Source organism: Centrocercus urophasianus, unplaced genomic scaffold, assembly GCF_019232065.1.
Source record: "Centrocercus urophasianus isolate 14NV4802_14NV808 unplaced genomic scaffold, USGS_Curo_1.0 seq_32, whole genome shotgun sequence".
NCBI classification, from domain to species: Eukaryota; Metazoa; Chordata; class Aves; order Galliformes; family Phasianidae; genus Centrocercus; species Centrocercus urophasianus.
The window spans coordinates 1,608,541-1,752,719 of NW_024884889.1; the positions used below are offsets into that span (position 1 = coordinate 1,608,541).

General features: G+C 41.4%; 1 protein-coding gene and 2 long non-coding RNA genes across 4 annotated transcripts; all 3 read left to right on the forward strand.

The window, feature by feature from the left end:
* The first annotated feature begins 8,909 nt into the window (after nt 1–8,909).
* LOC122166191 lies at nt 8,910–41,260 on the forward strand. The gene is made up of 3 exons (XR_006170712.1): nt 8,910–9,046; nt 20,911–21,026; nt 41,194–41,260. It is a non-coding gene; the product is annotated as an uncharacterized LOC122166191 (long non-coding RNA).
* Nucleotides 41,261–42,896: 1,636 nt separating this feature from the next.
* On the forward strand, nt 42,897–46,110 carry LOC122166192. The gene is made up of 3 exons (XR_006170713.1): nt 42,897–43,050; nt 43,594–43,729; nt 45,959–46,110. It is a non-coding gene; the product is annotated as an uncharacterized LOC122166192 (long non-coding RNA).
* A 13,227-nt stretch (nt 46,111–59,337) lies between these two features.
* On the forward strand, nt 59,338–116,552 carry SLC7A11 (solute carrier family 7 member 11). Of its 2 annotated transcripts, XM_042829781.1 has the most exons (12): nt 59,342–59,928; nt 62,440–62,566; nt 66,230–66,345; nt 73,770–73,895; nt 76,461–76,560; nt 79,023–79,067; nt 102,421–102,544; nt 103,715–103,818; nt 104,304–104,400; nt 107,237–107,386; nt 109,084–109,261; nt 114,135–116,552. In XM_042829781.1, the coding sequence occupies exons 1-12, from the start codon at nt 59,658–59,660 to the stop codon at nt 114,200–114,202; spliced, it is 1,506 nt and encodes a 501-aa protein (XP_042685715.1). In that variant the 5' UTR covers nt 59,342–59,657; the 3' UTR covers nt 114,203–116,552. The 2 variants fall into 2 exon arrangements, with proteins under 2 accessions (XP_042685716.1, XP_042685715.1); XM_042829782.1 differs by lacking the exons at nt 107,237–107,386; nt 109,084–109,261; nt 114,135–116,552 and adding an exon at nt 106,474–107,230 and having other exon boundaries at nt 59,338–59,928.
* Nucleotides 116,553–144,179: the final 27,627 nt, after the last annotated feature.

Sequence of the window (144,179 nt, forward strand, 5' to 3'; positions counted from 1 at the left end):
CTGGTAAGATCTCCTCTCAGTTTTCTCTTCCTAAGACTGAACAGTCCCAGGTCTCTCAGTCTTTTTTCACAAGGGAGAAGTTCCAGGCACCTCATCCTCTTGGTGGCCCTATGCCCAGGAGCACTTTATTCCTATCACTTTTTAGCAACTCGTGTCTAAGACCTGTCTCCTTGAAGACAGGTGTTTTATTTGTGAGGCATATGAAGAACATAAGAGCTATCCCAAACATGTTAGCATTGGCTATATCAGTATACAGCCAAGGGAGCAGTGGGAATGCTGCCTCACCCCACCAGTGAGGGGCTGATCTAAAGTAACTACAAATGATGTCGGAGGTAATGGGATAAAACTTAGACCATGGCACAAAATGTAACTGTGATGTTTGGGGAAAGGAAATTAGGAGGAGTCCTGTGAGTTTCAGACTTGGGAAACTGTTCCAACTGTAACTTCAATAAACTGATAAGAGCAAGCAAGAGTGAGAAGCCTCTGTCATATTGGCTGGTGTATCCTCATGGGAATCACTGGATGGCCTCAATACCAGCTTGTGCCTATAATAGAAATTCTAGTTCACAGCTAATATCCTTCCTTTTCTGCTGACCTGCTTTGAGGTTTTATTCTTGCTCACAGGCATAGGACAGGGATCGGTAGCATGTACTTTTCCTAGGATTGATCATTGACATTAAATGTATTCTGGGTGAGGTATCTTCACCATTGTTCCACTTGGGCACATCCTGAGTCTTTTGCGTGGTGTGACATGCTTCTGGAGAGTGCACCTACTTATTAGAAAGGCTTTAATGCTAAAGGGGGGCTAATGTCAATTCTTGATGATGGGGCTGGCATTTAGTTTGGGTCACTACATTGGCTTTTCTTGCCTTTTCAAGTGTATTGTAAGCAAAACCTTTCTGATTAAGGCTAACCCTGCTGTTGCAGAAAAATAATTTGAAGGGAGAACAATGATTTGTTTGTACTCCTTGGACAGTCCTGTGTACAGTCTCCCTGTTGGGTGAGGTATTCTCTGGCTGCATAAGGTCGTCTTGCACTGCTAAAGCTTTTGTATTCTAACACTTCAACCGTGCATAGAACAAGCCCAGCTTATCTGACACAGCTGCTTTTATTGGTTTAAAACTGACTAGTATTTAAGTTTCTTCTTTGTGAAAGGCCTTGAAAAAAAGCAGATTGCTGCTATTAATAAGATGTAATCTACTCCAGCACATTTCAGAGATTTGGTTCACTAATCCATTACATTATGCTCCCTGATGTTGCAGTATACTGCAAGTGGAGAAGTAAAGTACCAGATGAACTTTTAAGTAAGGTTTACTTAAAGTACAAGGAGCTTAATGTGAATGGATTTTATGTACATATATGTATCCTGCTTTTATTTGCCAGGCAGAGCCCTCAGCCATGACTTAGGAAGGCATTGTTCTAGAATGTTGTTCAAATGCAATGTGAGAGTCCCCTGTTTGAAGGGACCTTGCCATTTAGTGATGGGGAGCCATATGCTGTGAGGTGAATGTCAGGGTTGTGTGCAGTGGGGGAATTCAAAGCAGTGGTGGGGCTTTACGCTTGCCCGTATAGCTGCCAGCTGACTTGTGGTTTCAACACTGTGGTTTTTGGGATAACTGTTCTTATTAAGTCCCATTCCGAGTACTTCTGTCTTCTTTATAATTTAGGACGTTGTGTGCAGTGTAAGTGCATGTCAGATTTCCTACATGCTGTAATTAACCCTTTCTTTGGAGGAGCAGAGAGCAGGAGGAATGTGTATTGAGCTGACTCTGGTGTATACGTTTTAAACAAAAAAGATTTCACTAAAATGAATAGTGTGACCCAGAGGACAGGTAACTTCTATTTGGGGAAGCTAAATATCTCTTTTTACAAAACTGAGAGCATAACTCAGAGTGGTTGTGTTTGGGTTTTTTGCTTCTTACTTCCTGTGAAAGCCTCTGTGGATGATTGCAATGAGGGCAGAAGCTCTGACAGCCAATGGACAGCATTGGCAAAAGGAAGAAGTTAGGAGGACATGCTCATAGGTGCTGGAAGGTGTCCTTCTGCGTTTCTTCTTGCCTTCTTTTTTGTTGTTGTGTGAAGGATTCGAAAAAGCTTGGGATATGTAGAAGGAAGAGGAGGCTGTTTTGCATTTTAGCTTAAATTCTGATGCGGAATGTTTTATTGCATATTAAAAAGTAGTTCTTTCAAGCTGTAATCAAAGAAGTGAAAGTTGAATTCGTAGCTGGAACATAGTTTAGGGCCAGAAGAGACCATTAAGATAGTAATTTCTAATCTCCTGCATAATTACTACTTGGTGTTGTGGAGTGAAAGAAAAAAGCTGTTGTGGATTTTTTTTGTTTGTGGTTTTTGTTTTTTGGTTTTTTTTTGGGAAAGATCATTAAAGCCAAATGCATTTTAAACTAATTATAAGTACGCTCTGAAGTACCTCTAATGAAACTGAAAACATTAATGTGCTTTGTCCTGGTCATCCATACAAAAAAATATTTGAGGTGTGTCTTACTTTGCAAGATTGCATCAGAATAGTTTATATAATGATCAAAGACAGGAAGGCTAGAAAAGGCTTGGCATTCTTAATCCCTTTTTGCTGCTAATATTTTTGGGTTTTTGAAACTCTAAGTTCTATCAAAAGGTAAATATTATTCACATATTTGGGCTAAAAAGAGAAGAATGTGAGGTTTGCATGGTAAAAACTGATGCCATAATGTGCACTCTGAGTATTGTAGCTCATTGTAAACACTTCACAGTATGATTTTTCTCTTTTTTAACGTGCAGAATGTTGAACTTGAGGATTCCAGCTACTAAATACTTAGTATAAAATCAGTATATTCACGTATCACTTTCACTAGGTAAACGTTAAAACAAATGTCCATCCAGAATTCTGAATGCCTTACCCTGTAACTACTGCTTTTATGTATCATCAGTTGCAGTTGAATATATCCTCCTTAATAACACAGTGCTGTAAGATAATCATATCATCTGCATGTAGTGCCAACTAGCAGAGGTTAAATTTATATGCATGCAGTAGAACTTAGGAAGAATTGTGATGTCACTGCAAAAAATTTAAGGTCAAGTTTTATTCTAGGCCATCATCTGATCTTAGTGTTTTGAGTGGGCTGATTTTCATTAAGGTAAGATTTTTGGCTTGGTACTCTGAATTTGAGGAATACAATAAAATATTTCTTGTCATTTCTTGTCATCCTTATTAGCCATTTAAGTTATAGCACGTCTTTACAGGGATGTTTTCTGATATGTGCGCTACTTTCCCATGCGTAGATGTGAGTGGTATTTTCAAGTGGAAGCACAGTAAGAGAACAGGAGACTTTCTTGATTATTCCATGGTTTGGTTTGAAAGGTACGTTTCTTCATGAAGTTAATATTCAAGTGAAAGGTCCGTGGCATTTGCACTAGGGACTCTATTTCATGAAACTTTATCAAACCATTCCTTCTCAGATGTAAATCTTCATTTAGCATCCGCCTATGGTAGGAAATTGTATGTGGGTAGGGTTGCTACCCTTTTGTTCTTTTTCCCTGATCGTGTATGTGGGTAGGGTTGCTACCAGTTTGTTCTTTTTCCCTGATCGTGTCTTCCTTTTTTGAGTTCTGGAACTCTGTTCAAGCAGATTTATGGGAGAATTGAGGAACTTCGCAATTAATATTAATTTTTTTCCAATTCCTGTCAGAGGAAGGAGCTGAGCCATAGCTTCTGCAGAGATAGGCAGGAAGCTGTAAGGCTTGTCAGGCTGAGATGCCCAGTGCAAGGATGAGGGGTCAGCAGAAGGCTGCTGTTGTGTGGTTGGGGCAGCAGCACAGTTCCTGCAAGTCTCATTTAAGAAGTATGGAGAGGAAGAGAGTAAAACATAAGAGCTTTGTGTTCAGAGTTGAGTAAAATATGCATTGTAACCTGATGGATGGTGAGGTTTCCATTTTCCTACCATTGTTTTTTGTTATGATTTTCATGTACTCATCTTTGGAAGCTGTAATTCTGGGTACTGTTTCCATGCTGTGCTGGGCACCTGGACACGTCCCTTTCCATCCGTCAGAGCTAGCTATGGATCTGATGGGAGATGGTGGAGAGAGGTGGTCAGTTGTGGCAGTTGTTACAGGTGGCAGTGAGACCATAAGGGGCAGAGAAACCTGACAGTGGTCATCAGACTTTCACAATTCTGCTCTTAGCAGAGAGAAAATAAGTTGGAACAATGTGATCTAGAGAAGAAAATCACAGATAATGTGAAAGCAGAGGGAAGAAGAAGGCTAGGAGAGACACCTCTGTACTCAGAAGGAGAACCATAGGGACACAAAGGGAAGGACTGATGTATCTGGATCCCGTTTAAACGGTAATTGGATGCGATAGCATGAGAATTGGTTGTATAATGCGTAGTCTACTCAGGTCCCTGTTTTCAGATCCAAGAGCAGTCTGTCACCTTAGTGCAGTTTTCGGTAAGGTTGGATCTTGAAAGGCAGCTCAAATAGCGAGTCCCTTTTTTTCCTCACGAAGGTTTCCACCTTCTCTTTCATGAATGCCCACCTGATCGGTAGCTGGCTTGCATTTGTGTAAGCACTTAGCTCAGTCAAAGCAGGATCCCTGGCAGTACTGAAATCCTTTCTTTCCCGAGTTGCCTTTGCTGAAGTTATTGAAATCCTGACAGCTGTAAGCCTGACCTAAAGCCCCTCACAGATGGTGTGCGTCAGTGGGGTTGGGATCAGTATCCTTGAAATACTGGTGCAAAAACTCTGAGATTGGCTTAGCTGCCAACTGGAACTCTGATTTAAAGCAAAGTTGTATGTCCAGGTTTAATTATCCCAAACGCAATGCGTTATAAATCAGATAGATACAACTTAAAGAAGATGATATAAGAAGTTATAACTCAAATGAAATCTGAGGTTAAACCTCACTGTAAGGGGATTCAGAGAGCCTTAATTCTGCACTGAGGTGACAACAGAAAGAGCCGCAATGTCACACGGCAGGCACTTCCCTTTAAATAACTTGCAAGGAAATGTGTGTAGTCACCCTGCTGTCTCTGTACACCCTGTGCTTGGGTGTCCATGAGAAGGAAAGGTGCAGGGACCATTTCTCTCACCCTAGCAACATCATCTGCCAGCATTAGAATAGTCTAAGCATGAACATACACAATACTGAAGACGTATAAGAAGAAAAAAATAGAGAAAACCTATGAAAAAGAACCACCCCTTCCAAATGCATTAAATAATAAATAGTTTGTGTATGCTGTCATCTGTCCGTGTTCCAGCCTGAAATTCATTTCCTCTTTAGTGTCTTCCCAAGATCTACTTTGCAGATAGATACTTGTATGTTCTGGCAAACAGTTTAAGAACCCATTTTCCCCACTGGAGATAATACTTTTTGAAAGTGTTTATTAGACCAGTCAGGTTTCTGAAATGCTGAGCAATTTATTTTGATTTATTTATTAGAGAAATTGATAGCAGAAGTGAAGCATTTTAGTGTAAGCAGTTTCTTTATCACTGACGAATGAGGTACGACATGCTGCTTTTGAATTCCACATCCAAGTGTCAACCAGAACTGAAAACTAGCCTTTAAGGTGCTTTTTGATATTATTGGAAAGCAGAGGGAATGGATATATATATACATTTTTTTAAAATCTTTTTTTTTTCCTGTAGAATTTTACACAGAAGCTTTCTAAAAGTCTTGAGTACTTAAACAATATTTTGAGGCACTGTTGTGGTACTTGAAAATATGCATTGGTTTTGGAGAGAAGTGCGGATTAAGTCAGTGGCATCCAGTTAGTCAAGAACGAAGCCGCAATGTCCGTGCCAAGTTCAGCATCCTTGGCCTTTGCATTTCCAATGGCTTAAGTGAAGTGAATCAAGGAGATGAGGAAAAGAAGAGTATAGCAGAAGGAGAGCAGAGCAATGGTACTTTGCTTGTACTTTCTTTGGAAAATGATTTGCATCAGCTAGGAAGCAGTTGGGTTAGTTGAGAAATGGAGCAGACTTTGGAGAGGTGTATGCAGCAGTGAATTGTTCTCTGGAATGCTTCCTGGAAAGGCTGGAAAAAGCAGACAGAGGGGAATCTTGAGGATTATGCAGTAACGTTCAGTGTCATCACAGGCTCTGTCACTTAATTCCTTCTAATCCTATAATTAGTTTTCTTTTGTATTTAGAGGTTTCATTTTCCCACTAATTTGCTTAATTCATTGTTTGTCTCTCTGTCGCTAATTCATTTATTACCATCTTATTTATATCATAGATACATTTTAGTTGTAACTGGTTTTGGGCTACTGAGGTTTATCCTCAAAGACCTCCAGTTACTTTGTGTTCAGTATTTTTATTTCTGCCATAGCAGTCATAAGTAGGAAGGATATGGCGAGGAGTTGTAGTGTCGCATGGAAGAATTGTACTGTCAAATTGGAGTTTTTTGTGCTCTGTAAGTTATAAGTTTAATATTTGATCAAGTTATATTGTTTTTTATACTTACCAGATGATGTGCTCTGTTCTAGAAAAAAAATAGATTCTGTGGTATTTACTCTTGGTATTTAGAGGCTCCGTATTATGTTTATCAGTGACTGTATCATCTCTATCAAAAAGTTGCAGGTACTTTCTAAAGTCTTTAATTCTGTTGGCCGTGATTTTAAGGGTGCCTAATCACAAAGGTATAATGCAAAAGTAATATCTGGAAAGTTTTTCTGTTTTTCTACTTAAAAGAAATAATTGCTCCAGATAATTAAGTGCTACAGTCACAGCTACCACGGCTCTGTGAAGGAGAAACAGCAGCTTCTGAAGCAAAGCAATCGGTGACCATGGTTTGTCCTTGTGTCATGGGTCGGGGATGTTGCCAACGCTGGGATCACAGATCCTGTTTTCCCTGCAGTAGTCCCTCGGATTTGATTACCGAGCTGCTGTTGAGCAACGTTTGTGACACCTTTTCCACTTGACACCATTTCCACTTGTGGTTACTATTTGACGAGAAAAGATCATTTCTATTTTTTTGCTATTTGAAACTTAAAATTGTTTCTAGGCTGCTTTTCTAGCCACAGCACTGATTTTAATATTGTAGTGAATTCAGAGTGCAAACAGAAAAATGTCTGCCGAAAGCTTGTTTATCCATTTTCAGTTTTGTGATCATCGGTCACTGGTCAGAGAGGCGCTAATTATTTGATGATGGCTGCTGACTGATGGAATGACGTTCAAAGGATGCAGAACATTATAGGAAAGTGTTCATCAGTAAGTTAGGTAAGAAAAAAGTAAGCAGTGTGAGGCTCTTTCAGGGTTCAGAAGGGTCAACCGTAATCTGAACTGGCTGAGCCAAGGTCAGATGTCTCTGCCTAGTGGTGTCCTAATTAGTAATGCTACTGATGAACTATGAGAGCAATACTGGCAGTCTGATGTTAATCATATGAACCTAACTCACTTAATTGGATTGTGTTTTGCCACTTTGCAAATCCTAATTATACAAAGAGGCTATTTAGCAGCAAACAGGCTTTAACTCTACAGAAGATTTTTTTTTTTTCCCTTCTCGTACTGTTCTTCATTAGAAGAAGAACACTTCTTTACTTTCAAGGCTTCTTTGGAGAGCAGATACAGGGTTTTTATTTTTTAATCTTAAATCAATATTTACTGGTAAAATCCTGCCAGTTGGGAGTTCCTGCAGTTTCTGAAGAGATGGTATAAACAGGAGAACACTGTCACAAAATAACGGTCTCCTGCTGATTCACAAAAACCAAAGCAGAGCAAAATTATTGACTGCAAAGTGGGGAGAAATTGATTGCTTGACAGTGTTTCCTTACAATGAGGTTGTAAGTTACTCATTCTTTCTGTTAGTCCAAATGAATAATATAGATTTATTTGTTTTGCTGCATGGGTGTTGGTACAGCACTGAATACTGTGTTACTGTGTAATTGTATTCTGTTTGAGCTATAAAGCAAATTGACTGATCTGGCTATCTAGAGGTAGAGAACCTCAATTCTCCATCCCTACTGTGTTGTTCAGCAAATCAGGCTACCTCCTGTACAAGGTTGTATTAAGAGCTATGATATCATCATATGTCTCTGGGGTGGTACGTTCCTGTGGCGTTCAAGGACCAGAGAAAGTTTGACTCTGTCTCTTCTAGTTTCTGGGAATGACTCTTTATGGTTTTTAGCTATCTTTTCATCTGTGTATCCCAGTTATCCTGACTAGCATCTCTTATATGGCAGGCAGCACAGGGACGGGCAATAAACTTTCTCTTCCTGATGCTGAGTAAAGCAAATTGGAGGGTTTTCCCACTGTCTGCTGTATACAAAAGATTGACTCCTGACAGCCAACATGAAACCTCATCTTCAAACGACTTCAAATGTCCCACCCAGTTATTACTGCCTACATGGTGTCCAAGTTTAAGCAGTCTTCTTTATCTTTTTATTTTTTTATTTGCTCCTGCTGAGATTGTTTACTCCGAAATATTTGTCTTTAGGGTGGACTGATCAAAAGTACAAGTGTTGGCCTAAGCTGGCTCCCACTGAAAGCAGTGGTGAAGCTCCCATAATGGGAGTGGTTGAACTGAAGCTGTGTGCTAAATTATGCTGGTGCAATTTCTCTCACAAACACAGCCTCTTTGCTTTATGGAATGTGAATACACCATACAGTGCTGCAGTGAGCGGAGTTCCCCTGAAGCACTACAGGCATGTGTGCCTAGTGCTCAAGCAGAACTAATTATTTCAGCTCGTCAGCACTATTTCTCTGGCCCTCATGATTTTAGGGAACCCCCTGCGTAGCTGTTGGTGTGTCACTTTGTGCACTAACTTACTTGGCGCTTCCTTGGAAGTCTTAAAAGCAATACAGGGTGAACACACCCCCAGAAACCTCTGTTTCATCACTTGGTTACCTGTTTGTTTCTAGGTGGCAACTGTATGCTTATTTCCACAAAAGACAGATGTATTTTTCTTTTCCAGAATTACAAATGAAGATGAACGGCTACCACAGGCAGCAGCACTGATAACCTCCTTCTGTTCTCAGTAGTATCCAGATCTGTTTTCTTCATGCACAAATCTCAGAATTCCTCTTTTGGAGAATCAAAGATGACTTGAGTGGATTGGTGAGTAATTGCAAGTCAGCAGGCAGAGAACCACAAGAGGACTTGTGTTTTCTTCCTGTCCGCTTAATGCGCTTCTTTTTTCCAAAAGAAAAACTATTCTGTGATTTGAAAAATTACTCCTGTTCTTTAAAGTTGGGGGTGTTTTTTTTCTTTTTTTTGGGGGGGAATATTTCCAGAAACAGGTATTGAAATATTTCTGAGTAAAAAAAAAAAAAAAAAACCAAAAAAAAAAACCCCAACAACCTAATAAAATAAAACAAAACCAAACAAGTCCAACAGTACGAATTCTACCAGGCTAATTCTCGAGTTTTTTGGAAGAAAAATAATGCTGCTTTTCCATGTGGGATCTTTAAGTCTGTAAAGTAGCCCTACACACACCTGTCAGATACTACTTAGGTCCCTCTTTACTCTGATTTTGGCTCACAAAGCTGCTTCTGATAGAGCTGTTAATGCTCACGAAGATCTGCAGCCTTCAGAGGCAGAGACCTAAATGCACACCTTGCTGTGACCTGCAAATAGCTTAGGCTGAGACAAAACTGGAAGTAATCTAGGGGAGGAAAAATAAATGAATGATGCTTCCCTGGTGCACTCAGAAACCTTTGTGTCCTTCCTGGCAAGCAGGTTGCAGAGCTGGTCAGTGAGTGCTATTGCTCATCCCTAGTACAAGCACCTTGATTTCTTGTCAAGGGAACCTGAACAAAGTGATGGGGTGTGGGAGAAGAAAAGTGTGTGTCTGACGCAGTAAACCAGTTACAGAACAGCCACTTAGATGTTGCTTTGCTACCTTTTACCCCATTATGTATCTCCTCTCTTCTCAGACAGCTGGGGCACCTGTATCTGTCTAATTGCATTTTCTTCTGCTTGGGCATCTGCCTTGAATTTTTCATCACGTTACAGATATAATTCAGCCTATGATATTTCAAAAGAACTTCTCACTGTAGCATTTCAAATGCTTTACAAAAGAAAGGGCCATGAGAAGAAATGAAACACGGTCAAGGACTTTGTGCTTTCTTTTTTCTTTTTTATTCCTATTATGGTTAGCTTGTTATTTCCAGGGAAGGTCTTCTCAAAAACAGTATGTGGATTTCACTCTCTGAGAATGAATTACAGTAGAGCCGAGTGTGATATCTCTTGGCAGATTGCTCCATGCCTTCCTACTTATCTAAATGATCTGTTGTCAGATGATGAACATGTGATCTCCAGCTGTGGGATCTCAGAGGTGTATGACAGTGCGTCTGAAACACAGTGGATTAGCTGCTTTTGAAGTATTGGTGAGCAAAAATACCAGAGAATCTGTACCCGTATCATCTCTAAAAGAGAGAGTTAAGATAAGTTCTAAATTTCAAACTATATGTGTAACAGTTGTGTTGCAGAGTTGCTTAGAAAGCTGCTTTAGATCTTGAGAACTGGTCAGTTGAGGTGAGCTTCCAGTCTAGGTAGATCAGATGAGACGAGACAGAGTTTCCATCCTCAAGTGTAGCTTTTGTCTTACTGCAGGTATGAATCTCACTATCCTGGTGGGCTGTGCCCTGAGCTCTGGGTCAGTTATCAGGGCAATGATCTCCTGAACGTAAATACTGTGTCTCAATGTGTTTAGCAGAAGGCAGCAAAGGAGTTAAATGCAGCATACTATATATATTTCTACGTTACTCTACACCACTGTGGGGAAATAAGATATGAATCAAAAATAAAATCCATCACCTTGAGAAAATATCTCCTAACCTGAAAGTAGACTTTACCAAATAAAACGATAAATACTTCTGTGTTTTCCAGTACTGCAAGATTATTAGATTTTTAAAAAAAATCGGTGTTGAAAACTACTGGCGTGATCTTTTATTAGGTAAACAATCCTTTCTCTCTCTCTCTCTCTCTCTCTCTCTCTCTCTCTCTCTCTGAAGCAAACAGGCTCTTGAGAGTCATCAATAATTTATGGCAGAGTAGCTGTAATTGTAGGTAGCATGTTTGCCCTGTTAGTGTTTGGAAAAAAACAAGAAAACAAAAACAAACAGAAAACTGACTAACCTATATGGTGAGGAAAACGGGCACCCTTCGTAATAGAAATAACCAGTACCTTAGGAAATGTTGCAAACAGATGGCTACCACGTGCTGTGCACAGGAATAGGTGATTAAAACTGAGAAACAGAAATAAATATGACCCTCGCCTTAGCAGGCTTCTGGGCAGAGATATAACGTAATTCTTGCGAACACTGAATAAGTTTTTGTGAGGGCAGGGTCTTGGTTTGCAGTGCCTCCAGGGTGCTGTAATTGCTCTGTTTTGCAGGGATGCTCAGGGTCTGCAGTCAGAGCCATGGGTTCTTTGTGTGAGGGGTGGCAGAACATGAGCTGTAGAAGATAGCGTGAGCTGGGGTGTTTTGTTGTCAGGCTTTGATCTCCAGACTAAATTTACTGAAATGTGTTGACTTACAGAGGTTACGAGGTGCGTAGGGTCAGTGCTATGGAGGTGGAGACAGTGTCTGTGGTAACAGTAAGAGCAAGTGAAGTGATGGGGTATGTTAGACAGTGACACAAAATTATACAGGAAATATTTAATTGGTGTTATCTAAACAGAGGTACATCTTTCTCCTAACCTTGAATGTGCTCTAGTTGAATTACTTGCGGAAGGACGTGGCAGAAATAGAAGAGATTGAAAGGGCAATGGAAATTATTAGAAGCAGAGGGGCTGGCTTGACCTAGTGAAGGAAGGAGATGTTAGGGTTATATAAAATATGAACTGGTATGGAGAAGCTCAGTCCTTTTTATTCTTTCTCATCATGAAAGAACAAAGGAACATTGAAATGAAAAGGCAACAAGTTTAAAACAGATGAAGAGAAATTTATGTATTTTCATGCGACATTTATTCAGTCTATAGGAATTGCTGAGGCAGGATGATGCTGTTGCCAGTAGATTGGTTAGAAAATAAAAATGACGAGACACAAATGAAAAGGACTTCAGTTACATAAGCCAGGAAAATAGTTACTGTATAGAAGCAATTAATCAGCCTTCAAGGGAAAAATAATGATCAACTGCTCGGTGCAGGAAGATTTATCTGAGCCTTGAATTCTTAAAGAGGAAAAGCTTCTCTTTAATTCAGTAGAATTTGGGCTAATTAAGGACTGTGATGGGTTTCATCATTCCACCTTTTCCACATGATTACATAATTAGCAAAAAGTATATTTAAGTAAATACTGCCTACTGTCCAGTGCATAAATACAGGATGGAGTGCTAAACCCCATCTCGTTGTCCCTTGTACTTCTGGAATATGTTCTCATCCGACAATCAGCTAACGCTTGGGCATGGCGTGTAGGAAGCATTCTTCCCTGTAATGCTCAAGCCAGGTTACTCTCTACTGGGCCAGGCTTCAGCAGAGAATCCTTAGGCAAGAATAAAGTTTTGGGAAGAGTCAGACAAAGAAATGAGGTTTCCTGTATGGACACAAAAGCACATGATAAGATATGAGTATTTAATGTGCTTTTTCTCCTGGAGTACACAAGCTTTGCCATGTTAATACTAACGTTCTACTTAGAAAATTCTAGAATGTGAAGTTTAAGCTGTTATGTGCTCTTTGCTTTGTTAATGTCAAAAAAGATATTTACAATTGTGCCCATGATGTGGAATTGGATGAATCTACGTTGTGAAAATACAGAACTGCCTGCCTACCGTGTGTTATTAGTTTCTAATGTTAAATATTATTCTGAAGAAAAAGCTGCAATATTCCCCAAGTTTTGACATTCTTTACGGAACAAATCCTTAAGGAAAAAAGATGGTCTCTTGTTTTCTCAGATCTCCTTTATATTAGAATCATAGAATCTTTAAGGTTGGGAAAGACCTCTAAGATCATCTAGTCTAATCATCCACTTTCCACCGACATTGCCCGCTAGACCATGTCCCCAAGTACTACATCTATCCTTTCCTTAAACATATCTGGGGATGGTGACCTCCACTACTTCCCTGGGCAGCCTGTTCTAGTGCCTCACCACATCCTTCTGAGAGGAAATTCTTCTTAATATCCAACCTGAACCTCTCCTGGCACAACTTCAGGCCATTTCCTCTTGTCCTATCACTTCTTACCTAGGAGAAGAGATTACTTGGCTTAAAATTAGTTTTGAAGATAATTGCTTCATATTTTTGAAGCTAATCTTGTTTCTGCAAGTTATCTTTCACTTTTTTTTAATCATTTTTCTTATAAGGATGTCACACTGGCTGCTTGTTTTGTATGCTATAATGTTCAATAGCAATTTAGCTTTCTTCCTCTAAAAACACGTTTCAAGACCTAACTTTGTATATGTTGTGGATAGAATGGATATGAAAGGTGATGTGATTGCCTGTGTGTGAACCTACTTCAAAGGTAAAACTGTCCTCACTGAGTTCTCTTTGTCTGTAAATCAAGGAGTTGCCCGTTAGGTGGGCAAACTGACAGTGACTGCTCCCAGCTCAGGCAAGTCCCTAAGCCTTTATTATCCTGATATTGTCTTGCGGGTCAGAGGCAGCACAGCAAATTATTGTCATAAATGTCAATAGTTGATTTAACTCCCATTAACATTTTCTGTGTTGTAAACCTCAAATTAGAGACTAAGGGCTTCTCTTTTATTATTCTCCGTGCATTATATCAGACTTTGGCTCACAGGAAAAGGAAGAAGTGACTTGAAAACCTTCTGCAAAATACACGGTGCCCCGCTGCTTTCCATTCAGAGTGACAGTCACCTGTCACTCTGCATGAGCAAGGCTGCCCTGCTTAGCATGATGCTGACCCTGCCAATACAGATGCTCCCCTTTGCAGCGGGGAGGCATGGAAGCAGCCGAACCTCTCAGGGCTGTTCTAAATTTCTGAAGGTATCGCTGTTAACTGCAGCCTGTGATAGTCAGCCAAGTGGGAATCTTTCTCCTTTCGTCCCAGGTTGAGAAGAAAATAACTTGCATGAGCAGAATGGGCGTCTTGTTGTGCAGATGACACAAAAACCTGAATTCGTATCAGAGCTGCTTAAATCACAGTGAAATTCTAACTCTGGTCATTGAGGCTGGGCAGTAATTCAGTTCTTAAACGATTTGGAACTGCTTTGTGCAGCACCTGCCTCTGTTTTCAAGAAGTATGATATTAAACTTTTTCCTGCTTCAGTGGAAATCTTCTCTGAAAAGATGACCTCCAAAACTTGTTCAGAATATGGACTAGAACTCTTCCATATGCAGGCAAACTCTATGAAAAGAAACAAAATTATGGAGCTGGAGGAGATGGCAGGAAATATATTTAAAGGGACACGGATATTTGCATGCCTTGCACTCCCACAGTCTTTCAGCAAAGAGAGTGACAGTTTTATTAGCAAATACAGTCAGATATTGATGTTCTTGCATAAAACCAACCAAGCACCCCCCCACCCCCATCCTCATGGAAATCAGATGTTTGGGGAAGAACAAAAAAGGCTTTTCCTTCATTTGCAGATGGCTAATTATGACCTGACGTAATGCTAACGAAGTAGTCTGCATGTCCCACTGTGACACTGCTCTTGTGCTGCCTTTAGCCATATTGTGCAGGCTGCAGTGGTGGAGACTTTCACTCTGATGAATTCAAGGGCAAAGTGAATGTTTTAAAGAAGAGTTTCTTCATCATCTCTTGATTATATCATCAGATGAGAGATGAAGTACCTTGTGATTAGGTTTTTAAGAAGTTAAATTCAGTTATCTCTAATTGTTGACAGATGCAGGTATTTTTGTTAGCAATTAACTGCAATTCACAAGGAAAATTGAAGTTCTCTTAAAGTTATCTCTGATTTGTTTGAAAGTTATTTTAGGACTTTTTTTTAATCATCATGGGTTTTAGGTTAAAGATCAATGTAGGCTTATGGTCTCATTGGTTATTTCCTATTTTATTTTTTCTGCTAATCTTCAGAATATTTGGCATAGCTGAAATCTTCCTAGGCTTCCTGTGTTTAATGTCACAGATTACTGAGGACTTTAAGGGTGCCATGAAAGTTTACTGAGGGTTTTTTTAGTGAGTAATAATAGAAACAAACAATTGAAAGCTAAGGGATGTTCTGCATTAATCTGTCCTATAATGTCCTTTAAAATGAGCTTTATTGTGTACCAAGAAATGAATTTTGGTAGACATATCGCTCAGTATGCACTAATAATCTCTGAAAATTTATTGCAAATTTCTTCAGGAAATTGCACGAGATTGGCATCACAAGGCTTAACTCAGAATCACACCATCTTGATCCTTCTGTCTCAGTTGGGATGGTTTGCTGAACAAAATATGTAAGTTCAAAGGTGGAGCAAACAGCGAGGGAATACAACTGTGAATGGCCTTAATGCCACAACTTTACTATAACTGGTATTATGTAATTTTCTCGTAGGCTTTGCAAGTGCCACACAATGATGCAAGGTTTCATTAATGTCTTCTCCAAAACCACATGCTCTTTTTTTGCCAAACTGCATTTCGTGTTCATGAAATGAGAATGAAGCTCTTGGTGGAGTGTTGGCGTAAATTTATTTTGTAAATCTGAGTGTCCAAAAGAGAGGATCTTTATTTGGCTCCTTCTAATGTCTCTACTGAGTTGCCTGCAGGTTTCAGTCAGTGTTTTTCCATGTCTTTTTACACCTTCAGTCTATTCAGAAGTTTGAGGTAACCACGCTGCTCCCCTGGTCTAAATGATTCATTGTAGAGTCCTGGAAGAGTTGAAAACACGAACAAAAATCGATCCAAAAAAAATAATTACGGGATTTGAAGGAGACAGGTAGGGGATCTTGTTTCCTGTACGAGTATGTTCCATTGGCAACTCTACTACTATCATTTCCCTGTTATAAGGAAGAGTGACATTAACAGACGCTCTTGAAGTTTTGGACAATTTGAGCTCTTGAGTATATTGTCTGTGTAACTTCTGTGTTGCAACTGATCCTAAACCTGGTCAGCTGTTTAAAATTCTTTTTTTTTTTTTTTTCCATTAGCATTTAGGAAATATTTTTATGAGGGGGAAAAAAAAAAGGCAGTGCATTCAACCACTTTTTTTTTCCTCTTGGTTTTACAGTACAACGTTATGGTCATATTAAATGTTCAGCACGCTTTGAACATGTGATTTCAAAATGAGAAAACCTTGTAGGCTTCTTAGTGAAAAGAACTGATAGTGGAAGTGGACAAAAAATAAATACTACAGAAATATTGTATAATTTTTAAATTTTGTGGGTGATGTATTTTTGTGAGTAATAAATAGAGCTAGACTTCTCTTGGGGTTTCAGTCTTTCATTTCTAATGTTTCAATCCTTTCTGCTTTTGAAACGTACAGGGAAAGTGCTAAGGTAGCCACCTCATTCCACAATCCATTATTTCAAAACAGGTAATTAGGAGAGCAAATAATTTAATAATAGGTGACAGATCATTAGCCTGTAATACAAAAAGTAGATGAACAAGTAAGAAAAGTCAGGAGCCTAAGGAAGCGATAGCTAAATTTGGAATTAAGTGGGAGAAAAAAAGAGATCTTAATGGTGAAGCATGGTAATAGCTGGAGGATAGGCACAAGAAAGCAGAAAATTGCTGGTACACAAGAAACTTAAACTGTCTTACTACTGCAGCTGAGTCAGCTCGAATCTGAACACTAATTGGCACTCATAGGCTGCTCTCTGTGTTTCTACTGCATGACCTGGACCTGTCTTGGGTGATGGTGTATGCTGAGTATCTTAGTGAATGACAACCATGATGAGCAAATTTGGGCCTCGTTTCCCAGAGGATTGGGTCTTCATTAGGAAAATTGTTTTTTGAATGACTGAAAATAGAGTCAAGTCCTGGTGAGGAAGTAGCCTGAGTATTTAATTTGTTAAGATTAGGTTTATATGTCACCCTGAAACGAGAGGATGTGGTGCAGTGAGGAGGTACTGACTGGTGCATGAGATCACGGAATCATAGAATCGCAAGGTTGGAAACGACCAACAAGACCATGCAGTCCAACCATCTCCTCATCACCATTGCCACCACTCGCACTAAACCGTATCACGCAGCACGTCCTCCAGACGCCTCTTGAACACTGCCAGGGACGGCGACTGCACCACCTCTCTGGGCAGCCATTCCAGTGCCTGACCACTCTCTGAGAGAAACAGTTCTTCCTTATGTCTAGCCTAAACCTCCTCTGACAGAACTTGCGGCCACTGTGGGGGGGAATTTCATGAGACTGAAATGGGAAGCTGGATGGCCCCAAGAGTAGTTTTTGAAAATAAAGGTTTTGTTTTACATAACGACTTAGGGCTGCCTAAAAAAACCTAAAAACTTCTTGGCTTCTAGGTAATCTCATTCATATTTGGGGAAGAAATCTAGTTGCAGATCTTCCATAATGAAGAAAGAAAGCTACAGGAAATACCTGCTGTGTATGTCTAACTGCTGCCAGACCTGTGTGTAGTAACGCATTTATCACATTCCGAAAGGCATTTCAATAAGCAACAACAGCAAGAGCAACAGGAGATGGATGTCCTAAGACAGAGAATAGCACATTCTGCAGGAAAAGAGGATAAGTGTTTTTCATTCAGGAATTTATAATGAGATCACAACAAAGACTGGGCTGGAACTAATGACTAGTTCATTTTTTACTCTAGGCGAATCAGCACAGTGCATTCTGTTGTTAATACATATTTTTTATTTTAATTTTATGTCTGATTACTCTCCGGCTGAACACTCACTGACATTCAGTTTGCTAAATTTTGGTTAGATTTTGGGTAGGTTTTAATAATAAATATCTATTAGAACAGTGACTTTGTTGAGGTATTATTCTTTGTTTCACCATCCTTTTTAAGGAAAAACCTGAAAAACTTCCAAGTAAAACAGAAGCCTGTTCTTCCCTTTCTGTATTCATTTGTAATATTTACCTTTTGTTAAATTAATGGTTTATTAATATATTAATGGTTGTCTTTGCCTCTTCTCTCCATTTATTCATGGCAAATTATTAGGAAGCAGACGTAGAAGTGATGTCTAAAAATAAACACCAAACTTGAAGTTTGTTGTATCCTCTCAGAAACATGGATCCTTAATAATGTAGAATAGTATGCAGTTATTGAATATTACGTAGTTAGGTGTTTTTGATTAAAATAAAGATACACCTGGTTAGAATAGAAACACTGTACACTTTCATTGCAATTCAATATTTCCATTCTGCAAAGACAAATGTTTGCATCACAGTTCAGCTGATCATAATTTATAGACTGCATAGTCTTCTGAGTTTGAAGTGCAGTTTTAGAGAGGAAGTTTGGGATACCTTTTGGTTGGTGATTGATTTTACAGTTCTATGAGATTATTCTGAAGACAAACTATAGAATATATCCCATTAGAAGTGATATGTGACACCTGTTCTTCATTTAAAAACATGTATATGGCACTTAAATGACATGTTTGAAATGACTTTGCATTGAATAACAATAAAAATAAAAAATGCATTTTTAGTGGAGAGACCAATAAGGTGGAGAATGGGAGAAACAAACTTGATGAGTAATGGAGCTTGTTCCTTCAAAACTTGAACATATCATAAATACGACAGTTGTGAAAGAAGTGATCTTTTGAGTCAAATGGTAGCCAGCAAGGCTAGGAGCTCTCAGCAAGATGGTTCTCTCTCCCTGCTTTCATCTTTTCTTTTGTTTTATGTTTGCTATGTGTACATTTATGACTGTGTCAGAGAAACACGGGATTCTACTGTCATCTTCTTTTTTGCCTTCAGCCCTGGAGCTGATTCTCCTCTTGACCAAACTAGGTTCTTCTTTAAGTTCTGTCTATGGAATACGTACATATGATTGCTCACAGGAAACTACTGGTGCTGGCTTTCATCTTACTCCACTTCAGATGCCTCGGAATCATAGGCAGACACCTTAAACTGTGTTGACAAAGGAAAGAAAGGGTATTTTTAGGTTCTGAATCCTTTGATCCATTTTCAGTTTCTTTTGACTTATGCCGCCTGCCACTGACCCAAGATACATGTCAGTATGTCCCCTTTGCCAAAGGAATGTCACATTTCAGTACGATAACTGCAAATTTTCCTATGTGTTGTGGAGCAAGTGGAATCATCTAAATTGACAGACAAAAAAAAAAAAAAATTTCCTTTAGAATTTAATTTGAAATAAAAATTTTCAAACACAGCCAGTTTGGCTTGCCCTTATTCTTGGTGAAGTGCTGCTTGTCTGCACAGGTATTGACACTTGAATGCATAAGAAACATATTAGGCTGAAATTAATTTTACTACTTGTTTTGTATGAGCTTTTGTGGTCCAGATTTTCTGCATCGCTTTGAGTTTTCTTGTCTGCAGGTGCAGGTTCATTAAGGTATTTTTTTGAAGTTAGAGGGGCCCTGCAAATATAAACTATGGCCGCAGAACAGGAAATTGAGTTGCAATTACAGCTGACTGAAATTTTCTAGTGAGTGGTTATGAACAGACATGCACTGTACCTTAAATTTCAATTCAGGACGCTCAAAATTCTTGTCTGCTCATTGGTGAGGCGTAGAATTATTTTTATTTTTTTTTCCTGTGAAAAAGTAAATAAGAAAACTCTGCTAAAGTACGGTCTCGGTGCTGGATCCTCTTGAGCCAGTCTAGAAGAAAAATTTTGATTATTGTTTTTTATGTGTGGAAAATTGATATTTCAGGCCATAGAGATTGACCCTTTTTGGCTAGAACTAGCTGAATAGTTTATACTTGTATTAGAGACGTCTTGGTGTTTGTTGTGGGTGTTTCTCACTGCTTTATTTGAGAGTCTTTCATATACAGTTGTTTACAGTTCTCTGCTTTTTCTCTGTTATATGTGAAAATCAATTTCTTCAGCTTTAATTGTATCATGGATTCATCTAAAAACATTCCAAAACTCTAACGTGATCTAATGCTTCTGGCGTATTTCACTCATGATGATGCTCTTATCATCGCGACTGGTTTCTCTTCACCGTGTCAGAGAAGTGTATGTGGTGTTTTTGAGAACCAACGTTTTCTTGGAGACCTCTGGTTTTCTGAAAACTCTCAATCCTAAAAGGGAGATTGTTATTAGAAAAAGAGGAGGATGTGTTTTTGATCTCTTGGCTCAGCTATTCTGCAGGGAAAGGCAGGAAAACAGGAGCTTTATTCTTCCTCAGTGTCTGGACAAAGGACAGCACACCGTGAGACAAAGGGATAAATCTTCAGAGAGAGGTTTTTAAAAAGACATTTGAGGAAAGGGATTGTTATGGGAGAGATGAAGGCTCGCTAATGGATTGATAATGCTAGGAACTGGCAAGACTGCATGTGTTCTGGAACTGAATCCTGCCCATGCAACAGAGACACAGAAATTACTTCTCTCTTTTATCTCGTGTGTGACAGCTAACAATTTAATCTGCTCTGTTCATTATGCTGGTTGGCTTCTCTTCCCAGTTAGTGGATTATAGGAACAAAAAGCTCTGTGGTTGTGAAACAATTACTCTGATCCGCCAGTTGTTTGTGTGTTATAAAGAAAGATAATCTTTCAGATATTAAGCAAATACATTTAGGCTCTCAATAACTTGACATTCAGTAGTGTGCTAGGTATTCTGATAAGCAACTTGTAGGCTCAGGTTTCATCTGGAGGTCAACTTAGCAAGAGGTGTCATGGGAACAATAGCTTGGAGTCCCTCTTTGATCAATCGCTTATGTGGAGTTGCTTCATTTCCCTTTCAAACAACAAAGATCTCCCTTGAGTCTGAGGTGAGATCTGTAGGAATGTTTGCTGATTCAGTGTTGGTGGCTGTGTAAAGGAGCACTGGGGATGACTGCAGTCTCTTCTGATCCTTCCAAGCTCTTACACCAGCTTTGAAAAATTGTGCAGAAGTGGGTGAGTTGGGGGGGATGGGTGGACTGAATGGCATGGGAGCCTGTTTGTCTCTGATAGAATGGCTCTTTCTCTTGCAGAGACCCCACGTGTCACCTGAGATGGACCCTTTCTAGGTCAAGAGACTGCCATCCTGGGGCATAGTCTCAATCGCAAGGTAAAAGTGGACAGGTTTCAACTCTTTGGCATGTACAGGGTGAGTAAAAACAAACAGCAGTTTGTTTTTAGTTGCTACGAACCTCTGTCATTCTGTCATATCCTTTCTTCCTCTGTTTTTTGTCTGTGACATGGGTATGAACAAAATGAGCTCTATCTTTTCTCCTTTGTCAAAGGTGAGATAAAAAATACTACTATAATAAACATTTGTTTCCTTTGATCTCAATGTTTTCATCACTTCAGTTACCCCTCCTCATGTTCATTTTCTTGAAAAGGTTTTGTTTCAGTTTGATTTCTTGTGGACAGGCGAGAGGAAATGAATTTTCAAGGAGAAGGCTTATGGCATGCACGTTACTGTTGGCAATACAGGCGTTTAGAGTACAGGAACTTCTAGAGACACTGGTGCTGGGGGTTGTTTTACTTCAGTCCAGATAGAGATTGAATCCTTAGGGATCCTTATAGATAAGAAAGGCGTCTGAATCTCATTCCTGGCCTGCTGTCCTCCTGCTTGAAGAGCCGTAAGAGTTGCTGTGGTATAAACCAAACCCTTCTTCCATCCATCTGCTCTACTTCCTGTTGCTTGTCACAGAACAGCTGCTCAGATTGGCTTGCACAGATGTGTTCATGAAGAAATGCAGGCTTTTCCTGTATCCTGTCATGCTGTTTGGGGTTAGGTGCTTCAAAGGTAGGTATATTCATTCATTTGCTCACTGTTTCTCCATCTCTTTTCTTGATTTTTAAGAGCATCAACTATGAGACAATGACAACTTGTCCCATTAGATTTGCCCTACAGATTGACACAGTCTCATTTCCCTGTGTGTCCTCAAATAAATTTTGATTGTCAGCTTTATAATTCAGGTGGTCTGAATAAAATCTGACGGCAGCAAACTGTTGAGATATAACTGCTTTAGGTCTAGCGTGATTTCATCGGTTCTTTAAGTAAGGGATGAATAGAATTTGCCAGTTCAAAATCTGCAGATGGCTGTGTTTTGAGTTATTTGAGTATTCTGTTGCCTTAGTCTCTCCACGTGCTTCTCACTAAGCTTTAAGTTGTACAAAACCTGTGTTCTTTACCTGCCTGTATCCTGGCTTCTCCGTTGCTTTGCGTTTCTAAGCCTGAGGTACTTGGAGCTCACACAGTCTAGCAAAACTCATTGTCTCGGCACCTTTGTATCTTTTCAGCTCTCTAGCATGTCTCTGATACAGAGATATCACTTGGTTAGAAAGAGAAGCAGCTTTATGAAAAGCTATTCCCTTTCCTTGATGGATGCTGGATTAATGTTGCTTAGCTCCTTGGCTGGCTCTGCGAACCAGCTCTTTATGTTTTCTCCTCCAATGCTGCACTCTTAGAAAAAGGAGTGCAGCAGGAGTGTCACTGCTTGAGAACACTTAGCCCAGATCGCTTTTGATTTTGTGTCTTAACATATAGCAGTTTTAGGGCTGTGCATAAAGCCAATGAAGCATAAAGAGCATTAGAGATTTGGAGAGTCTTAGGATGTAGCTTAATTTTTCTGGAAATGAATCAGTTGGGATATGACTGTAAATCTGTCTTCTCTGTCTCTGTAGTATAGTCCTTCTGCTTCTGGGTAAAATGTTTGACATTTCAGAGAAGAAAGAACTAGTACATAATGCAGGGCAGCCTCTTCTCCATATCGATTGGGTGATGTTGGAGATACAGCAGCAACATTTCCTGATTCACACATGCCATTGTATTCATATTGATTTGTTAGCATTTATGAAGCAGTAATATCTTTAAATAAGCGTAGTCATTTCTAATTGTCTTATTTTTGTTTTAAAATCGTCTTATAAAGACCTGTTTTTCTCTTGAAGTTTTTGTTCTTTTGCCTCAGACATTTTGCAGTGATGAATCTTGGTTTGATCTTTGAGACATCAGCAATTAAAGCCAGGACAGAGTGGCAGCAAATATAGTAGTTTTTGGTAATATGGGCAAATCTTAGCTATTTTTAAAAGGTCCCAATCCATTCCTGTGAAGTCTTTACTTCAGCATCCTTCAGTGAGGATGAGCTAAAATCGCAAAACCGGGATCAGAATTAAAGGACGTTAGGAAACGGAATCCTTTGTTGTCTCCCATATGTAGAAGATCCTGTGCAGAGGCTGCTTGTCCTACTACCTCACCAAGCAGTTCTGAAATAATTTTTACTGTGTTGTACTTGAAGGCTGTGACTGAAGGCTTCTCTGTGAGTGCACTTAGTTAAGCAGTGAAAGAGAATGCAAGGCTACTGAATCTATTTTCCATTTTGCCATTGGTAAGAGAGGGGTTTATTTAGCAAAAAGATTACTAAACAGGCAGCTTTCCTACACTCTCTCTCTCTTGTCTGCACAATTGCATACTTCCACCCACACACCCTTTTCTCCATATGAATTGTCTGCATGCAACTGAACTGGGAAACTATTTCTAAAGCTGTTACCGGAAACTAAAACAATGTTTCAATCCACTTTTACCTTGTAATTACTTCATCCCAATCAGTGGCTTGCACCTCACGTTTATTATTCATGTAAGGAATTGTGAGTGAGCCACTTGCTCATTATTATGAAAGACAAATTTTATTTTCTGGTCGTGGGCTATAGATACAAAGGGCTGTTGATTATAAAACCATTGTCTAAACTCTGTGCCTTTCTTGTAGTTTATAGAAAATGCTGTAATTATTTTCCTACTTACACAAGGCTTGGTCTGCTGTAACTGGATTACAATAGTGTAAGAGAAGAATTAGGGAATACTTAGCTGTAAGAAAATGAAAGAGGTTTCCAGTTCACTAATATCCAGATGCACTGTGCATCCTTGGAACCGTAAAATTATTTGTTTCTCATATAAAGATATTTTCTTTGTCAGAATACTACTAATTCTTTGTTGTGGAAATCAGAAATCTTCACCATTCAGACTTCAAGCATCCAGGTCTATACCACCGTGGATTTGAAATGCAATGCTGCCTGCAGAAAAGTGGGGTACATAAGATTTTTCAAAAGGTGTGATGTATCAGCACCATGGTGCCTGTGCTGCTTATTCGTGGAGCTTTTGGATTTCCATTCCCAAGGTTGGCGTTCCGCTGTTCAGGGAAAGAAGATCTAGGTTTGAAGGCTACATCTGGGCTCGGTACAAGGTCATTATATACCTGTATTGGCTATGAAAACGCTGCTAAATTGTCTGTGTTCTGTATGTGGTTCTTTCTAGATGTTGAAATGATAGGACGTGACATTTTTTTTTTGTCACTGAAGCTGACTGTGTTAGCTGATAATAGCTTACTTCAGGAATCCTTTATGAGTCTTTTTGTCAGTATCAGTGTCTACTTGTTAGACCAAAGGTTGCATTTAGTGCACGGTCTAAAGAAACTTTTAGGGGTGGGTGTGAATGTATTGGATGGCATCAGCTGACAAATCCACCACTGTTTGTGTTGTTGTGGTCGGAAGGGAATCCTCCTGTCTGAGCTGCCTGAATGACACTGTTCTCAAGCTACCCTTCCTTGTGTTGTCTGTTTTGAGTGTGCAAGTCAGGAGTTGTTCAGGAAAGCCATCTCGTGAAATCATCCAAGCATTGGCTTATGATAATAGTGAAGAAAGAGCATTAGGACATCTGTATTTGCTACCTCTGAGGGAAATATTTTGGGAGCAGAAGTTACTGAACACTTGGAAGGGCGTTCAGCTTAACAGCGTTGCACCTTTTTCAGAACATCGCTTCTCCAACTAGCATCTAGTCATATCTTTCATGACCTCTTTATCCTCCTGATCATCCCGGTATGTTTTTCTGCCATTACTTGTCCACATAGTGCTTTTCTGTTGCATTATTAATGGTAACCTTTTCCCTACACGCTGTCTTGTTAGTCAGCCATTGTTTTGACCTCCTGGCCTGAGTTATCCAGGAGGAAAATGTCAGTGGACAAGCTTGTAGCTTGTTTGGTGTCCCTTCAAGAAAGCTGTGGGTTTATTTTATTTTTTTTAATATATTTTTTTTTTTATTTCCACCTGTGGTAATTTAGAGCAGCTGCCACCCTTGAAAGTGCAGAGCACAAAGGTGAGGCTATAATTATGGCTAAAGGCAGATCCCTGAAATGTTGAGCTTTGCCCCAGTACTGTGGTTTGTATCAGAATTTCAAATAAAGTGAGTCTGTGTTATAGGAGAAGCAAAACAGCAGCAGGAAAAGCCCCTAAGTAGCCAAGTAATACAACCTCCTGCTTGGCCCAACACGTGATTGTAGAAAAGCAAACACAAAAGCTTTCTCTGGAGAAATGTTTGTGAATGGCAGGGTGTGTTTGTTTTGTGCCATCATATCTAAGCTCAAATGAATGATTAAAATTTGCTTTTTTTTTTTTTTTTTTTTTTTTTTTTTTCCCCAAAGGAAGTGTGTAATGATTGCCTGTTGATCCGTAGCGTTTCTTGCAAGGTAGCTGTCAAACTGCAGGGAATTCCAGATCAGAGTACTAATTGCAGATTTGTCCTAGCTCTTCTAGGCAATGTTATTTTCCTAAGATTTCTCTGATTTTTTTCTTAGAGAAATGGAAATAAGTACTTTTTTTGGTCTTCTAACAATCTCTAGACAGCAGAAAGATTATGACTATGAGAGCTTTTTATCTGGACATGTTTTGTCCCATTTACGGTTTCCATTTTCAAATAAACATTTAATTGAAATAATGGAGACTCTGACATACAATCATTTGAAGTGACAGTAAATATTTAGGGTTCAGTGTTGAGCCAGTTGAACCTTTTTTTTTTTTTCTTTCTTTCTTTTCTGTTTACTCCGGTAACTTTGGACCATGCCCAAAGTGATCTTTTGACTTCTGATGTCTCCTTATCTTGCCAATGAAATCAGATGATCTTAGTGTAGCTGAGATGCTGAGAGTGTTTGAAGAGTGAGAATAAAAGGAGGAACTGAGTTATTTGGCAGTAGATCTGATAGAGAGGGAAAAGAATAATGTTGTAGGAAAGAAGATGTAATCTTAAGTATTTACCACTCTGTTGTCAATGTCTCTGGGCTGATTTAATATAGCATTATAAAAAAAGGTAAATTGTGTCAGACACACTTTCATTTTATATGAAAAAATAAATTTAGCTTCAGTCCAGTAAATGTTTAGGAAAGTAACAGATATTGTCTTGTATAAAGAACCCAAGATCAATATCAGTAACTTTTTAAAAGGACCTAAAGTTGTGCCTTTATGGTATGTTATAAATAATACTGTCCTTAATATTGTGTCCTCAGGCAAACAGACCCGCAACTCTTTAAGGAGTAGAATTTCAGTGTTCAGTGTGCTTGATTTTTGCAACCTGTGTCTAAGTTCCATATACTTATGGAACTTATTGCTTTTTTTTTCCCCTGGGAAAGTTTACTGCCTTTTTTTTTATTTTCATGATGACTGTCTTTTCTAGGATTACTTCGTTAGCCCTGGTTCAGACAGAGCTAAAGAACAGAACGCTCAGAATATTTCTTTTACAGCTCATCAGGGGTACAGTACCTAGGACATCCGCAGAACTGTAATTTTTCAATTGTTTTGCAGGAAAAAAAACCCAAAAACAAAAAATGACAAAGTATAACCAAGGTATAATGTACCTTTCGTTATTTTGCGTGTAAATGTTAGTTTATGTGGAGTTACGTGGAAACCAGGCCCTTGCTGCCTGCTCCACTGCTGTCAGTTTGCCATAAAACGATGGGCTGAGAAGTGATGTGGGTTTAGAGTTCCTGGGTGGGTCAGACATCCCTGCCTCTGGGGCAGCAGCATCTGTCAGGCAGGTGGGGAGGGAGGCCGGCAGTGGCAGCGTGCCTTCTGGGCCTTGTGGCCATGGGCTGTTCTCAACCAAAACACCCATCTGGACTGAGGGTTCTTACTTGTTCTCAGCGTGATTGTGTTTGGCGTACTGGCTGCAGGCCTCTGGCAAAAAAGGGATTCTTGCTACAAGGTGAGCCTCAGCTGGGCTGAATTCCCCAGGACCCAGCATAGACAGCGTGGGGTGAGGGACGACCGTAGTTTGAAACACGAACAGTTGCCTTTTCCTCCTGCTTTTTCAATTTCTCTTACATCTTCTGCACCTTTCCATATTCATTTCTACCTGCGCTTTTACAAAGCTCAGTCATTTGCCCTGTTTCTCTTGCAGTATGCTTTTCTAACACACCTGAAGAGTTATTTTGCTCTTTCAGACATCAAATACGGTGTTCATTTGGCTGCAGGTAGCGGCCACCCAAACTCAGAACTAGCCTGGTCAGCAATTGAATTGGTGTATTCCAGTTGCTTTTGATCTAAGGACCACCTATCAAGAGAAAAAAATCCATGCGCTGTTGTGGGCTTTGTAGTCAAAATGGTTAATACTTTCTTATGCTTTGTTTGGTGAATTGTTTTCCTCTGTAGGAGTGTGTATGTGGTTTTATTAAACAAGGTAACAATCATTTATGGTTTATTTCCGAGTGTCTCGCAAACTATAGATGAAGGGACTGCTCAGTCACAGCCAAAAACTTTATGAGTCGAGGAGAAGTTAATGTAACTTGTCAGTTACGTCTGCATTTTCTTGCCAAGCTCCCAAATCTAAGGAAGTTGGAAGGAATTGCTTTTCTTAATGGAATTCATCTGGTGGCATAGTCCATAGCAGCCTCTAGGACTTTAGCTAAGCTGCACCTGGACTACGTGCAGGGGTTAGCTATGATGTGTTCAGGTGTTCTTGGTGTAGAAGCTAGATTTCAGGAATAAAGAAAAGATTGTGCTTGCTTGGGATACATGCAGATGTCGAATTGAGGAGCAGGTATGCACTCCTGCCTTGTGGAGGAGAACTGTCTAAGGCTGCTAATACAGATATAGCTCAAACAGCTTTTGTTTCTGCTTATGATGACAAAAATAGGGTTTCTATATAGCACTGCCTTTCCTTCTGGCATGAAATCCATGACAAAGAAAAGACAGGCATTTGTTCTTGTCTTTCATGCTGAAGAAACTGGTGGCATTGGATGTGGTGCTGAAAAAAAAAAGGAACCACAGCGTAGGATGCTCTGGTAACGATTATTCAGGTGAGGTGAATGCTGGGGAGAGAATAAGAAAGGAGAGAATACGTAACTCAGTTGGACAGTGGGACTAAATCATTTCGTGAGAGGTTTCATCAGAAACAGAATTTTTTCTTCTTGTCTGGCTTCACCTCTTTTTTTTCTATCCATGCTCCCTTACTTCAGATGTATTAACGAGGAGCACAGTCGTAGTACTGCTGGTGCTCAGTCCCTACTGAGGTGGAGCACTTTTCAGTTGCCTTTTACTCCGGGAAAACAAAAATACTGGAGTCCATAATAGGGGAAAAACATCAATAGTAGAGATGAAATGCAACCTCTTGCTCAAAATTTTGGTTTGCCAAAAGCCCTGTGCTTTTTCTAAAGACAGTCCCCCATCCTATTATTTTACAGTTAAAGGAGTATTATTCTTCTAAAACGCTGGATTAGGTGCATACCTTAAATTAAGAAAATAATAAGGCTGTTACATCTGTATGCTCATTTTCAGTCTGCTATGAGGAGCTGAGATTGACCTGACAAAGAAAACACGCGTCTGTAAGAGATGTGCATATCTAACATGAATCTGTAGATTGATGAGGTGTGCACTAAGTACACTTGGATGATAGGAAAAACATTTTCAGAACTCCAAAATGAAGTTGCTAGTTCTCTGAGATAAAGCATTCTTTTTCTGTGCTTCCATCCACTCGCTTTCTGTTCTTCCTTATGCACATCTCCTAAATGAATGAGGGATATTTTTTTCCCAGTTAATTAAAACTGTGAACTGGATGATTTCATCATCTCAGCTTTACTGGATCACTCTGTGTCTAGAGTGAGTAAGAAAGAAAGATTTGATCAAGTGCATATGTAGAGTTTCAGAACGCTTCAGTTTCATGTGGGAGTTGGTGTGGGTTTGTGCCAAATTTTATTTTAGATTATTATTTGTTTCTTAGTAGAAAAAGGCGAGCTGTGCATAAGGGTCATCAGATACTTAATCTGTTAGGATCTCTCTGAAGCGGGTGCCTGTGTTGCTCAGGTGTGGTGCTAGGTGTGTTCTTACTCATTTCATTGCTCTCCTGGGCAGACTGGCACCAGAGCCCAGCAGGCTCCCAGAGCTGTACTGCACAGTCCTTGCTGCACAGCGCGTCCCAGCGTGTCTAATTGCACTGTAATGAGGGATTCAAATCCACAGCCATTACCTGCCTCAGAAAGGGGGAAGGTGTTGCCAGGCACAAGTCCTGAGGTGCCCAGCCTTTCGGACTCTCTTCTTCTTAGCCAGTCCTCAACAGCTCCTTTTTCTGTATGCTTGACTTTGCATGTTTTCAGCTTTACTCTAAGAACTGCTATTGAGAAGGTGTAAGTGAAGTCGTCAACCGAATGTTTTCATTGTTACCTTTGATCATCTGTTATTTTGAATGCATACCTCAGAGAAATGTTAAAACAGCAGATTAACTTCCACAGTTCCCATCTTTCTTTTTTCTAACAAACCAGTACACTAACTGGAACCCAGACAGAATGCTCTGAATTGTTTAGCATCACTGGCACAGGTGGCACCGTGTTCTCTCCTTTCTTCTCAGCCTGTTTATCCATGCAGATGTTGGGGATGCAGAATGGGATGTAGCTCAGACCTCACCGGCAGCTTCCCTCTGGTGCAAAACTTGGCCATTTTTTTCCATCTCTTTTATCTGGTTATTAATCCACGTTGTTAATTTCCCCCTTCTCCCTGGGTACTTTTGTTTTGAAGTAGACTGGAGGTTTGGGGGTAATTGAGGACAGAATGTAAAGCTTTGGAGTCTTTGTATGGGAGGTTCATTAAGGAGGGGGAATTCTGGATTGTGCTCATCTTTTCTTCTTCAGGAAAGAAGTTATGAGTAGGGTAGAGCTCTCAGAAATCACAAAGGAACAAGAAGATACCCAGTGCAGGCAGAAAAGCAAGCCTCCTTTAGACAGTTTGGTCTTTGTTGTGGTGTCTTAGGAATAGCTTGGATATTTCTGCTAAGCGCTCTGCATCATTAAATACTGTAAGCTCTTTGCATTATTAATTGTTCTCATATTCTGTGAAGCAGGAAAACAGCCAAAGGTGCATAATCTTAATTCCCACTCTCCTTATATAATTTAACTAGTGTTCAGTGACCTTTAACTGGAAAGTGATTTTTCAAAAGCTCTTTCCAAATCTATTTTTCACTTGACATCCTTACTGTCAGCTATGCCTGAGATTTTGCCAAGCTTAAGGGAAGGTCAGGACATTATAGGAAACAGATCATCTTGCTTCAAGCCACACTCCAATAAAAAAATAAAATAGATCAATAAAGAGTGTTGAAGCCATATAATCCAAATTTTGGAAATTCCTGTTGGCAGAGGAACTTACAGGTATTAACAGAAAATATGTTTTCTATAAGGATGAGTGACTGCAATAGCTGCTGTCAGTCAGTGCCTGGGAGCTTTCTCTGCATGCAGATATCTCATCCAGCTCAAGAATGTATCATTCAGGTGGCAGCCTCCTTTTGGCCAGACTAGCAAAAGGAGAAACGTGTCAGTACTCTGATCACCCTTCCAGCCAAGCTAAACCTTTTTTGGTGACCTCAAAATGACCACATTCAGTAGTATGTCCTAAGTGGTCGAAACAGCAGAAAGGAGAATCTGTTGCTTTTTTAAAACTTAGCTGCTTTTTTTTTTTTTTTCTTTTTTTTTTTTTTTTTTTCTGGGGCACATTATAGCTATAAAAAGTTCCAATAGAGACCTGATACATTTTCAAGCTATTCATCTGACTTTTGTTGATGTAAATATTCACGGCTAAATTCAAGAAGTTAAGATAGCAGCAGCCAAAAGAGATCAATAGTTAGTATCTTTTTTAAAAAGTTGCACTTGATTTGAATGGATCTGATTGTAAACTTTGGCCCATGTGTTGCACAGTTTGAGCTGCAAATGGAAATTGCAGATCCTGGGACGATAGTCCACATTTAAAAGAGCCAGTGAAAGGTATAGATATATTGGCACATGTGATTGATTGATTGATTTTTAGGCAAACTGTTCAATCACGCATTGTTAATGTTGGGAACAAAACGCTGAGCTGGAAGTGATGAAATGTGTTCACTTCAAAAATTTCAGGTTTTAAATGAGCTTAATTTTTAATTTTTAATAGAAGTTATTCTTTCATTTCTTTTCCTTGTGATGCTCATACCAGCCCAGGCAAAACAGAATTATTCTGTCCTGAGAAGGCCAGGACTTGAGCAGTCAGCAAAACAAGTGACTAAAGGTCTGATTAATTCTGAAGGAGCGGAGATAAAGCTGCTGCAATACAGTGTCTTTATTTGAACAGTTTATAATGATCCTAGCCTGAAGTGTTTTGCTAAGCACTGACTTGTTGTGGTAACTGGTGCTGTAGGGCATGTATTAGTTTTCTATAGTTCTGCTAATTATAAGTGTAACAGATCTATAAAACTGTACAGTTGATTCTTCTGCCAGGTCAGGATTGTTTTCCAGGGCAGATGTAGTACTGTGTTAGGTATTTAACATATGAAGCTTTCAAGCTCCAGAGCGTGTGAGTCGGCAACCATGGTCACCCACTGAGCTTCGCTAAGGAAGCAGAAGAAACTCATAAAACTGAGTGGGAAGTTAACCAGCCCCCTGTGAGCACATGGGATGTGGGCATGAAGACTAATGCTTGCTTTCCTATTCCTCACTTCATCCCATTGTTCTATTTCTTATCTCTGATTATTCTCCAAAATTCAATCCTTACAAATACGACTAGTTAATCCTAATGGACTTCTGAAGGGTATGCCGACTTGAGGTGTCAGTGACCAGGATTCTGTAACATCAATGTATGATTCTGTCCTTCCTAGGGAGACAACAGGTGCATGCAGTCCTTTTTGGTTGTTGCTGTTGTTATGCTGGGAATAAAATACGTGGCTTTTATTGTCTGACTTCTAACGCCCAAGGCTACATTTATAGGACTGACAGTTGTTATAAATGTAGTGCTGCCTGTGGAATGATAGAGCTTGTTCTGGAAACTGCTGACAGGGAGCTCTAGCTCAACAGTTTCTGAGGTTAATTTTTTGAATGAAGTCTCAGCATAACTGCTAGAGACATTAAATAACTTCAAAGGAGATTTTAACTTGCAAAAATTTCTTAGAGTTTGGAAACCTAGATTGTATGTGATGTCACAAGCAGACATCCCTGAAAATGGACGCACACTTATGCAAGGAAACCAGTCTGTTCACCATTTATTAATAAAACTGTAACTTCAGAATGCTGGTACCTTTGTTTTCAAATGAAAACACAACCTATTCTAATAGCCATCCTTAAATAAGTCCTGCCTGACATCTGTTGTTCCTACCCCCAGTATCACACGAATGGGATGGAAATGAAGCTGCTAAGTGTTGGATCAGCAAAACCTTTTCTGGTGAAGATACCAGTTACAAAATCTTTCCTTTTAAGGCACATTCAAGCATAAGAACTGTTGCTTTCTCAGTAGTTTACATGATCTTTTCTCATTTGAAAGACTTTAACTGTATAACATTGAAAGGTAATTTGCTGTTCAACAGTACTTGTTTATAGGGCTTCAATTACAGGAAAGCTCTTGGATTGCTGGTTTGTGGGTTTTTTTTTGTTTTGTTTTTAGTTTACTTTCTGAAGACTTAAAATATGAACTCATGTGAACTAAACTGTATTTTCACAAAGTAATGCCTATGATTTCAGGCCTGTTTTGGAAGGGAGGTATCGATGGTTGTTAGCTGTGAAGTATTAGGCCTTTAAAGAAATGAAACTGTAATTTACCCTTAAGTATTCAGTGGTACTGAAATGCAGACTTTGCCCTAGTTTTTAAAAAGTCAGACCCTGCAGTGCAAGGGACGTTATGCTGTTGTTGCGTTATTTTGTAGTATTATTAATAATATATCTTCCTAAGCTCGAAAAATATAAACAAACCTTGAATCATCTCAGACTGCAAATAATCATTTTACTCATTTAGGACAAAGGGGAATGGTTTTAAGCTCAAGAAGGGAAGGCTTAGGTTGGGTGTCAGGGGGAAGAGAGAGCAGTGACGTGCTGGAACAGGCTGCCCAGAGTAGCTGTGGATGCTCCATCTCTGGAGGTGTTCAAGACCAGGTTGGATGGAGCTCTGGACAACCTGGTCTAGTACCAGATCTGGAGGTTGGTGGGCCCTGCCTGTGACAGGGGGCTGGAACTTTGGAACTTGATGATCCTTAGGGTCTGTTCCAATCCAGGCCATTCTGTGTGGACTTCACTGAATCATAGAGTCATAGAATGGCCTCGGTTGAAAAGGACCACAATGATTATTGATTTTCAAGCCCCCTGCCGTGGGCAGGGCCACCGACCACTAAACCAACCTGCCCAGTGCCACATCCAGCCTGGCCTTGAATGCCTCCGGGGATGGGGCATCCACAACCCCCTTGGGCAACCTGTTCCAGGGCATCACCACCCTCTGTGTGAAAAACTTCCTCCTAATGTCTAACCCAAACCTCCCCCGTCTCAGTTGAAAAACATTCCCCCTTGTCCTATCGCTATTCACCCTCATAAACAACAATTCCCCCTCCTGTTCATATGCTCCTTTCAAATATTGGAAGGCCACAGTGAGGTCTCACTGGAGCCTTCTCCAAGCTAAACAAGCCCAGTTCCCTGAACTCAATAGTATCTGATGGTTTATATTCAGCAAATAGGTATAAAATACTGTCTCATGATGTAAAGAAGTGTTCCTGCACCTCATGCTCTCCACCTGGGGAAACAACTTGGCTCCATTTACAGTCAGTGGAATGAAGATGGATGTCTGGGGCAAGACTGATCTCATTCTGCGTGTAGTGATGTGAAACAGGTCATATGATCCCGACTTCAACATACTTTTTTAACAGAGCCTATGGCAAAATCTATGGCTGATCTGAAGCCTAACTTGTCTGACCTATGAAAGCTTAGTCATCTAAACCTAGCAGTTGGCGGTTGTATAAATAAATTCAGAAATGTCTTAAACCAAAGAGCAGTAGCAGCATCAGGGTGAAAAAGCTTTGGATATGAATACTCACCTAGTTGAAGTCTAGGCTTGCTTGGAAGTCTTCTCCTTTCTCAGTTTACCTTCTTGTAAAATGTAATAATAATGCTTTTTGATTGCATATGTTTTGGTGCTGTCCATGAGGTAAACTGGGGCCACAGCCACAATTGAACAAGCTACAGACCACCTAGGTATGGCAAGTGTTTGCGCTGGCTTTACTGGAAAATTTAATGACCATAACTTGGTACAAAACCTGACACTGAAATCCTGATTTTCATGTGTCACTGTCTATACCTACAGAATAACGGGATATAAATCCTCTAGGATTTGGAGGGGCACGTGGAATTGATCGCAAACAGCAGCACTAAGGAAAAGGCGTAGAGGTCCTCTGCTTTGGGATGTGTGCATGCACTAACACTGGCATTCATATGATGTTATTTACATTATAGTGCAGCTCTTATGTATAGACCTTTTGGTTCTGGACAACGTTGAAAGCGCAGAACTGTCTGTTGTATGTAAGACACCAGGACTGTCTTGGATACACACCTCAGGCATATCAGTAATAAACGATCGAGTGTTCCCTGATAACAGCAGCTGTCTAAGTCCCTACATCCAATTTAAGAGATGCCTGCAATAGAAATTCGCAGTTTGGCCATTGGAATTTAAATTACACAGGGTGAAAGCACGTTAAAACGGTGAACTAATATAGCTGGTTGGGTCTGTGAGAAGGAAAAATTAATAGGAGACCATGGGATCAAGGTTGGCTAGCTGTGATTGAAAATTAGAAGTGTTGAGCGCTGTGTGATTTCTTCAGTGTAAATGGAATGAAAGCAATTTTGAAAGCTTAACAAGTTGGTCTCCCTATTGCTTTTTGTAATTCAAAGCAAGTGTCTCTGCTGGTAATTTCTGCCAGTGTCCTGAAACCCCAATAGCTGGAGAGTATAATTTTGTTAGTTTTCTAAATTCTAATCTTTGTTTCTTCTCACAAGGTCTGGATGTCGGGGTTAGTGTTTCTTTCAGGGAGGAAATGGAATTTGAGTATTACAAGGAGTGGCATCTCTGCAACTTGCAGAGGAGCTCTGGTGGTGTACCCTGGAGTGCATTTTGGTGGAGCTGGGGATGGATGTGGGAGCTGCAGTTTGATTCTTGAAATACTGCCTTCTTCTAAACGCTCTGCAATTTGTCCTGCCCCAGCCTTGTCTGTTTGATGCATAAATTTGAATATTAAATGTACTTATCTCAAGTGCGGTCTACCTTCCACTTGAAGGGTGCACGTCTTCTGAGTGCATGGTAGGGGGAAATCTGACCATTTTCTAAAGCAAAGTACTGAGTGTCCCAGTGCCAGTAGGTTGTGGTAGACAAAGTGGCACTCAGGACTAGATGTATGTCATGTATTTATGAGCTGATAGTTCTCAGACTGCAAAAGACAGATAAAAGAGTAGTGATATTCAGGTACTTAATTGTAGGCACCTAAAGCATTTTACGTTGCTGATATAGCCTTCGTAGGACTGGCAGATGTGAAACTGGAAGAATGGGGTACTCATGACCTACCTGTAACATCAGCTAAGGCAGAGGGACACCCGGAAGCATTGCATGTGGCTGAGGCATCAATATCCGGGCACTTGCATCAGTGTCAAAGTGGTGAGAGGTTAACAGTGACTTCCTGGCTTTTCTCCTTAAAAAAGCTTTTTAGCTTTTCTGCTAAATTCATCAGTGTGAAACATTCTGCTCTTCTCTCATATGTATGGATGGTATTCTTATGTCCACTAGAACTTGTTTTTAATACTCAGCAAGGACCAATCTAGGGGGATGATAACATTTTGGACATCACAGCTGTTAAGAGAAAGATAGCTGGATTGGCACACATCAATTATTACGTAATTCACATTCAGATCTCATAATTTCTGTAATAAGTAGAGGGGCAGTAGTTCAGTTGCATAACCAGCACAATCATTAGTGACTTCATGTAGATAGTGCAAACCATTCTGCTATATTTTCAGAAAAAATATCTATGTACATTCATGCCCGTTTTCAAGTTAATTATTTTATTTTCAAATAAAAACAGCAAACATGCTGCTTCCCTAGATACAACATTATTTTTCCCATTAGGACATGATGAACATACAGAAGGGAATGGGAGATGTGAGCTGGTAATGCATCACTAAATTTCCATCAGTGCCTAAAAAAATGAGGATTTGGTCTTGCAGGACTCTGTAAAGCCTGAATTCTAATGAATTTAGACGAGATTTTTCAGTGAAAGTGAGGGAAAAAGTGATATCTGTGACATTAGTAACTCCTCGTTTCAGACAAGTTCTAACAGTTGGGACTTCTGTAATGCACACTGTGGTAGGAAAACTGGATGCGTTATAACCTCGTGAAAATATGGTCAGAAATTTGTTTCCAGGCATAGTGAGGAAAAGTAAAATTCCTTAGGAGAATAACTGCTTGGAGTAATACCTCAACAGTTCTGCTTGTTGATTAGGTATTCATTTATTGGCAATTGTTGTTGTACTTCTCTTTTATATATTTTTTTTCTCTTTAGAACCTTCTTTGTACTTAGCAGATTTTCCTTTTAATTAGTTCTCTTCTTTGGTCCTAACATGTAGAAGAATTAAGCAAAGCTCTCCAGGCTGCTGGTAAGATCAAAATCTGTAAAATGAAGTGGAAGATGGAAATGAAACTTTGTTTGAACATTAAACAAAGAAAAATAATTATGATGAAGATCATAATAATAAGATGACTCCTAAATTACTACAGAGCAGCCTGGCCACAAAACTATAAAAAGAAAAAAAATATCCATCCTAGCATTTTGCATTTTAATTAAAATGTGTCATATTTAACTGCTGTCGTAAATGTTACCCCCAGGACAATGAATCCTGATGTTGTACTTAACTCTGATTTTGCATCAGACCTATGTCCACACAGGTTACCATGGATTTACTTCTAGAGAATAACTCCAAAAGAAAGGACTCTTGCCTCCTTTGTAGGCTAAAACAAATATACAGTAAAGAAAACAGGTTTAAAGAAAACAGCTGCAGAATAACAACTGAGTCTGGATTTAGATGCAACAATTGAACCTTTTCACTTTATGGACCTTTCATGCTCAGACACAAACAATCTGTGGAGCCCACTGGAACTGGGATGTTCTAGGAGCTCATGACCTCTCCTGTCTGAAGCCTGAAAAAAGGCTATCTGTAAAATAAGATACGCAATATTGTGAAAAGTGTACAGTAAAAATTGATGGTAATTATCTTGTTGGGAATTTGCTTTTCTTATTGGAAAGTTTTGAATTTCGAAAGAGAAAAGTTCTCCCCAGGACTGTCTGAAGTTAAAATAATCTCTTCAAGTGTTTACAATGCCTTCAGAAAGAAAATATCATATTTGTGTGCTAACTTCAACTTGCTGAGACCTCCACAGCGTATGGTAAGACTGAGCTTCACAAAGTTACCTTTGCCCACCGCTGAAATGCAATAGTCTCTGAAGAGTGCTCGACTGCACTGAGTGGTTTTGTAGATGAAATGGAGAACCAGAAAGGTGGGTGGCTGGGACTCACAAGAGGCTGCTCATTGTGTTGCAATTACCTGAGCAGAAATTTAATTGGGGTGCTGGCGCTGGCACAACTGATTTTGTAAAGCTGCTACGAGGTCTGTATTGATCGTAACTGTCTTTGAAAAACCAGCTGGTTTATGTAGTGCCTGTGGCATGCCTTTTGGAATCATGTTAGGAAGCGGCTTTGGGATGGGGAAATGCTGCTAAAACGTGGTGGACTGAGGTCATTCATTTACATGGTGGACAGCTTCAGTTTTCTCTCTCAGTAAGGTACCATCCTTTCTTTTATCTTTACGTTAAGAAAACCTGCCTCTGTAACAGCAAAGAGATACTATTGGAAACTCTGCAGAGGTTGGGGAAATGCTTGGAAGGTCAGCTCACTACTCACCGCATCCCTCAGGTGTGCAGGCAATATTTCTTCAAAAATTGCTCCCGTGCTGTAATCAGCATGCTTGTGACCTTGCAAAATGAAAGAAGGCCTACCTACTTGTTCATCTTCAGTAGGCTTTCCTTTCTGCTGCAAGAAGAGGAGTCTTGCTGAGCCCAAATTACCATCTCTGGGCATTGTGAAAACTCTAGGGGATTCATTTGTTAAGTCAACCCTCCAGTGAATATACATAGAAGTTGTGGGGTTTATTTTTCTGCAGGTATGAGACTAGCACATTCATTTAGACCAGTGAGAGACCTTTGTTTTAGGAACAGCCTATTTCTCTTGTTCTCCACAGGGATTTTGTTGTGTTTATGCAGTATATTTTACTGGTGTAAAGCTACATTTAGTTTTGTCTTCTATTATAAGCCTGTTACTGAAATTTAGACTTGTACAAACTCCTCTGTTTTTGTGCATTTGGGAATATTTGGATTTTTTCCATCTTTTCCTATTGAATTTGAGTGGCACCATTTTGCCCTTGTGTCACTGCTGAGAAAGAAACGTTACGACAGAGGTGCAACTGCAAACTTGAATGATGACTTAATACCCACCCTCCTGTTATGTTATTGGAATAATAATATAACTTTAACAAGATCCAACAGATGGAACACCTTCCCCACAAGGATGGACTGAGAGAGCTGGAGCTGTTCAGCCTGAAGAAGAGAAGGCTCCAGGAAGACCTGATAATGACCTTTCAGTATCTAAAAGGGGCTGTAAGGAAGAAGGGGACACTCTTTAGCGGGGTTCACTGTAAAAGTACAAATGAAAATGGTTTCAAACTAAAAGAGGAGAGATGTAGACTGGATTTAAGGAAGAAGTTTTTTACCGTAAGGGTCGTGAGGCACTGGAATGGGTCGGCCAGAGGTGTAGTGGAAGTCCCATCCCTGGAGACATTCTAGGTCAGACTGGACAGGGCTCTGAGCAGCCTGATCAGCTGTAGGTGTCCCTGTTCATTGCAGGGCAGTTGGTCTAGATGACTGTTACGGGTCCCTTCCAGTACAAGTGATTGTGTGATTGTATGGCAATTTTAGAAGCTTATCAGTGGAGTTAGAGACTGGCTCTATTTTGGCCAGCGTACAGTTTTCAGTGATACCTCACACTTTGCTGAAGGTTACTAATATGCAATATAAATGGTAAAATATATTGTAAAAGAAATCACATGCTATAGTCATTTTGTTCTGATGAAGCTGCTTCTGCTGTCACCTATCTAACACTGGTCTTAGCACTACATTAAAGCAGAATGCAGGTGGCTTTGTGATCCTCTGTTGTCCTACAGGTAGAAGCACTGCTGCCAGCATTGCTTGATATCAGTGTAAACACACACACACAAAAAATAACTGCTGAAAAATTCAGAGTGCATTAAAAGTTTAATTGTCAAAAGCTGTTCATCAGAAATGGGATTAGAACTACATGTTATTGTCATGTCCTTGCTGCAATGGTTGTGCGTTAGCAAAAGTCCTAGCAGTGGCATTGCCTGCCATAGCACCAAAGTCACTGCACAGCTTAGCATTTTGCTCTGCTCTTTGTATGTGCTTGAAGATTCCCTTTCAATGGGTGTTTCCGTGTATTTCTTTAATGTAGTTGTCACAAGTTTACAGCTGCTGCATGTTCCAACTCCAGTTGCCGCCCATGCTGATCCTCTTTGTATTCTGTTCTGGTGTTATTTTATTCCTCTTTTTTATACCCCTAGATTTAGGGAGACAATTGTAAGTCATCAAAGATCAAGAACTGGGATTGTGGCCCTGATAATTTAACGTGCCCAAGATTTCCTCGTGTTATACTCTGAATAGGTGAAGATGTTTCAATGAAAAAGAAAATATTAATCTTAAGGAATGTGAAGTGCACTTAAAACTGAAGGAAAAAAACATTAAAAGCATTGTAAGTGATTCAGTAACATCTTCATTTTGATTTTAAATGTACTCGAGTCCATGATGGACAAACTGCTAACAGCAAAGTCAGAGCAGGTAGAAATACTTCCTCTGAAATCTTTCTGACCTGACATGCAATGATATGCAATTTCCAGAAAGAAGACCTAAGTATGAGGCAGCTGTCAGGGGAGTGAGAAATGCGGGCACATATCATGGTATGTTTACAAAACGTCCACCTCCCACATTCCCTTATATAGAGTTTTCAGCAGAGGAATGATGCAGAAGCTATTCATTAAACCGTAGACTTGGTGGCAAAGGCTGTCTGCTGGCCTGTTTTATGTGTTGTTGTTGGAGTAGACTTTAAACATAGGATGAGCCAAGTTTTAAGTGGAGGATCTGTTCCTCAAGGTTGTTCTGTAGAAACGTGAGCAATAAGATGCTAGAATTGTCTCATTTTCTGTTAGATATTCAGACTCACATGTGCTGTCTTAGGGGGAAAATGAAGTAGAAGTCCTCTTCTAAAATAAAATCCTGCAAGTGACACAATCAGGAAGCTGTGTTGTGTGGTCAAAGCTGTGAACAGGTTTGTTAACTGAGGGCTCCTTGCTGCCTGTGTAGCACTGTTGTCTTGGATCCTGTACAGCTCCTGTGAAGTCAGGGATGCTTGGTGCTGACTTCAGGTGTAATGGTGCTACACTCCAAGAGCCATGGGTTGGTGAAGGCAGAACTTTAGGAAGAACTAGAACCACAGAAAGTGCAAAGCTAAGAGCTGGGAAATGTGTGATTGTGAATCACACCATTACATGTCGAAGAGAGTGGAGCTCCAGATCTTTGTAAAGCTATGAAATGTAGTAAAATGTGTCTTCTCAGGAAATGCTCGGGAAGGGTATTCTAAAATGTGTTATTGAACACTATTCCTCTGACCTCTTCGGTGCGATGAGGGCTCACTGTGGCACTGCCTCAGTAACCACGCAGTTTCTCTGTAATTTTATACAGAGATGTTGCAACTGTACTAATTCATGAGAGGTTTCTGTTCACAGATGACCTTTAGGTAGAGCCAGCTTTTTTCTGGAATGGTATTGCCCTGTACTTCAGTATTACCACGACTTTATTATTTTTCCCTCATAATTCTTACTACTTCCGAGCATCAGCCCGTTTTCTGTTCTGCTCCGTTTCCTGCTTTGCTGATAAACAAAGCAAAAGACATTACTGTTTCTAAAATTCCACTATTTTGTAACTCACAGGTCTTCTGCCTGAAAAAGTGCTGCCTTTCAGTATTTAATCTCTAGTACAACTTTCGATTTATCTACTAATTTATTACTGAATTTACATTTGTGCATTGAATGTGAAACTTTCCTAACAAACTTTAAAAACCGGAATCTGTTCCTCTTTTACAGATCTCTTGGAGTTGTCTAGAGGAGGAAAAGAAATCTCATGCTCAGATTTCCAGTGAAAATTCTTCTGTGAGCGTTTTCATGGTATCTTTTGGCAGAATGGTTATTATCCCACTAATCTTAAGGAGTGTGAAATGTGTATATATATATATATATATATATATATATATATACAATATGTTATATACAATACCAAGAATCAATCATCTTGGTAAAATTTTGTGCACACATTGGGTTCCTTCTCTAAAATCAAAAATCGGAGAAGACTAATGACAGGAAATTTATCTCAGCATCTATCCTCTGTGGTGAGAACTTCCACAATTGTCTGATGCGTTACAGTGCTTCTCATCATCACCTCTTGTATTTCTGAATAACTCTACACACTGTTGTGAAACTCATTACAAAGCTGGGCTGTTTTTGAAAGCTGACTGCTTCAATGGGTGGGGGCAGTAATAACTTATTTCTTATGTGTTTCTTTTTATGTTTCCAGGGTCTGCTAGTCCCAAGTATGAGCAAATTGCACACAGCCATACTTACATGGGCAATAATATATATTTTTGCTCTCCAGGGGCAGCTTCTTGCATTTTTCTGCCTTAACCAAGATTTTGCAAAATTTTGTCCATTGCTGTATCATCATAGCACATAGTATTACTCTTGTGTTGCTAGAGAGAAGCTTGTTGTAGCTTGGATCTAGCACAATATTATCTGGACATGCACTAGAGTACACACAGTTACTTAGCTGATAGTTAACATCCATGGAAAAAGCTTTTCCTAGATAGATGGAGCTTAAAAATAACCAGTGACCTCTGACTCTCCATCTGGCTGCACTTGGTTTAAAGCTGGGCTGTGTAATGCTAGATAAGCAGAGGAACTACACCACCTTTTGTTGTGAGAGCCTTTTATGGCCCAGAAGGATTATATGGATGTGTCTGAAAAGCAGAGAAGCTCAGGAACAGGTCAGAGAGACAAGCAAGGGGCAAGGGAGTGGAAAATTATGCTTCTTTTTTTTTTTTTTTTTTTTAAGTTCCTTTTGGAACAGGAGTGTATTCACAACCCTCTTTGTCATTTTTCCTAATGCTGTTTCCTCATTTGTCAGTGTTTTTTTCTGCTCCCAAATGTGCCTGTGCAGGGATATTTGGTGTACTACTGGCTTTACTTTAATGCTGGGGGCTGTAACTTGGATGGGTGGTCCTGTCTGTTGTTTTTATGATGCTGCCAGAATTTGACCATGGAGCATTGCAGAGGGGCATAGTAGCAAATACACTCTGCTGTAAATTTGCCTCACCTAGATGGCTTCTTTTACCCTGCTGGAGTGCTATGGGGTAGTCTGTCTAGTAAAAACCCGTCTGCTGCCTCCTCAGCTGAAGGAGCCCATAATTTATCCCTCTTACTGATGCACATACACAAGCATCTTAAATGGGTTGGTAAGTAATCATTATCTTGAAGTGGCAGGCGGTAATTGCTGTATTAAAATTCTATGTAGCTTATTTGCTGTGCAGAACTACAGCAGAACTGTATGTACTTCGCCAAGCAAGTTGATTAGAGATGCCTTAGGCATCATCTTTTCCAATTTTTAAAAGATTAATCATGCATAGTTTTCATATTAACTTAGAACAGGGCAAGGGGTGAATATGAGACAGTTCTTGCAGCACGCTCTGCATGTTCTGTATCTTTTTATGAGCCCAGGCTAACCTCCGTCTGTCTCTGATGACCCATCCTGAAAGAAGAAAAGAGAAATATTGTAATGAATCCACCTTCTCCAGGCAGGGTTTCTGTTCCCCCTGGAAAAGATACAAATGAAAAGAAATGTTGGAGATGCTGAACGTTCCTGTTGACCTTGCCAGCACTGGAATAGCTATGGTAACGTACACTAGCATATGTCACGGTGTTAACATAGTCAAGGTGGAGGAGCTGCCTAGCAGAGGTGCAGAGTGTTTGCATTGTACCAAAAATGACAAATGACATAAGCTAAGCTTGCAAAACTACTCAGCTGTTAGTGAATCCAGAGATTTTGCTATCTTTGTTTGGGCTGACAGTGATTTATTCTGCCTTCCAATGCCAGCTGATGTAGTTGTGATGGAAAACCTTGTTGTACAGTGTCCTGCAATAAGTACAGGAATTACAACAGTCTAAAGAGTAAGTTTTGCACATCTAACAATATTTGGAGAAGAAGCAGAGACCAGCAAGTGTTTTGGTGGTCATTCGTCTCCCTGCAACTGAACGCAACAGTTCTGCCTAAGTGAAGACATTCTTTTTCAGCTTCATACACTAAGAGGAAGGCTGGTTCTGGTCTAACAATATAACTAGAAGAAGCATGTTGTACCATGTGAGTTTATTTCCATTGTGATGGATCCAGCTGAGTTTCGGGAGTGGATTGAGTCTGTTGATGTGTTTATACTGCAGACTGGAGAGGTGCCTGCCTAAAATGAACTGGGGTGCATGGTGGAACCAGAGCAGCCACAGAAGCATGAATATCCCAGATGAGAAGATGCCCTTGCCTGTCCCTGTTCAAGCAGTCTGAGGCATTTCTGTTGTGTAGGTGGGTGTCCGTGTGTAAATTAAAGACCTAAAGCATGCATTGAAGAGCTTACAGCCTAAATCCCACTGAAATATGGCTATCAATCAGATTAAAGCTAAGCTTAGGAGGCACTGGATAAGCAGTGAGACCTGTGACATCAGCTACGAGGAAGGGGAAGTGTGAATATAAGCTAATGGTGAAAACAGGATTCTCCGGACCTGTTGTCCACAGTCATTTGGAGGCTATGAATTGTTCTCTTGGTGGAAAAGCAGTGTGAAAAATTCCCTCTTGTTTATTACTCACAAGGGAGGAAATTTTGCAAAAATTACCAAAGCCTACTTTAGAAAACTTGACGTATTCTAACCTAAGTAAAAAGCTCAATCTGAAATGTATAATTCACTAATCTGTAATGATTTCCACAGCAAACAATGATATCAAAAGCATAAGATTATGATGAAAAGTATGGAAGAACAGACTTCATATTGATAATGGGTATACTGCACCCAAGAAGCAAAGGAGGGTAGACTGCTTTCTCTTTAAAGCAATAGAAATTACTTGATAGCTATGTAATAATAAAATGATCAGTACTGTCAGTGTCTCTGTGGTTAGATGCTGAGGTTGATCAGTGATTGTCATTGGATGAGATTCTGGAATAAGCGTAGTTAAATCACATAGGCTTGGCTATGCATTGCTTTCTGCACTGCTGTGCAAAAAGTAAATGTGCACAGTTGCTTCCTTTTTTCTTGTGTGGTGTGATACATGAATTTACTGTGTTTCTGATTACTACTGCCAGTTGGTAGAATTAATTTTGCACTGAAGGTGGTTTATAGTATAGGGTTCGCATTTTCTTGATGGCTCATGACAGAGGTGGTGCAGCTAACACACGTTTCTTTCAACAACTGGATGCAAGAATGTACTTATGGAACTTCCTCTGTGTCCCCTCAGGAGAACATGAGGAGGACACGTATATTTCTTCCTCTTAATTTGGCTTCTCTATTTTTCACGTATAACCTATATGCTGGGGCTAACAATGGAGTTAGCAATTTCAGTGTACAAATGCTGTTTATTTTAGAATGAAGATCGGCCAGATTTTCTCCCTTACATTATTGTGATCCATAAAATGTGTTTGAATCTGTGTGGTTTTCTTTTTTAAAGAAATTGCTATTTGCTATTGAATATGTATTTTAAAAGATGATCAAGCCTTCTGCTGAAGTTGTCTTTCTTATATCTAGAAACCTCTACCCAAATAAGCAAGAGCTAAAGACCTCTCAGAGGACTGAATAGAATTCAGTTAATGCCTTAAATACTATTAACAGGTATCTCTTGAAGCGTATTTTGTCCTTGTTGAAGACTGGTATGTAGATTATCTGGTTTAAGATAATTGAATGAAGACTATATGAATTATAAGAAAGCAAATATGGTGGAAAATTATCATGCTTATTTGTTTTGTCATCTAAACTACCCCCATTTTGGGCCATCTCTTTCACTCGCAAAAGGACACAAGGGAAGGTGCTGCACTGAAGAATCAGTCCAGTGGTGCAGTCAATCTCTCACCATACTGATGTTCCACTTGTTCCACACTGCAGCTTGTATGGGCTCAGCCAACTTTGTACTTCAAGAGAGTTTTACAAAAAAAAGGTGAATAGAGATCATAGGATGTTTTTCTAGGGGAATTAATTTAAAATATTTAAGCATTACAAAGGTTTCTGACCTAAATGAACAATGTAAGAGAACCGGGGTCTGCTTTACCGTTTGGATTCTTTTCCACCTGGAGAGCACTAGGCATAACAGTTAAAACTCACTATAACCTGTCTCTCAGAGGTCTCATTCGGAAATCTATCTTCCTCATCTTGGCATTTAAATCTGACCACTGCTTCCCAAGGAATTTAAAAGAGAAATCTTGAAATGTTTTAGTGCATGTATATGCCAAATTGCTCTTCTGAATTCTATTCAACAACCTTAATGGAAAATATAATCCTGAGTTAGAAATCAGGAAGATCAGGGTTCATTGTTTTTTTTTTTTTTTTTTTTTAAATCTATTTCCTTAAAGTTGTTGAAAGGTACAACCTTGAAAAATTCACTCTAAAGTGAATCTGGAAGAATTTAAAAAGGAGAATGGTTGTGGGATTTTTTGGGGGAGAGGCACGAACGTAGAGGGGTTGGTTGGTTGGTTGGTTGTTTCTTGACCATATGGTCTAAAACAAAAGAAAAATTTCGGATAACAATAAAGAACATACCTTTTTTCTCCAGAGTGGAAGGATATCTGAAAAGTGCTTGTGCAAATTCATGGTGGGGGCCATTAATCAAGTGACAACTCAGATGCATCAAGATGCAACTCTTCTGCATCAAGAACCCTCGGGCCTGCGGCTGTTGCAGCTCTCTTTCTTGGGAGACTCAATGAAGGGGTGGCCTTAATCTGATGTACAGTAGTTAATGAGGTAACCAGAAAGGACTTGTTGGTCAAAAGAAATGTTTCTAGAGGAAAAAGATGAATACAGTTGGCTCAGTATTATCCACAGTACTCTGGACCCACTTTTTTCCACCATGCTGTGTTTGGAAGATGTTTACAGGGCTGGACCAAGCCATGATGTCACTCATGTTTCTAAGGTGTAGGTGTAGGTGAAAGCAGCCCAGCTGTTGGGACGAGGTGGCACAACATCCCTTCTCCTTCTGAGGTGGTGACACCCTGTGATGATTGCTCTACCCTGTGAAGACTGCAGTTTGGTTTGATTCATCCAAAACATTTCAATTCTATTTCTGTCTGAAGTGGCTTTGGATGCAAAGCAAAAGGTGTTTTTCTGACTGAACAGGTTTTGTTGATAAACGCACTGGGGGCTGGAGGGAATGCAGAGATAAGCATACAGCAGCTGAATTGTGTAAATGAGCAGTTGTGACCCTGAGTTGTTCCAGTAGTTCTGTGATTTAATACTCTCTGCTTTGAGTGCGATTTACTGCACAGTCTGCATCCGCAGAGTCTATAGTGCAGAATTTCGTTGTGCTAGATGCATCTATTAAATGGCTTCCAGCTTCCTTTATGCATTATTCCAAGAGGGGAAAATATATAGAATAGGAGGCAAGAAATGTTTTATTGCAAGATATAAAGAAAGGAGGATTAAAAAACTAGAAAGAAAGAAATTGGCAATTGCTAGTTGGCTGTTCATGTTAATCCTCTTTAACACCCACGTGACTTCAGCTGGAAAGCCTCTCACATTTTTCAATCTGTTGTGGAGCACCGAGCTTAGTGACAGTTATAAGAACCTTTAAAAATCTTTAAGCAGTTTGTATCCCCTCTCAGTGTCACTCTGTGCCTTGGCAGGCCGGCGCTGCTCAGAGACCTAGAGCTGAATGATAAGTGCAAACCTCCTTTCTGTGTATTTCCAATAGTCTGTTGTGCCACGGCTACTGGTTCGAAGTGACGTGTCAGACACCGATATGTGGATTTCAACAAAAATTTTTGGAAGAGGGTTTAAGCAGCATTTTTATTTTCAAAGTGCAATTTGATAATTTTTAGTTCGTGCCGTAAAAACATGCCCTGGAATCCCCTGATTTCAGAGGTATTTCAGAGGAGCTGCCTGAGAGCATAATTATGAATGCTTTCCTTCTTGAATGGCCATGCAGGTAATAAATAAAAAAGGCAGAGTGCAATAGATCATTTTTGTCTGTTGTATTGTCAAGGCCATGGCTCATGTGTCATTTGCAGTACTTATCCAGGTTGATTTTGATATTGCAAGAAGCTCGGTTTTGCTGCCACGTATGCTGAGACCTACAGTCACAGGGTTGTTTTTGTTGGTTTTTCCTCTACTGGCAGGTCTTACATGGATTATTGTGAGATACAGACTGACTGAGAACAATTTTACAAATAATTCTGGCGTACATGACTTGACAGCATGGAGAAACTATCATAATTTTTTCAGGCCTTAAAACGTAACGTATAGTCATGGCCATTTGGAAGAAATATCAAACGACAAGAAAATGGTCAGGCTTATGGTGTTTGGTTTTTTGTTTGTTTGTTTGTTTTTTCAGCATTAATTTTTTCTGTGTCATCTAAGCATGAGAACTGAATAGCAGAGCTGTCTGAAGTGCTACTGGTATGCTGCAGTGGAGCTGATTTTTCTGTTTGGTTGTTTCATGCTGTCTTTATTTTGCTGAAATTTCAAACATAGTGATCCCGATGAACTTCACTAATGATCCCTTTCATATCGTAAGAAATGAGATATGGCACAGCATATGGAAGCACCAAACAGGTCATTTAGCTATTCACAGAAGTCACCCTTTATGAGAGCTTGGATTTTGCTGTGTAAATGCTTCAGTTCGTTTGGATGATCCTAATACACACAGTAAACTTACAGAAATTAAATGAAGGGTGAATCAGAGACAATATATCTTAAAAGGTCTCTCTTGCATAATGACTTTGTATATGTCACAAATGCATATGTGGATCTGTTTTGTCATATCAGGTATTATCCTTAAATCAAATTTTGATTCATTTACTCTTGCAGAGTCTCTCTCCTGTTTGGTTTCCAGGTCCTATCTAGTATTAATGAGCGCAGTGGCCATTTCAATGCAATGCTTTATAGACGTAAATGTTGCCGTTATGGTTTCATGCACAGCTTCTTTGTTAACTCAAAAGGTCATTGTAAAACTCATGTGTGCACGTAAATTAAAAACAAATGGATTGTATGCTTTTAAAATGATGTGGTGAGGGTAATTGAAAATGAGACTTCACGGACAGAGGGAAAGGCCTTAGGGAACGTGACCCCTACAAATCTGGGCACCTGCCCCACTCATCCCACCCTACTGGCCCTAAAGTTCTGATGGCAGGTAGCACAGCTCAGTGGGAATGCTGAATAGGATTTGAAATGATTTTTTTAAATGGAGTAACAGTGGAGCAGTGTATGACTGCACTTATGTAAACCTTCCACCGGGTGATATTTGAAAGATAAAACCCAGAAAGGGACAATGTGTGAATGGAAGCAGCCAGGCAGGCTGGGGGAGTGGCCATCAGTTTATGCACACAACTGCATTTTCAACATAATTAGCTGTCTAATTGAGCATTATAATTTAACTGACACATTTAAACATGTAATTTATTTGAATGCATGCTGCTTATAATCTGTTTATAATATTTTCCTCTTCAGGATGGAGTCGGACTCTACAGGATAAAAATACCTTTCCAATGAACAGAAAAATAACCAAAAATAACCATCAAAGAGCCCAAAATGTGAGTAAATTTCCACAATTTTGGATTTGAAGAGGAGTTAGGTAGCAGAAATGGCATGCAGGTAAAGTTAAGCAAAACCTGGCTATCTACTCAGCATAATTGTAAGTGGAAGCTGCATTTTGTTGTTTTAACTACCAGGGAGGTTGTACAGAACATCATATCCTCAGGTCTTCATGCAAAGCTGACTAGTTTTCCTGGCAGCTAGGTAGGAAGGACATTTTGGTGACTGAGAGGTTTAAACTGCACATCTGTCTTGTCTGGAGCAAAGAAGCATCCCTTTCTCTAGGTGATAGATATTGCCAATAGGCACAATTCAATTTGCTCAAAGAGGCAATTGAAAATGTTTGCCCTGGGTACTTCCCTCACAATCAGACCAATTTATATTTATTTTCAGGGGCAGATTCTGGACCTGAAGCTGATAGGTTCTGCCACAAGTAATCACACAGATACAAGTTTTTCTTCTGCACTGGTGATGCTGCGGTTGTGCTGATGCCTGCCTGCCTGCCTGCCATTTTGGTGTTATTTCTTACAGTCCTTACAGCAGTGCTTTGCGTATGACTGGCTCTCTTCCTATCTGAACAGGAACAAAATCATATATTCCCTAGGCTCTATTAAAATTCGGAGATCAGCCTGTGAACTGGTTAGAGAGGAAGGAGCCCAAAGTCCCTTTGTTGACCCCTGCATGCTCCCTGATGAGCTGAAATATGCAGTTTCCTATGCACCTGGATGTTTATTTTCAAGGAGAAAAACAAACCAATACATATTTATTTTTGTTCCTATGGTATTATTTTTACTTTCAGGCTATGTTTGCTGAACAAAATAGTTGCAGGTTTCCTTTTAACCTAATAAACTACCGTACTGTTACCCCTCATTATATATTTTGTGGCGCTGAGTTTTGAATCTGCTGCTTCAATTACAGAAACTGCCAACAGACGTGAAAATCCAGAAGACAGAGACTGAAGCGTTCCTGCCTTTTAGCTTTGGAATTACTTTTGCATACTCTGACAGTTTTCCCTTATAAACAAGGTTGGTGATAGCTACAGCTGCAGAATGCAAGTAAACTGATGCAAACTTTGCCAGAATTAAGAAGAGAATGTTTTTTTTCAAATCAGAAGTTGGCAGAATTCCTGTTTTTCTGTCTTCACCTTCCTCCTTGCTCTCCCAGGTCTGTTACTAATTACCAGAAGTGGGGAAGAGGAAGTATATGCAAGGTCACACAAGAGGAAATACAAATGTGCAGGTGTTTTGCCCTGAGGAGTTGTAGCTTGCTTTCTGAGAATACGTAGTAGGATTTTGTGTCGTTCGAGTTTATTGTACTCAGAACAGGATAAGAGTTGATGTAAAAAGTTCTGCCCTTGGTGTACATAAGGCTAGGAATTTTAGGCCTTTAGCATAAGTGATTGAAAAGTGCATTTGTATTATTTATTTAACTGACCAGAAAATGCACCAAGAGGATGACACATTGGGCTGTGTGGAATAGGAAGATTAATTCATTTTCAGGTTGAAAAAGATGGATTCACTTATGAGCATATTAATAGAAGTTAATAGAGATGTTTTCTATATACGTGTGTAGGTTAGGCTGTGGGGTAGGATAATCTCAACAGGTGAAATTAATACAGAGCATGTAGAAAACTCTCCCACCCCTTGGAGAGACTCGCCATTCACTGTGGCTGCACTGTGTTGGCGCACTGGTTCCCAAATACCTGGTTTTGTGTGTGTCGTGCAGAAGAACGGAGACTCGGAACTCATCCAGAAAAACTGGACTGGAGGAGATTAAAGGAGAGTTAGGAAGACAAATGGTTTCTCAGAGCATCATTTCTCATTTCCAGGTCTCTGACAGAGCAATTGTCAAGAGATTGGACTCCTATTTTGTCACCCTGTGTGTTCAGAATAACTTTTGTCTTGGGAAGTAATATTAGAAATATAAAGCCAAATGCATTCTGTTAAGTGAGATTATTTACTACTTTGACCTTTCAGTCCTTTGTGCTGGGGTTCACGAAGGTGTCCTCAATTCTTTACAGCTTACCCAGGCTGTCTGTACAGGGAGGACAGTCCATCAAAGCTACTCATTTCCGGCATCAGGATCTGCTGGCAGTTGTTTGGTGTTTTGACTGTTAGTGCCTCTTCTGCTTTTTATGAGTTTTTTGGTTTGGGTTTTTTTTGTGGTGATAAAGGAGCAGAAAAGCCTTTTCCATTTGAAAAAGGACCTGCTGAGCTTAGGGCACACCCCTCATTTGCCATTACCAGGAGAATGACCCTGCCAGCCAGCTCCTCTAATTGTGTGCTCACAGCCCAGGCAAAAAATGCTCTGAGAATTTGTTTTTTAAGAGTCGATATTGATAGTGAAGCGTATTAAAAAAAAAAACAAATTTTCTTTTATTAGTGAGTAAGGGTGGTGCCTATAGAAGAATCACAGGGAAGATGAAACGGTGAAGGGCGTGGATAATTTATAATGGAGCTACAAGGATCTACATGCTATGTGTGTCAAGGTCTGAGCCGAGGGCTTTAGTCCTGACTCACTGACCGTTCAGCCTGCCTGCTCAGTTGCCTCACATAATGAGACCACTGGATGGAGAGGAAGAAGTTTGGCACCTGTGGTTTGAGCTGGCATGGTTGAGTCTGCACTGGTGCAGATGTGGCAGCCTCCAGATGGGTTAAGAGATGGCTGGTACCCTGGTAATGGCTATTTCCTCACTGAGGTTTCTGTTTGACTGTGCGTTAGTGTGGACACACAAGTATCATATTTGGAAACAACTACATTATACACTTCACTAATGAGAGAGAAGCAGGAATATGTTTATTGGTACAATATAGATATAATGTAGTGATTTAACAGTGACTTCACAAGATTTGAGATGGCTGTATGCACTTGATTATAGATGTTGAGATTAAATACACACATACAGGAGACCTTCCCATTGAGTCACGGTGTTCAAAGTGGAACCCCTTGCCTTCTAAAACACTTGAACCACGGAGGGAAGGAGCCTAAGTGCAGCTGGATTCACTTGTAGTCCCAGGCTTTGTCAGTAGTTTACACCTAAGGAATTGTATGTGCACAATCAGTCTAAAATGATTTTGGCAAAGCTAGCAAAGCTTACTGTGAATCTAAGATATGATCTTAATGAAGCTAGCTAAACTTAAGAGAAACTATTAGTCACATTCACAAGATCTGCACTGGCAAGGCTTGTTGTCATCAAGGCGTAAGGGATCTCTGCATGACCTGAAGAGGCATCCCTACTTGATGTGAGACTCCGTCTTGCAGCCCCACTCAAGGAGCTCCTGGGCTGCTCACTATTTGTGGAGTAAAATAAATGGATTCACAGGCATGCTTTGCTTTTAGGTGCCTTAGCTGTTGAACCAGGTGTCTGCTATCATTTCTTTCATCCTCCCACTTTGAGACAGATTTGTGGTTGTTAATCTGTTTTAGCGAGAGTGCTATCAGTACTGTTGCTCATTGTCTTCTTGTGCAAGGCTGGGCTGGAGGAGGAAGTTGGGAGAAAAAAGTCAGAGAGAGAGCGCCTTCACAATGAGGCTGGCTTAGAGCTGGTTGGTCAAGTCCTCCTCAAATGAGCAATGCTAAAATAGCCTGAGGGGCAAGCAGGACAATAAAATGGCCCTGAGATAAGCTGTTTGTTTGCTTGATACAGGTTTAATAAGCTATCTGCAGTCATGATGGATGCTGAGATCAAAGAATGAATGAGACTTTGTTCACAGAGATTTATTCTTTGCCCTGGGAAGGGGCATTGAAAAGTATGGAAAAATAAGAGAAATTTCTGAATAGCTCCTACTTCAGCTCAGAATTTATAGAGTGTACTTAAAGTGAGAGAAAAGGTGAGAAATGGAAAAAGGAAAATGAAAGTAAAGGAACAACAAATGGCAAAATACCCCAGGCATACCAAACTTGTTACTGTGGTGCATGAGGATGTGTCTTGAAATGTATGTAGTTTTCAGAAAGCCAAATTGGGATGCTGTACTTTCCCTAGTTTCTCTGAAGGAATTTAATAAACTGAAGTTAGCTATTAGTAAATAATATGTTCAAATGATTATCTTGGTCTCTCTGCTTAGACTGTCTTCCTGTCACATACATATTTATTCCAGTTTTTTTAAATTAAGCGGAAAGAAGTCTGCATTATGTAACCAAGACAAAAAATTGATACAGGAGAAGGCCAGGCTTCCCCCAGCTTCTGTAATACTTAAGTATTCATGTGATTTGCAGTATAGCATTGTTCAGTACCTTCTTCTAGTCTTACCTGGATGGACAGTACCTCTGAAGAGTATATTGTGAATGTGGAAAAGAGGAACTCCACCCTTCAAAGAAGCAGAAGCTGACCTCAGCACTAAGATGCTTTACCCTATTGAAATGTAGGAATAATATATGGAGCAGCACTAGTACAAACTGCTGAACTGCCTTGGCAGCCCTCCAAACGACTGCTCTTTCTGATGGAGTTTTTAATACTTCAAGAAGACATAGTGTGCACATTTAGATGCCAATAAAACAATTCCCTGTAGGATCCGTAGGCCACATTTCATTGCTAAATTATGATGCCAGTGTGAATGATTGACCACCAATCGCCAGTGAAGCATTTCTGCACACCCACGTTGAGTAGTGCTTTTGCTTTTCTCTGTTTAATCTCTCCTTCTGGTAAACTCTGACACTGCTTCAGCCCTTGGCTGTGAAGATTTTGTCCATCTCTAAATGCGCATGTTGTGCCATTGCTGCTGATGTTAAAGAAGTGCTAACTACCTGACAATTTATTGGCTGGAGCCTGACCTTGTTGTGTTCATGAGCTGCAAGATGCTGTGGCCAGGACTTGGTTGGTCTCCAGACAAAAAGCTATATTAAATGAACCAGAGGAGAAAACCACAGATGCAATTCTGTTGCTGCATCTGGCAATCGAGAGAGGAATGAGAAGGGAACTAAAAATCCCATTACAATTATTCTTGGGTGCTTGGGTAAGAGTTTTCTGTTTCAGAAAAATCAAATAACTTTGAATCTATGCTCAGTGTAGTCTAAGTTGTATGCAACAGGAGGGGAATGAGCTCATTAAACTTGACAAGAGAGAAGGGTGACCTTCTTTTGGGTTGAGTTTAAGGAATTGGAGTACAGATTAGGAAAAGCGATCTGAAAGATTTCCCTGTGGAGTGGTCAGTATAGTGAAATTTTGCTCAAGTTTTTGAAAAACTCCCCTTTCCAATATTTTGTATAGATTATTTTAGTGGCAGGATTCAGTGGGTGAATTTTGTCGTCACACCTGTGATTTGGGATAGGTATCATTAACTCATTATAAGGATTTCATAGAAAATTTGACTCATCATGGCAGAATGGGATTCATGTGAAGTACAGGACTTGGCCAAATAGAGGAGGAAGGTAAGTGCCCCAGCATCCTGTTTCTTGTGTGTGTAATACAGGATAAATTGTATGAACAATGCAGTAAAAGCAAATAGGGATTAGTTAAGCGGCCAGCTCTCAGTATGATAATCTAAGCAACTGTTACCTGATTTCTTCACATGATAAGCTTTTTACCTAGTGTGAAGAATTCTCATCAAGAAAATGGAGAGATGAAGTAGGAAAGAAAACCCTTTCTGTGATAATTACCTGTCTTCATTTTTTAGAAAGCCTAATTTTTCAGAAGCAGCAATTAATTTTGTTGACACACTCAGGCTAAGTTAAGAAACCTCAAGTAAAATCTCGGCTTCCTGAAGTCAACAATAAACTTGTGTTTGTGCCAGGAATCTCTGCATTTTTGACAGAAATTTACCACAAAGCCTTGATTCTTGAAAGCCATGGGATATCTCAGCATGTGCGTCCAAAAGATGAGGAAGGATAACATAGAGACTCTGAAAATTGTTGTCCCATTCTGCTGACAAGAAATGCAAACATGAAAAAATTAAGAATAATATTTATGTACAGCTTTGCTTAGGCTATAATAGCATAGGTTACAAATACGAAAAGTGAGATGGTTTAAAGCACTATCCTTTATCCATATATGTAGGGCTTCAGTAAAAATTGGCTTTTTTCATTTGAAGTTCTCTTGCTTGGTACCAGGCATTAATGATTTTTGTCCATTTGAAAAAAAAAATCATTAAAACATCCAACTGTTCAGTTGGAATTATCATGGTTGCAGCTGGAAATAAAGCTCTAGTAGTGAAACATACAGGATGGATTTCTGAAAAGCTTTGTTTTTTCTTTTCTGCCTGAAAACTGATGGGCAGGTATCAGCTAATTGAATCACAGAATCCTTCGAGTTGGGAGGGACCTTTAAAGGTCGTGTAGCCCAACTCCTCTGCAACGAACAGGGACACCTACAGCTGTATTAGGTTGCTTAGAGCCTGGTCCAGCCCTATCTTGGATGTCTCCAGGGATGGAACATCCACCACCTCTCTGGCCGACCTGTTACAGTGCCCCATCACCCCTATGGTAAAAACAAAACAAACAAACAGAAAAACAAAAACAAACAAAAAAAAACACCCTTTCTTACATTCACATATGTCTTTTAGTGTTGAAACCATTTTCCCTTGCTCTATCACAGCAGACCCCTCTAAAGAGTCTGTCCCCTTCTTTCTTACAGCCCCCCTTTAGATACTGAAAGGCCACTATCAGATTCTCCCCTGAGCCTCTTCTTCTCCAGGCTGAACAGCCTTGGAATTGGAGATTGAATCTTTGAAAGTATTTGCTTTCTAATCTGCTATCGTTGTCTGTAGGCTTCTTGGAAGCAGATTTCTATTTGCTGACTGCATAGGCATTTTGTTGGCAGTCTTTTACTGAAAATTCATGGAATAACATTTGAATTGCTTTTTGTATTTCTTCTAGGTTTTCATTTGATTTTTAAAACCTATGAACTGGGTAACCATTTCATTCGTTCTCCTTTTCTTTTTTTTTTTTCTTTCTTTCTTCTAAGCTATCTTTGTATCCAGCACAAAGTGGAATGCAAAATAATTGAATAATTTGTGAGACTGACTGCAAAATAACATCCTCCAGCTTTCTCTGTAATTCCCTTTTTTAACTAAAACTCTAGCTTGAAGTAGAGAACGTACCATCCTCTTACAGATCCAGGTTTTCTTTATAATGTTAAAACCCATCTTGATCTACTGGGATTTCTGTATATGATGATGCTTTCCTCACTTAATTCCCTGTAACAGCTGAGCATTTAAATTGCTTACAGGTATTTTTTTCCCAGAGTTAGTTAAAATATTTAACATTACAAAAGGAACCGAAAATCCCCAGTCACAAGTTTTTACTGCTAGATATTCTACATGAAATAAAGACTTGTAGGTATTTTGTCCTCCTTTGACATGTGAAAGCAGACTACCACTTTCCTACAGAGCTGCTTTCTGAGGCACATAAGCAGTTTGGATTATGCAGAGAAGACTCAGCCCAGTTTTCTAAACAACTTTTTCATGCCGTGCCACCCACATGGAAAAGTTTGGGGTTTTCATTGCCTCGCCATACTTCCTTTTATTCTATGTCTCCAGTGGCTGTGGCAGTATATGGCCTGGAGGCTTGACTTGTGACTCTTGAGATGCTTGATGCAATGAGCTGATATGCAAATTCCTGGAAGGATTATCAAAACATTCTTGCTACACCTTGAAATCAAGGAGTTTATGTGGGCTTGAGAAGTTGAAACTCAAGTCCAGACTTGAATTTTAAGGTGTGTGTGTTGTGTCTGGTAGCTTTTCTCAGGGAAAATATCCACACTGTAGCTTCTTCAGAGTCAAGGTTTAGTGGTGTCCAGAATCTGGCACAAGACCTGCTAGTCCCAACTGTACATCAAGGCTTTTCAGCCTGTGAAGCACTGTCCCAGGGCTGATGGTGCAGTTCAGAAGGAAGCCATCTCACTGTAATGATCTCTGTTATGTATGAAAATGTTTGCTCAGGAGAAAATGTCTGGGGAGTGAGGGGGAAAAAAAAGCAAAGAGAAACAATAAAAAGCTGTGCACAATGCCAGCTGCCATCAGGGAATGAAGGTTTATTTTCAGAGCATCATCTTTAGAAACACTGCTTCCAATAATTTCATCAGTCTAAAGAAAATTGTACCTTTTATCTTTTTGTTCCGTTTCCAGAGCAGGTTTTTATGGAAGAACAGGGCTGTGCTGAGCATCAGGCAGGTTAAGCCCCGTGCCTTTGGAAGGGCTGTCTGAAAAAGACTGAGTGCTGTGCTGTGCTGTGCTGTGGTTGTCCAGGGATGGTACCACAGCCCATGGTGGGCTGCAGGTGATGAAAACGGGTTTGGAACACACGGTGTACTGTGGAGCAGCAGTGGGCATTCTCGGCAGAGGATTCTCATGACATTTCCAGAAAACCACAAGCCATCCCCGAGCACCAAATAAGTATTCTCTGTTCTGATAGTTTGAAGTAAACTTTGAATGTGGGAACTTGTTTGGCATTAATGGGTAGCGTAGAGAACTGCTGTACACTGCAGTGCTCACTGGGAAGGCTGTGAACAGCCTAATTGTGAGCAAGCTGCCAATAGTTCAGAAAAAGGGTTTTCTGCTTCTATCCCTCTTTGATTATTCACACTTTAGACAGTTTGGTGAGAGTTCTACATAGTCTCAAGCTTTCCGTGCCCACCATCCTCCCCGATAGAAGCAGCAAGCAGCCTTTTTCCTGTGTGGGGGAGTGTTACTAGCCATGTCCAAAGGGCAAATGTGGATTCAGAACATTTTTGCATTCTTTTGGCTAAGGATCACATGAAATTAGAAAGCCATTTGACTGCCCGGTGCTGCTACTGATGCAGATGGCTGGGTGGCGGGGAGCTGCCTGGGGATCAGCTGGGAGCCCACTGAGCTTTGATGTGATCCTGCAGCCATCTTCCTACTGAAACAGAAGGTAAGCATTAGGTAAGAATGACTGCATTACACTATTAGATGTTTCAAGATGTCATGTGTCTATTCTGTAAACAGCCTTCGGAAATGAGAATAAAGATCATCAGCCCACCCCAGTTCTGTGGTTAATGCTTTTTCCTGGTTCGATCTGGTTACTTACTTCAGGCATTAATAATCTTGTTGAGAGACTGTCTAACGAATATATACCAAGGGAAAACAGTTCCGTGTAGTATGACACCTCCTCGTGGCTTCGTGTGTGACCAGAACTGGGGGAGTCAGCTCAGTTCGGACCCAGCAGTGCTGCGTGAGGAGCAGGCATGTCCCGAGGTCAGGTGCAAGGGCAGGATGTGTTCAGAAAACAGGCATTGCCAGTCTGCAGTCAAAAGCTCAAATGCTTTCTGTTTTTACCTGCATGCATTTAAACCAGATAAGCTTTTAGCATGCCTTGTTTCACCTGGGTGCAAATTATTACAGGTGAGTGATAACTGAAAATGTGAGGCTTTAAAATCACTGTAATTTTACAGCTGCAGTGTTTTAGTACTTCAGCATCTCTTGTTTCCTGAATAAATGTGAAAGCACAGTTGTGCTCGGAGCTCAGCGCCTGTTTCTCACATGATAAAATGCTGCTTTACTGCTATCTTTCCCCACCCCAAGCCCAGGTCCCAATTAAACAGCAACCCCGGGAATCACTTCTTTGTGCACTGATCTGATCTGAAGCCAGGAGCAGCTGCAGAAGTTAAGCTGGGCAGGATTTTTCCCTTTGGCACATATTGCATGCCCCTTAATTAGCTGACAAGTGCTTGAAGGCTAGTGATTTTCACTCTGCTTGAGGAGAGAGTTCTTCTTCTTAAGATTTTAATTTCTCAGGTTGGAATTTGAGGAATCGGGTGGTGGAACAGAAGTTTGCAGGGTCCAGCAATAATCTTTCTGCTCTGAGAGCCTTTGTGAGAGGGAACAGTTGGATTGCAGAGTGGCTGGAGACCCCGTACTCCCTGCAGCTCTCCTCCTGCCAGAGCATGGCATCTGCAGACGGGGATGGTGTTGCTGAAGGGGAAATGTCACTGTCGAGTTGCTACCAACATCCCGGAAACGCCGCCTATATGAAAATCACTGTACTGGGGAAATAACCTAGATTTTCACCAGTCTGATTTGGGTGTGTTGCCAGGCAACACGGGCTAACAGGGGTTTGTATGTGTTCTTTAGGTAGGTGTAGACAGTTCTCATAAGCTCACAGGTAGGCAGAGGCTGACCCACTGCAGCAAGACGAGGAGTTCAGCCCTGCGTGCTGAACTTTCACTAAGAGAACTGAGAGAAAAAGCAGCTGGATCAGACCCAGAGCTGACGTATCCTGTTTGATTTCTTTTCCCCTCGCGCTCCGGCACGCTTTGTGTTTCGGCAGGCTTTTGTTTCTGCATACAAGTTGCTCTAAAAAATTGGGGAGCGTGTCTGGGGGTGCCGGCGGCGATGTTCTGAGCTCGATGGGCTGGGTTTCCTGTGAAGGCTTTGTTCCTCCTACCACGCTCAGGTCGGTTGTGCAACATGCCCCTACGCTTTGAGAAGAAAAAAAAAAAAAAAAGTGCTGAGTAATGCCAGAGGTTTCTCAAATGGCTGATGCAAACCTGGAGAATTTGCATCATCATTCAGCTGGAGTAACTTGGTACGACAAGAGCTTAAATACAGGTCCACGCGGAAGCTGAGCTGGTTCCCAACGATAGGGCAGTGCCCGTGGGCAGGGTGAGGGTGCAGGTGCTGCGAGCACTGGCAGGCAGCAGGGCAGAGCAGAGCTCTACCTGCACGTAGGAGCAACCCCGCCGATAAGAGGCGGCGGAGGAAGAGGCTGAGAGAGGGAGAAGCTTGTGAACTTTTTGGCTGCGCTCGCTGTCAGCACTCTGTTGACACGGTAGCATGGTGAGGAAAGCTGCCGTCGTGACGGTGTCTAATGGGAGCTACTTGCAGGGGCAGCCGAACGGCAGGTTGCCCTCCATGGACAGCAGGCAGCCTCAGGAGAAGGTGGTACTGAAGAAGAAAGTCACGCTGCTGAGGGGGATCTCCATCATCATTGGCACTATCATTGGAGCTGGCATCTTCATCTCACCCAAGGGGATCCTGAAGAACACGGGCAGCGTGGGCATGTCCTTGATGGTCTGGACAGCGTGCGGCATCCTCTCGCTTTTCGGTAAGTCTGTTCAATGCTTCCAATTGGTCTGGAGGGGCAGCCGGTGGATTATTCCTATTTTTTGTCTGATTTTCCATTGGATATCAAGGCTCAGCATGGAGCCCGAGGACCAATGGGGCCGCGGAAGGCTTTTGCTCTGCAACAAGCTGCATGCAAGGCACAGCAGTCCACAGTCCCTGTCACCCGGCACTGTGTCAGCACAGGTTGTGAGTGCAGGTTGTTTCTCATGGGTCCCTAAAGAAAAAAGCAAGTGCCCGCTTTCTCCCGTTAGCTGTGCTGTATGTAATATGCTGTTTTTCTGGCTGTAAGAAGTAGCTCACAGCTTGCTTGTGAGGCCCCTGGCAGCTGGCGTGCGGGGCAAACTGTTGAGGCAGCTTTGCTTGGTTCCCTGGAGGCTCAGTCAAGGTCTCAGGGAATAACTCCCACCGGGTGTAATCTGTGTTGGTATGAGAGGGAGCAGAGCAGTAACACCAACAGCCCCTCTCCCCTGTCTCACGTTACTGTTTTTCACTTTATTCCTAGCTTGCAGTGTGCCTTGAAAAGTTCGGCTTGCGAGGATGAATGCAGCAGAAACAAATGCGTAAAATGAGTTTTATGGCTGGCCTGCCCATTGTGGCAGTTTTTACTAATTTTGCTGTGTTTCTTTTTAACAATATTACATTCTGAGGAATGCTGGGTGGTTTGTTCTGTACACAAAGCCCCATTCAGAGCGGAAAACCCCACCCTGGCTCCTGGGGGACAGAGAGTCCATTGACCTCCTTAATGAGTTAATCTCAAAGAAGTGGAGGAATAACATGAGCATTGGCTTTATTTAAAACAGAGACGACTTGTTTTCTGGCACGAGGTAGGGAGGACAAATAGGGGCTAACACGTGTCTGTCTAATAGGTGGAATGTGCAAATGCCACCCTGTGTAACTTGGCTCTGAGCTTAAAAGCAGCACTGAGCGTTTGGAGGCTAAGTCCACCCAAGCCAAACAGATGTTTCAAGTAAGTTAGGACCTGTTCTGGTCGAATGTTAATTGTATTGGCACCATGTGCAACATGTTTTGTTGTCCAAACTTTTAAGTCCTGCCTGTAACAAAAATTCCCCTATAAAGAAACACCTCAAATACAATTCGTAACCCTGGCATAGGACCCTGGTCTTTAGGTGCAGTCAAAACAGAATTTGCTTAAGCGTCTCCTATTTAGCTTTAACTTCAATAGTAGCAATTTTCTGACTGTGAAGTAAAGTCTGTGGAAAAAAATCAGGTGGCTTTTCCTTGGCGTTTTCCAGATCTCAACATTCAGAGATCTGTCTCATTTGGTCCAGTAAAAGATATTACCTCTTCCCTCTAAATGGACCTGCTACAGTTGTGATTTCATAATATTTTTGTCATTAATGTTTCTCATTTCCTACAGGACTTAAGGCCTCATGCAAAGGTCACCTAGGCTCTTGCTGAGGCTGTCTGTGCAATATGTATCAAACCATGGTTTGATTTTCTTCCAAATCGCTCTAGAACAGGTTGGCAAGAGAAAGCCCGTGAATATATTTTTTTAATGTGGCTGTAAGAATTCCTTTAAGTACCTTTCTGGGAAAGCTAAAGATGGTTGGATAAAAGCTGTCATGTTTTTGCAAATCCCCAAACAAAGCAAAAGGAGGATGTAATGTGTTGTAAAGTCTTACGGCTTCTTTGGGCTTGGTGTCGGGCGGTTTTGAAAACTGTAGTTTTCACCTTAACATGAAGCAGCATAAAAGCAGGTAGGGAAAAGGCTTTGCATATGTTGCTGATCTGTGTAATGCTTTGTGTAATGCAGTGCTTACAAACTGGTTTTCTTGTGGCTCCTCCAAAAAGGGCTGCCTGCATTGAGCAGACCCAGTGCCCTCTTTGCCCATGGAATGAAGAATCCACAGGCTTGTAAGGCTGAATGAGGACCAGCAGTCACGCATGGTCACAGTATGCTGTTACAGCTCTGTAATGTCAGCATCATGCTGACAGCAGCCTTGAGCATCTCCTCGGGGAGCTGTTCTTTGCTGGGAAATCCAATGCTGATAGAACTAAGCCATTCCCTAAGTTTGGTGTGCAAGACTTCAGTGGTACCAGTGAGGAAAATCCTCCATCTGTGATTCCTGCTTCCAAACATGAGCCAGTTGCTTGCTTTTCTGTGGCTGAGGAGGGAGGGGAATGCCATGTTCAGGCTTTCCTCCAAGGATGAGGCAGGTTGGATGGCGCCGGGCAATATTTGCTCACAACTATTTGTCAGAGGGCTTTGCACTGTTGGCATGATGCAGCACTTTGTGCCACACCAGTGTGGATGAGTAAGAAGCACCATGCTTGTAAACACTTCGTGCCATGGCTTACACAAGTCCACCGGAATGGCATGGAACTTCTAAGCCTCTTGAAAAAAGAATATGGAGGATTAGAATGTATCAGAAGTTGTTGTGTTACCATAGCAGCTCGGTTGTTCACCTCACAGATGCTTGGAAAGTTGTTTCTGGATGTCTCTTGTGATGCTTCAGTTTCACTCTCACAGGTGCCCTCTGCTATGCTGAGCTGGGAACATGCATTAAGAAATCTGGTGGTCACTACACGTATATCCTGGAGGCCTTTGGCCCGCTGCCTGCTTTTGTGAGAGTCTGGGTGGAACTGCTCGTTATTCGGTAAGTTGGTTGCTTCTCTTGTGGCACAACGCTTCTCAGTCATGATGAAAACTCTCCACTATGTGAAGCACAAAAGAAATCAAAGATATCTTGATCTATTAGCTAAGTTTTTTAGTGTGGCTGCTCCAGACAATTTAACAATGCTATTTTGCTTCTCACCTTTGAAACATTCAAAAAGACATATGTGTATGTATGGAAGAAAAAGAGATTCTACAAAAGCTGTCTGTCACACAAATTCAGTGACTTATTTTGATTTTGCTAAGCTTACTACATTCGTTGATGTTAATACCCACGCCTACATGAAGTATAGTGGAAGAGGAATGTCACCTTTACATTTTCTAAGCTGAGGTGCTGGTTTTTGGAGCAGTCTCTGTTGTCTGTGGATACAGAAATAACACCTGGCACAGCTGTCACCCAGAAGATTTGAGATCTGGGTGCACTGTGTCTTCTCTAGATGTCAATTCTGGTCCCCATCTTTTGTTATCATGGTGTGTTGGAGAAGAAAGTTGGCCAAATAGTGCAACATTGAGTCCTTATGTATCTGAAATGCCCAAAGTACTGATGTGGTGGTATGCTTGTGGTTGATACAGCCCTTGACATTGTATAGGGAAATTACAACAAGAAGATGCAGAATGACTAGATTGTTGCAAATAAATTTGCGTAATGTAAACTGATCTTTTTGTTGAACTAAAATGTGGCCTGTTTGGGAAATATATATATATATATATTATTTTACAGTATTACTGGAACTGGAGGGCTCGTTGCTTATAGAACAGGGCAGTTCATTTGTGTGATATAAACTCAGGAATGCTGCGTTCCTGCCCTAGGCCAATCAGCACTTCTTTGCCTTCTCTTCTGATACGAGCAAATGAGTCACCGATGCACAAGCCTCATCACAAATCGCAGCTATGTTTACATAATATTGACGAGTTCTAGCACAGACTGTTGAGTTTAAAATCGCTAACAGTACTGAGTCATTATGAAGCTGTAAATCCTTATCTCGTTTCTAGAGGAAATGATTGTGTGTGTCAGATGGCCCCTTGCATCCTACTGACTCATACGTAACCTTTGAATAAACTCCATCGAATGTGACAAAAGAGTGGATCCCTTAATCTTATTAAATGCTTTCTGAAAAGAAAACCAGCAAGAGGAAGCGGAGTTAGGGTTTTCGTCGAGGGAGGCAGCGGTGTGAACGTAGTTATACCCTTACGCAATCATGAAAGGAGAGTCATGTGAGAAATCCCCTTGTTAATCTGCACCCTACTAAGCGAGGGGATGCTTTTCCTAGGATGAGTACCCACAAGAAACCAGACCTTGTCAGCTCCTCTCCTCGATTATTGTTTTCATTTCTTTTGTACACACGACGGCGTCCCAGGAGTGCCATCAAAATACTCTTAGTCATTGCACTCTGCCCCACACCCAGTAAATAATCACGTTGCATGGGAAAGAACATCAGTGGGTCCTTTAATCATCCAAACGAAGAGGCAGCGAGGGAGATGGACTTGTTGTAACTTGTGTTCAGAGCGGCACTGCCAAAACTCTGGGCAGTTTTAGGGCTGACTCTGGCATGGCAAACTAGTTGGCTACAGCTACCAAAGGGGCTGAGCCTTGGTGCATAGCGGTGTTATTGTCAGGGGGCCGAGCTGCACGCATACTTCTCACTTCAGCCTTTTTTTCCTCTGAATGGTTGTGGGATTTTCGTGCCCACAACCAAAATAAACATTTTCTGTTCTCATATATACTTACAGCCACTATTTTATGGTCTAAGACACACGTAGCTGTGTCCACATACTGAGTAAACCATGCTAGCATTGCCTGTAGAAGCGCCCCATGCTCCTCATCCAATACAGGTGGGAGCACCTTTTCTCTCAGGAGTCAGGTGCACTATGTACTAAGAAAAAAAAAAAAAAAACAAGAAGAAAAAAACATCAGGTTCTCAAACAAGTGAGGGTGAGTGAATGAGTTGTCTGCAGCACTTGGATCTGGTGATTGCCCACAGGTTGGGTAAGAGCATGCTGCTGAAGAGGTGACTCATGTGCCTGCAGCGTGTGCTGCCAGCCCTCTGCCTGCCCCTGCCCACTGGCTTTCTTCTTCAGGTTTTTTCTTTTCTCTTTGCCCTTAAATGAAAGCTGCTGATTTGCTTTGTGTGCATTTGTGAGCGCACAGCTGTTAGGAGCCTGCTGATCCTTATGATTGCAGTCAAAAGGAAAATGCCCCATTCCCTCAGCCTTGGCCTCAACTGGCTAAGTGCACTGCCAGCAGCATCTCTCCAGTTTAAGAAGCCAGGAGACTTAGCTATTTATTAAAGATATAACCTTAACAAGCTTTGTTTTTAAAAGTGAATGGTGTGGAGCTAGATTTTCCTTAAAACAAGAGGGAAAAATCCAGGTTCTGGAGGAAGGACATGAGGCTGAGGAGGCAAGCTAGGGCAGAGATCTGCTCTTCTGCCTGATCCAGGCCACTTCAAACTGGGCAGATACAGAACATGAGGGCTGCAGGCCGGTGAGCTGCCTATGTCAGTTAGATAGGTAAAGGCAGCAAATGGATGGGCAGAACAAGTGCCCAGGCTATTGTCTGCCTTCGCTTGATGTGGAAAGTTTCTTAGGAAGATGCTTCAGGTCTTTGCTCCCAGCGGTTTTGTCCAAAGCAGAGTGTGGTGCTTTGGTTGGTTTGTGGCTCTTTTTGGTTTAAAGGTAAAACTCTCTGGTGGGAAATCCAATTTAGGATTTCGGTGAACAGTAACAACTTCTCTGCAGTATTTTCACACAGTTCTTAGCAACTGTGTTTTAGTTAAAATTCAACTGGGAGAGGTATATTCTGCACTGAAGGCATTGTTTTATTAAATGCTGTAGATTTTTCATAACAAATTTGCAGGGACTCTTGTTTCACTCAAAAATCCCTCGAGGCCCCTTGTCTCCTTGCTGTGTGTAGCAGTATGATGGAGATCAGATCCTGTGATCTGTCCAGTAGAAGGTAACATGTGAAGGCTTGTGGCAAATACTTAGCTGGTCTCAAGGAGAAAGGCTGTAGGGATGTCATTTCAGATTGGGAAATGCAACAGGCTCGCCTGCCTTTCATTAATGTTCCTCTGTCGCACGAAAGGGGCTTTCCGTGCTTTGAGGATTTTCCCTGCCACAGTGCTGGAAAGTTGTTTGTCAATAAAATTAACACGCATTTTAAGCAGTGTTTGCATTTTAGGAGATGCCATTTTCATTCGTCTTTTATATTGTCTCAGACTTCAGTAACAGACTCGGTTTAATTTTGTGATTCCTATTTCAGTAAAGCAGAGTTCTCATCCTCATTGAAATTAATGTTTGTCTATGAGGGGTGAGATGCATCTCACCACCACAGTTCAGTCTTCAACAACTTTGAAACTTTTAATTTGCCTATACAAATTAAATCTGGCCATGTTCACTGTGAGCATGGGAATGAATATTTGCACTGATGCATCTCCTTTCTTTGTATGGCTGCTTCACACTGGTTATCTGTTATGCTCAGAAATCATGGCCCGTGGTGCCATAGTTGCCAACAGGCACCAAAGCTGGGTACACCTTGTGGTTCTGTGATAATAATGCTACAGTGTGATCCCAGGTGAGTATTGTTTACATGCTATTGCAGATCAATTTTGTGATTTCTTTTTCCTATTCTTACTTTTTGCTCTAGCCCTGCTGCCACAGCAGTGATATCTTTGGCATTTGGACGCTACATTTTGGAACCTTTCTTTATGCAGTGCGAAATCCCAGAACTTGCGATTAAACTTATTACAGCTGTTGGCATCAGTAAGTATCTGATTTTAGTTGTCAGAAAGAGTAAAAATGATGTAAATTAAAAAAAAAAAAAGTTAATCAGACACTGAAAAGGTAGATGTTTGCTGTGAATTGTTGCAGAGTGAGTGTGCATCCAGTGCCAAGGGCATCGGTGTGATTTTTTTGCCTGTGTGTGTTTCTGTAATAGTAAACAAAACAAAACAAAACAGAAAAGAAGAGCAGATTTTATTAATGGCAGAAAAAGATGTATTGCTAAGCCTGATTATGTTTCCACTTGAATTAATGGCAGAACTCTTATTACTTTTGTGGAAGCAATTTCAGTCCCTGGGAGATGACGAGCCAGTGCCAGAGATACAGAATAATGATTACTCGATTTTAAGTGCATTGCTCTACCTTGGCAAGCACTTGCCAAGTATGATGCCATGAAGAGATGTAACGCTCCTGACTGGAGCACAGACAACATGAGATCATCATTCTTAGTGCCCCACTGTCCTGTGCAGTGATAAAACTTACTGAGGCACTCGCAGCTTGGGAAGCAGGAGCCCAAATGACTTTGGGAGCAGGGTGAGCGGTTGGCTCGAAATGCTCATTTATTATGAGTAGCTTCTTCTCCTCTTTCCAACTTTACAATTAGTGTGAAGGGGTTGTTTGGGGACACCGAGAAGTAAAACATGCTGATGGCAGGAGGGAGGCTAGCCCTGGGCTCCTTGGTGTGCCTGGACAGCGTGTGAAGCTGTGTGAAATGGAAGGCACTGTCCTGGTGCGAATGAGAGTTAGAGACATGCAGCAGGAGAGGTTTGTTTCCAGTTTTGTGCGGTGATCGTGGATGATGCTCTCTCTCTCTCTTACACACACACACACTCAGCTGTGCTGGGAGGAGCGTGCAGGGCAGATTGGAGTAATTAGTAACAGATTGTTCCTTTCAGTTCGGCCAGTGCACATATCAGAAATAAAAGGGCTGGAAAAAAGGAATTAAGACATGCAAAATGATCAAAGGCATGCAGGGGACCACTTTAATTTTGCACAATAATAGGTTCAGATGACTTTTTCTTTCTTTGGGGAAGAGAGTTCAATTGACATGGAAATTTTCGGTCTCCAGGTTACTGGGGCTTTTTGTAGGAGTTCTCTTGATAAGAGCTCTCTTCTGCCAGGAGTGTTAAAAAATCAGTGTGTGACCGCATTTCTTTCTGACTTAATTATGCACAAACTATAGGTTTCATAGGAATAATTGAATTAAGGCTTGAATTTCGAGGTCAATGACTTTTTATGGCTACATCTGTCTAAAATATTTCAGTGAAAGATAAGGATGAAACAGATGTTCAGTAACTTCAAGGTCACTGAGACAGAAGGAATGTTAAGTGAGGAGTCCATTAAAAGTGTTTTGTTAAGTGCATTGCGATTCAAGCACAATAAGCGAACAATTTGAAATAGATTTTTATTGCTTTTAATTTAATTGAAAATCTGTGTGATAAACCGAGGCTACACAAAGTAATTAAACAAAGAAGTAACATTGCGGGGTGGGGGGGGTGAGGGGATTGGAGATACGCTGGAATAATTACACCCTGAAGGGAGATGGGAGTTCACAGCAGCCTGTTCCTATGGTGACCGAGGGTCTGTGCAGAGCAGGTAGGATGTGCTGCTGTCTCACTGAAGAGAGATTCTGGTAGAAAGTTTGTGATTGTGATTGGGACGGTGCTGAGAAAAGCGGGGGCCTGTCAGACTGAGGCTGCGTTGTAATTCTTCGCACTGTGCTGCGTAGTGGATTTTCATTTGTGGCAGTTTTTTGATCCGATGCTGCACTCTGGGCTAAGCTATCTGAGAACATACAGCTGTTATTCTTGCGCTGTGAGAATTAGCTGGTGTGGTGACTGTGATGAATGTTCTGTGTTGTGCTGGTAGGCAGAGTGATAGGTGAGATTAAGATGTTGAGCTGCACAGACACATTGGAGCCCTGAAGATCTTATAATCCAATTTAACGGTGGCAAAGGTAGTGTTTACTTCCACCGGAGATTTTGTTAAGTTAATGAAAATATGAGCTTGTGAGCTTTTTGTCATCCTATCCACCCTTGGTCCCTTCTACTGTCTACGTCTGCAGAGTGCTCACTATATACCTACTGCATGGGGAGGAAGTTAGTAAGAAGCATCACTAACCTGTGACCTTGAAAGAAACTTTACTCTGTAGTGTTAGCCTGTATTTTCTGATCATACTACAAAGGGAAGGAAGAGATTTGGAAAAATCTCCAGGCAGTCCCCTGCCCCCAAAAGTGATCAGTGCATCTCTAAACAGCTCCCAACAGATGTTTGTCTGCAGCGGTCTTCACAGTTCCAGGGGTGAGTTCCTACACCTACCCAGTGCTGTAGCCCAGTTTTTCCTGTCCTTTTCACAAGAAAGTTTTTCTTATTCTTTTTATTTTTTTCTTTTTAATCTAAACATTCTGTTCTGCAATTTGAGCCTATTATTCCTTGTGTTGCATAGAGTGAATATGGAAGGCACTTCTTCCTTTCCTCTTTATGGTCAGCAGGACAGGTTTGTGAAGGGAGATAAGGGGGGAGCAGTGAAATGCTGCATACCAACATTGTGCATGGCCAAGACTGATATTCATGAGAGTTCCTTTTGAACTGCAATGCAAAGGTTGCCTGAGATGGATGCAGGCAGGATTAAGATGGCAGTGGCAGACACTGCTGACTCTCAACAAGCTGCAGAAAAGCACTGCTTGCAGAATGGCCGTAGCTCACTCCTCTCCCACTGTTCCACTTCCTTGTCTCTGTGATGCAAAAGGAAAAAGGGTGTTGCAGAGAAGAAGGAGATCATATGAAAACTAAAATGGAACCGTGGTAGATGGTGACTTTTAAAAATATTTCCGTCTTTATTCGTTATTTAGAGGAGCAAAGATGTGCTGGGCATGAAGTTCACCCTAAAATCACACCTGTCCTGAGCTGTAGATGCTAATTTTCTGTTCCAGGCTATGGTGCTTTTGTCATGGGTACTTTTTTTCTTTCTCACTTTTTTAAACAAAAAGTCTTCTTCATGTTTATTGCTTTTCCCAACGAAGAAGACATTTACAAAGCATGGAGACAGGCAGTGCAAAAGAAAAATAGAAATCTACATTCAAATTTTGCTTTATTTGTATCTTTTAACTCTTTCCGTAAAGTTAAGCTTATTTGTAATAGTGAGCAAGAGGTTATGCTGTGTGAACATATTGAGCTGTGTTGTTGATGTATAGCCTGAATGGCACGCAGCCTTAACTGAGCCAGTTCTAATCTTTTCATTTGGTCTAAATATCAGCAGTCAAATAAACAGGATTCAACGGTAAAGAACTGTGAAACTGAAAGCAGGTTACCAACTCTTACATCCGTAAAGTTTTTCAACTCAGTCAAGCACATTTAGGGTAAAATATGTAATTTTTCCTCTCTGTGTTCGGAGCTCTGCCAAAAAGACCAAATTACTCAAGTCGTGTCTGCTAGACAGAAGCCGTATCGTGCTTGGAAATCAAGGTCAGCTCTACAGATCTGTCAGGGTTTGCTGGCAGATACTCTGGGAATTTTTGTTGGCATCAATTGTGGATGTACATGGGAGCCAATAGCTGCTTTTTCTACCTTCACGGCAGATGCTGTGGACACTGCTCTCTCCTGCTGACAGTTTTCAGACAAGTGGTTTAAATTAAGACATCACTTGGCTGTAGGAATAGCAAAAGCTGCTCCGATGGGTGCTTTTGTGCCGCCTGTGACTTCATTTTAACTGGTGCATTAAAAGCCACAACCTAAGGATACTTCTTGCTTTGAGTAAATGCCTTAACCCTAACAGCCTGACAAGTCAAGGGAAGGCAGCTCCCTTGGCTTCCCGCTGAGGCGATGGTATTCCTGAAAAGTAGGCTGGGATGCTTGCTGCTGCTTCTCCCATCAGGTGTTGTTATCCATTTATAGCTATGGCTGTGTGAAGGGTAAGGATTGTGAAAAGCAACATGGTGAGTGTTACCAATTGTTCACAAACCCTGTTTGTTCTCTCTCCATAGTCCCGTAGATTAGGATTCATTTCACTTTTAGTTAGGCATTAGTTATAGCCGGTTGCCTCAGCTCCCTTTAAAATTAGTGAAGGAAGGGGGGGGGGGAGGGGTATATCCTTCCTGAAGGCAACTGTTCTCTTTACTAGGCGTCTGAAAGATGGGTGATTAATTATCCTGTGGAGGTAAATGTCTTTTCGGAGGATGCTGGCAGACCAGCCACCTGACTTTTAGCTAACCAGTTGTGAGGTGAGTCCTGCTTTTACTGTCCTTTTGTCTGGGGACTTGCTGTGTCCTTCTGATCTTTGCTGTGATCCTGTATCAAAGACTCTGCAATCTTGAAATATCCCTGCAATATCCTATTTGTAGAAGTGTGCTGTTGATAATGACTGCAGACCCAAGATAAAATTTCCATCTTCATTTGTGCAGTTGCCCAACTCTGCAAGGGAATTGCTCTTCTGGAGGACCATCCGAACTAATGGTGCTGTGCACTGGACTGGCTGCAAGCATAGCCTTTTTTACCTTTCCAGTCAAATGAAGATCCTTGCTGTGTGCATTTTGCTTTCTCCATTTCATTAAGAAGCCTCAGCTGAAGCACTCTGCTGGTTTGACTTTGCGGGCAGGGATGGGATAAGTTTAGCAGCCTGCTTACGTGGAGGTTGTCTTCACAGAAACATTGCCCTAGGTGCTTTTCTTTCAAGCCACTGTGGCTCTTAGGCAGATTTGTGGTTTGTGATTTGTGTGCGGCTGACGAGCAAGCAGGGTGATGAGTGGATCAAAATTGATGTTCATTCTAGTTTGCCATCTGATGACATTCTCATATCTGGAGGGTGAAAGCGATGCATTAATGACATTCAAGGAGGGTGAGGATGCTCACATAACCTGTTCTGCCACAGGTCAGGTAGCAGACTGATTGCTGCAGGGGTCTTGAACTCTAAGTATGCTAGATGTCAAGTCACAGATCTCTTCCTGAGATTGGAACTCTTAGGTGACATTTTCTCGTAGCCTGGTCCCTTCCTGGGCTTGTCCTGTGGAGTAGTAAAAGGCACTGTAATGAACTTTGCAAGAAATCTGAAAAGAGTCAGTGCTTGTTTATGGCACGGGATTTCTTAGTAGCTTAATTACTGTTGGTTAAATAACTATGTTAATATACTAAGCTTGAATGACACCTGTTAGCCTTTTCTACCCTATTTTCCTGGTGTTTGAGCCCAAAGAAAGAGAGGGAGCCTCGGTAAGCACTGCTGTTCGGCAGTGAATTAAGGGGAGCTTTCAACGTTTCAGTTAATGAAATTACATCAACGTAATATTGGGAAAGTAGAGTAATGAGGTGGGCCCCATGGATTTTCTATTTCCTTCTAAATACACACACACACAAGGATTTAATGAACCAAAAAAGTATTTGGGTCTCAAATGAGACTGTAAGTCCAGGTGATACTTCTGTGACTACTTCTGTGACTCAGAAAATGCTAAAATATGGTAAAATACAGAATGGAAAAATATTGTAACCTTTAAGGTTTTATTTGTTTGTTTGTTTGTTTGTTTATTTTTGGTGCAAATGTAAAACTATGTGATAGTGTGAGTTTGTGTTGACTTTGGTCAACAACATTGGTTGATTTTGGTAGATGGTTCACTTGAGTGTGGGGCCTGCACTTTCCCAAATGCCAATTTCAGAAAATGTTGTTTACGTTTTTTTTCTGGATTGCTTGTAGTTTTCTCACAGAATCACAAAATGGCCCAGATTGGAAGGGACCTCAAGTAAGGATTATGAATTTCCAACCCCCCTGCCACACGCAGGGCCACCAACCTCCCCATTTAATACCAGACCAGGCTGCCCAGGGCCCCATCCGACCTGGCCTTGAACACCTCCAGGGACGGGGCATCCACAGCCTCTCTGGGCAGCCTGTTCCAGCACCTCACCACTCTCTCTGTGAAGAACTTCCCCCTGACATCCAACCTAGATCTTCCCTGTCAACTTAAAACCATTTCCCCTTGTATTGCAGTTATCTACCCTTTCCAAGAGTTGACTCCCTTCCCTTTTGTAGGCTCTCTTTAGGTACTGAAAGGCTGCAATGAGGTCACCCCGCAGCCTTCTTTTTCCAGGCTGAACAAGCACAGCTCCCTCAGCCTGTGTTCATAGAGGAGGTGCTCCAGCCCTCTGATCATCTTTGTGTCCTTCCTCTGTATCCTCTTTCCGACAGCTCTCTGTCTTTCTTGTAATCTTTTTGATTTCAAGGGAGAATTGCTTATAAATACACTTTGCCTTGCCACTGACCAGAATCAGTACAGAAGGCGTGGGACAGCCCAGCTGTTTCTGCAGCCAGAGACCTGTGCTGTGCCAGGTTTGTGATGCCAGCTCCCATAAACCTGCAGGGTCTGGTGGGAGACAGTGCCTTGCACTTCTATGCATCCTGTGGTGCGCTATGTGGCTGATGAGGCAGATAGAGCAGCACTCTTGGGAAGGCTGGAGAGAAGGAAAAGCTGTGATGAAGGACTAATTCATTAGTTCCACACGATGGAAGGAGCGAGATGATCAATGAGCAGGCTTGTCGTGCCACACTCACCTTTCCCTGTGGCAGAAGGGAAAAAGGAATTTTTATCTAGTGCAATGACTCACAATTTCCATTCAGTTAGTAAATATTTTTTTTAGGTGAGCTACTTTATTGATTCTGTTTTGCCAGGGTAATTGTTTACGTAAACTGGAATGAGTGGCACTTGAGCCGTAGGAACTCCCATCATTGAGTTCCAGCAGGGGCCCAGTGGGATGTGTGTTGGGCAGGCAGGGCAGGGAAGCTCCTCACCCGTGGGCTCCTTGGCTTGGCGAGGTGTCAACCTGAGTTTTGGTTTCCTCACCAGTTCCAGTGTGGGCAGGAATGCCGCTTGCACTCTGTCCCTCCTGTGTCACCACGGAATGGCTGCGCAGGAGGGGAAATAGCAAGAGAAAGGAGGAGGTGTAAACAAGGCAGTGAGTGACAAATTCATGCGGGGCCTAAATGGGGGTGAGAAAGTTTAATGTCATTATTAATTGTTACTGTTTTCTGAAAATGCAAATCTCTAATCAAACTGGCACTGGTACAGAAATCTGGAGTGACAGGGCTTGTGCAATTATTATTTTTTTCATCTGAGGCAGCTTCTGTCAGCCCATCACCTACCAACAGCTAACAGCCCTGGGTAAACGAAGCTTTAATTTGGTGCGAAATGAGCTAAGTGGAGAACGGAGAAATGGAAGGGTCCTAGAAGGGCTCAGCTTAAGCATTTAGTAGTACGAGAACTGTAAGGGAAACATGAGAAGGGTGGGAGGGCAGCAGATAGGGAAGACTATCAGGGCATTATTTCTTTCGGCACTGCAGAGTCTGCTATTTGTGCAGCCTCAGAGAGTTTTGTGGTGATTTCAGCAGAATGAATATTTCTTTCTGACTTTTCTTTTCCTTCTTGCAGCGCTAGTGATGGTCCTGAATAGCACAAGTGTCAGCTGGAGTGCCCGCATTCAGATTTTCCTTACCTTTTGCAAGCTTGTAGCAATTCTGATAATTATAGTCCCCGGAGTTATCCAGCTAATTAAAGGTATGAAATGAAAAGTAAATGCTTTTAAAGTGCTTTTATCTTTACCCTCCCCAGTCTCCCCCCACCTGCCTCCACCAAATAATGCTTATAGCAGCAAAATCTCTTAATTAGTCTCTGCTTGTTCAACTGGAGCTCTGTACTGTCATGTAATTGATTAGAGGTGGAACTACACTGGGATGAACTGGTATTTCCTTCTGCATGCCAATGAGACTATTCAGATAGAGTTGGTTTCCAAGCCAGTGACAGGATTGCCCTTCTCTGTAAATTGCATTCTGTGTGAACTTTGGGAACTGTGCTGGTGCCTGCTTCTCTTCAGCACAGGGGTGTGGTGGTCATAGGGACTCAGATTTGGGATTGTATGAAAGAAACGTTATTGCGGAGGCTGTTCCAATTGCGGGTGCTAATCTTGAACCAATAAGTAGGAATGGCTGTGATGATTCATTATCAGAGAGAAATGAATGATATAGAGATATTGTCTTGGAAGACAAGATAGCTAGCTGCTGTTCTCACAGAGTCCCTGCCTGCAGCTCTCCAGCATGCTCAGCTGCATGCATGCCTTACTTCTTACAATGGAAAAACAAAAGCATGCAGCTATATCATAGACCAGAACCACAGAATTGATAAGGTTGGAAAAGACCTTTAAGAGCATCTAGTCCAACCATCAACCCAACACATCCATGCCCTCTAACCATGTCCCTCAGTACCACATCTCCATGTTTTTTGAACACCTCCAGTGACAGTGACTCCGCCGCTGTGGAGCAGCCCATTCCAGTGCCCGATTGCTCTTTCTGAGAAGTTTTTCCTAATGTCCAACCTAAAGACTGATGGTCTGGGCCTATCCAAGAGTAAGAAAGGAAAACAGGGCAGATCATTGCTACCTGAGCAAGGAGTGTGAAAATATCCTGCATGGACACGGTATGCAGCCTTTTCCTGCTGACATTTGGATAAGGCCATGCGGCAGCGAAGCTCTGCTGGTCCCATAGAGCCACCTGAGTGGAGACTCTTACAGTAGAGCCCTGATGGCAGGGAGTGAGATGGGGACAAGCCACAACTCTCTCTCATTACAATAAAGCTAGATAATAATTACACAAAGCACCAGGAGCCATTCACCACAGTGAGTCAGAAAGGAGGACACATTTAATGAATTGGTGGCAGACTTTATCTAGCAAAAATGATGGCAGTCGTTGGCCCAGCTCCTGGGGACACTCTGGTGCCCCACAAGACTCCTTCCCACCTGAGGCAGCCGCACAGCTCTGGCCATGAGCTCAGTGCATGGCAGGGACAGGCGGCTCGCTGCCCTTAGCTATAGTCTCTGAAATAAAGGTGATCCTGTGCAGCGTTCTGCTAGTTCACTATTTCTGTTTGCATGTTTTTCACTTGCTTTCTGGACATCGCCATGCCTTCCCTTACCTCCTTTCATGTGCAAATGTTCTCTCTATGCTTCTATCTGCCCCTTTGCCTTTGGAACAGGCCAGACCCAGGTTTGTGCGGGCTTTATCCCTCAGAGAGCGTTTCCAATTCCTTTTTGTAAAGGAAAACTTCCACACGCCAGTGGAAGTTCTGCCTGAGGGCTCAGTAAAGAGGAGAGGAAAGGGTTTGACCATTGCTCATTTAAATCTCAGTGAATTCTCCTTAAAGCTCATAATGTGATCTTAGAATTCCCACTTGTTTGTTACAATTTTTGGAGGACTATTTCCAGGCAGGCTTTGTTCCTGCATGGGTCCTCCTCCCCATTTGCATTGTTCAGCCGCAGATACCCATCCACAAGGAAAGATGAATGTCTGGTGTTCCTTAGAGGCGGTGCATTTACACCAGCAGGAAGACTACTGGCTTTGTCAGCACCTTCCTCCGTTGTCGAAGGATTGGAAAGATCTTTACTGAATGTTCAGTCTCATGGTATATATAATGTTTTTGGACAGAGACTTTGGTTTTCGCACACTCATTTGGTACTGATCTTTGGCGCTCAGCTATTCCTGCACCTTTTCTGCTATCTGCCTTGCACTTTTCTCAAAATGTCTAAACATTTGCATTTAGAGAAGCATGATTCTTGCTATAACATAAGCTACAGTGCTGCCTATAATGCAGAAGAGAAACTTAGTAAATACTGAGAACTTCAGTCACAGGAAGACTTAAGATACTGGGTTTGTTTACTTTACAAATGTTTCTTATAAGTGAAGTGCTATTAATGCTCCATTTGAAGAAAATGCTAACAAACAAGGGAAATGTTGATAGCAAAAACCCCAGAGCTCATTTTGCTCTTCAGTGTTGGTATGTCACTGCTGGAGACAACAGTGTGGTGAGTGTCATCAAACTCAGAATGCTTTACATAAACTAACAGGTCAGATTCTGCTGTGACATGGCTAAGGGCACAAGAACTTTTTACAGTTGCTGGCAGAATTTGGCTGTGAGGTTTGGGTCAGAAATTAAGGTCAAGGGCAGAACTTGAAGTCAGTGAACTACTGGGTGATTAAATGTTCCATGGTGTGATATATTTATTTGTTCTAAAGTAGGAGGTGTCCAAAGAGCTTGTTTTTCAATTTTATTTTTTATTTTTTGATGTTGCAGGAGAAACACGGCACTTTAAAAATGCCTTTTCAGGGAATGATGCCAGTATTATGGGATTACCACTTGCTTTCTATTCAGGAATGTACGCCTATTCGGGCTGGTAAGTTGTTGAAACCTATAAGCGTTTGTCCTCAAAGCAAACACTAATATGAACTAACAGAGGCATTTATTTATACAACAGATTGAGTCGCACATTCTGCCTCTTTTGCCATACAGCATCGTGTAGTAAGGATAGCTCTTGCTGCTGTCCCATATGCTTGGTAGCTTCTCTCTGGCAGCTCTGAGAAGGAAAGATTTTTCTTCTTCGATACGCAATATGTAAGCACTCAGTGAACGCTAAAAAAAAAATCAGGCATATTTCTGTTCTCAAGGCTAGAAATAAAAGCAACAAGAAATGAACATTTTAAAATTCTAAATGTTTTAATAGAATTCTAAAAGGAATAATTGTGCATTAGATTTTGTTGAAGAAGACAATGATTACACGAAAAAGATCTCTCTCAACTGATGTAAAGTTGTAGATCGCCATCCCACTTGTGTGGACCTCAGCCTTTGCTTTGTAAGAGCAGCACTTTAGAATCAGAAGCAAACTCTGATAAGGCCAGTGAAGACCACAAAACAAGATGAGAACACTGATTCCTGTGGCTTCTGCTCTGGCAGTATTGGACCTCATTTAACAAGAAGTGCAACTGGCTTCCACAAAAGTTAAGTGCTATTCACTGCGAGCAAAGTAATGAGAATCTGCCTTCGAGTATCTGGCTCAGAACTTTCTTTTAAGTTCTCCCCACCAAAGTGCATAGTGGCTGGTTTGAAAGAAGCTTCTACACTTCAAATCTACCTTACGATTTGTTTGTGCTTAGCGAGGGCTCCACTCTGCACAGTGCTGATGTGCTTTGCGGCAGTGGCATGAAAAAAAAGACTACAATATACAACAAAAAGACTGCAGAGCGTGGGCTTATTTTTGAGATAGCTTTGTCTGGAGGTCTTCCTTTTCCCTTCCATAGCCTCACAGGCAGTGAAGTTCTTTCCCTTGTACAAAAGCTGGGGAACGAATGATAAGGAATGTATTTATTTCATTCAGAGGGACAATGGGACCAGCATCTGAGTTCTCTGTTGGCCTGTAACTCCCCCGTTGCAGGAGCAGTATAAACATGCACACTAAAGCACTGAACAGCACTTTTATATTAAATGGTGGGTGGGTGGTGGGGGGGTAACCTGAGCGAGTCCACAGCCTTTATCTGTGATAGATATGTAAGAAAAGAGCCTGGCGTTTTGAAGGCTCAAAGAAATTGAACTCATTATAGGGACAGTCTCTTCCCTCTTCCTTCTCTGATACAGCCACCTCTGTCTCATACATCCATACACATGATGGTTTCTCACTTTTAAAATATTGCCCTTGGTGTACACATTTCTATGGTGGCAACTTTAAAAGGTCTTTAATATTATTCATTGCCAAAGCAGAGTTGGTTTACTGTGAAATCTTACATCAAGAAGATTGCTATTCTGCTGTTGTTTCTGTCCTATTTCTTTCCTTTTTCCACATGACGCTCCTCCTGAAATGAAAATCATCTCTGTTTTTCCCTTACACATTCTGACTTTTATTTCATGGTCCTGATTTGCCACTTATAGAAGAAATTAGCAGGAAAAGATCTCATTTGGCTAGTGCTTCTCCTAAGCTGCCTATTTGTCTTTGTCACCAGCTCAAATTGATTGCCTCAGAGCACAGAAGAGCAGACCATTAAGTGGAGTGTCAATACCCTTGCACTATCAGTTTCATGGGGCTAAATCAATCCAATAAGCTGGATGTGAAGGAGTGCTGCAAGTGCTGGTGATGTGTCCCAGGACGGAGGCAGAAATTTATGCATAGCCTGTGACACTATTATCTTTTAATGATACAGCTTTAAAGTACAAAACAAAGGTGGTATTGCTTATGTATGTGAGCTCATCCTGCCAAGAGCAAGTATAGACTACTGGGTATAAAATGCTGAGAGAAAAAGGACAAATAGAGAAAAGAATGCAAGGAAACATGCCTTTGCATTAATAAAATGGCTAATGCAGCACCACCGAATTACTTGAACCTGGTAGCAGCACTCAGACAAAGAAAAAATGTCCTGGGGATCCTGTTAGCCAGAAGCCATCTCTCTTTGGAACTATCCTGACTCCTTGTTTTGTGCTGCACACAGTAGCAAGTCTAGAAGCAAATGCTGAAGAGGATGGATGAGATGGCAAAACTGGTTGTGTGGAACTTCATGCTGGGTCACGACACGGCAAAAGACTTGAGGGTGCATATCTTCGGGTCTGTCTGTGTAGCATTAAGGGGAGCATAGTTGGCCTGTGCCAGGGGAAAAGATGTGATTTTATCCCTCAGTGACATGACATAGCCCTTGTCTTTTTTTTTCTTTTTTCTGCTTTGCTGTTGTTTCTGAGAATTCCCTTCCTGAGCGTGAGGAGCCTGCCGGAATTAACAGCACCGCTTAACTAAATGCATCTTCTTGAATCTCTGTGAAATAAATAGAGAATTAAAATCTACCGAGGCCTCATGATATATTTATGACTCTTTCCTAGGTTTTATCTCAATTTTGTTACTGAAGAAGTGGAAAACCCTGAAAAGTATGTACCTTTTTTTTTTTTCTTAAACTTTTGAAGGGTATTTGTAAAATACAAAATGCTGTAAAAATAGCGATCTTCAGAAATTCTGCATGCTGGTCAAATTGCTTACTTTCCAGCAGATCTGATATCCGTTTGAATTGCAACTACTTGAAGATTTGCTATTTTTGGCCTGTCGTGACCTTATTATGTGTTCTGCTTTCATGTGCACGGAGAGCAGAAAACTAAGCAGCTCTCCAGGGCTCCGATCTCCCCCTCAGGATACAAGTAACTATCAGTGGCTTCTTTCAGTGAAAGTTGCTGCTATCCTGTCAGGGAGATTTTGCCCGAGAAACTTCTCTGCTGCAATATTTGGCAGTTTTGCTATGTTTAAATATTAATCCAATACTTAGTTCTTCTTGCTTTAGATGTCCCCATGTTGCAGGAGCTTGAATGCGTGCAGAACAGCATCCCATCCAATTAAGCCTAACATGGAGTATTGGTGGGAGTCTATTTCAAACCAGAGATGAGATCTTTCACAGCACCTGTCTGCAAAATGTGAAAAGAAAAGCTCTCCTGTTATGGACAGCTTGACTTGGCGAGGCTGCTTTGACAGATACATCTTGGTGGAAGTGGCCAATAGTAGAACAATATTAACCTCTGCAATTAAAGAAAACATCTTGCCAAATCAAATTGGGTTGAGGGAAAAAAAATTATTATTTACTTGTTTAAAAATGATCAGATAGATGTCATTTCCTTAGTTATTTTTTTTTTAAATGAGACACATGACTGCGTACCAAAAGGATCTCCAGCACTGTATGATCATATGAAGTTGTACATCTGAGATGTGTAAAGAAAAAAAAGAGCACACAGCCATCAGTGGGGAGCATGCTGAAGGGCTTTAGGTGGCTTCTTCAAGACTCAGCTCAGCCTGGTGCCTTTCGGTATTTTTCTGAGAGACCTAAAAATAATTATATATATAAAAAAGATGTTAAACGTGAGGGTGGCAGAAAGGCTGACAGATTTCTGTTGTCTCAGTGTATTTGAGGGGTCCTAGGTGTTAACAGGCTCTTCAGTGTGATAAGGATGTGTGTACCAAGGCATTTATGACTGGGACCTGAAGCCAGACAAATGCAGGTAGAAATAACATTAATATTTAACAAGGTTGACTAATCATTAGAGCAAATACCTATGTAAACATCAGATGCCTCATCGTTAGTCTTCCATTCAGACAGAACACCTTTTTGGAAGCTTTGCTTTAGTGAAACCCAAGTCATTTGACTCCATGTCAAGCAGCTGGCTGATACCTCCCATCCTGCGACACGCAGGGAATCAGGTTAGAGGATCTCATAGCACATCTGGGTTTAGGTGCCAGGAATCTGTGTACTTTATAAGGTTAAGGGAAGCAGACCTGTGGATTTTTGTGCTTTAAAAAAGTCTCTTTTATGGCAGACTGATTTAAAAAGAAACGTGAAACTAAATGAAATGAGTTAAACAATTCTGCTTCGTGTTTGCTTCAGGAAATTCTGGGAGGTGGTTTGGGAGTCAGTCTTGGTGATGGGTTCAAAAGCATTTGCTAGATGCAATATAAGTTAAGAATTTTCACGTGGTTACCATCAGTACTGTACAACGTTTTTAAACATGCACATGCTTACCACCTTTTGGGACTTCTCATACACGTGTGTGTCTCTGCCATCCTGCCAGCTGTACAATGACTGACTGAAGTGATTGTGATTTTTGTTAGAGGTAGTTTGATTTGTGTTGCGGTTCTGTTTTGTGTGGTTTGAGTTAGAGGAGTGCATATTTTTGATCATGTTGCCTTCTGCTGCTTAGGACAGAAAGGCATTGCTGTCCCACTCCCATAGTCAAAACAGGGCTGGCATTGTCTACATTATTTGATTTCTTCCCAGGCAGCTCTGGAAAATCAGTTCCCTTTTGCTGTCACAAAGCTGTTAGGGCTTGTCTGCATTACGTTGCTTGTTGGGTTGCACTTGGAGACAAAGATAAAGGCAAGAGCACAGTACTTGTAGCAGGGTGCCTGAGATCACAACCTCCGGGCAGCAGGACAAATAAACAACAGAGAAGGCTGGGATTTTACACCCTGTTTAGTAATTGGCAGGTGGGGACAGGGCGAGTGGCTCTTTGCCTGCTGTGCTAGGAAAGCCCTCTGCACCCTTTGGAAATGGGCATGCAGGACTCCCTTTACCCAAAAAGGCAAAATGAAACAGAGGGGATATTTTTCATCCATTTGCCACCTATGAATGGCAAAAAACCCCAAGCAAGCCAAAACCAGTTGCATACATGCATCGTGCGAGCCACTGATCGCATTCAGTGTCACAGGCATTTTTATAATTTATTTTGGGCTAAGATACTGTCTTTCCTCTCACTCTTGTAACGTTCCTTATGTTAAAGATCACACACAGTGCTGTAGTGTTACTCCAGGTGTTTTTGAAATGGAAGAAGAAGTGCAGCCTTGAGCCGCTTGGGGCTTGTAACAGCTCCAGGTGTGCAATTTGTAATATTTGTCAGTGTTAGGGATGCAAATTGCTTACAGCGACAGAGGCAAATGCGAGGATTCCTTCTGCACTGTGCATGCCAAGGTAAATGTTTGTCAGAGAATCAGTCACAGTTGCCTGTTTCCAGGTGTGCGGCAGCTTTAGAGTAACAGACAGCAGGAGCTTGGGCGATCAGCCTGAGCCGTCCCCTCCTGCTGCAAGCATGCAGGGAAATGTGCTGAGAGGGTTCTGGGGGCAGCAGCGCCCTTACGTGAGTGGGAATGCAGAAATGCTCCTTTCTCCTGGGTAAGTCGTGGGCTGCCTCTGCATTCTTGTGTTGTGGAGAGAGAAAGAAGGACCAGAGCCTTCGATTTTGTCATAAAATATGCAGGAAGATGCAAACATCTGCTGGGTCATTTTTTAGATGGTGCAGTTTTCCAGATAGGGATTTATTTGTTTGATGTGATTCCTCGTGCACCAGAAGCTTGCTGGAGTGTAACGAATGCCTCTGGACGGGCAATGGGGTAGGAGAGATGCAGGGATAGATGGTTCTCTTAGCCTTACTCAGTGGAAAGCTGTCCTTGTGCTCTGGCAGAGAGGCTGTTTATATGGGCAGAAAGGGCTCCTGAGGGCCTGGGAGTCTATGTGGGTGCAGCACTCTGCCTAGGCAAAGTAAATTGCTGAGTTAGGTGTATAAATAGGATGAAATACTATGGGCCTGAGGCACTGAGATACCTAGGTGATATGAAATCCTGGACAGGGAGAGTGGAAATGAGCCAAGTGGAAAGGAAGCGCCCTTTAAGTTACAGGAGGGAAAACGAGAAAGGAAAAGAAACAGCTTGAAAGTGAACGCTGTTGATGTCTTTCCAGACTTTCGAAACAGCCATGATTCTCACTTTGGAAATGGTACAGTCTCTTCTTTTGTGCACTCAAAAGGACATTAATATAGCGTGAGCTATCATAAGATGTAAAAGCAGCTGTTTCTGTCTCCTGCTAAACCCCCTTTTGATGTCTCATTTTTAAGCCTGAACTTATTTCTTTTATTCCTTTCCATTAAAGAGCTTCCCCCGATCAGTGCCAGAGGGCCCTGAAGCAGCACCAAGTCGGTGTTTGTTCCACTGGGAGCTGTGGTTGCAGTGCTCAGCTTCTTTAATGTGCGGTGTTTTTAAAAGGAGCCTGAAATAACTTTATTAACATGAGTAAGTGGAACAACACTGAAGTGTAATAACGCATTCCTTTTTTACTTTTACTTTTTAAAATCATGCTTTGCATATGTGTGCTGGCTCAATCGTGATTGCTGTTTGAAATGGAATCTCTGACTAATCCCTGAGGCAGAGCTTCCCTACAATAACCTCATGCAGCACCATCACGCGCGGCTTTGATCTTTTCGATTCTCTTACATTATAAGGATCAGCCCTACTCAGACTGAGGTCATATTGTATTGTCTAAATAATAAGCGAGCGAAGGAACAGCCAGGTCTCTGAAAGAGTATTTGTCACCTGAAAATTGACAGGAGCTGTGTTGCCTGGAGCAGTAAATTTAGAGGACTGGAAATCAAGCGTGTTGAACTTTCAGACTCATTCCTTATACACAGTCTTTGAGCTCATCTGTATTCTTGAGCCTCTGTTCTGTACTTCCAAGAAACAGTCCGAGTTATTTCAATCAAGACCCCAGAAACAGCAGGTGCCCAGCCAGCACTTCCTTCCTCCCTTTGCAGGTGGATCAGGCTCTGAGGCTGGTGCTCGACTCTGTCAGGAAATTTGACAAGCTGCAGAGGAGGAAATGGTACAGCAGTGTTTTACATTACAGCGCTGCCTTCAGAGCCTTGTCAAAGCTGGGGCCAGTTCGTGTCAGGTTCTGGCCAAAGAGAACCCTGCTTTAAAAAATTCATGAGCCACGTCCTCAGTGTGAGCAGATGATGAGCCTGAAGGCTTCATGTTATAAAGATTAGGCTCTTGGCGGAAAGGGCAAAAATATTACTTCATTTTAAGAGAAAGGAAACTAAGACTTGGACTCATTAACAACTTGAAGGAAGTCTGTGATCAAGTGGGCAACTGCAGGTATTGATTCACAATCCTTCTGGAAACCAAATACCTATTTTTTCTTTGGCAGTGTGATTTTTTGTTAGTGCTGTTGGACTTGAGAAATATTTTTGCTTTAGCGGTCTTCAATTTCAGTTGCATAAAATGATGAACAAGAGACTTTTTGAAGGACGTGGAGCCTGAAAATATTTTATAGCAGATAGTTAGATTCCTTAGCAGTTACAGTTAAGTACATCTGCTATCTGGCCTCATCTCTTTGTTTCTTTTTCTTTTTTTCTTTTTCTTTTTTTTTTTTTTTTTCCTCCCTGTTGGACTGTTTCATTTGCAAAAATTCTATTTCTGTTTGTAAAATAACTTTGGTCCAGCCCAAGCAATCTATCATTGTTTAAAAAGTTACACAGTGCAAAGAACATATTATTGAGATGTATAGTGTTTATAAGCCTGGTCTCAGATTGATAAATCATGTCTTGTGCTGCTGAAAAGCCAAGAAATGAATTGCTTTGCTATGACCTTGGGGTCTGAGATTAGTCAGTTTGTCTATTAGATTTTTCCAGTGTTCTTCTCACTTCATTTATTCCTTCTTTTCTAAGGAAGCAAGAAACAGTAGATGTATAGCAAGTCACCAAGCCTTGATGTCATTAGGCATTTTTTAAAATTAGGGTTTCAAAATGTTTGCTGTAATCGGTTTTTATATTGGATTTAAATAATGCGAATGTCGTGTCTAATTAATCTAAAGTGTACCACCCATTTGTATTAATTAAAGTTGAAAGTCACACTCGGCATCTAGGAGAACGGAGCGAGGCTTTTTCAAGGTGTCTGAGCACCATAAGGATGCAAATGGGTGGGAGGAGAATGGTGGCTGAGACACGGAAACTCCCCCAGTTCCCTTGTTTGTAGCTGACTCATTTTGGCACTTCACATTAGGATAAACCTCCCCTTCCAAAATCAATATCAGGAACTTGAACTGCGCTGCTGCTCACCACTAGTCTAGACCACCAGTAGTTAGCCCTTGCATGTGATGTGCTCAGTAATCACGATGGAAAATAGTTTACATGTTCGTTGAGAGGATGCAAGCCACTGCCACCTCTGTGCTTCTCCGTTCACTTTTGTTATTTTATAGTTTAATGCCAAGCTCTATTCTGAAGCAGAATATTGATGATTATAACCTAAGGAACCACAAAATGGAAGAAGTAAGAGACAGACCTCCCTCCAGCTAGCCTGTCTAATTTGTAACCCGCCTCAGCGCTGCTTTTTATTTGGGAAAGAAAGACAATGCAATTAAAAGCACCAAACGGGGACTCAGGAGACCTGGTCAGGCACAGACTTGCTTAGAAAATGAAGGCTGGGTTACTCCTTTTTTCCTTCTCCTATTTCCCTTTCTCTCCTCCCTTCTGTTTGTATCTGCCTTGTGGTGGTGGCTACGTGAGAGGTACCGTGTCCAGGCTGCAGTTTGAGAGTCTGTACTTGTTCCAAAGTTGGAGAACCTGGAAACTTTCTTTGGGTTTAAAACTGTCTCTCCTGCCTGACCCGAAGGCTTTAGCAAGTGGATTAAGCCCTGTGTGTGGCTTCTTTAGGGCACAGTCCTGTAGGGCTCATGTGGTATCAGTGGAACAAGGGAGTGTGTAGATACGTACACAAACCTGACAGCAATTAGCATCCGAGGATTTTCCCCATGAGGCTACAATCTCTTTCTTTCTTTCTTTTTTTTTTTTTTTTTTTTTTTTTCCAAATGAACTTTGGACAAGCTTTCTCACAAACCAGCTGAGTATAAGCACAAATCCTTTTAAATCTGAAGCTGGATTCAGATATCCCACCTTTATGTAAGCCGAGCAGCTCTCTACCTGCAGACCGAAACCTCTCTTGTGTTATTCAGTTCCATTTACTCATAAAAGATGCATTTGCAAGTTGTTTTGTTCGTGTCAGGCCACAGTGCCAAATATTCAGTGCAGAAATTATAGGATTTACATCTGGAGATAATCGGGAGAGACAAATGCTAATCTTTCAGCTATTTTGCAAAGCCCATTTGCTCATGTGAATTCATCAGATTACCTCAAAGTGAAACTCAGGTCAGTGCATTACTTGTGTATTGAGTTATTTTTCTCTTTGAATATTTACTCTCCATTGTAGAATGAGAATGTTCTATTTGAAACTCTCCAGCTACTTCTAAGCCGTTGTTAAAGAAATCCTACTCTTCTTAATTTTCTTTGCACCTAACAGCACAGCAAACTGCCTAAATTCCATCAGTTCTCTGCTAAGCATCTCAGAAGACAAGTTGTCCAAACACCAGTGCATCTAACCTCCCTTTCCAGAGTTTAACTGTGCCCTGTGTCAGGGGTAAAATGATCCATTCGCAGCCTTCAGACCTATAAGGACCTTTAATGGGGGAAGTGAATCTCCTGAACGCAGAAAACAATTTACCAGACCAAATATCCTACTTCCACAGAATCAAGAATGGGTTTTGCTACTTGTGAAGTATATAAAAAAGAATTTAATTAAGTCTGTGATTCAGTAGCATTTGTGTGTTTTTGTGAGGGAGAAAGAGATCATTATTAGATCATAGGAGAGCTCGTTCACCGGCATGAAATTGGTCTTGATAAAATGAACTTGCTTTTACTTTTGCTCTTTCTCTAAGCTGATTAACTGCTTACTCCTTGCGTGCTTCACATCGTCAACTCATTCATTATAGTTTCTTACTATAAGGCTGATAATTCATTTCTGAAGCTAAGCATTTCAGTCTTGGATGCATGTTTTTCAGATGGGTTCAGATTTCTGAAATCTCAGTTTGGAAATAAATTTTTGCACTTTTTTACTCTAATTTTTTGATGCTCCTTTTGCTGCAAGCTGGAGATTCTCCTAGAGTGAGACCCAAATATTCTGAATCGCTTTGTTCCTTTTTATCATCTTTTTTTTTTTTTTTTTTTTTTTTTTTTTCAGTAAGCATCTACTTTGGAAGAAGTTAATTGGCAGATAAGTTGATGTTTTTTTCCTGATTTCTAAAGCATCTGTGCTGCTATGTGCTGTCTCTCAGCGAAGCTCAGGTCTGGGGCTGGGTGTGCAGTGTCTTTGGCTCAGCCCCTGGCTCCTGCCAAGCTTCCCGGTGTGTAATACCCAAAGGCCTCAGGTACAGCATCAGGCTAAGAAATGCTTGACAAAATATTATGTGGGAGGCAATGCAGTCATTAGCTGTGACATGATATGCTTCATAAATACAATTCGTCGTTAGGAAGGAGCAATTATTACTTAATTTGTAGTTGATTCCAGCTAATTTTTGCTGATGGTTTGGGGCAGCTTGGATTTGAAGCTAATTGCAGAGTGTGGGGGACTGAACAAGCCGCTTGGCCAGCTGTGATGTCAGCCTAGGAATAGTAGTTTTGCTGTCTGGAAAATTTTCTTGCAATTGCTTCCTAATTCCTAGTGGGAATGGCAGTAAATCAATAAGGAATAATGCACCTGTATAAAAGCAGCCAGACTTCCTTCGGGACATACTGCTGTGCGGTCCTGCACGTCAGTGAGTGGAGATTTTAGAGTCACAAGCGAAAGGATCTGGAAGAAATTGTCCATTCTGGAGCAGCAGATGCTGTGGTAGGTTGAGCTGAGTTCTGCCTTCAGCTTTTGCTTCTCTCTCTTCTCCAACCACCCCAAGAGACCTGCTGTAGATGGCTTAGCCTTCACAAGCTGTTACTTCTCTGAGGGTGGATGCAATTAAGCAGTCTATGAGACGTACAAATGTTTGAAGGGCTGCAGAGTGTTTGTGAGCCATGCTTGGGAGCCGTCTCTGATGGGGTTTGGTGAGAGTCACTGAATGCCCAGAGTGTTTTCAACCACCTGGAGTGAAGGAGGGAAACTGTGACTGTAATTGTTGGTAGCTTGAATTAAAACAGGGAAAAGGTCAGGAGGGAATTGAGATTGGAGACCCAAATTAAAATCCAAGTGTTTTTTTTTTTTTTTTTTTTTTTTTTTTTTTTTTTTTAACTTCAATTGTACTGAACTAGATTTTTAGATTGGGTAACGTAAGTTACCCTATAGTCTTGCAGCACAGGTGTTTGTTTCTTTGACATGGCAATTTTCAAGTGCTTCAGCAGAGTAACTACTGTAAGTAGCTTATAACAACTGAGGAATGTGAATTCAGCCCTTTAATTTTTGTTTTCCCTGTTCGAGGCTATTGAATGCAAATTTCTCCTAGCACACTTGGGTGTACTTTGCCCTAGGGATGCAGTGTTGCCTTCCAGATAGCAGTCAACAGAGAGGAAACAGGGAGCACACCTGGAAAACAGGATGTGCCATGCAACATGAGCCTGCAGTGGTTGACACCACACAGACGAAGACTCTGGAATAGGGATCAGAGGGATAAAAGGTTTCAGCAGCAGGGATAACACACGCTGCCCACTTCACTGGGCACCTCTGCAGGCATCTACAGGCAGTTGCTGCATGCATGCACTGCTTTCCAGAGTGTGCACGTTTTCTTTGTACATTTTGTTAGGGACTGACCTCATGGGTGCTATCACCATCTATAATGCCTAGGAAAGTGTGTGTAACATGCATTCAACAAACACTGCTATTTCTTTTTCCTTTTCTCTTGTGTGTTTCTGTTTCTTTCCCCAGCCCATCTTTATGGTGCTTTTATGAGTGCTGAGTCCTCTGGGGAAATTCCATGCCATGAAGAGGAAAAATGATCTTCGCCTGCAGTTTTCAGGCCCTGGCACCTGTGTAATTCATGGCTGCTTTCTAAACACCACTTTAGCATTTGAACTGATTCAAGTGACTTCCAGTCTTTCTGTCCTCTGCTTCCACTTCATTAGAGCTACCTGTGACAGGTCAGGAAGTGTGAATGAGAAAAGAGACTGATGTAATCTGTGGTGTCTGTAAAGACTTCAAAGATATACCTTGATCATTAATTAAGGCAATAAGGATGTCTCATAAAATTGCAGTTGGGAAGACTAATAATTCACTATTGAATGAAGAAAGGCAAGGTCACTTGTATAATTACCTCTTCTAACATTTATATTCCTGGTACGAAATGCTCCTACTCGCACAAAAGTCGAGGTGACAGCTGTGGAAATATTCAGGACTGGGAGACGTAACTTTGACAGCTTAAGCTTTGAGGTCATAATAAAGGAAAGCATAGTTGTCTTTTCTGTTCATTTGTTCTGCTTTATTTTCCTAGCGTGAGCATTTCAAACAGTCAGAGCTAACTTAGAGCGCACGGATGCCTAAGGAAGGGTGATGGGCAAAATGGGAGAAGAACAAAGATGAATGCTATGGATGTAGGGTTCAGTATTGCTGTGCTGTCTTTTAGCTGTGGATATTTGTATTGAAATTAATAGTGCAATTTCTATTCACTTTCTTCTAATTGTCTCATGTAGTATCCGATTCTAATCCCTTTTATGTTTTAAGAATGTAATAAAGATATTGTAAATGGTTTCAGCAATGAAATCGGAAAGGTAGTCAGCTGCTTGAGAAATGCGAAGTATTCAGCTAACATCACTGGAGGATGGAAGGAAAAAAAGAGGGTAGAAGGTATTTGGGGAGGTCAAGGCCATACTGACACAGCTGGTGATGATTGTGCTTCTCTGGGGTGTGAGAGGGGTGATGTGACCATCTTTCTGCATCACATACATTAAGGAAATGCTTCCTTTGCTGGATTTGCTCATGTTTACATAGATTCTATGGCTTAAGACAAAAGCCCAACTTGAAATGACTGAAATCTCGCAGAATTTTGGAAACAGTAAAAATTTTCTGAAGATGATTTGTAGTCCTGCAAATGCATCAGCATGGAATAATCTCTTCTGTGGGGGGGTGAAGATACTTTGCCATCCTGACTTCAACAAGTGACTTCCCCTGTCAGTTTGATGCTGAGGATGTAAGGTGCTGTGACCGGGCAGAGGTAAAGCTATTGCCCCTGGGGCAAATATGTGGTGGATGCTGAAGAGGCGAGCCCTCAGCCTAGCCTCTCATCCTCTGCTGAAGTCTTTTGAGGAAGCAGAACTCAAGGAGCTCAGCTGGTGCTGTTGGGCCTCACCTTGCCTTCTGGGGGCTCTTGGGTGGCACAGAGTCCCAAGAGCTTTGCTCTTTTCCCAAGAGTTTTACAAAGTTTTGGTGTCTCCGAGCGTAACAACATGGTGTGTGTCTGTGTTTGCACCAGCGCTGGGAGGCAGCTGCCCAGCCTGTTGCTGTGGCCGTGCTGTGTTTGCGTTGCCCTGTGTCACATTGCTGCAGTTTGCCTTCTCCAAGCCCTGGCGGCCCTCTTGGCGTGCTGATGTGATAACCTGCTGAGTGCAAGGTGTGTTTGCTTTGCTTTTTGCCTTCTCTGTTTGTTTATGTGAATCATTGTTACTGTGAATCAGCCCTGCTAGAGAAGTAAAACAAATGTTTATTCACAATCTCCCTGGGTAGTTGGCAATATTCTAATCTGCTTTAACAGCAGGCTCGTGTAATGTAACAACTAAACAGTGTAGCCTTCTGAGTTTCCACTAGCTTGCGTTTTCCTTCATTTTCCCTACTTTGGCACCCAAGATACACGCAAACCTATTGGAACATCTCCTCTTTTGTTGAGGGACGTGCAGCCCCAGACATGTGCACAGCTGTGCATGTATAGGAGGATGATGGCACATGGGAACTCAGAGCTGCTGCAGAATATTCATTGCAGGAATAAAAACCACTTGCAAGACTGATGCTGTCTTAAAGCTCTTAAGCTGTAAAACCTATTCTGTTTTACTGGAGAGATCACAACTCATGTTTAAGCTAGTGAAGGCTGTGGACTTTTGTTGGCCCTTTTTGTTTTTTTTGAGGTTTTTAAGCAGGTTTGTCTTGGTGGCCTGGCTGAGTTCACCAGAGAAAGGATGGGAGGGCAGTGCATTTATGGTAGATATGACAGTGAGTAAACTCACCCCATCAGCTAACGAGACCAAATCAAACAGTGTCTCAGTAGGAATCAGATAAACTTAAGTCTATAGACTTACAGCGTCAGCTACAGCATAGTGATGTGATTTGTTAACGTCAAACATTCCAGCCCAAACCAACAAGTGCTTTGGCTATCTACGAGTTACTTGTTTGGGAACCAGTTTTTCATTCAGCTGTGATGATCTGCATGTTTGTTTACTAGTGCAATGCAGGAAAACCTCGATTGTGCCAGCTGATAACTGCTATCAGGTTGCACTTCAGGCTGGCAGCCGGATAAGGTAACAAAGCATACGGGCACTTGGCATGTTTCGCAGCCTGCTCTTTGATACAGAGTGCGATTTTGCAACTCTCCAACTCTCTTTTTGCTGATGAGTACTACTCTGTAGATCACATAGATAGGAGGAAACCTGTGACCTAGACGAACAACTGTTTTTCCTGTTATTTGCAAAAGCAAGCCAACACCTGCTACCGAAGTATAATTACGTACAGCAGAGAGTGCTGGGTTAATTCAGCTTAATGGTCTGTGCCTGATATAGCTTTTCCTGGTTGCAGAATTGGAAGAGTTTCTTTGTGCCCCCTTTGTTCCTCTTTCCCTTTAGTGCAGAGCCTCAGAAATGATAACATGCGGAGCCCTAAGCCAATGTTCAGTGTTATGTCAGAATCAGTAGCAGCCTCTTGTATGCCATTAATGGCAACCTTTTACAAGAGCACCATCTTAAACGTCTATAGGCTGATTCCAGCAACTGAATGGAAGTGTATTTTTTCATTTGTTTAAACACAAGTTGCAGAACAGAACACAAATAAAGAAAATAACTACTAAAATACCAAAGGTATTATGTTCTTTGTTGTCCCCAGGTATACGAGAAGTGACTTACAGAACTGCACAGTCTGTAATTACCGTGTAGCATGTCATCAAGAGTATTTATCCTTTAGAACAGCCTAGTCAAAGCATCAGTAGCAATGGTATCATCGTACGTGAGAAACGATGTGTATTTCACTTACATCAGCTAGCAGAGCAACTTACCCAACGTTTATGCTCTCGTCTTTGGATGAGAAATTTAATGGGGCTGTCTTATTTTTTCAACTTTAACGAGCAGTGGAATTGCTGACTTGTATTTAAGTTATATTGCAGTTGTATCGAAACAAGACCATTTGGCTTTGTGCATCTTTCCTGTAGATGAACTTCTCCCACTCTGTGATGGCAGAATTTCCATCAGAGAAGGCTGTAGGCTCCTCTTACCCAGTGAGTGTTGAGATTCATGTTCCTCTGCGTTCCTCTTCCCTACATAGTTGCTGTTTTGTCTATGCTTATGGGTTTGCTGATATTTTGGGTCGCTTCCTGTGTAGCCTATATTTTGATATTTGCCTTTGTGTGCACTGGAAATTAAAATATGCAATGACAGTGATGTATTATTTAAGTGAAGGAAATGGTTAACTGACATCCCATAAACGTTTTCAATCATTTAAATTACAGCGTAGCCTGTATCCATGAACTGTAAACTAAGTGGATTTGTATAAGACTATAATGGCTTCAGAGGATCTGTGAAGTGAGTAATTTGCATTTTACAAGTTGCACTGCTGTGGTCTATTATGTCAATCCTCATTCACTTGTAGCGCTTGTTTTTGAGCAAGTGCTCTTATTTGCATCTTCACCTTGTCATTATGTTTTCTTCAGTGCAAAAAATGCAGAGTATATAATAACAGTATTTAATTTTTGAAGTATGATGGAATGAAGTGTCCCTTAGAAGGATAGTGTTGATATCATCATTTGAAAAGATCTAACAGCAGTGAAGAAACTCCTACCGTAAGTCATGAGAATGGGTAGAGAATAGCAGCGCTCCAGAATGACAAGAGGTTTAACTTGCATTGGGATTATTTTACTAAAAAAGAATCAGGCTCTGTCACGAAGGACAAGCACTTTTATTTTTTCACATTCACTTACTACAAAACAACAGCAGCAACAACAAAAACAGCTGCTAAATAAGAGCAGATGAATGTAAATGTTTATCTACAAAGATTATGAAATTGCAATTCCTTAAGTGAAACTTCATTGCAGAATGAGCTTCTTGTGGATCTAAGGTGTTTTTTGTAGGCTTGTTTTTAGGTGTGAAGGCTAGAGAGGCTGGCCAGTGTTTGCTGGAGTACCAGGGCACAGGGCTTCCTGGTGGCACCATTACACAGCTTTTTAATGAGTTGATATTGAGTGAGACTAAGAGACAACATAGAAAGGTCTGAAGAAAACATCATTGCCACTTTGTTTTAAAATCTTAGCTTGAAAGAGTAGCATCTTATTGACAGAAGGTACATTGGGCAGTGTGCAATTGCAAAGATCCATTTAAAAAATATATCCTAAGCCTCACTGACCATACTGTCTGAGATCATTGAAAAAGAATAATTCTGGCTAGTTCATGTCACAATCTGATTTGAAATACCTTGAAGGAGCTGGTTTTTCAGAACGGTTTTAATACCTTAATGTACTTTATACTTTCAGTACCTTACACCTTAAATATAAGCCTTTAAGGCTTAGACTTGAGAGTCTCAGTTTGGACATAGAAAATGAAAATTCAGCTTCACCATTGATTTTGAAGATTTTGTATGCATATGCTTTTCTTCTCCTATGCATGTGATTGTAGTTCAATTATTATGAATTTTTAGTGAGAAGCAATAAAGCTAAAAAAAATAGAAAAGTAGATATTCCCATTTGAAGTCTGATCAGTTGCCTCTGGTAACTGTACTCAGCAAAGGCACATTTCAGCTCACACTTGGATGGATTTCTCATCTGTGTCAGAACTCTGTCATTTTGTGGAGTTGTTTCATTGTGCTGTCCCACGTCTGGGGCCCGTCTGCTGGGCTGTCCTTAGCTGGAGCCTCGTTTCCTTACTTACTGCATAGCAAAATACCTGTCTGCTGGACAGCCCCTTCTTAGCAATGCGGTATTGTTAAGAGCTCTCCTTTTAATTTCATCTAAACCCTTCTATAGCTTCAAAATTCTAATACTGCAAGGCACCTGCAGTTGCCATTTTTCTCATTTCAAATTCCTTCAGCAAAAGGGTCTGCCTTGGTAAATGATATTTCAGTTTCCATGGTGCTGCTTATTACAAGTAGCTGCTCTTTTCATCACCGAACGGCGCAATTTCCATTCATGCCGAAATATCAATGGTAACATACGGCAGCAAATTGTTCCTTCATGATCTTTGGCATTGTGGAAACTCTCCTGCTCAAAATTAAATGTCAGGGAATTCAACAAGTATGAAAAATCTGATTCTTTTCAGAGACACACATGGAGACATAAACTCCTTCCTCCACCCCTCTGTGCTCCTCAGCGTTTGTCTTCCGTTGCTCCCGTAAGGAGTCATTAATATGCTAATAGCAATGCTTCATTAGAAGTTCAGATGCCGGATGAGGGGCAGCGTTCCCTCCTGTACCCACACCAGGAGCTGGGCGATGTGCTTGGTATGCAGGCTGCTTTTCACAGGCTCTGAACCCCCGTGGTTCTTTTTCAGAACGATAGCAAACGAGCCAGCCCCTTCCCTTGCATTACTCACGGTGTAGCTTTGCCATTTACTGTTCCATAAATCAAAAACGTATGATGTCAGTATAGACAATAGAAATGCATACAGAGCAAGGCAGTACTCTGCTTTCACCCCAGCCCCGTTACCTGCAATTGCTTGGGCACCTGTGGGAGTATGGGAAGGGTGCTGTGACAGGTGTTTTTAGTGGGAATCCAGTTGCAAGCACCTGGCATTGACGTTATTGTTACTTGGTAGCTACTCCCTGCTGGTTTAACTTTCTGAGCAAGGGGGCCTGGTCAGCTCATTTCCCATCTGAAAGCCTTGTTTGCACTGCTAAATCCCACTCCAGCTACTGCCAGCTCTGCCTGCTGCTCTCGGTGCTTTATGGGAAATGGTTCTGTAGGACCATAGCTCTGCAGGCTGGGAAATGTGCAGCGAACTTCAGGAGACGCCTCCTTTCTTGTTAGAAGTGATTCTGCCTGCAGAAAGTTGACCCCATTCATAAATCAGGTGCTCAGTGATTTAATAGTTTCAGACTTCCGGGACAACCTCCTGTAATAGATAAAACTACTTTTAATAGGCAATTATCTCTTGACACCCTTCTTATTACATTTATTTTAAGTCTGGCAGTGAGATATGTTTCCGTGCTGAAGAGTTAAAAGGAAGTTAGAGCTGAGATCCTGTGCTAGATAATGCAGGTTGGAGGGAGAGCCTGGAAGTGCTGCTCTGCTCCACTCCCCTTCATTTCCATATGTGATGGAATTGATAGTCCCAGCCAGTGTTTTATTTTTAGCATCTCATGTCAGGTTGGTGGTTATAGCTCCCTTGCCTTCAAGCAAGCACTGTGATTTACTATTGCTTCTCATCATAACCTCCGTGACTGACAGGGCTGTAAGCACTGCCGGCAAATAGGCCTCAGAAGAGAATGCAAAGCTGGAGCGTGTGAAAGAGCTGAGGTGCTCCCTTCATCTCCTGGCTGAATGTGAGCTAAGCAATACAAATAAAATCTGAGGTTTTGGGCCTCAAGTGGAGAAGGTTCCAAGCTTCCTAGAGTACATGTAAGTTTCCGACCAGTGAGATAAACAGAGTACGTCAAAATACTGACACTTGGTAGGGAGCATGGAAGTCATTTATCAAAGTCATGATTGAGAGCCCGGTAGTGACGATACATTTGTGTTTCAATTCTCTGAGTCTAGATTTTTCTTTAAAAGACACTCTTCTGTGGAAGAGTGGCAGACGCTGTTTTAATTATGGGTCCAAGCTAAGGCACACTTTTCTTGCCATACCCTAGGTTATTGACGCTGTCTCCAAAGGTGAGCACCCACCACCCGTGAAAGGTCTGGGGATCATCACTCATTCTGGGCTGTGCAATGCTGAGCACAGATTCCTCAGAGATCCTGCTCAGCTGCTGCTGAGTTTTTCAGGCACCTGACTTTCCTCCAGTGCTGAGCTCCCAGGGACAAGCCTGGCCCATGCAGGGATGAGCAGGACTGACTGTTACAAGGAGAAAGAAAAGCTAGCTCAGATCCTTTGGATCCTGTAGGTCCTCCAGAAGGATGTGATTTATGGTCAAGTTACGATGCAAAATAAAAGCCAGCTCTGTTTATTTATACATCTCTCGGAAATGGTCATAAACTTTGTTCAGTGAGATTGCAAAGGGAGCAATCTAGAGACACTAGATACTGACACTCGAGCGATATACGGAGATGGTTTATCAAAGAGCTGAGTGAGAAGTCACAGGAGGATGATTTATATCTTAGGTTTTAAGTCTATTTTATTTATTTTTTAGAGATATATTTCTTAAAATTCAGGCCCTGTTTTCCCTGTCATGTTAGCAGCTCTGTTTTCCTCTTTTTGTGCTTATTTCTTGGTTAAGAATTCTTAATGCTCAGTGTTAAGGAAATGTGTATAGCAAAGCAGAGCCAGTGTACCTCATACTTAGTGTTGTAATCTCAAAAGTCCTTTGTGGATTTTGCTGTCATCCTTAATACCTGCAGTGGTCTTCCTTGGAACAAATGGCAGCTATCCACTCCATTGGAAATGACGCCGGATCCTGCTTGAATGTCCAGTGTCTCCTTAGCTTGCAGTCCAAGTTTCAGATGCATCGATTCTGCTCCTCAAAGGAAGTTATTTTGTAAAAGACATTGGCTTAGCAAGTTAGGACTTGGGCCTGAATGTAAACAATTTCTGCACTCTGGTGAGGTTTGGCTCACCATAGCCTGAGTGGGTACGTGATATGACTACAGGCAAGTTCAAAACTCTGTTAAAAGAGTACAAATCACACTGCTAGTGTAACAATTAGCCTTAGGCTCTCCCGGGCTGCCACCGGGTTGGCTGGAATAAGATGTTAAGGAGAACAGTGCTCTTCTGTGCAGTCGGTTCCTTTCTAGGTCTTAAGTTTTAGTCAAGAGAGTATTTATGCTAATTCACATTTTAGGAAACCCTGCTGGAAGGGCTACTGAAAACATCTGACAAGTTAATAGAATCTCCTGCCCTTCCCTGCACACTTACATCACAGTTTGACCCTTCAAAGTCAGTTGGCCATAGAAGACCCCTTTTATGAACTGTAACCAATTATAATCCAAACCTGTGAAGTCAAACACCAGGAAGAAAGCAACTAATTAGACACAGCAGTAACCCTTTTCTTCTCTTGCAAGGTGATGGAAAGTGAAATGGGCTTTAAATGCAGACTTGATTCTTCACTCTATTATCCTGATGTCATGCTGCTGCATCTCTGCAGATGTCAGAGGTACAGAACCAGGGCATCAGAATGGAGACAGAAGCCCTTCGACTGGCACCTCAGCAACAGAAGAGAGTGCTGCTAATAGCCAGTTTCTGCTTTTTCATTTCTCCTCTGGAAAATTGCAATCAAAAGGAGATAAAGAGAAGTCACATAATTTAATAGTGGCTGCACTGCAAGCCCACTGACAGCAGTTCCAGTCTGGAACATAAGGCTGGGGAGCAGTGAAGGGAGAGATGCAGGGATCTGCTGAGGAGAACGCTTGGTGTAATAAACAAAATATTAAAAGTTAGTTTCTGAAATCAGTCATTGCTGAGAACCACGTTAGCCTTTACAGATGCATGGACTCAAGAAGTGCTGTGATGATCCCATACTTTCTGCCTCTATATTCCTATCTTTGATTCCGTGCTGGGAGGTGGTCTCTATTTATGTTCTGCATCTTCCTTTTACTCCATTTCTTGTAACTGATGGGTGTAAGGTGGTAATTTTCCCCCACACCGATGTGTTGAGAAGCATTTGATCCCTTCAGTGTGACAGGATGTCTTGTAGGCACTGCTTTTAACATGAAAAGGCAAGTAAGCATGTGTCAGATCCTACTGCTGCATTGCCCAGGATTCAGGGTTGCCACTGTTCACAGTCACCTGGGAATGCTTGGAGATGTAGGTCAGTGCTGGTACACAGTATTTACTAAGTTTGTATGCTTTCTTCTCTTGCAGTGAAGACCCGGGTTCTCTTTGCTGCCTTCTGTACCATATGAGGTTGTTTTTTTTCCAGTATCGAGATGTACTTGTGACTTATTCCTCCAAGCTTTGGCCCTGTGGACTGTGCGATGGATGATTAGATTTTAGGAGTGCCAAAATCTGGAAGCAGTTCATTTGGAAAATTGCTTAACAGATTGCAAATGGTGAATAAATTATTGCACAAGGGAACTTTTGAGAAGGATCTTGAAATTCCCGTGGTTGTAAATTTCTGCAGAATGTATACAATCGCGCTTGCGAAAACCAAATCCTCTCTTGGAAACCGTGAGAAAGAATTGAGAGTTCTCCACTCTCCTTCTTTTAAATTAAAATACAACAAAAATTCACAATTAACACAAGGCAATAAAGATGTGATTGATCAAATCTAACTTTACCAGTAATTTTTGCATTTGTCTAGACCCTCTTACTTATGTTTCTTGACCGGGTCCCATTAATGCAGTTTTTTTTTCTAGGGCAGCCGCCTCAAACCAAGCATTTGTAAAACTCAGATTTAAAGTACATGCAGGGGAATGATTTTGTCATGGCCTCTAAACAGCACAGGATGTGGTGACAGTGTATTTGGTACTTGTGACCTCAGCTGAATCTGTGGGGTATATTTTGGTGGTGTGCTTGTCGTTTCATAGAAAGATCAGTCTGCAGTGGTCACAGCTCTTAGCACTTACTGTTTGTTGTTATAAAATTTGTCATTAAGCTGAGCTATGAGCTGTAAACTTCTGGGAATGTTCCTCAGCTGATTTATTGACATTGTTCGTCTTATCCCCAGGTTCTCACTTTCGATTTCTTTTTTTTTTTCCCCCCACCTTTTATTTTCTTTCTTCTCTTTTTTTTTTTTTTTTCCTTCTTGCTCAATCTTCTCTGTGCATTTCTCTCGAAAATATGTGTGTGAGGTGGTGTGGTGTCAGAGCAGATTATCAGAAGATCTATGGTTCTGCAGCACCTGGGGTCAAACCCAAACCGCAGAGGATATCCTGATTGACTGAACCTGTGCCCCGGCTCTGGGACCCTTTCAGACTTGAGAAAGAGAGAATTTATTTCCAGGCCATAGAGCAGAGCTCAGCAGAACACAGCAATGCATTTCAGCCCCTCACAGTCACAGGTGGGACTGGCTGTATTGCTAATGCTAGACTTCTTTGTGGCCGTGGACACCCCTGTGACTTGTGTTCTAGAGAGCAAAAGGTAGATGTGAGCTGGGCTTAAGCTATTGTGATCTTTCATTTACTTTGTAGATAAGGTAGGAAGGGAAGCTTTGCTTTGAACAGTAGCTAGGGGTGGTGAATCTGAAAATGCATAGAGATTCAATTCAGTTTTAATTACCATTTAGAAACTTCCTTCACTGTCTCAATCTCATCAGATTTGAAAAATACTTGTAGCGATATTGTCAGTATTTTCCCAGCTCAGGTCTCCCCAGAATTCCTTCCTTTTGATGCTGATTTTCTTTGAAGTATCAGAGAAGCAGCCTACCTGAGCGCCATCTTGATGGTAACGCACAGGCCAGTTCCAAGGCATCCACACTTAGAGTTCTACTTGGAAAAGCAGCTACCTTGAGAATGATTTCTCTTGATTTTGAAATGCACTGAGATTTTACTCTGAGATGAAATGCAAAAGGAAAACGCTGCCCTGCAGTAACCAGTGACAACTTCAGTGCGAGTTCAAGTCCTGGGTCAGCTTTATACAAAACAAATATGTCAGTCTTCCATGTCTGAGCATAATGCTGTGGTTTTTAAGCCATAGGCTGTCCTGAGGTCTGTCTGGGTTGGACAAGAATTTGTCTTGGCTCTACGACTTTTTTTCCAAAGAAATGTCATACTGAAATGGTTAGGTTTCCTGTCAAAAGTTTTAGCTTCAATGAATGAAAAACGTCATTCAAAAGTGAGAAATATTTTCTTCCTTGAATTTTCTGACTCGCTCTGCTCCAAAACTGTGTCTAGCATGTGGCAGTTATGAATTCACCGTGTATCAGAAACGTGACTTACTGGCTTGCTAACACCTTGTGTTGCATTTGGTTCATAGGACAGAGAACTGAAAAGGTGAAATCTACGTTGTTAGAGGTAATTTAATGGAGAATAGACTTGGGTCTTGTTTTTCCTGATTTGGAGAGAGTACCTAGGAAAGCAGATAAAATACTAGGAAACCAATAAAGTGATCTTCTAATGGCATTACAGTTTTTACCTCAGTTTGGTGCCTGTAGTTGATAGCAGTGAATTTGATGATACCCTGCTACAGATTGGGAACTGCCTCTTGAATTGGAAGTATAGGAAAGGCACGATCAAAACTCTCACTTAGCAGCAATGCAGAGGGTTCGCATCTCTCTCTGTGTCTTCAGATGAATCAAGAACCAAGTGTAAATCTGAAGTGTCACTGAGAAGCAAGCCATGCTATGTGCCTCACCCCTGAAGTCCTGCATGTGGCCTTTAACTTTCTTGAAATCTGTCATGGGGGCCAGCTGTGTGCAAATGTGCTGCATCCTTCCCAGAGGCACTCATGCTGAGGGACAAATGGAACCACAACCTGAGCGTGCTTTGCTCAGAAACTTGCAAGCTGCAACACTCTGTGCTCCTCCAGGTGTGAGTTGGGATCTCTGAGCTTCTTAATGAGCTGACTTCAGGCTTGTTTTGTTATTTTGCTGTACTTTCTCTTTTTTTTTTTTTTTTAATTAGTGGATTTTTTGTTGCTGTGGTTACTATCAGCATGGGGTAATGCTCCTCAGCATTGCAGGCTGTGGAATGGGAACGTTCACATTTGGCAGCAAGTGGCTTTTTTGCACTTACGTTTTGAGGTGCCATTTTATTTTAGAGGAAACGAGGCTGGGATTTAAGTCAGAAGAACATATGGCAACTAGATTTTGAGAATGGATAGAATGGACAAAGATAGTTTCTGAAGTTTGACACAGTGTGCTTCAGTAATTCAAACAGTATTTGTGAAAACAGTGCAAGCTTGCTGGTTTTGGTTAGAAGCACTTTCTAAAGCTGGAGTGAGTGCTGACTTATTCAGTAGCACCATGGTTGAAGCATTTGTCTGTGGAGCAAAAGATAGCACTAAAATGTCTTTTTTGAGAGGGCTTCAAACCATGTATTCCTACCTTGAATCAGGTACTCAACAGATTTAATTTATACTAACATTGAGTTAGAAACATAACCAAGCTGGCTGCAGAATATCTGGCAAAAAGTTTGCACAGCTGTGTTACAAACACACGGTTCTGTGGTACTTCTTGAGTTGGTAACTCGGTGTTTTTTTCTGGCAATAAAGCACTTGTATTCTGGTCTGCCTGCTTGCTATAGCTCTTGTATTCTGGTCTTTGCCATGACCTACTCCATCATTAATAAACATATGTTATAAACTGATTCCTTCCAGCTTCTTTACCTGAGAGCATGGGCCTGAGGTGGCACTGATATCAAGTCTGCCCAGATTTGATACTGCAGTACAGCGTGATCTTGTGCATCTGGGTCAGCTACAGGGCTTTGCACAATGATTGCTGAGGTGGGCATGATGTGCAACTGTGATGCTACCCCGCTTTATTTATATATTCAGTTTAGAGCTTCTTTTCCAGCTTTATTCAGGCATACTAATGGCAAAGATTTCTCTGAGAAGTAAGGACTAGGAGTGAAGAGGATCATTAAATTTTGACCCTGCTGTGTTTCTTCAGGGAAAAATATGTGAAAATAATGCATCTTAGTATTGGCTTTCAAACTGCCTTCTCCTTTAGTAAATACACCAATCCTTGTGCGCTGTACCTGTGGTCTCTTCTGGTACACCACAATTCCCACTTCTCTCTCTTCCTGCTTCTAGATGGTCAGGTGGCCTTCACAGCAAAGTTTGCTAGTTGTAGCAGCCCTGACATCTCTTCTACCTCTTGGAATAGGTAGCCAAAGTGACTGGCTGTGAGGCAGCAGCTCTCAGCTCAGCTCTGGGGAAGTGCGTGTACTCGGTCTTTCAAACTGCACCCCGTGGCCTTGGAAGCGAAAGACCTGGTGTTGGTTCCTGATCTGAATCTCTTATTGGTTTTGTGTAGGTATCATCTCAGCCTAGAGATGGCATTAAATGGAAGGAAACTTGAGTATGCTTGAAACATCTAGTCTGTCCTCCTAAGCTGATCATTTGCTTACAGTGAGCTTTGGATCCATGTACCTTGCTCATGCCTCTATTTTTCTTCTTTAAAACAGAAATATTTCTGCTTGTTTATTTTGCTGAAAGGGAGGATGTACTCTCTACTGGCTTGAATTTATTATTTGTGTTACTGGTTGATTGTTTTGTTTTTGGTTTTTTGCTAAAATGTCAGAGGTTTTGTGCTGATCAATACCAATTTGTGCCATTCCTTTTTCTGTACCTCACTCTACTCTCACGTATCCCTGAAAAAATGATGGGGAGAACAGAGGTGTGTGAGGGGTGCAAGGGAAGAACTGCATGAAGAGGTGAGGGCAGATCTGCTAAATGTCTTGGCATGCAGGGGAAGGTATCAAACCACCCCTGAGTGCGTTGCCAGATTTGGAAAGTAATGCCCACCTTGAGCAGCTGTTGGAAATGGCACTGCAATTGCCCTCTTGACAGGCAAAGTGCTGCGTCACCCTGTCCATGTCATCCATGCTATAGCTGGTTCCAGCATTAAGACTTGCTGCTTTACTATTGGGCTCAGTCTGCCATGAAAATGTGCCATGAGTCTTGTATGGGAGATATGGAACCATGACTTTTTGGGATCCCCAAAGGATTCCTCCCTCAGAAAGGTGTCCCACCTCTTTGTTATGAAACTATTTACTTTGTCTAGAGGTTTTGTTTGGATGTGTTATTTTCACTGGTAGTTTCTAATTATGGTACTGCAGGATCACCAAAAAATGCACTCACCATCATTAGTGGCTGCTTCTCATGTTTTTTTCTGTTTCATGTTCAGGACACAGTAACCAGATTGCAAAATAATGAGCTACCTTATGTATTTCAGAAACATACCCCTCGCAATATGCATTTCAATGATAATCGTCACAGTTGGCTATGTGTTAACAAACGTGGCTTATTTCACTACAATCAGTGCTGGGGAATTGCTGCTTTCAAAAGCTGTAGCAGTGGTAAGTTATAGAAGATACAAAGCTATATCTCTGCTGCAGTTGTGTTTGTCCATATATTCTTATTTCCAAGGGGAAAAAGGTTGGGTGGGACACATAGCAATCATGCTTTGTATGGTTCCTCTGTTACACAGTAGAGTAGCAACCAGGCAAACTTTGAGTTTTGTCTGTTGAGTGGGATTGCATTGAAGGTCACAGCATATGTAATAATAACGTTAGACCATGTCTTTTTACTTGATGTAACAAGGTCAATAGGACTTGAATTGTCCAGTATGTACTTAACTATAAAATATTTTACTAAGTCATGGGTTGAACCCCTGGGAAGCAGAAAATACAGATGCTTGAAAAGAAAGTGGGGGTCCAGCCTATTTTGTATAGCAGGAAGCAGTAACGCAGTCTCTGCACATCGTGTATCGTGGGTACTTAGTAAGGGGGGTGCTGTGAATGCTGGAACTTATTTGGAAAGGAGCTGCAAGGTACCTGGCTTGGAAATACTGCTGTGATTGGTCTTGTTGAATTGTGATGATGACACTGATTTTTATATACGATATTGGACTCGCATTGAGGAAATAAAAATTTCCATTGACTTTGCAGTAGTGACACAGCCTGTGACTTTTTCAATTGATGTGTCATTTAAAAAATGGCCAATTCAGTAGTTCCTGGGAGATTTAGGGAAAAAAAAAACAAACCAAAAAACCAACTTTTTGCAGATCTCCAGAAAACTCTGCAGGTCTCCTGTGGTTCCCTAGACACTTTCAGGCTCTTTCAGTGACCTTGAACAACAAAGTGTGAGCGGGTGGAATGCAGTGTTGAGTAGCATCAGCTAAAGAAAATAAAGGCTGTGGAAAGAAATACCAGCTATGCAGATCAGAATCTGAACTGTTCAGAGTGAGTCTTTTTGGAGGCAAAGTCAAGGCCTGATTCCACCTCGACAGCTCTGCCTCAGCTGGAGCCCTGCCAGAGACAGTCAGAAATAAGAGTGGAAGACCTCATCTGTAGCAGTCTTGTGTTGGAGAGGGAGGAATCACAAATGCACGGCACGTGTTTCAATGAGGGAAGCAAAGAGGGTTATAAATAAAATTGAAATGCTTATTAATAATTTGTTAATAAAGTAAAATTGCTTTCATGTTTTCTGAGGGAAAAGTCATGGTATGTTTTTCTCTCCTCCAACAGACCTTTGCTGAACGATTAATGGGAAGCTTTTCTCTGGCTGTACCAGTGTTTGTTGCTCTCTCCTGCTTTGGATCTATGAATGGTGGCATTTTTGCAGTCTCTAGGTAAGTATATGTTAATATTACTGGAAGTGAAAGGCATATATTGAAAATAAGAAAGCAAGTAGAAGGAAGAAAAGGCATTATTCCTCTCGTAGCAAATTGAAAATGACTGAAAAGTTTATAAAGTGTGTTTTTTCTGCCCTCACTTTTCTCCTGTTGAGTTTAGTATCATTGCTAAAACCCTTTGAACAATTTGGAAACGGATCCCTTTGAGTGTAGCACTTGATTAATGGTTTCATGTGAAGGAGGTAAATTGGAGGAAAAACACTAACTACTTCTAAACACCGATCATAGTATAAGATAATGGGGGGGACACAAACAGAGATTACTTTGATTTCTGCTTATGGTCCTCTCCTGCTACTCTTTTCATTCTGAGCACCTCAAACGAGCCTAAGAAGTGCTGCTGTGTTGTGTGACTTTCATGAGCTGCTTTGCCTTGTCACAGTAATGAGCACATTTAAAGTCTGTCCACATTTATTTCCCACCAGGATGTTCTTCGTTGCCTCCCGTGAGGGTCACCTTCCGGAAATTCTCTCCATGATTCATGTCCGCAAGCACACTCCTCTGCCAGCTGTCATTGTTTTGGTAAATCATACAAACAAATGTTCCTGCACAAGAATTCATATTACGGGCTTGCTCTGGAGGATTCAAACAGAATTTGGGCACTGCTTGAGTCTCATTTATTGATGTATATGCGGGCTTTGGGCAGGGCGGAGGACAGTAAAGAGAAGAATGAGATCTGGGAGTTGTTCCTGTCCTATCATCTCCTCCTTGCTGTCTTGTTGGTAGCGCCTGACTGCCTATCCCTGGAACCAAATTCATGTCTTATTGCCCTTTTTTTTTTCTAAGGATGTGCTAGAGATGGGCTTGCTCACTTTCAGAGAGACAAATTCTTGTTAAACAAACAAAAAAAGGTCTTCATTTAACTGAAAGCGCAGCTAAACACTGGTGTCTGGGGGCACCCTAAAAGCTCATTATGCCACCTTACAGTGAAAAATGCAAACAATTATGCACTACGATAATGGAAAGCGAACCCTCAGCAGTGTGGTGTAGTGGTGATTAAAAAATGAGAGTATGTGTGCCTGGGCAATAGTCTGTGAATCGTCTGTAGGGAAGCCCCAGTATTATAGTGGAAATCCTATTGCTGTGTTCTAGCATAGAGGGAGAGGAAAATGTTGGCCATGTGTTTGCATTGCAGGCTAATTTGTGTAGTGAAATGTTAGGACAAAATGTCAAAATACAAACTTCACACCAATTTGCTTAGTGCCAAGTAGATTTCCACTTAACTTGCAGACTTTTTCATAGCTGTGGGTGTTCAGCCTCTCTTTTGGGACCCATGACTGTAATGGGTTTGGACAGACCTCTGCATCTGAGGGAGTTCTAACAACAGGAGGAGATTTGTGTACATATAAGTCTACACAAGCAACATCAGTTGCTAGTAGTGGAATTTAAATCAGTTTTTTTGCTAGACATGCCTATGAGCTCACTTTTGAAGTGCTAGCTGAAGTATTGAATCTTATATATGCCCATGCATCTGTAGGCATCTAAGTCTGTAAAACTAGACAGAATAATTATGGTGAAAAGTTTTAAGGGAATTCATCTTAATTAAATGTCCACTTTGCATGTATTTCTTTGGGCTGAAATATTCATAATCATCAGGTAGATTGCATTGACTTTTTCTGTGGAATGAAATGCCCTAAATAAACTAAAATATTCATATATATAGATAGACTTATTTTTTTTACTCTGAAAAATGTTTACTTCTGTTGTGTCTGGTCCCATTACTAGCGCATTGATCCCCTTTATAAAAAGTCAGATTCATATGAAGACGGTTTTCATTCAAGGATTATGTTTTTCTTACCTCAGTGCAAGCAGAGGAGTTGCAGGATATATTCTGCATCAGTAGTCTGCATTTTAGCATTTTCTTCTTTTGTTTCTCCTTTCAAGCTCTACATGCTATACAAAAGGGGATGGATCTTGAGGAGAAACTGAGAAAATGAGCATGTTCAGTGTTTAAGGCCTGAAAAAGAAAACAAAAAACCAACATTTAGGAATTAAGAAATTTGCGTATTTCCTGTCTGCTGATGGATGTGTCTGTAACAATTCCAAGAAACCATTCCGTATGGTTTTGTTTCTCGTAGCTCTCTTTCACTGGCTGTGTCCCTTTGTTGCAGTATCACTCCCATAACTGAGATCTCTTCTCGGGACTGAGTCTGTATAGAAGACTTCTGACCCAGTATAATTCAGTGGAAAAGTTTCCTTTGACCTTTACAGAGAAGTTTGCTTAATATCCATGAGTAAAGAGCCAAGTGCTTTGTAAGTCATTAGAGTTTGGAAGTCAGATACCCATATTTGAAGTATCGATCCTTCTGATTCAAATCCACACAGTCCTCACTGCTTAAAAAAAAAAAAAAAAAAACAAAAAAAAACCCCACAACCCACATAAATGGAGACTGTGACTCTAGATCTCTAATGCAAATGTTCTTTATGCAAAGATTTAGCCCAGTTAAATCTTTAGGGAGCTGCATTTCACCTGTTGCCTCGTTATAAACCTAGAGGGACTGTCAACACTAGGACATTCTCTTTTTCTGAAGAGTTGCACAATAGTGATGCTTGTGAGTGTCTTCATCCCCAAATGCAAGGGCTGTGTCATTGCAGGTATAGAGTCTCTCATGTGGAAAGTGTGGACTACCCTTTATAGTTGGTCCAAGCTACAGATATTCTGCTTTTGTCCAGAGATAATGCTGAAGCAGATCCATGTAGCCTACACTAATCATCCAACCCCAGGTACAGCACTCTGGTTTGTGCATAAGCTTTCAGCCATCTCACAAACATAACTCAAAAGATCTATTTAATGAAGGAATGTGTTTATTTTACTGTTGTTTTCCCTTTTTGCTTGGTTCAGCAACCTCTTGAGTGACAGCTAATGGCTTATCTCTGCTTAGAAATGTTTGCATTTCCAATGTGCAGTAAGTCTACGCCCCTCAAGCCTACAGGGCATGCTGCTAATACAAGCTGGTGTCAGCCTGGTGTGCCCAGCCAGCATCCCATGGTGTGTAGCCAACCTCTAACATGCTTCCTTTGTCATGAGCGAGCAGAGGAGTGGTGGGCAGGTCCTGTGAGAACAAAGCACAGGGTGCACGTGTGTTGTGGTGCCTGTGTATTTGTCTGGGTCACTGGGGACAGGTGTGTATGGCTCACATGCGGTCAGCCAGGATAGGCAGTGTTGATTAAACATGATCCCAGGGGACTGGTAGACACTTATCAAACATCTGGTTGCATGAGCTGGCAGGCTCGAAGGCTGTGGCCCTCATGTATCTCTGGATAGGACTGTTGCTTCTCTCCATGGTGATGGATTTGGCTGTAAAATAACAGAAATCAGACCATTAAAAGCCTCTTACGCTCTTAATTTCTTTTGCAGCACCCTCTCACAATGATAATGTTATTCAGTGGGGATCTCTACAGCCTCCTGAATTTCCTCAGTTTTGCCAGGTGGCTTTTTATTGGACTGGTGGTTGCTGGCTTGATTTATCTCAGATATAAACGTCCTGATATGCCTCGTCCTTTCAAGGTAACCTTCTCTCTAAGCTGTTCTACATGAATTTTTCTCCCTGGTATCTATTGTCTAGTCAGATAGCAGAGCAGCATTTGCTAATGTGAAAAGTTCGGCTACTTTGAGAAAAAACGGGAGTTAATAGAAAATAGTCTTTTACATTGAAGAGTCTCCTCGTGTTTTCCTTCAAGTTCTCCGGCGTTATCCTGGCTGAGCTCCCTTCTGAAAGACAATTTTTATTAATTCCCTGGTGGCTGTAGGGGAGCGATTGAGCTTGCTGTGCAAAAGGCAAGGTGTTTGCTCAGTTTTGCCTGTTGTGTTGAGGCGGTGTGAGGCAAGCTAAGGTACTGATGCTCTGCCAAGTTGTGTGAAAATACCTCCAGTCTGGTGTAGTTTCATAAGCTTCAAACTCCAAATACTGGGGCTAGTCATCTAGTCCTCAGTTAATTCTATATTTTCTTAAAGGTTTGAATAATTTTTCCACCGAAATTCATGCCAGGTATGAGCATTAAATTTCAATTTATATTTCATCGTCTATTCAAAATAAATTATACCGAATATGATGTGCAAATAAGTTAGTAGTGATATTATTATGATATTTGGAACTCGCGAGTGGTTTGCAGGCACTGTTACTGTGAAACCAGAAGAAAATAACAATAGTTTGGCCCACTGAACTATAGTTACTTTGAACTTAGTTCTGTTGCTGATCTTGCTTCGTGTAACATCTTACAGAGTCAGTTTTCCCATTATGTGTATGGAAAGGTAACATGATGAAAAATGTGGAGGATTCTAGCCCTATTTATGTATTCCTAAGAAATCTATTTTATGAAGAACTCAGAATGTGCAGTTGCTTTCTCGCAGGCATAACAGCAAATAAGAAGGTCAACAGCACAGCCCATTTTGCTTTGATTAAAAAAGATGCTTTGGCAGTACAGAAAAGATGAACAGTAATGTTTCAAGGCATGAAAGGAAGAAAATAGTTTCCAAGGAATTCTCCAATTCTCCATTACACCAAACATTTCACAAGCTATGGCTCAGGGAGGTGGTAACAGTGACTGTGGTGGCATTCTTCAAATTGTGAGAATTAATTTGATATTGCTATTATATTTTTTTATCCTTTCAACAGTGACACTGATAATGCTACCAGTCATATTGTCAGAAAACTGCTTTTCCAGAAGCTATCAGTTGCATAATGGTATCAAATATCTTTATCAGTTGTCAAGTGGGTGTTTAATTTGCTCTCTTCCTGCCAGATGTTGATTTTTACCTTAGGAAGAAAATCAATATCTTCTTAATAGTTTTAAAAGGTGGCTTGAGCTCCGTGTTGTGTTTTAAAATGTTTTCTAATAGGTAATTATCAAAGAGGAAATCTTTACTGCAGTTAGTGCTGCTTACTTATCTACTGGAGGATTAGAGAAAGGAATTTTGTAATGTAACATATTTACAGCCCTTACTTTTCAAAGGGCGTAAAACACTCCAGTGTTTTAGTGTGTAATTAAAAGACTTGTGTGGTGCTTACTGTGCAGCACTTGGCTTAGCTTGGTTCCTGCAGTCACTGGCATTTTGTGCTCCTCTTCTAAAGACCTGCATTTCTCCAGGACTATCCTGTACTGCTGAGTTTTATCTGGTTTACATTTCATGGAACATTAAATACCATTATCATTCAACAGCAAGGTCAATGCCAAGTAACGATTCTTTGTGTGGTTGTGTTCCAGGTGCCTCTATTTATTCCAGCATTGTTTTCCTTCACCTGCCTCTTCATGGTTGCACTGTCACTTTACTCCGATCCAGTCAATACAGGGATTGGATTCGCAATAACCCTGACTGGAGTTCCTGCCTACTACCTCTTTATTGTCTGGGACAAGAAACCAAAGTGGTTCAGAAAGCTCTTAGGTAAGTCCCCAGGGGGCCCCCCTCCTTGATCCGACTCCAGAAATTTCTCAGGGCTCCGGGTGTTGTGAAATCCTTGCTATCGATTCCCTCGGCTGCTCTGCTCCGGGCGTGACAATGCAAGTTTCTTTGTGGAGTATGCTGTAGCATTGGTTACAGTCAATGTCAACTAACTAAAAGAGATGCTTACAGCAAGCCTATTCTTCAGCCAAAGAGAGTGACTTCAAATGCCTGCCTGCCTCTCTTCCTGTTTTCTTTTGTCCTCCTTGTCCTTACAACCTTGTGATTCCTTTTAAATTCAGTCTCCCTCTCTTCTACACTGTTAGAGACAGTATTTCACTCGTGGCAGAATTGGTTTGGAAACTTAAATGTCACAGTTGTGATGACAGGATGTGCTTGGTACTCACTGTTGGCACTGCATGTCTGTGTACCACTGAGGAATGTGTGAAAATGGGAAAGGCTTGGTTAGGTTTGGTGGGGGTGTGTATTGTCCTTGAGGATGGCTTCCAACCAAATGAGGGGAAAATAAACCAAACCTGACACACCTCTGTGGAAGCGGTTTCTGTGCTTTGTGACAAACAACTTCCTGAGTGACATGTAAAATACACAGAGAATCTTTTTTATGCCATTTCTGAATGTTTATAAAGGCATTTGTGAAAGTTCGGATATGCTTGAGAAGGGTTATTTGGAGCATTTCTAGTAGAAAGAGATCATTGTCATCTATTGCTTTCTTTTTTTCTCACTGAACATGAGAGAAAGTTAGCAAAATGCAGGTAATATTCAAAAAAGGAATTAAGAACAGAGGCAAAGTACTCGAGATGGGAGAAGTGAAACTAAAAGAAAATCTCTTCCTCAAAACAAAAAACTCAACCCCTGAAAAATTTCAGCTACGAATAGTTTTAGTGTATATTCTAAAGTTGTGTATACTGTCCTATAATATAGGTGGTGAACTGAAAATCTGTGTTGTCTTTTGTGCTGCACTAGTAAAGGACGCTTTAAAATGAGAAGCTCACAAAAAGAGCATCTCAGTATTTATGTGTATTACACTATAAGCTATTATATGTATTTTTACATTATTTATAGATGATAAAAATTAAGTCTCTGTATTTATTTCACATCAATTGTAAAATCTATGAATTTTTCAATTCATTCTGGGAAATCCATAGACAACAGAGCAGAAAATATTTACATTAAAAAGGTTCAAGTTTAAGGCTATCGGTTTCTGGTCTACTTAATTTTATATCAGGGAAGTTGTAAATTACATGAAATACCCTGGGATTGAGTAGAAAATTCCAGTGCAGATGAAAATAATTGTGTGCAAAAAGACATTCCATTAAATAGTTGTTTCTCTGTTTGTAATTTCTCAGACAAATAGATAGTTAGGGACTAGGAGATTTTCCCTTATCATACCCTGGAGATTTTTTGCATTTTCTGTGAAGACTCAGAGGTTTTGGAATACAGTCACTTGAATCTCTGGCCACAGGATGCCAGTATTGAACCACATTACTTGCATGAGAGAAAAAAATGTTCTCTTTAAGGTAGTCTGGGTACGTAGAGCTCATTCTGCCAGCTGTGACAATGAAGGTAAATCTTATAGCTCTTCAGATAACACGAAATTCTCCTAGAAAGAAGGCTGGGTGCCTGTGTAATGTATGTGGACACAGTGTGCTGGCTCAGGGGGGAACGCAGCGGGTGCCAGGCAGTGGGTGAAACAGCTTGTTTGCTCTGCAATTATTATTCCCAAAATAACAACAGTAATGATGGAAAAGTGATGTTGACAGTTTTTAGGTGGAGTGGAGAGGTGATTTACTTGTTAAACATAAAGATTTTTTTTTTACCTCTCAGAGTAAGCAATAAACATTCAGCACGGGGTCATTATTAAACTGGCATGACTTTGTAAAAGCTAAGGGTGCTCTTCTGTATAGCCTGAGAGTGTTTTTCAAAGTCACTGGGTGAGGATGAATTCACTTAAGGTACCTCTGCGAGATACAGGAAGGAATAGTCAAGGCACAGCTGAGAGATTGTTATTCTTGCTTCAAACCATATGCATTAGAAGAGCTTAGGCATGAAAGAGTAATTCTGGGCACCGTGTAAGTGGACACCGTGAAAAAATTGATTGCGATTCACCAAAGGCAGATCTTTGCCAGATGAGCTGGCTAGCTGTCTTTGAGAAGATAACTGATTTTTCCAGACAGAAGGGAAATGCAATAGATCTAGTGGACTTAGACTTGAACGGAGCACTGCGAGCAGTACTGCTGCGGGGCAGAGCTGGTTGGTCCGAGCACGGTGTCCTGCTGGCAAGGCTGAGCCCAGTGTGCAGGTGGCGTGGGTCCCTCTCTGCCCATTTGCAGTCACCGTGTTGTGAATGTCACTTGTTCATCTCTCCAGACACGCCTTGGGATGTGCTGCAAGATCCTACAGGTACAAACCAGCCTCACGTAAGATTGGCCTGTATATTAAGTAGAGATTTTGTAATGATCAGAGGAGAGGGATATTGAACAGCCAGGAGTAGTGAGTTGAAATACCCAGCCTGAAGATGAGTCGCGTTACCCAAGAAATCCCCACCAAGACTGAATGTCTTTGTTCTTTGGATGAGCACATTTTGACTGTCCTTAATGGCATTTACATTGCCCATTCTCTTTACCAAATTACTGTATTGAACAAAAGATTACTTCACAGTTGGAGAGGTTAATAGGGTCTGGGTGGTATTTTGCAGTGAGAATAACATTTTGTTCTTTTCCAAAGGAATTTTGCTGTAGCACCAAATGGCTGGGACAAATCATTTTCAGCTAGTACAGGCTTCATTTGACCTCTGCTTGCCTGCTTTTTGTACAGCTAATGTGAAAATGAAAAAAAAGTCAAGTCAAGCAAATCCTTTGAAGCAGATGAATGTGTAAAAAGATGCGGCACCAGCACCAGGCATCTTCCAGAGGGCCTTCTCAGTTGATAACCCAACAGTAGATTCATGCTTTATTTCTCTAGAATGGATTGAATTGGGAAGTCATAGCCTGAGCCCACACTAGAAGAGAGATTTTCTGTTTATATGACAAAATGTCTCCTTGAGGGTTATTTACAAACATCAGAGGATGATGCTTCCTCACTCAGGACACAGTATAATATGTTGTTTGCTCTTCTCTTTTTTGAGCATGATGATTTTGTGATCCTCAGAAAATTTCCTCAGTGTATGTTCCTGCAGATTTTACGTCCAGTCTTATAAATATGCAGAAAATTACTGTTTTTTTACTCTTCCAAGCTCTATGTGGTACTCATAGAGCTACCAGCTCAGTGCTTTTTTTGGTAGAGGTTGTTGGGCCGTATTCACAGTGACTTCTACACTTGAAATGGGAAATTAGGGTTGAAAGTAGAAACAAGAGGTGTCTTTACTGATGATACTTTGTCTCATTACAAATGGAAAGGTGGTTGTAAATCCAGGTCCTGCTTAAAGCTGACAATAAAATACTGACTGATGACGGAATGAAACGTTCCTACTCTGTCTTACCTTGTGTATATTGCAACCAAAAGCAGCCAAACAAGCAACTCAACCCCCTCGCTGCCATGCTTGTGTGATTGCTCCTCCATTTGCTGCTCCAGCATGGAGGTGGAAGAGGGTTGGCTGCCTCCCACTACAGGGAGGGCAGGGCCTGGCTGCAGGTGGCTGGGCATGGTTAGTCTAACAGGATATTGATGTCCCAGACAGCTCTCGAGGTGCCTCGGCTCTCTCTCTGCTGCTGTGGTCTTTCTCCAAGAACGGTTACACCTCAGCTCAGCTTGACATCAAGTCTCTTTCTTCTTGCTCCTTTGCTAATCTTCAAGCCTGGAAGGAGTGGGCCAGCCAGGGCGAACCCCTGCTGGCTTCCCACTGCTGGCCGTCCTCCTGCCCTTCACCTCAGATCCGCACAGCCTAACATCTGAAGTACCCGCTGCTGGAAGGGAGGGAGATGGAAGAAAATGCCAGTCCCTGCTGAAGCTCAGCCTCACTGACTCCATCAGTGTGCAGTCTGAGGGCAGGCTGGCTATGCTCTGTGCTGCTGACCTCCAGAGGGAAGAGCAAAAGATGGCAGAGGCTGTTAGACAGCAAAGCAGGGAAGCAGTTCTGATTCGTGTCTTCTGAGAGCTGCACTGCTTTACCCTTCTCACTCTGCACTGGTGTAGATGCTGACGCACAGTACTAGATAGGGAAACAGAAACTTTCTTTCACAATAAATCCTTCTAGCTGAAAATGTGTTGCTGAAAATGGAAAAAAAAATAATAAAAGAAGTGGTAAAAGAATGTTCTCTTACTCTTCAGTTTATAAATGAACTGTGCCACTTATGAATCAGCTCTCTAAGTGGAAATCTCTAAATACACAGGATGGAAATATGTCCACAGTGACAAAGAATATAAAGTTTCTTTATACATGTGACATCCTTAGATCTATGAAGCATTATAATCACTTTCTTTCTTCCGTAGTTTCTTTGTTTTGTTTCCTTTTTTGGTTAGGCAGAGCTTGGCACAGCCGAGTTAACTTGTTTGAACCCCTCCAGAGTTTTATTTTAACATTATGACTGTGTTGAAACTAAGCAATTGTGGAGAGAGAGCCGTGTTTTACAGTAGTCCTTAAAAGCGTGCATACCTTTATTGAACAGGTTTATACCTATGTACCTTCCTGTTGTTATTTTATGTGAAAATCATTGGATGAGAGGCAAAGAACACATAGTTAAAAAGACAAAAAAAAAAAAAAAAGCCAGGCATTTAAATGCTATGTGCATCAGGTGTATGTAACTCATGAACACTATCTGCAAGCAGGTTGTGTAGCAGATGAGATAGTTTTCCTGTCTGCTTCTTCCTTCTCCATCCACCCCAAAAATCTCCCACACGTATGCTTTTATTTTTGCAGACACTGGAACTGAAGCATTGCAAATCCTCTTGGAAGTTGTCCCATCAGAGGAGGACCAGAAATCATGATCTGCATCTACCCAAAAACGCAGCCTTTGGCTTGATGTTTCATTTCAACCTGAGGAAGAGCGTGCGGAGATGTCTTCCTCCTCCTAGTGCTCTGCAAATTGGAGGAACAAATCACAGCTGAGATGGATACTGAGTGCGTCAGTTGCCAGAACTGTATTTTATGATGTTACAATTTTTTTTTTTTAAATGTGTTTGGTTTATACGTAGAAAGCAAGAATTTATGCCATAAGGACTCTTAAACTATTTTTTGTTAGTGTTGTGTTTTAACGAAACATAGATTCTTCAAACAAGGATTTTTGTTGCATTGTCACTGAAAATAAGTTTAAGCATTGTGTAAGTAATAGTCAGGTGTACTGTGATGAACGTATCCTACTTGCTGTCCTGAAGAACCTACTCTGACTAGGGAAAGGGGCAGATAAAGCTGCTGAGTATCACTTAATAACGTTCTTCCTCTCCCTCTGTTTGGAAACCCTAGTTTACTTATGTCTTGCTTGGAGCACCAGTGCATTGATGCAGAAATACAGTGGTTTCTACTGCGTTTGTGGTGGTAAGATCAAGGTATAACATAACACATAAAAGCATCTTCTGAGAATTAGTATTTCTACCAGCGGGACAGGTAGATTTTAGCCTAAGGGCAGTAATTTCATACATGTTCAAGTTTCTACCAGTCAAGAAATTGTGACTATTTTTTGCCAATGTTTCTTTTCTGTGTGTATGGGAAATACAGCAACAGAGTAATTCCCTTCAGATCGGTATTTGAATCCGATCTCCGTTGTTATATGAATACTTTCTATCTGGAAGCATACAAATGTGCATTTATCAGTCAGGCAAACAGAATTTTAGAGTTTTAGATCATTACTTGTGGTCAGCTAATGAATAATGGTCACTGGTTTTATAATCTGCGGGAATTTTGTGTAGACACGGCAATAAATGCAGTACTGTTTTATGATTAAGGTGTAGGGCGAGCTACAAGAGATTGGCTGATTTGAGTTGGGAACACACCTAATCTGTGGGTTTTTTATTCAAGCACACTCCAATTAATCGGGCTTTGAAACACCCAGGGAACAGGTGCTCTGCCATCTTCTTCCTGGTTTTATCTCAGCTGAAACAGAGAAAAGCTATCAAAACTGATAAAATCAAACTAAATTGAAGTTTCACCTTCAGAATGATGTTTGATCTGAAAGCTGGCTCAAATATGAGCTGAAATTTTGCCCTTTAAAAAAAAAAATGGACATAAGGAATTTTTTTAATGCTTAAAAATTCAGTTTTATACAATTAATCAGAGACTACTCAACCTTAAGACTAAGGTTTGTTAGCACTCTGTTAAGAATATAATGCTTAAATACTGAATGCACTACTTTCTGAACTATTTGCTATTAGCAAATTGTACGTTTCATGAAAGCTTTTATGGAACTAAGCAACATTAGACTTCCTAAATAGGGAGGAAAGCACAACTAATGGCCAGACCACTACAGTAAAGGGAGACTGTATTTTGTACATGTGTTGTATATATCCAGAATATTTACCATTTTAAAGGTGTACAGTAAAATATCTTAAAATTCCTAAATGTTTTTCTTTCTTGTATTTCTGTAGCGGAATTTCATAGAAGTAGGGAAATGGGAGTAACTGATGATCTAGAAGAGTGGTAATTTAAGAGAGAGAGCATTCTCCAAGCTTTTTTAACTTTAAATATTTGCTGTTTACGGTAACTTAAAGTGTTATTTGAAACTTCTTTTAGGCAAACATTTTGAGCTAGATTTTTGTGCTGACAGCGCGTACGTTTAGCTGGTATTTACACACGGGGCAGAAGTGTGCTTTTGAGGCCGTCTCCTGCCCCATCCCAGTCCCCCACGTTTTGGCCTGCGTCAGCATGGAGCACCTTAGGCTTACACCGTTTCCATCCATTTCTCATGGAACTGAAGGCTTTTTGCCCTCTGGGAGCAGGCCTATCACACTCCTTGTTTGTGGAATCCCGCCAGAGCAAAGCCTCCTCCACACTGATACTGTGGGCAGCGGGTCTTCCACATCAGCTGTTCAACTCCGTGTATTCGCTCCTATTGTGCCGCATTACTTGAAAATTTAGACGTAGCCAGTGTTAATTTGTAGAAATAAATGGCTCTGCAAGTGTAACTGGATGTTACTTTATTTCTGTTGTTTTTGCCATCACGGACTTTAAAGTTTAGAAATGTTTCTGAATTCTGACCCAATGACTGTATTTTGCTGTATTTTCTGTTCATGTAAGGGCTTGATTTGTCCTGAGAGAGCTCCTTTGACTCATTGTTTGTGAAGATGTATATTTTGGGAGAAAAAAATGTTACTTGCAAAATAAAAAAACAAAGTTTTTTGAAAATGCCTATTGTGTCTGATTTCTGTTTTAGTTTCCTTAGCATTCACAATCGCCACACCCACACAGTGTTCTAATCAGATTTCCACTGTGTTATAAAAGTCAGTGTTAAGGACTTTTGTTGTACGTGGAAATGATGCGTATCATCCAAAAAGGAGAGAAATTAGGTAACTATATATATATATATATATATATATATGTATATTTTAAAGATGTGGAGTTATTTTTTAAGACTTTGGAAAGTATTCTCTTCAGTCTCATAAAGGAAGTTCTTCTAGGATAATAGATATATTGTATATATGTTTTTCATATTAGAGATCATGCCAGTGAGAGTGCTCTGTGAAGAATTTAAAGATCCTGAAATGTTTTGCTGCTTTTTCTTGCCCTTACAACTATTAGTCCGCTGGGCTCTGTCAGACAGCTTCTTTCTTTGTTTTTTAGGTGGGTGCTGCTCTTTTTTTTTTTTTCCTTTGAACTTACTGTTTTTCCAGGGTGTCGGCAGAAATCTCACCAAAGGCAGCAGAAACGAACACTTGATGCATGTAGAGAATACATCTGAGGTTTAGTGCATCTCTGAGACAAGCGGGTCAGCATTTGAAGCCTCAGAAATCCTGACCTAACTTTGCCTCCCCCTGATCCACCCTGCTGTGTGGCCTGAGGCACTGCTGGCGTGATGATGCCTGCTCTGGCCCCTGCAGCCTGCCCACGGCACTGGGTGGGTGCAATGTGCCCTCCTTCCCCGCCTGCTACAGGCCCTGTGTCCCACACTGGAGCCTGCCTTGTCTTTCCAGAGGCTATTGGGCAGGTACGAAAACATTTTTATAAACTTCTCCCACATCTAATATCTCCTAGAGGTGTTTGCGAAGCAACTTTCGTGTCTTTTATTGAGTTTCTGGTGCATTTTTCGCTTTATACAGATACTGTTGCTTATTTTTATTCTCATTTGTGCGTATTAAATGTTGCCTTTTAATGCTAACGCACCCTAACAAAGGGATTTAATCTGATTTAATTTAAATACGCATCTGATCATAATAAATTAAGGGCTATGCTGGCTTAGGGAGAGACAAACTTGAGCAAACTGAGCTGCCACAGGTTGTGATATGTCCTGTGCTAAGACCTAAGATGCATCCCATGGGCCCCTCACTACAAGAAAGACGTGAAAGCCTCGGAGCTTGTTCAGTGAAGGGCAACAAAGCTGCCAAAGGGCCTGGAGCACAACTATTATGGGAAGTAGCTGAGGGAGCTGGGATTGTTCAGTCTGCAGGAGAGGAGGCTCAGGGGTGACCCTATCGCTCTCTACAACTGCCTGAAAGGAGGTTGTGGCCAGGTGGGGCTTGGCTTCTTCTCCCAGGTAACAGCAATACGATGAGAGGTAATGGCCTCACATTGCCCCAGGGGAGATTCAGGTTGGGTATTAGGAAGAATTTCTTCTCCAAAACAGCAGTCGGGTGCTGGAATGGGCAGCTGAGGGACGTGGTGGAGTCACCACCCCTGGAGGCGTTCAAGAAACGTGGAGGTGTGGCACTTAGCAACATGGGTTAGTGGGCAACATTGGTGGTAGGTGGATGGCTGGACTAGGAGGTGATCTTGCAGTTCTTTTCCAATCTCAGTGATAATGTTTCTAAAACAAGTATTTAGAGTAGAAGAGATGATTTCCGGAGTCAATTGCAGTTCTGTTCTTAAAGAAGGAGATGGGGGCTAGGTGTAGGCAAGCTGAGCAAGAGTGAGATGAACCTGAAGTTACTGCAACCAGTATGAACAGTTACTAAAAGCACATAGAACATAAGCCAACTGATAGAGTATCCCAATTTCCTACTGAGAATTACTTTCTTTTTCAATTCAAATTGCAATAGGGGTTTCATTTGACTAGAACATGCTGCATTTTCCAGACTTTCTAATTAGAATCAAAGTCAAACCAAGCAACTTTTCCAGGAGGAAGTTCGCCTGTCTTTGACTACGTAGCCAGTTCATATCCCAGCTTTCTGTGGAAATGCTTTTGGAAGCAGCTCTAATATTTCAGCTGAATGTATATTCTTCTTCATTTCTGAGGAAAATCAACTTTCAATTGAGAATACTTCAAATATTCTAAAGACAAAGATTAAGTTACCCTGTCCACAGGATAGGTTGCTAATTGTGTTGATACAAGATGCAAAAGGACTTTCTGTAACATTTAGTAACTCCAGAAGTTTTGCTTCAAGCATCAGACAAATTCTAGAATTCAGACAGAATTTTGTCAGTTGTGGTCTTAGAAAACCAGTTGATCTTTCTGCTCGCTGCTGTGAGTAGGGGAGGGTGCAGATTCCCCCGTGCTCACGCAGGATCTGTTCTCTGTGCAGCCTCGCAGCTCTTGCTGTTGTGTTTTTCTCTTTCTGACACCCTGACCTATGTTTCATTCAGTTTTCTGAGGTGGCAAATCTGGAGTAATCCAGGATGGTCTCCTTTGCATGAAATGCCTTCGGCTGACTTGCTGGGACTTGGCAAACTGACGCTGGATTTCTTCATGGTGTTCAGAAGCCTGTAATTTTTTTTTTCCCTTACATGTCAGTCTATGTGTAATTTGAATTTTGCTATTGTCTTTTGCAAAGGAACTGCTGGAGAGCATGACTACAATTGACACACCAATTCAGTTTACACTGGCTTTCTTTTTTTCTATTCAAAGGAACTTTTGAAATACTCTTTTCCTTGAAGTGCAAAGACCCAAATGGATTAAACACCTTTATCAACAAAGGCTTGACTGTATCAAGAGAGCGTGTGGATTCTCTTTAAATTCCTTGCAACGGGAATACCTACAGCATTGTGATCTAAACCACAGCTTTGATATTTTCTAAATATCATGTTGGTGATGATCCAACACAATTATTAAAGGACTGTGGCTAGGATGGGTTTTATGCTTGCGTAGCTTATTCTTTCCTACAGCGCAAGCTACAATACATTCCCACTGCTCAGCTTTCCTGCAGGCCTTTTCCTGCTCACAGGAATCACCCAGACCTCCATCTGAGAGGGAACCTCCTCCCCTCCTCCAGGGTGCACCTCTCCACACAGCAGGATGCTCTGGAAGCTAACACATGTTGGCTGCAGATGAATGCTTGGCAGAGCCCAGGGCTTGCTCTGACGGGGGGAGCTGGAGTCCTCAGCCTGAGGAAGAAGCTGACTTTTACAATCACTGCTCCCACTCAAAACATTTTAACACTGTTACCTAGGAATTTTGGTATTTTTTTCCCGCCCTGTTTGTTATAAGAGGTTAAAATATTATGGGATATCATTCTGATTTTACCCCCTGCTATTGGCTCTGCCTCAAGAAAGCTATCTGACACTGTTTTAGCTGCCAATATCTCCTTGCCACTCAGTCATTACAGTGTAATTGGATCTAAAGTAGATGTATAATTTGCTGCTAGCAATATTGCCTTATCTTAATTATGATGTCTAGCTGATTTCTAAGGATAGTCATCAATGAGTATGCATAGCACAGCAGGTAGACCTGTACATTTGGATGATTTCACAAGAACCTGAGCTTCCACAGCACCAGTATATCACACCACATAAATTTATCAGGGCAGGACCTCTGGATTAAGGCAGATGGCTACTTTTAAAATGCCCAGGAAACTGCACAAAGACTGATGTACTCTGGGCTGTGTAAGTGTGTGTGCTCTGGGAGGAAATGAGGAGTAAATATGAACTCAGGCAGATGATTCCTCTGTGCATTTTCTCTCTGCTCTCTCCTGCATTTAGAATGGCTGAAGGTTACAAATAACTTTTCACTGAGACTATTTCCTTTCAGTGCCTCCTCTGCAGGCCAGCTTTTCGAGACATCTGTATTTAATTTTAAGCTGGGTGCTATTCTTGCCCATGCACTTTCAATTTTTTTTCTAAGCCTCATATTTTTCCTCATCTGAAAACTGTCATGTCATAGACAACCAGTTCTCCGGGCTATAACAGTAATTTTAAAACCTGAAACGATTGTAAGCTGTGGCCACACGAGTCTCACCCAGCAGCTCCGTTCTGCCAGGCTCCTACAGCTTTGCTTGCAGACTGCTAATGGAGGGCCTTGCAGCTGAGCACGTTGCACCCAGCTCCTGTGGTGCAGCCATATCGATGGACTCCACATATTCCAGTGCTCCATTGGATGCCCTGCCATGGCTGCCTGCCCCGAGTGATCTGGGCACCTGACAAACACTGCTGCAGGTTGTGAAAACTCTGTGAGAGTACTGGTAGGTTTGTAGAAATGAAGTGATGGTGTGCAGAATGGTGAATTCTGTGGTTAGCCACCCACGTGTATTACTTGCATACCTTCAATTACCAAGTGCTTTACTAATAATTTCCTTTTACCATTTTTAGGGGGATGTTTCAGGTTTTCTGTGTTCTGATTACGAAAAACCTGCAGCAGGCAAAAAAGCTTCCAAGGGAGCTCTTGCTGTATTTTTGCTTGACATACTGCACTATGCAATTCAATATTCATAAATTACTTTTGGCTGCTGTTAGTATTTCACAGCTCTGTTTGCTAATTCACGGGCCAGATACATTTAAAATGAATCATTAAATGCCAGGAGATTTGGTGCTCGTTGCACATATAACAGTTCACTACTGAACAAAGCTCCAGCAGTTTGTACCGATGCTAAACTCTGGCTACCTTTGATTTTATAATGAAAATCAGCGTCAGAAAGAGGCAGGATAAATCAGATCCTGTGCTGTCAACCTGGCAGAGATGATTGATCGCACCTTTCTGACAGCACAGCATTTGATTGCAAGTCCCATGCAGCTCTGCTTTAGATCATACAAAGACATCTGGATGATGAAAAGCATGCTAGCTGGGAAGATAGCATACAGTGCTGCACCAGTGTCATATTTATCCAGCGGTATGTGTACTCTAAAATGCTCCAGGCTGTAGCTCATGCTAATAATTATCTCTTGTGTTGAATCCACCTTGACCCATTTTTATTCTTCTACCCATATTTTAAACAGAAATTGTTTTCAAATTCCTTCCCAAAATGGAAATGTAAAGCCTTTATCTAAAACAGACACATGTGGGAAATAAAATGCCTATCTCTGCGCTCACTCAGAGTTGCTACATTTAGAAATGAAATCATTATAAGGTTAGATGGTCACTCAAACACTCCCCTTCTTCCTGCCTCAGAAAAAATGGCCTTTGTCAAATGGAGCATCTGAAAGAAACCAATCCTGCACATCCAGGTGTGATTTGTTGATCTGTGGCTCTCGGCAATGGATGTCTGCTCCGAAGTCTGCACTTGAAATAGGCTCGGAAATGGAGCGACCTCCCTGAACGGAGAGGGTGCAGGAAAGCAGACTGGGGCTACTCTCCCTTCCTGCTTCCCCTCCCCCGGGAGCCGCATGGCTTGTTCAGATGCTGCCCATGGTGAAATTGTGTCATTTACCTCACAAATGTGGCAGCGTGCGAAGGACAGGCTGGTGCAGTATGATGCTTTTTCTCACAATGGTTTTCAAGATGTCGTTTGAGATGTATTTATGTTCAACACGTATGCCTTTAATTTGGCTTCTTCTTACAGTGCACATGTGGTTTTATATACATACATATGTATGTATTGTTTAGGGCAAGCTGTGCAGTGATGCACTCCTGCGTTGCGAGTTTAAGAAAATCAATAAAATATTATTTAATGCATGTCAACTTCATTTTTAATACTATTTCTAAAGTAAATTGCAGAAAGCATATAACCATCCACCATGGAATAATAAATTGATACAGAATGTGTGGGGAAAAGGCAATAAGCCAGAATCATTAGAGAGCTCAGCGTGCTGCTCCAGCAACACAAAGCAGCCATAAACCTGAGGTTGGAATTGCACACAGCAAATGGTGTACACCAGTAAATCTGGCCCTGGTAATTTTATTGCAAATGACATACAAGCCAGAAAAACGTTTAGATAATTGAAATTAACACTTTTAACAGCGATCTATAAAACAGTGAATAATAATTAGGAGCTCCTTTCAAGCTCCCCGCAATGAGCTCGCAGTCTCTCTGAATCAGCTTTTCCCTACTGCAAATGAGTGAAGATAAGATGGATCCTCTTTTCCTTATGCATAGTTAATGGAAACATCTTTCTGGGTAGGGTGTCCTATTGGCACCTTTTTGCCAAACACTGCAGTCGTGCCTGAAGTGACAGCTTGTTGTTTTGAACTTGGATCAAAGCCAGATGGAAATGAGAAAGGAAAAATTAAAAAAAAAAAAAAGAGCTGCTGGAAAAGCATAACACAGACATTATGGTTATTATTTATTATTATTATTTATTGATGCAAATCTGCACCTGTCTTTGCCCACAGGAAAGTGCCTGTGCATGTCAGTTTGTGCAAAAGCTGCTCTTGGATATGTATAAATGCTGCTGCAAACTTTGAGAGTGTGAGAGGTTTGGGGTAGTTCTTTTCCAGTGCTCAAAGGCTGAAAAAATTCTATTTTGTACTTCATCTGTACCATATTTTTCAACGTTGCTCTTAAGATATGACCATTTCCTTTCTTTCTTGGTAAACTGATGAATGAAAGGATTGGATCTGTTGGGTCATAAATCACCTTTTTGATGTTGGATCAGTTGTATGAATCACAGTATGATCAGGCGATCGGTCAACCTCTGCATTTACACTGCCTCCCAACAGGCACACACCCGAGACATGCCTTTAAAACAGGTCTGGGAATAGGTCTGTAAGGTCTAGGAATGCTTCCTTGCATCAGTCTGGGCACGTGGGTGAAATCTTTCTTTCTGGTTGGGAACAAAAAACCCAGCGGACCCCCACTATAAGCTGACATTGTTCAAGAATTCCTTGCAGTGGCTCTGACACAGGTTTTGCTGGGTGGACTCTATGTGGAAATCTGGCCACCGCTTTCCAAGCTATCAATCTGAGTTCTTTCATGAATACCAAATTCATTGTAAAAAAAACAGATTCAATAAAACAATTTCTGTAAGGGAAGCGGCGGCGTTGGGAGAGCGACTGAAATACGGTTTTGCATTAAATTCCTCTTTTTGCTGGATAATATGGATGCTTCAGAAGCACTACTGCAAACATTTTAAAAATAACATCCAATCCTCCAGACTTATATAAAACCTTTTCCCTCTAATAAAAATGGATGGGTGTGTGTATATGAGCGTGTGTGAGAGGGGGAATACAGAATTACAGGTGGTCTCAGCATCTAAAGGCAATTCTTTTGATGCCAGCGGTGAACTGTGAGAGAGAGGGCACGGTCTGGGGACAACGCTCTGGAAGTAAGAGAGTCACAGCCTCTTTTCATTTGGCTGTGATAGTTTCTCCTCGCTGGGTGGAGGAGATGGTTGTTTAGAGCAAGCTGTGGGCTGCTGGCCTCTGCTCTGGTTGCACACATGGGTGCTGCTGAATCAGGGAAAATAAAGACTTGGGAGAAAAAAGGTGGCTTTTAGGACCCATCCAGAAATCGGCGTTTGTGACAAGCTGTCCGGACACTGGCCAGCTGTGAGGCCTTTTGTACTGAGCAACAACAGACTGACCCCATAACTGAATGTATCAGTGCTGCCAGTGTCACGTGCATTTTTGTGCTCCTCTGTCCGTAGGGGATAATTATTTCAACTCCCTGGAGAGCCAAGCGCATCTCAAAAAAGAAATAAAAGCCTCATTACTGGAGGGCAGTTGCAAAGGCTGGCTTATTTAAAGAGGCTAGTGAAAAGAAGAAAGTTAGCAGTAGGGAGACAGACTGCATTGAGGATCAGGGCAATACAGCCACAGTCACTGCCTGCAAGAAGAAATGGGAAAAGTTTTGTCCACATGACTTTCAAGACATGGTGCCTTGAAGGGGCAGCTACAGGCTTGAAGCCCTCTTAAAGAAAGCTGCCAAAGAGCCAGCCTCGCCTCGCCTTGCCAGAGAAAGGCTGATGAGTGAAACCTGAGGACAGGGGAAGGATGTCTGAGAAAAGCTGCACTGAGTAGGATGGAGCTGAAAAGAGGTCAGAGCTGTTGTGTTCACTTGTACAACTGCAAAATGAACATTCATATAATCCTTTTGAGCTCTTCGGTTTTCCTTACATATTTCCCCCTGCAAATTATTTTCAGCCCGCAAATTATAAATTTGGACATTTTCCATCACTAGGCCTGATTTGGCTTCATGTGCCTGTTCCTTTAAAGATGTTCTCCCTCTCTTTTTGAGCCTATCTAGGAAGAAAATAGCCACTTGTGTGTGTGTGTGTGCTAGTACTGGTGGGTGGTGGGTTTCTCTTGCGTTTTGGTTTTGGAATGGGAGAAGGGAGCGACAGTGGGAGAAGAGAGAAGCTGTGGAGAGCTCATGGGTGGATAGGAGCCAGGTGGATACGAGCCTTCAGCAGGTGCTCACATGTAGCCCCCTGAGCCCAGAGGATAAAGGCGACGTGCAGCCCAAGGCCCTAAGAATGCAGTCTGATCAGATTCAAGGATCCCTAATGCAAATAATTCCCTGGGAAGGTTTGTCGCTCATATATGGGCACACTTTTTCTAATGATTCCGTTGAAAATTGCATCTCATTTTTTTTGTGAGTATTGTATCTATGAAAAATTGTGGCTCCCTGAGACTCAGCTGATGTGTGTTCTCAAGTAACATTATTTTGAGTTCTCTTGTCTACGATCGAAGCAGTACGTCAGTAAAACAACTGTGGTTGATTAGGACAGGAACAAAATATAGTTTCTGTTTTGCTAGGATACCCATTCCAAACACTGCAGTTCAAATGAGGATGAAAAGAACGTGCACAAAGTGCTTCTGCTACAATTAAGTCTTCGGAGTAAAAAGAAAAACATATTAAAAAACAGCGACAGATTTTGGATGTGTCTGATTTGGAGTGTCTAATTTCAAATATTTTGAGCTTCATTTTCAGTCTTAAAAGAAACTTTCAGAGCCTTTATTTAGGAGCTTTATTTATGCAGTATTTTTATTTTTCTGAAAAGTGTAATGTGTTTCTTGCGCATAGCACTCCCTGTGTTACAAATGCACTTTGAAATTTTTGCCTGCAGAGCCTGCAATTAAACTTCCCATTAATAACAGGTTTTGTTCTTGAGAGAAGAAAAAAGAAAAGAGAGATAGACTTTGTTTTTATTATCTGTGCAATGGATGCAGTTTATATTCCTGTATTCTTGGCAGTGCTAGGAGCAGACCAGGGGCTATCATTCCACAGACAGTTATCTGAAATCTAGGCACAGTTATGGATTTTACATTAACAGCCTATTTTGCAGAAATCCTTTACTCCTCATTAACAAAATACAGGCCTGATGGGTACCATGATCCTGCTGCTCTTTTATTTATGTTTCTGTTATTTCAAAAATTGATTGTAACTCCACTTTAGTTTGTTTTCCCATATATTACAATATGTCATATTTTAATGTGTTTCTTTCAGAAAATTTATTTTCAGAAGTTCTGGTCGAGGAACCCTCTTTCTTTTTTTTTTTTTTTCTCCCAGTCCCGTCTGTTTTTCATTATGTTTGCTTGTAGTAATTGGTAATGCTAGCAGTACTGCATTTAGTCTTCAGCTGTCTTTGTGTCAGGCATCGTCAGTATTAATCTACTCCTTTTGGAAGACATTGTCCTTCCCCACTGTATCCTTACAGGGACTTACAGGCACCCCTTACTGTTGCCAAACTGCACATACTCAAAACCTGGGTTTATTTCCTTGTCTACATACTTCAGTGTGCCTTTTCTTTTCACGTCCTATCGCACGGAAAGCTTCATTTTGTCAATTCCTTTTATTTTCGCTCTATTTTAGACAGAGAAACGTAAAGTTGTGCAAGGTCTGCCTCATTTGTACATACGTTCATTTACTCCTGGATAACAAAATAGGGAGCGCTTACTCTTTCACCTCAATTTTTTCTCCTTTAAATTGATCAATGTGCAGCAAGGTTATATTTCAATTGCAAGAACAACCTTTCAGAAAAATAAACAAACGAACAAATAAATAAATAAAGGGATGAGATTAAGCGCTAGCATCACCACTGTGGAGCTGATGTCTTCAAAGCTGTATTGATTCCACCTGCATCTAACTATCTATAAGGCAAGCATTTGGTCAGTGAGAGTCCTGAAGGTCTTTATAGGCCTGGGAGAGAAACTGCCCCTTCCTGGAAGTAGAGTAAATGCCTCTGGTGCCTGCTTTCTGCTCCCCCAGAGCATTTCTTTCTTTGTCTCTGTAGTCTTGCCGCTTTTCATGCTGGCATCTTCTGATGCATCTCAGTTTGCAGCTGTTGGAGTATGACAGGTTTTCTCATTGCTCCCTCTGGAGGAGCCTGCTGTTTCTTGTTGACCACAGAGGGTAGTCCGTACAGGTAAGGTAAGCTGTGCATGTGCCTGCAAGACAGCTGCTGTTAGTGACTCAGAACCACTCTTCAAAAGGTGTCTTGATGCCTGTCTCTGGGATAGAGTCTGCTTGTTATGGATTTTATACTTAAGGAGCAGGAGAAAAGGAAGCTTTTCCCCTTTCTCGCAGATAACCTCAGAACCAAAATGTTGACTGTTCAGTCATCTGACAAACTGATGGGAGATGCAGTTCAGGTCTCCCTTCTTAGGCTCTGCATTGTCGCTGGAGATACCCTCTGTTCCCTCTCCGAAGCCTGCTCCCCTCCACCTGCAGCCCTCATGTGGGTGTTGCAGCAGGAAAGGCCACAAGGTCACCAAGAGGAATGCCTTGAAGAGGATTTTGCTCCATATGCTTTCTCTCAGGTACCATTCAGAGCAATGTAGTTCAGCAGATAACCCAGTGGTCGGCTTTTTGAAACAAATGAGCACTTGAAAGAGAAAACTAGTGTTTTGCACAGGAGAAAAGCAGCCTCAAAAACACGCAATCAGTGAGGATAAGAGGAAAACCTACTGCTTGTATAGAAGAAGAATGCTTCACAGCCCTAATCCATTACTAAAGGTTCCCATGCATCCTTGGCAATGAGATCAATTTGTGCTGAAAATTTAGTTCTGTATGTGTGAATTGGAAGCGATCTTATTAGTGTTTTACTGCATCAGGCCTGATAAACTCTCCAATCCATTTCAGTTAAGTTTCTATTGATCCACTTAAGAGATCAATTTAGCTTTGATTATTTTTTGAGGTGGGAGGTGGAATGGGGGATTTCATTTGTCTCAGATTGAAGTTATGGAAGAAGAAAAAAGGTCATTTAGCAACGGTAGTGTGTATGCACATGCGTGCACACACTCTCTCATGTCCACCCCCAAGAAAAGGTTTATGCAGCAGAGCTGCCTGCATGATGCTTTGAATTTGCACACTTGACTCTCTATAGTTCCTGATACTGCAGTTGAATTAGAGACTCCAGTGGCTGAACTGAATAGTCAATGGGTAACAGAGCCTTTTTGAAGTTCAGCTTGAAGTCAGCTTGCAGGATAGGTAGGATAGGATTCTTGTCTCTGGAAAGAAGCTGGGAGTGGCTGAAGAAGACTGACAGGTGATATATGAACCCTAGGTGAAAGCTAGCTGCAAATGCAGTCATTTCTATCAGGAAGGAGGGTCCTTTCTTCTTGCACTGTAAATTTTTATTGGGTATGTTAGGGTATGCCTGTCAGTGGAGGAAAACAGGGAGAGCAAGACAGTGAGAAAAGCTCTTTTCTGCAAGATATCCATTGGTGGTTTTTGAGCCGCCTTATACTAACGACAGAGGGATGGCCCCTGGAGGTGTGGAATAGAGAACAGACTGGGGCCCACTGGATGGATCACAGGGTAAATGTTCCTTGCTTCTCATCAGTGTGTGCCTCTCACTGCCACCAACCAGGAGGAAGAAAAAAAATCTTGTGACGTGCATATGTAGATACCCAAAACTACGCTGATGGCAAATCTGAGAAAAATTTGAGTAGTGCCATGGCAACTAGGCAGTGCTGCAATTCTTGTCTCAAGTGCATGATGTCGATGTCATTGAGCAATCAGAAAAAGAGGGGCGCGACAGGCTGTAAGAAGGATCTCTCTGAGTCATCATTATCAGTGGAGAAGTCATAGACTAGCTAAACTGAAATATATAAACGTAAACTCAACCTAAATTTTCCAAAGCGGTTTTTCTATGGTACCGCACTGTGTCTTTCCTATTACTGTTGACTTTCTGTAAACAGATGAAATTATTAACACAAGGCTAATAAATTCATACTATCAAACTGACGGTGTCCCATTCATCTAAAAGTAACTCAGGACAATGAACTGCAGAGAGAGAGAGAGAGGAGGAAAAAAAACAAGCAACCAACACCACCCCAACGCCTGAAGTGAGAGATGCAAGGGCTGTTTGGAAAGCAATGCCTCCTATGTTATTATGTTGGCTCATGACATCAGAGGTGAATGTTGATGATCTGGTGGTAGAGGTTGAACCTTCCTGCCAATATTTTGTTAAATTTTGTTGCCATGTGACAGACGGTAACAGAGGAGCAGTCTGACAAAATGGCATCTGACATGGAATTAGGGTATGAAGCAAAGGTGTATCCTTGGATTCCTCCATGTGGAAAAAAATTACACTCATTGGTGCTTGCTGAATGCTCTGAGAGACCAAAAAGTGGATGTGAGCACAGTGAGGTGGTGGCTGGTGCATTTCAGCATTGGCAACAGTGACGTGAAAGACAAGTCACGCTCTGGACGGCCGTGCACAGCTGTCACACCATGAAACCAAGAGCATCTCAATATGCTCACGGAAGTGGCAGATGTGAGTCAACACGTGTGACTTTTGAAAAGTTTCTAGGAGACTCATGAGGTCAAGACATTCCCTGTGCTCAGCTTTCAACATTTTTGTGGATGGAAATATCCTGACTGCAATAAGGTTGGGCTACTACTATCATCCGGAGGTTCATCCCAGAATATTTACTCGGATTTGCTGTTAAATGTGGAATAGGCAAATGGAATCCCCAGCTGTGCAGTTGGCTCCTCGATAGCAAAGTGTTAAAGCCACACTTAAAAAGGATGCACTGAAGTTCTTTTTTGAGTGTGAAGTTAAGTATAGAATATTGTACAGAGCAAGAGCCTAGCAGAAAGCACGGAGTCTTCTGTACAGGAAGCCACGATTTATCTCTCTTGTGTGTAATGTTTCTTCTGGGGGCAGAACTTGTGTTTAGCATAAGTGACAAACCATGTTAATAACAACACACAAAAAAAATGTTTCTGTCATGTCTTGCACTGCTGCCACATTTAAATCTTGCAAAACTGGCTTTTTGTTTATCCAGAAAAAGATGCATTGGGGGATGTAAGTACAGATGAGGAAAGGGAAGAAAGAATCATATAAGAAACACTATGCAAAGGTAAGTCACACAGCTGTTATGAAAGAAGAGCTCTCTTGCTGGTATGTCAAATCAAAAAGTGGGAAAAAAAAATCAATGGAATCAATCCTAGAAGCCATCTGGTCCCTTTATGGGGGAAATTAGAATATAAATGCAACTATCTCCTTGAACCTTTCATCTCTGGGATAGGTGGAATTTCAAGCCACGATATCCTCCATTACTCGTCTTATTAGTCATCTTGATATTGTTATCGGTACTGCTAGGCTAGATGCTTGCATCCCAGATTTTAACCTACTCACGGTGAACAGGGAGTGGAATTAATCAGCTCTCTAAGGGCTGGCTGTCCCTCTGTGAAATGTCATCAAAAATTTGAGTATACATTATGGGAAGGGGAAGGATGTTGTCCTGGAAGGTTTCTTTCAAGGTCAGTGCATTTTATAAGTAGGGCTCAGAACGGGACACTGTCATAATTTCACATGAAATACTATACCATTTCAAATGGCAGAGGGAGGGATTCAGTTCTGCATTAGAATTAGCTGGTTTTCTTTTCTTTCCTTATACTTCTTTCTGTTGCTTCGTATGTTGCTTCCTTTCTCTGTAGGAATTTTAGATTTGCAGTCTAGAATAACAGGAAAAAATTGGGTTGGCAGAGATTATTAGAGTCGGATTATCTAAGCAGGGCAAATTCTGTGCTGGGCTCAGTTGCTCAGGGACATGCACAGTGGAGTTCTGAGTGCCTTTAAGAATGGCAACTGAACAGACTTCTGGAGAGCATGCTCTAGTGTTAGAACATCCTTGTGATGAAATAGTTTTTTTGTTACAGCTCTTAGCCACTTCTGATTTCACTCTTGTTCCTGCAGGAAGCATCTGGTCTTGTCCTTAAAACCACTCACTGGACAGTTGAAGATTTAAGCCTTTTCCATGCCATGCAGTGCCTCAGCCTGTTCTATCAGATAAGTGCTCCAGATCCTCAGCTGGCTTTGTAGCCCTTCAAGGGATTTGTTCAAGTATGTCCATATTCTGCTGGTAGTGGGAAGCCTAAAACTGAGCACAGTACCTAGCACACAGAAGTGCTGCAAAGACTTCATTGACTTGCTGTCTTCAATTTTGTATATACAGCCCAGTCTGCAGTTAGTGGTCATCACCACAACTGCATGAATGTTCCTCGTGGTTGTAAGACAAGTAAATATTTTACACATAAATGGAATTGGTATTACACGAGAGGAACAAACTTGGTGCTGAACAAATGAATGTTTGCCATTACAACATCCTAATTTCAGTTGGACACAATTGTCTGAAGCTTTAAATTTTGGCTGATACACTGGGGTAGTCATAAATATTAACTGTGGACTTCCAACTTGCTACAGACTTCTATAGTTAAGACAATTGCTGTAGGTGGGGCCCAGAATATGTTTAAAATGTGAAATAGAGGGGCATTTACAACCCTTGAGCAGTGCATTTGGGCTTAGTCCTTCATTATATTTACAGACAGAACAAAGATAACTTCTTTCCATTAACATGGATCCAAGATTCAACATTACCATCCACCATTTCAGATATTTTAGGTGCAATATGTGTTTCCACTCTTTTTTTCTTGAAAGATACCAGAATGTCTCCTCTAAGGTGCTACTGCACTTTCTTCTGCAGTGTATATGTTCACAAGAGAAGGTAACTTTAGCTTCACATCACACTTTCTGGTATTTTTCTGTCATGGCAAATAATGCTACAAATGACATTTTTAGGAAGAGAAAGCAAAGTGAAGGAAGGTCAGGATGCATTTAACATTTTCTCACATATATTAGAAATGCAGGAATGATCTGATCACTATCAAAGGCAATTGTTCTATTGATATCTAGGTTAGAAGGGCTTACAAAATATCTATGCCACTTGTCCCCAGCCTCACAGGTCACTAATCACTCTAATAGAGACAATAATCAATGTGAGATTTGAAGTAAGCGAATCAAAGACAAAAACAATCAATCACAGCAAGAGGCACAAGAGAGAGCGGAAACAAAAATAGAGAAAGACTGAAGTTAGGCCATAAGTATGTGTATTGACATATACACCAATGTCCCACATCTGCAAACCGAGCACAGTGTTTCGTTAGGTTAAGCTCAGTCCATCTGAACCTGTGAATCACAATATACTCCAAACAGTAGGAGCTAAAACTCCCACCTTTTTGTCCTTTCCAATTCAGCAGGCCATCACTTCTGACATGAGATCTGGCTTGTGTGTTCATACAGAGAGTGCATCTTTACATGGAGTTTACAGAATGCCAGGGGAAAACAAGCCTCTCCCTTTGTGGGACATCATACCATGCCTGGCAGACAAATATGCCTTGCAAGTAACAGGATTAAAATAGCAGCAATAGCAATCCAGGCATCTATCAAATGCAGGATACCACTCAAATGAAATCTTGATTTTAGAGTTTGGCATGTAGAGATGATCTTTTTGTTTTGTTTTGTTTTGTTTTGTTTTGTTTTTTCAAAAAAGGGAAAAAAAATAAGGTAGATGCTGCTGCTGATGAAATATTTAAGGCTATTGGATATTAAAATGGTAAGATAACTTAGCTTCATTCTTAAATATGGCTATAAACACCCTGCCACTCCCAGCTCTAAGGTACATCGTCATATCTCCTGAGTTTTTGAATTGTTTGTATGTGTTTTTTTTCTGGCAAGAACACAATTAAGTGTATATGAAGAAATGGTGAGTTGTTTTTATGAGCAATTGTTGCCCAGGAGCATTAATTTACCCACAAGCTCTACTATCATGACAAAATCCAACTCTGAAATTAGAGAAATGTAGTTCTTAAACTTTCGGTGCTCCCAAGGAAGAAAACGTATGGATTTCATCACTTGTTGAAATTTATGGCATTGAAATGAAGAGCTCGCTAAAGGCTAACTCAGCCAAATGTATTCAGAGCATGGGCAGAAGAGTGCCTAAGTTATTTTTGAGGGGGAGAGCATGTCACCTAAATTAATACGGAAAAATTGCCTCATAAGTCATCTCCACAGTTGCGCTGCACTACACTGGTGAGAAGACCAGAGTTCAGTGCTGTACTCATTTTGCAGATGTAGCACTGATTCATTTGTTTTGGATCTTCATGTCGTTTCACACAGGCGAGATGTAATGAGACTCAGATTAAGAAGAGGAGCAGGCTAGCTAGACCATTAAACTCACCATTAAATCTAGCAAACCCTTCAAGAAGCCTAAGTCATGTTCTAATATGCTATGTGCTATTGCTGATGACTCCAGTGGGGAAAAAAAAAGTGAAATGGACTCCATGTTACTAAAAGGAGTATTAGAAACAGAAAAGTGGGCAACTCTGCATAGCTATTAGTATGTGTCTAATCATTGTTTTTCCTGAACCTGCAGAGCAACCAAACCAAATATATTTTAAAGCATATGCTTACCATGAGTGTCAAGTTTTGTAGACCTGCATTTCAAACTTATGATGACTGGAGAAGTCACCATCAGGGAAGGCAGCTAGTGGGAAACAGATTTCTTTTTAAATTCTGGAGATATCCAGGAGGCTTGGATATTTTTATTAGTATTTTAGGGAAAAGAAGAGTTACGTGTGAAGAACTTCAATAGATGAAAAAACCAGGGAAAAAGATTCCTTGAGAAACGCATGGAGGCCTCACCTGCTGCATCTGCAGTCTGGATTTATTCCTGGGCTCTGAACTGTGGGGTTATGTTGGCTTCTCAAAGGCAGGCATGCTTCTGGGACAAACCCTGGGCTCCTTAAACTTGTTCCACCTGGTTGAAAATCAGGCATATTTCTTAGGGTCCCTCTCCCTGAAATCAACGTTGAACAGTTTGTATTTGAGGAATGTGGTGCCTTTCAATGACAGCCTGTTTGGCTTGAAATTTTCTGGCTCTCTGTGTTTGGGAATTCTCTTGGACAAATGCTGGCGTTTACCAAGGCACTTCTCTTGCATGGCTTTTTTTCCAGAAAGGCATTGCCTTGCTTCATTCTGCTGCTAATGTTGGCATAGCAGAAACACATACCAATCTGCTCATTAGAGAGCTGGAGAAACAGACTGAACAAAATAGCCTAATAATGATAGGGAAAATGTAAACTTGACAGGGTTTAGAAGGAAGCTAAACGTAGTCAGGCACAAGGAACTGTGAGAAGCATAATGTAATCATACGTTCATGCTTTTATTGAGCATGGAACTTATTTGAGAAGGAAGAGTGAAGGATGCTTCACTTATGTAGTATTGCTTGTAAGGAGATAGCTGATTCCTCAAGTAGATTGCTTGATGAAGGATTGACAGTTTTTTCTTCAATTCTGTTTTTGTTTTTATTTTTATTTTCTTTTCAAATAGAAACTCTTTCTGTTTCAAATTATAACTTTTCTAAGCAGATGTTTCACTTTTTCTGATAGTTATCCAAGGGTTTTGGTGCATTGTGATAACACTCTGAAAACTAACAAAATGCCCTTTAGCTCCCAACATATCTATTTTGAAATTCCTTGCTTGCACTGTTTGTATACTAACTGCGACACTGCCAGAAGAGTATCGAGATGTTGATGACACACTCCCACAAAAGGAAATCATACAACCCAGGATATTGAGCACAGCTCTGAAAATGACAGAAGTGCACCAGAGAAAGCAACAAGCTGTGGCACTCTTTTAGAAACGGCTGGCTTTTGAGACAACTTTACTCAAAGGACTGAGCTGCCATGAGACCAGGAAAAGCAGAGCTACGATTCAAAGAAAAGAAAACATCTCGACAGCATCTCCAAAAAATGGAACTAATCCCAGTGCAGCGTGTGCTACTTTGTTGGCTAGGCTCACAACGAAAGCTTGAAGACGATACTTAAATACTGTAAGGTGTGCAGGGAAAGGTAAAATGTGTGTGTGGATGGGGAGAGGTGGGGTAAAATTAATTTATGTATGAAATAGGTTTAGAAAATGCAATACCTCAAGGCCTTGAAAGGTGATAGAAGGGGGTCTAATTGCATTACATAGTCCATAAGGAGGTCTACATAGCAGAATGTGCTCACATTTGAAGGAAATGGATAAATAATCCATAGACCTCTTCTGAAAGGAAGGAATGAACAGTTCAGAGTACCCATTAAATCCCTAGCATTTTCCTCAGAAGGCCTTTGATGACGTAAAAGCAGGCTAACAAATGAACTCATTTTGCCAAGAAATAGATTTATGTATACACACACAGATGTATATAATGGACTGGATGTGTTTGACGAGTAGAGATGAAATACGTTTATTAATCTATCATAAATAATGCACAAATATGTGGTTTCCCTCCCACTTTGTATTTAGATTTCTTTCACTGATGGAGTCAGTCTTTCTGAACAAAGGCTGAGTCAAGTGTAAAGGCCGTGGGGCTGGAGGATGTTTTGTTACCTGCTTTTTTGTTGCTGTTTACCAAAAAGGAAAATTAAAAATCAAAGGTCCATAAACAAATGCATGGCTAACACGCTGCATGGAGGAACAGAACAGAGCCAAGACGGCCCCTGGCAGTGGGCTCACATCATTGCAAACTACAGATTGTCTACAAAGTTGTAGACAAATTGCTATTGTAATCATGAATAGCTGCAACAATGACAGATATGCTTCCGGAAGAGATCACAACAGTTGCTGCAGGCAAAACACAGTCAGGATTTTTTTCTCTGTAAAACTCCCCTGACTCTGCACCCTCTTGTATACATGCATGTGTATCCCTCATAAAGCAGCTGTGCCCAGATGACCCTTGGTATGGCGCGTTTGAAGCACACCGCCTCTTGTAGCCAGAGAGGAGGGGACTGCGTCTGACTTAACATTTCCCTACATTTGCTTTGTCTTCAAATGCCTTTTGAGTCCAAACAAGGTGAATGTGCATACTGCAGCAGTGACAACCCTCACGAGGATGAAAGAGGTTGTACAGAGATGCTTTTACTAGAAGATTTGTTCCAGAATTACAAGGTGATTTATTTAGACCTATGGAAAATGCAGGCATGTTGAAGTATCTTGAATCTACAGAATTTTCTGTGCTAACAAGCAATCTATTTTTTTCTCTTTAAGAGGCTCAATCGGGAGCAGTTGGAATGACCTTGTCAGAACAAGTCGTTCTTAGACATCTTGAGAAATGCACAGAACAGGCTGCTAACTAGCGCACTTTATTAGGTAGTGTACCTATGTTTGGAAAGCTCAGAATTAGTTACTGAATCATGGAGAATTGCTCTCCTGTGCTTCCTGATTATGTATGTAACAGGGGCAGGCGTTATAGCGCCAGCAAATTAATTTTCCAGCACAGTCCCTTAAATGTTGCTTTAAAGTATGTATCAAAAGGAACCACATATCCTCTGCTGCTGATGTCCCCTTGCACTGAATTGCTTCTGTTTCTCACAGCTGTCACTGCCAAACGTATCCACACAGAACAAAGAGCAGACATGTGCCTGGCCGGCAGGCCATTGGCAGCACTTAAATTGTGTCACAAGTGCTGAGCATCAGCTGAATTGCAGCCAGGTTAGGTTTGTGTGGCAAAACACAAGCCAATTTTTTAGGAGACGTGTAATACTTTTTCTGATTTAATCTCAGTCATTGTGCTGATCAGCAGTGACTGGCAATGCGATGATTATTACTCTGAGTAACAAAAAGGAGGGACAAGTTTTTCCTCTGACAATGCAATTACATGTGTGTATGGGAACTGCTGAGTCAGGGCCTGAACCTCTGATTGATCACCTGAGGTGAGCCCTGAGTCAGCCAGAGGAGCACAGGTGAAGGCAATTCTCCTGTGTGCCGGAAGGGGGGGAGGCAGGCCATCCCTAGACCTATTTAAGAGCTGACTGCCAGTGGGGAAGGATCTCTTCTGGAGATTGCTTCTGCTGCTGTTCTGTGAGTGAGCCCAGGATAGGGGTAAGCCTTCTGTTTATTCTCTTTTGTTATCATAGTCTGCTTTGCCTAACTCTCTTGTTTATTTTGTGATTATAACAGCCTAATATTCTTTGATTCTAGACATGTGCTTTACCTCTGACTAGGTTTTCCTGGATGTGATAACCATCACTGTTCAGATCTGAAATCTTCAGGTACTCCCGTTTTGAAAAAGTTTGAATTCTCAGCGGTGTCTGAGCAATCACGGGAAGAGCACAACAAAACCAATGCTTTTTGGGGAGTGCATTCCTAACGCCAACTTCATGCTCTCCTGTTTGCTCTCTTCACAGTAGAGAACTACGCTCTTGGGCAGAAAATTGGCAAGGGAAAGGACAGCAAGATACCTGGAACTGAACTGATAAGAATATCTACTCTTCGTGGTAAGACTCAAGCCACTTTGTGAGGACTTCCTGCATCCAGTGCCCCTGGCTGCACTTAGAGAGCCCAAAGCGGTTGGCAACTCAGTCCTGGTGAGCAAACAAAGAAGGGGCTTTGTGCGGCGTGTTGGAAGGCTTAGGTTGTTTCCTTGTGAACAAGCTATTGGTATGAGGATGCTCCTGGGACCTATGAGGGGTATAAAGAGGAACAAAGAGTATCTCTGCCAGCGTGTAACCTCGTATCTACTGTTGCCCTCATTCTATAGGCAGCCATGTCCTCCTGTCTGTCTTCTGCCTTTAATTCCCTGTTGGGTCCTTGAGACAGAACATACTTCCTCTCTCCAACATTTTTATAAGGTAGCATAGCTGAAAGTTTGTGTGTAGGAACTGCTGAGCCAAGGCCTGAACCACTGGTTGATCACCTGGGGAAAGGACTGGGCCAGCCCTGGGAGCACAGGTAAAGGTAATTCAGCTGTGTGGCCAGAAGAATGGAGCCTGGCTGCACCTCTCCTAGACGCCATTTAAGGGCTGGAGAAGGATCTCTGGTTGGAGATTCTTTTGTCGTGGAGTTTTTCTCTGTCAGCCTAGATCTTCAGAAACAAATGAGCATTCCTTTCTTGTTTGTACTTTGCTATTCTATTCCTGTATTGCCTTTCCATTGTGCTAATCTTTCTGACTGTAACAGCTGGAAATCCAAATAACACAGTACTAGGAAATCGTTTAATTCAATGTGTTTCAAAGACAGTCACTTTGCTGTAAAGTTTTGTCAGTCAGTCACATGATGCATAAAAATGCACAGAATATTTAATTTTAATTCAGTCGAAGTCATTTCGGCTTGAGGTAGGCTGCATGCTCTCTAATGAAAAAATAATTTAGAGGCATTAATTGTAAGAAAGAGAGAAGCTTTTTGCTTCAAAGAGCCCATCAGCAAGCTGTCTTTCCTGTTTTATCAGTAAGCAAAGCTGTGAGCAAATAACAGATGGGTACATCCCCTAGCGCCAGCAATGGATGTTCATGAAATATAGCACAATCTCCCTCCAGTGTGCTATGTTTTTTAACAGTAGTACTAGGTGTGGGGCAGGATGAATAACTAGCTCAGATCAAAGATCTTTTTTCTCCCACTGAGAACATGGCAGCAATTGGCATTTGGGCAACGACTGCATTATTTTGGTGTCGTTGCGGAACAAGTGACAAACAGCTTCAGCAGACAGGTGGAACGGATTTTATGGAGTGAGAGGAGCATGAAGAAAGTTTATAGGTCTGGGTTCAAAATCCCAAAAGACAAAATTTCAGTTTTCTTACAGCTATGTGAGCAGTCAAACAAGCCTACTCAAGGCACAGGAAACTCAGACTAGATTATCAAGCGGGTTTTGCACTGTGATAGCAAACCTCATAGCCCAAGTATGAAACAGAAAGAGAGGCAGTTGGCATCACTCGGTGAGCCAGTGGGTAGTTTGAGTACCAGAAGGAGCACAGCTGTTAGACAACAAACCTCCAGGCAAACACTGGCTGGTTCTCCCTCGGTCATATGTTGACATAGCATTTCTGATACCCACACTGACCTGCACACCTTGCGGGACTAAGGCTGGGATGTGTAAAAACCTTGAGATGGGAGCTGTTTATCCTGGTAAGAGGAGAGGAACAGAAGAGTTTAGAGGCCTTGTTTAAAAATGAGGGAGGGAAAGGCGGGAGCATATTTAGGGTTTGCAGCTGTGAAAGCTGGCTAGGAGATACAGGCTGAGGCTGGTTACCGCCTTCCCATTCCAAACTAGCAAGCAAACAACAAAATATAATGAATACTGGAGAGGCCACTAGCATAGCTCTGAAGGCTTGAGGGGATTTCAGTTTCCCTCAGCCTTTCTGAACAGTGTAAAAAAGAGATTATTTCTCCTGGAGCGTAGGACTGAAGTTGCCTGTTGATTTAATTTTGAATCCATTTTTGCAAGTCAAGCCATTTCAACAGGGGAAATTCAGTATACCTCTAGGTGAGATGGAAGTGCCTGCCTGTGAGCTCTGCAGGGGATTGGCCATGGCACAAACATTAAGTAGGTCTGTGGGGGTTCAGCTGGGACTAGATCAGTGCAGTGCCAACAGGCAGACTGAAGCTGAGTATTTTCAGCATCTAAATCTACAGTCGAGGCACTGACAGTGCTGGAGAGCTGTCTCTGCATATCTCTTTCTTACTTTCCAGTTACAATGGTTACATTGTAACAGCATGCATTTGCTGTCTGTAAGTTTATGCTCAACTACTCAGCTATTATTCTAGCTGTACTTGATAGAAAATGCCAGAGGGCCAGATGGTTAAATAGTGTAAATTAACCAATTTCACTGATGTAAACTGATTTTCATAAGCAGAGATTCTGGGCCCCTTGAGTTTATATGTCTGTATTCATACACCTGGCTTTGTTCAATAAAAAAGCAGTGCTGTGTATTTGCAAACCAGCAGAAACATACAAATCGCAGTTGTTACTCAATTGCGATAGTTCAGATTTTGACTGTGAAACAGCTCTGAAACTATGGGACTTATTCTGGCCTGCTATGTGAGTCATCTTACAGCTTACTGGTGTAAGCTAGGCTTTGCTTGTTTTACGCTATCAGAGCTTCCCAAAGACGTCACATGACTGGGCACAGCTATGTTAGGTTCATTTAGGTTTCATTTGATTTACAACGTGGACTAGGAAATTTGAAAATTAGAAGCTTGAGTAGAGATGATGTGAACAGCATTTAAATTCGAGTTTGGGTAGAAATTCAATAGGGTCAGATCACCCTTGTAGCTGGGATCAGTAAAATTCAGAGGTATTACAGCCAGTCAGATTAGAGTTGAAGGAAATTTTTACATCATACTGTGAAATAAAAACACAAGTTTTTTTACCACTCTTGAAATGGAAGAATGAAGAACATTCTACGAAGCTCATGCACACAAAAATGTAATCAGGATGATGTATTTCTGAGTGAGACTGTGGCATGTTTTGAAGCACAGTGCTATAAGACAGAGATGTGAAAGAAAACAAAATGCCAAAAAGCCAAAAACCAATGTAAATATCAGTATCAAAAGATGTAAATGTAAGTTGCATTCACAATTCTGGCCTGAAAATACTACTACAGGAGATGAACATGAAATGTTTGAGTGACAATACTCAAAATATGTACAAAAAAAATTAAAAGATATGGTGAATCTGATCAGCAGATATATATTAAAAATACTTGGCCTATTTTTACAATGCATTTTACACTTCCATTGTTCAATGCATACCAGAACAGCTGTAATACTGCTGTAAATATGTAGAACTGGATTCCTTCAAGTATTTCATCCAGCCAGGGGGAAATCCTTCCCAGTTCATTGTAACAGCTTTTTGGTTTACTCCAGATTTTTTTGTCTGTTCAAACGATTCTTCACTTCTCAGGAGGGCATGCCATGGAGAAACCTGGATTAAATAAACATATCTAACGAGGAAAGAATAAAATCTGAGGTTACTGTACTACATAAATGAATACTATACCACTGTTCATAAGAGTTATTTGTATCCATTACACATAAAGAACCAACTGAGAAAAAACGGTGATAAAACACAGGAGGCATTATGGGGTTCTGATGGCAAAAAAGAGAAAAGCATGAGCGGTTTACGATATCTTCGGACTCCCAAGGCACACATACACCTGCATCATATTTTCTTGTTTCAACACTTGCATTATACTGCACCGCTGTGAGAAGCAACATAATTTTCCTGCGTTTATGGGGTATAGTGGCCAGTTTAGAGACAGGCTTCTGAGGATGAAGGTCCCCATCAGTGCAATATCGTGCATGTTTTGCCCATAAAATGTCTTCTCCCTGAGTGCTGCATCCTGGCGTTGTGTGGCACTGGGGAGCCTGAAGATATTTCTTATGGAATAGCTGCGCTCTGGAGTTTAAGAGAACTTCAGGGGGAACAAAGGAACTCTGTATTGTGTTTGCATTCAGTTTGGACGCCGATAAGAAGAGTTCACGTTGGTTGCATTTGCAGTGGCAGTGTTTCGGAATGTTAGGGACAGCTGCAGCTCTAAGAATTACTGGGTTCTCAGTTCATAGACTGAGGGCAGTTTCCCACAGACCCGGAGCGCGTGCCCTCCTTTGCTATCAGCAGATGGCTGAGCGCTGACTTCCCGCAGCCCTGTCTTGCTTTTTCCGGAGGGAGAGAACAATTCCTTTCAATTTTTACCATTCGGCTTCCTACGGATGCCCAAGCACCAGGGCGCGGCTAAGCCACGGCCCGTTCCTTGTGCGGTTTCGGCGCAACGGGAGGCTCGTTACACGCATTTTTTGGGGGCTGATCCGCGCCGCTCCCCCTCAGCCGGCGCTCCGTTCCCGGTCCGCCCCACGCGGTGGCAGCAGCGGCACGAGGCGGGCGCGGCAGGGGGGAGAGCTGCAAAATGGCGCCGCGCCCCTCTGGGAGAGCGCGGCTGGGTGCTCCGGTTTGCTCTGCCAGCCTGACTGGGGAAAGCGGGGGGAGCAACTGCTAGGAGGTGAAACTGAAGGCTATCGAGAGAAATGTGAGTTCAGAGCAGTTCCCCTTGCCCCGGCAGTTTACAGATACCTTGTGTAAGCAATATTTAAGGTAGATGGTGATGTCTCCTAGAGGAGGCTCACTAGTGTCCAAGAGTGAGTTTTCTTTTAGCAGTTACATCCTGTGACACGTGTTCCCTCTCATTCTAGTGCTGGTTTTTAAATGCACTGCTCGGTTAGATATGCCATTGGGCAGGAAAACCTGGCCCTTGTTCCATATTTGCTTTATAAGTGCAACTATTCCAAGTTAGCGTTCTTTCACCATGCACAATTTAAAAGTTGAGGCATCCTGACCTCAGGTATAACACAACGGTACCAAAAGGAGAGGGGTTGAAGCTTCCTGTGTGTTGAGCAGCAGCTGCTCAGTGCTCGGAGGGGCAGGCAGGGCTTTTGTTCGTGGCCAGATGAGAATGGACCGTAATGCAACAAAGATTCGTGAGCGAGAAAGGAGGACTGCTTGCATGCTCAGTTTATGTGTTGTGCCGAGACTGGTGAATGAGATATGGGTCACTGTGTGTTTTCCAGTTGTGCCACACTCCAGTATTTCAAATTGCAGGATCTTCTTGTTTCCAAATATACTCTTCAGATATCTGGGAAATGACACAAGGACTAACTGTGAGAGTGTGTTAAAAACCCAGATGCATTGCTCAAAAGGCAAATTAAGGCATCATCTCAGCCGTGCTCACAATATGCAATTGCGTTGCTGCCTTCAATTACATGATCACTTGGACCACATCTTCAGTGCGTATAAATTAATGTAGCTTTATTAAAGTCCGTGTCAGCTTACGCTAACAGAATTTGACACCTTTTCTTGAATAGAGCAATTTTCTGCAGAAGTACATTCAATGAGACAGATACTGTTTGCTTGAATTGGAAGGAATGCCACGTATAAAGTATTTTAATGGCTATTTATCCACAGGTGTAGGAATTTACTGAGAGCAGTGCACCAGGAAATGTGTTGTTGTTATATTTCATCATTAAAGACTGATCATTTACTTTGAGACTATATTATCATCCATATGCACAAGGGGCAGATCCCTGGAACCCAATTTTGGCTGGCAACTGCTTAACGGTGCAGCTTCCCCATTCCCTTAATGTGTAATTTTACTGGGCTGCCCTGGAGCCCTTTTTGAATATTATAGCAGCATTTCTTTCATTTATCTCTAACATGCCAGGATGCAAATGCAATACTACTAATGCCTCAGCCTATTTTGTTTTGCATCAGCAGTTAAGGCGAAAGAAGCGAAATCCAATATTTCCAGCCCTCCCCATACAATTACCTTGATTATAAACACGTAATGGTTTTTGGATCTCTGTGCCTGTTTGCTGCAGGTTCCCTGTGAGGGTTAAAGGCTGCTATTAAATACTGACCAGTTTTCAATAGCCCAGTAGGCAACAACATGAGACAAAGCTGCCGACTCCGTCCCGACTTCCCTCTGAGAGCACGGTCACACCTGGAGGTTGTGGTTTGGAGTTCCAGCAGCAGACGCTGCAGAGCAGACTCAGGTGAACCCTACATTTGCTTCCATATGCACACTCCTCCTCCATGTCTTGTTTTTGAATCAAAACTTTTGTTGTTGCTGTTTTTTAAACTTCCTGGAGCTTAATTAAGAAATAGGACAACTAAGTGAGAGTTGGCATGAACTCTCTTTCTCATCTAGCACATGGGCATATTGTAGGGCAATTGTAGTTATTTACATTTGGCATCCAGCTGACTGAACTAACTGCGCAGTATCTATTTTTTTCCCTCTCTCTTGGAGTAGAGAGGCTATTAAATTAAACAGGTTAATGTGGCTGCAGCATTTCACCCCCTGCTATCCCCGCAGCCATAGTAAATCTGCCACCTGTTTATTTCCATAAAAATTCAATTACAGCACCACCAGTTTATTCTTCTTATGTGAGCTGTTAACTTCAGGCAGTATCAGACTCCAAGAAATGCGTGACCTGTTCCTTTCCAAAGCTATTCTGTCTGAAGCTCCTCCTTAGCTAGAAGCTTTTTTTTCTTTTGCTAAAGCTGTGTCTCAACCCCATGCTATTTGAAAATGAGAGAACACGTTTCTGCCATGGCATCTTGCCCTGATGGTGCAAAGGGAGTAGCTGCACGCACACACACACACACACAGCTCATCCCAAGCAGTGGGTGTGCCCTGCAGGGCACAGTGGAGAAGTGGTTGTAAGACCAAGGCAACAGCAGTCAAAGGAAGTTAGAAAATCAGGCTAACAACTGCTATGGAAAACGAACAAGCTTTTAAAATTATGCTTTTATGCTCTTCTTTTTTCCAACTTTCTCCTCTGAGAGGTACAAAATCAAATGACAATAAGAATAGTTGCCTCCCTTTGGAATTTAGGCTGTGATGGGGAAAAAGCCCACAATCCTTGCAGGCTTACGCTTACGGCTCTTGTGCTTGAATCAGATGCAGTCAGGAAACGATGAGTTTGAACATAGGGCATTACCCAGGGCAATGTATTTGCTTTACACAGGAAGGCTTTTCTGCTGGGGCAACCCTTGTGAGCAGGGTGAGCACGTGTTTGGGATTTGGGCTGACTCTGCTTTGCTTGGAGATGTTCATGTGGCTGCGCCAGGAACCGAGGGGTGCAGCAGGATGGGGAGGGGAGGGGAAGACGTGAAGCAAAAGCTGTCTAGTA

Bases quoted from the DNA above. Each gene is read 5' to 3' on its own strand.
- SLC7A11 (XM_042829781.1), top strand. From the start codon at position 59,658: ATGGTGAGGAAAGCTGCCGTCGTGACGGTGTCTAATGGGAGCTACTTG. The intron at 66,346-73,769 runs GTAAGTATCTGA...TCCTTCTTGCAG, and splicing joins TATTACAGCTGTTGGCATCA to CGCTAGTGATGGTCCTGAAT. The intron at 79,068-102,420 runs GTATGTACCTTT...TATGTATTTCAG, and splicing joins GAAGTGGAAAACCCTGAAAA to AAACATACCCCTCGCAATAT.